Here is a 140,817-nt window from a genome sequence, read left to right as displayed (position 1 = left end):
GTGACTCTATGGGTCTCTGTGTGAGTCTATGGGTCTCGGTGTGAGTCTATGGGTCTCTGTGTGAGTCTATGGGTCTCTGAGTGAGTCTATTGGTCTCTGTGTGAGTCTATGGGTCTCTGTGTGAGTCTATGTGTCTCTGTGTGACTCTATGGGTCTCTGTGTGAGTCTATGGGTCTCTGTGTGAGTCTATGGGTCTCTGTGTGAGTCTATGGGTCTCTGTGTGAGTCTATGGGTCTCTGTGTGAGTCTGTGGATCTCTGTGCGAGTCTGTGGGTCTCTGTGTGCGTCTGTGGGTCTCTGTGTGAGTGTATGGGTATCTGCGTGAGTCTGTGGGTCTCTGTGTGAGTCTATGGGTCTCTGTGTGAGTCTATGGGTCTCTGTGTGAGTCTATGGGTCTCTGTGTGAGTCTATGTGTCTCTGTGTGAGTCTATGGGTCTCTGTGTGAGTCTATGTGCCTCTGTGTGAGTCTATGGTTCTCTGTGTGAGTCTGTGGGTCTCTGTGTGAGTCTATGGGGCTCTCTGTGAGTCTGTGGGTCTCTGTGTGAGTCTATGTGACTCTGTGTGAATCTATGGGTCTCTGTGTGAGTCTATGGGTCTCTATGTGAGTCTATGGGTCTCTGCGTGAGTCTATGGGTCTCTGAGTGGGTCTATTGCCTCTGTGTGAGTCTATGGGTCTCTGTGTGAGTCTATGTGTCTCTGTGTGACTCTATGGGTCTCTGTGTGAGTCTATGGGTCTCTGTGTGAGTCTATGGGTCTCTGTGTGAGTCTATGGGTCTCTGTGTGAGTCTGTGGATCTCTGTGCGAGTCTATGGGTCTCTGTGTGAGTCTATGTGTCTCTGTGTGAGTCTGTGGGACTCTGCTGTGAGTCTATGGGTCTCTGCTGTGTGAGTCTATGTGTCTCTGTGTGAGTCTATGGGTCTCTGTGTGAGTCTATGGGTCTCTGTGTGAGTCTATGGGTCTCTGTTTGAGTCTATGTGTCTCTGTGTGAGTCTGTGGGACTCTGCTGTGAGTCTATGGGTCTCTGCTGTGTGAGTCTATGGGTCTCTGTGCGAGTCTATGGGTCTCTGTGCGAGTCTGTGGGTCTCTGTGTGAGTCTATGGGTCTCTGTGTGAGTCTATGGGTCTCTGTGTGAGTCTGTGGGTCTCTGTGTGAGTCTATGGGTCTCTGTGTGAGTCTGTGGGTCTCTGTGTAAGTCTATGGGTCTCTGTGTGAGTCTATGGGTCTCTGTGTGAGTTTATGGGTCTCTGTGTGAGTCTATGGGTCTATGTGTGAGTCTGTGGATCTCTGTGCGAGTCTGTGGGTCTCTGTGTGAGTCTATGGGTCTCTGTGTGAGTCTATGGGTCTCTGTGTGAGTCTGTGGGTCTCTGTGTGAGTCTATGGGTCTCTGCGTGAGTCTATGTGTCTCTGTGTGAGTCTATGGGTCTCTGTGTGAGTTTATGGGTCTCTGTGTTAGTCTATGGGTCTATGTGTGAGTCTGTGGATCTCTGTGCGAGTCTATGGGTCTCTGTGTGAGTCTGTGGGTCTCTGTGTGAGTCTATGGGTCTCTGTGTGAGTCTATGGGTCTCTGTGTGAGTCTATGGGTCTCTGTGTGAGTCTATGTGTCTCTGTGTGAGTCTATGAGTCTCTGTGTGAGTCTATGTGTCTCTGTGTGAGTCTATGGGTCTCTGTGTGAGTCTATGGGTCTCTGTGTGAGTCTATGGGTCTCTGTGTGAGTCTATGGGTCTCTGTGTGAGTCTGTGGGTCTCTGTGTGAGTCTGTGGGTCTCTGTGTGAGTCTATGGGTCTCTGTGTGAGTCTATGCGTCTCTGTGTGAGTCTATGTGTCTCTGTGTGAGTCTATGTGTCTCTGTGTGAGTCTATGGGTCTCTGTGTGAGTCTATGGGTCTCTGTGTGAGTCTATGTGTCTCTGTGTGAGTCTGTGGGTCTCTGTGTGAGTCTATGGGTCTCTGTGTGAGTCTAAGGGTCTCTGTGTGAGTCTATGGGTCTCTGAGTGAGTCTATGGGTCTCTATGTGAGTCTATGGGTCTCTGCGTGAGTCTATGGGTCTCTGAGTGAGTCTATTGGTCTCTGTGTGAGTCTATGGGTCTCTGTGTGAGTCTATGTGTCTCTGTGTGACTCTATGGGTCTCTGTGTGAGTCTATGGGTCTCTGTGTGAGTCTATGGGTCTCTGTGTGAGTCTATGGGTCTCTGAGTGAGTCTATTGGTCTCTGTTTGAGTCTATGGGTCTCTGTGTGAGTCTATGTGTCTCTGTGTGACTCTATGGGTCTCTGTGTGAGTCTATGGGTCTCTGTGTGAGTCTATGGGTCTCTGTGTGAGTCTATGGGTCTCTGTGTGAGTCTGTGGATCTCTGTGCGAGTCTGTGGGTCTCTGTGTGAGTCTGTGGGTCTCTGTGTGAGTGTATGGGTATCTGCGTGAGTCTGTGGGTCTCTGTGTGAGTCTATGGGTCTCTGTGTGAGTCTATGGGTCTCTGTGTGAGTCTATGGGTCTCTGTGTGAGTCTATGTGTCTCTGTGTGAGTCTATGGGTCTCTGTGTGAGTCTATGTGCCTCTGTGTGAGTCTATGGTTCTCTGTGTGAGTCTGTGGGTCTCTGTGTGAGTCTATGGGTCTCTCTGTGAGTCTGTGGGTCTCTGTGTGAGTCTATGTGACTCTGTGTGAATCTATGGGTCTCTGTGTGAGTCTTTGGGTCTCTGTGTGAGTCTATGGGTCTCTGTGTGAGTCTATGGGTCTCTGTGTGAGTCTATGGGTCTCTGTGTGAGTTTATGGGTCTCTGTGTGAGTCTATGGGTCTATGTGTGAGTCTGTGGATCTCTGTGTGAGTCTATGGGTCGCTTTGTGAGTCTATGGGCCTCTGTGTGAGTCTGTGGGTCTCTGTGTGAGTCTATGGATCTCTGTGTGAGTCTATGCATCTCTGTGTGAGTCTATGGGTCTCTGTGTGAGTCTATGGGTCTCTGTGTGAGTCTATGTGCCTCTGTGTGTGTCTATGGGTCTCTGTGTGAGTTTATGGGTCTCTGTGTTAGTCTATGGGTCTATGTGTGAGTCTGTGGATCTCTGTGCGAGTCTATGGGTCTCTGTGTGAGTCTGTGGGTCTCTGTGTGAGTCTATGGGTCTCTGTGTGAGTCTATGGGTCTCTGTGTGAGTCTATGGGTCTCTGTGTGAGTCTATGTGTCTCTGTGTGAGTCTATGAGTCTCTGTGTGAGTCTACGTGTATCTGTGTGAGTCTATGGGTCTCTGTGTGACTCTACGGGTCTCTGTGTGAGTCTATGGGTCTCTAAGTGAGTCTATGGGTCTCTGTGTGAGTCTGTGGGTCTCTGTGTGAGTCTGTGGGTCTCTGTGTGAGTCTATGGGTCTCTGTGTGAGTCTATGGGTCTCTGTGTGAGTCTATGTGTCTCTGTGTGAGTCTATGTGTCTCTGTGTGAGTCTATGGGTCTCTGTGTGAGTCTATGGGTCTCTGTGTGAGGCTATGTGTCTCTGTGTGAGTCTGTGGGTCTCTGTGTGAGTCTATGGGTCTCTGTGTGAGTCTAAGGGTCTCTGTGTGAGTCTATGGGTCTCTGAGTGAGTCTATGGGTCTCTATGTGAGTCTATGGGTTTCTGCGTGAGTCTATGGGTCTCTGAGTGGGTCTATTGCCTCTGTGTGAGTCTATGGGTCTCTGTGTGAGTCTATGTGTCTCTGTGTGAGTCTATGGGTCTCTGTGTGAGTCTATGTGTCTCTGTGTGAGTCTGTGGGACTCTGCTGTGAGTCTATGGGTCTCTGTGTGAGTCTGTGGGACTCTGCTGTGAGTCTATGGGTCTCTGCTGTGTGAGTCTATGTGTCTCTGTGTGAGTCTATGGGTCTCTGTGTGAGTCTATGGGTCTCTGTGTGAGTCTATGGGTCTCTGTGTGAGTCTATGTGTCTCTGTGTGAGTCTGTGGGACTCTGCTGTGAGTCTATGGGTCTCTGCTGTGTGAGTCTATGGGTCTCTGTGCGAGTCTATGGGTCTCTGTGCGAGTCTGTGGGTCTCTGTGTGAGTCTATGGGTCTCTGTGTGAGTCTATGGGTCTCTGTGTGAGTCTGTGGGTCTCTGTGTGAGTCTATGGGTCTCTGTGTGAGTCTGTGGGTCTCTGTGTAAGTCTATGGGTCTCTGTGTGAGTCTATGGGTCTCTGTGTGAGTTTATGGGTCTCTGTGTGAGTCTATGGGTCTATGTGTGAGTCTGTGGATCTCTGTGCGAGTCTGTGGGTCTCTGTGTGAGTCTATGGGTCTCTGTGTGAGTCTATGGGTCTCTGTGTGAGTCTGTGGGTCTCTGTGTGAGTCTATGGGTCTCTGCGTGAGTCTATGTGTCTCTGTGTGAGTCTATGGGTCTCTGTGTGAGTTTATGGGTATCTGTGTTAGTCTATGGGTCTATGTGTGAGTCTGTGGATCTCTGTGTGAGTCTATGGGTCTCTGTGCAAGTCTATGGGTCTCTGTGCGAGTCTGTGGGTCTCTGTGTGAGTCTATGGGTCTCTGTGTGAGTCTATGGGTCTCTGTGTGAGTCTGTGGGTCTCTGTGTGAGTCTATGGGTCTCTGTGTGAGTCTGTGGGTCTCTGTGTAAGTCTATGGGTCTCTGTGTGAGTCTATGGGTCTCTGTGTGAGTTTATGGGTCTCTGTGTGAGTCTATGGGTCTATGTGTGAGTCTGTGGATCTCTGTGCGAGTCTGTGGGTCTCTGTGTGAGTCTATGGGTCTCTGTGTGAGTCTATGGGTCTCTGTGTGAGTCTGTGGGTCTCTGTGTGAGTCTATGGGTCTCTGCGTGAGTCTATGTGTCTCTGTGTGAGTCTATGGGTCTCTGTGTGAGTTTATGGGTCTCTGTGTTAGTCTATGGGTCTATGTGTGAGTCTGTGGATCTCTGTGCGAGTCTATGGGTCTCTGTGTGAGTCTGTGGGTCTCTGTGTGAGTCTATGGGTCTCTGTGTGAGTCTATGGGTCTCTGTGTGAGTCTATGGGTCTCTGTGTGAGTCTATGTGTCTCTGTGTGAGTCTATGAGTCTCTGTGTGAGTCTATGTGTCTCTGTGTGAGTCTATGGGTCTCTGTGTGAGTCTATGGGTCTCTGTGTGAGTCTATGGGTCTCTGTGTGAGTCTGTGGGTCTCTGTGTGAGTCTGTGGGTCTCTGTGTGAGTCTATGGGTCTCTGTGTGAGTCTATGCGTCTCTGTGTGAGTCTATGTGTCTCTGTGTGAGTCTATATGTCTCTGTGTGAGTCTATGGGTCTCTGTGTGAGTCTATGGGTCTCTGTGTGAGTCTATGTGTCTCTGTGTGAGTCTGTGGGTCTCTGTGTGAGTCTATGGGTCTCTGTGTGAGTCTAAGGGTCTCTGTGTGAGTCTATGGGTCTCTGAGTGAGTCTATGGGTCTCTATGTGAGTCTATGGGTCTCTGCGTGAGTCTATGGGTCTCTGAGTGAGTCTATTGGTCTCTGTGTGAGTCTATGGGTCTCTGTGTGAGTCTATGTGTCTCTGTGTGACTCTATGGGTCTCTGTGTGAGTCTATGGGTCTCTGTGTGAGTCTATGGGTCTCTGTGTGAGTCTATGGGTCTCTGAGTGAGTCTATTGGTCTCTGTGTGAGTCTATGGGTCTCTGTGTGAGTCTATGTGTCTCTGTGTGACTCTATGGGTCTCTGTGTGAGTCTATGGGTCTCTGTGTGAGTCTATGGGTCTCTGTGTGAGTCTATGGGTCTCTGTGTGAGTCTGTGGATCTCTGTGCGAGTCTGTGGGTCTCTGTGTGAGTCTATGGGTCTCTGTGTGAGTCTATGGGTCTCTGTGTGAGTCTATGTGTCTCTGTGTGAGTCTATGGGTCTCTGTGTGAGTCTATGTGCCTCTGTGTGAGTCTATGGTTCTCTGTGTGAGTCTGTGGGTCTCTGTGTGAGTCTATGGGTCTCTCTGTGAGTCTGTGGGTCTCTGTGTGAGTCTATGTGACTCTGTGTGAATCTATGGGTCTCTGTGTGAGTCTTTGGGTCTCTGTGTGAGTCTATGGGTCTCTGTGTGAGTCTATGGGTCTCTGTGTGAGTCTATGGGTCTCTGTGTGAGTTTATGGGTCTCTGTGTGAGTCTATGGGTCTATGTGTGAGTCTGTGGATCTCTGTGTGAGTCTATGGGTCTCTGTGTGAGGCTATGTGTCTCTGTGTGAGTCTGTGGGTCTCTGTGTGAGTCTATGGGTCTCTGTGTGAGTCTAAGGGTCTCTGTGTGAGTCTATGGGTCTCTGAGTGAGTCTATGGGTCTCTATGTGAGTCTATGGGTCTCTGCGTGAGTCTATGGGTCTCTGAGTGGGTCTATTGCCTCTGTGTGAGTCTATGGGTCTCTGTGTGAGTCTATGTGTCTCTGTGTGACTCTATGGGTCTCTGTGTGAGTCTATGGGTCTCTGTGTGAGTCTATGGGTCTCTGCGTGAGTCTGTGGATCTCTGTGCGAGTCTGTGGGTCTCTGTGTGAGTCTGTGGTTCTCTGTGTGAGTCTGTGGGTCTCTGTGTGAGTGTATGGGTCTCTGCGTGAGTCTGTGGGTCTCTGTGTGAGTCTATGGGTCTCTGTGTGAGTCTATGGGTCTCTGTGTGAGTTTATGGGTCTCTGTGTGAGTCTATGGGTCTATGTGTGAGTCTGTGGATCTCTGTGCGAGTCTGTGGGTCTGTGTGAGTCTGTGGGTCTCTGTGTGAGTCTATGGGTCTCTGTGTGAGTCTGTGGGTCTCTGTGTGAGTCTATGGGTCTCTGTGTGAGTCTATGGGTCTCTGTGTGAGTCTATGGGTCTCTGTGTGAGTCTGTGGGTCGCTGTGTGAGTCTGTCGGTCTCTGTGTGAGTCTGTGGCACTCTGTGTGAGTCTATGGGTCTCTGTGTGAGTCTATGGGTCTCTGTGTGAGTCTGTGGGTCTCTGTGTGAGTCTATGGGTCTCTGTGTGAGTCTGTGGGTCTCTGTGTGAGTCTATGGGTCTCTGTGTTAGTCTATGGGTCTCTGTGTGAGTCTATGGGTCTATGTGTGAGTCTATGGGTCTCTGTGTGAGTCTATGGGTCTCTGTGTGAGTCTATGGGTCTCTGTGTGAGTCTATGGGTCTCTGTGTGAGTCTGTGGGTCTCTGTGTGAGTCTGTCGGTCTCTGTGTGAGTCTGTGTGTCTCTGTGTGAGTCTATGGTTCTCTGTGTGAGTCTATGGGTCTCTGTGTGAGTCTGTGGGTCTCTGTGTGAGTCTATGGGTCTCTGTGTGAGTCTATGGGTCTCTGTGTGAGTCTATGGGTCTCTGTGTGAGTCTGTGGATCTCTGTGCGAGTCTGTGGGTCTCTGTGTGAGTCTATGGGTCTCTGTGTGAGTCTATGGGTCTCTGTGTGAGTTTATGGGTCTCTGTGTGAGTCTATGGGTCTATGTGTGAGTCTGTGGATCTCTGTGCGAGTCTATGGGTCTCTGTGTGAGTCTGTGGGTCTCTGTGTGAGTCTATGGGTCTCTGTGTGAGTCTGTGGGTCTCTATGTGAGTCTATGGGTCTCTGTGTGAGTCTATGTGTCTCTGTGTGAGTCTATGGGTCTCTGTGTGAGTCTATGTGTCTCTGTGTGAGTCTATGGGTCTCTGTTTGAGTCGATGTGTCTCTGTGTGAGTCTATGGGTCTCTGTGTGAGTCTATGTGTCTCTGTGTGAGTCTATGGGTCTCTGTGTGAGTCTATGGGTCTCTGTGTGAGTCTATGGGTCTCTGTGTGAGTTTATGGGTCTCTGTGTTAGTCTATGGGTCTCTGTGTGAGTCTGTGGATCTCTGTGCGAGTCTGTGGGTCTCTGTGTGAGTCTGTGGGTCTCTGTGTGATTCTATGGGTCTCTGTGTGAGTCTGTGGGTCTCTGTGTGAGTCTATGGGTCTCTGTGTGAGTCTATGTGTCTCTGTGTGAGTCTATGGGTCTCTGTGTGAGTCTATGTGTCTCTGTGTGAGTCTATGGGTCTCTGTGTGAGTCTATGGGTCTCTGTGTGAGTCTATGGGTCTCCGTGTGAGTCTATGGGTCTCTGTGTGAGTCTGTGGATCTCTGTGCGAGTCTGTGGGTCTCTGTGTGAGTCTGTGGGTCTCTGCGTGAGTCTGTGGGTCTCTGTGTGAGTCTATGGGTCTCTGTGTGAGTCTGTGGGTCTCTGTGTAAGTCTATGGGTCTCTGTGTGAGTTTAGGGGTCTCTGTGTGAGTCTGTGGGTCTCTGTGTGAGTCTATGGGTCTCTGTGTGAGTCTATGTGTCTCTGTGTGAGTCTATGGGTCTCTGTGTGAGTCTATGTGTCTCTGTGTGAGTCTATGGGTCTCTGTGTGAGTCTATGTGTCTCTGTGTGAGTCTATGGGTCTCTGTTTGAGTCTATGTGTCTCTGTGTGAGTCTATGGGTCTCTGTGTGAGTCTATGTGTCTCTGTGTGAGTCTATGGGTCTCTGTGTGAGTCTATGGGTCTCTGTGTGAGTTTATGGGTCTCTGTGTTAGTCTATGGGTCTCTGTGTGAGTCTGTGGATCTCTGTGCGAGTCTGTGGGTCTCTGTGTGAGTCTGTGGGTCTCTGTGTGATTCTATGGGTCTCTGTGTGAGTCTGTGGGTCTCTGTGTGAGTCTATGGGTCTCTGTGTGAGTCTATGTGTCTCTGTGTGAGTCTATGGGTCTCTGTGTGAGTCTATGTGTCTCTGTGTGAGTCTATGGGTCTCTGTGTGAGTCTATGGGTCTCTGTGTGAGTCTATGGGTCTCCGTGTGAGTCTATGGGTCTCTGTGTGAGTCTGTGGATCTCTGTGTGAGTCTGTGGGTCTCTGTGTGAGTCTGTGGGTCTCTGCGTGAGTCTGTGGGTCTCTGTGTGAGTCTATGGGGCTCTGTGTGAGTCTGTGGGTCTCTGTGTAAGTCTATGGGTCTCTGTGTGAGTTTAGGGGTCTCTGTGTGAGTCTGTGGGTCTCTGTGTGAGTCTATGGGTCTCTGTGTGAGTCTATGTGTCTCTGTGTGAGTCTATGGGTCTCTGTGTGAGTCTATGTGTCTCTGTGTGAGTCTATGGGTCTCTGTGTGAGTCTATGGGTCTCTGTGTGAGTCTATGGGTCTCTGTGTGAGTCTGTGGGTCTCTGTGTGAGTCTGTGGGTCTCTGTGTGAGTCTATGGGTCTCTGTGTGAGTCTATGGGTCTCTGTGTGAGTCTATGGGTCTCTGTGTGAGTCTGTGGGTCTCTGTGTGAGTGTATGGGTCTCTGTGTGAGTCTATGGGTCTCTGTGTGAGTCTATGGGTCTCTGTGTGAGTCTGTGGATCTCTGTGCGAGTCTGTGGGTCTCTGTGTGAGTCTATGGGTCTCTGTGTGAGTCTATGGGTCTCTGTGTGAGTTTATGGGTCTCTGTGTGAGTCTATGGGTCTATGTGTGAGTCTGTGGATCTCTGTGCGAGTCTGTGGGTCTCTGTGTGAGTCTGTGGGTCTCTGTGTGAGTCTATGGGTCTCTGTGTGAGTCTGTGGGTCTCTATGTGAGTCTATGGGTCTCTGTGTGAGTCTATGTGTCTCTGTGTGAGTCTATGGGTCTCTGTGTGAGTCTATGTGTCTCTGTGTGAGTTTAGGGGTCTCTGTGTGAGTCTGTGGGTCTCTGTGTGAGTCTATGGGTCTCTGTGTGAGTCTATGTGTCTCTGTGTGAGTCTATGGGTCTCTGTGTGAGTCTATGTGTCTCTGTGTGAGTCTATGGGTCTCTGTGTGAGTCTATGGGTCTCTGTGTGAGTCTGTGGGTCTCTGTGTGAGTCTGTGGGTCTCTGTGTGAGTCTATGTGTCTCTGTGTGAGTCTATGGGTCTCTGTGTGAGTCTATGGGTCTCTGTGTGAGTCTATGGGTCTCTGTGTGAGTTTATGGGTCTCTGTGTGAGTCTATGGGTCTCTAAGTGAGTCTATGGGTCTCTGTGTGAGTCTGTGGGTCTCTGTGTGAGTCTATGGGTCTCTGTGTGAGTCTATGGGTCTCTGTGTGAGTCTATGTGTCTCTGTGTGAGTCTATGTGTCTCTGTGTGAGTCTATGGGTCTCTGTGTGAGTCTATGGGTCTCTGTGTGAGGCTATGTGTCTCTGTGTGAGTCTGTGGGTCTCTGTGTGAGTCTATGGGTCTCTGTGTGAGTCTAAGGGTCTCTGTGTGAGTCTATGGGTCTCTGAGTGAGTCTATGGGTCTCTATGTGAGTCTATGGGTCTCTGCGTGAGTCTATGGGTCTCTGAGTGGGTCTATTGCCTCTGTGTGAGTCTATGGGTCTCTGTGTGAGTCTATGTGTCTCTGTGTGACTCTATGGGTCTCTGTGTGAGTCTATGGGTCTCTGTGTGAGTCTATGGGTCTCTGTGTGAGTCTATGGGTCTCTGTGTGAGTCTGTGGATCTCTGTGCGAGTCTGTGGGTCTCTGTGTGAGTCTGTGGGTCTCTGTGTGAGTCTGTGGGTCTCTGTGTGAGTGTATGGGTCTCTGCGTGAGTCTGTGGGTCTCTGTGTGAGTCTATGGGTCTCTGTGTGAGTCTATGGGTCTCTGTGTGAGTTTATGGGTCTCTGTGTGAGTCTATGGGTCTATGTGTGAGTCTGTGGATCTCTGTGCGAGTCTGTGGGTCTGTGTGAGTCTGTGGGTCTCTGTGTGAGTCTATGGGTCTCTGTGTGAGTCTGTGGGTCTCTGTGTGAGTCTATGGGTCTCTGTGTGAGTCTATGGGTCTCTGTGTGAGTCTATGGGTCTCTGTGTGAGTCTATGGGTCTCTGTGTGAGTCTGTGGGTCTCTGTGTGAGTCTGTCGGTCTCTGTGTGAGTCTGTGGCACTCTGTGTGAGTCTATGGGTCTCTGTGTGAGTCTATGGGTCTCTGTGTGAGGCTGTGGGTCTCTGTGTGAGTCTATGGGTCTCTGTGTGAGTCTGTGGGTCTCTGTGTGAGTCTATGGGTCTCTGTGTTAGTCTATGGGTCTCTGTGTGAGTCTATGGGTCTATGTGTGAGTCTATGGGTCTCTGTGTGAGTCTATGGGTCTCTGTGTGAGTCTATGGGTCTCTGTGTGAGTCTATGGGTCTCTGTGTGAGTCTGTGGGTCTCTGTGTGAGTCTGTCGGTCTCTGTGTGAGTCTGTGTGTCTCTGTGTGAGTCTATGGTTCTCTGTGTGAGTCTATGGGTCTCTGTGTGAGTCTGTGGGTCTCTGTGTGAGTCTATGGGTCTCTGTGTGAGTCTATGGGTCTCTGTGTGAGTCTATGTGTCTCTCTGTGAGTCTATGGGTCTCTGTTTGAGTCTATGTGTCTCTGTGTGAGTCTATGGGTCTCTGTGTGAGTCTATGTGTCTCTGTGTGAGTCTATGGGTCTCTGTGTGAGTCTATGGGTCTCTGTGTGAGTTTATGGGTCTCTGTGTTAGTCTATGGGTCTCTGTGTGAGTCTGTGGATCTCTGTGCGAGTCTGTGGGTCTCTGTGTGAGTCTGTGGGTCTCTGTGTGATTCTATGGGTCTCTGTGTGAGTCTGTGGGTCTCTGTGTGAGTCTATGGGTCTCTGTGTGAGTCTATGTGTCTCTGTGTGAGTCTATGGGTCTCTGTGTGAGTCTATGTGTCTCTGTGTGAGTCTATGGGTCTCTGTGTGAGTCTATGGGTCTCTGTGTGAGTCTATGGGTCTCCGTGTGAGTCTATGGGTCTCTGTGTGAGTCTGTGGATCTCTGTGTGAGTCTGTGGGTCTCTGTGTGAGTCGGTGGGTCTCTGCGTGAGTCTGTGGGTCTCTGTGTGAGTCTATGGGGCTCTGTGTGAGTCTGTGGGTCTCTGTGTAAGTCTATGGGTCTCTGTGTGAGTTTAGGGGTCTCTGTGTGAGTCTGTGGGTCTCTGTGTGAGTCTATGGGTCTCTGTGTGAGTCTATGTGTCTCTGTGTGAGTCTATGGGTCTCTGTGTGAGTCTATGTGTCTCTGTGTGAGTCTATGGGTCTCTGTGTGAGTCTATGGGTCTCTGTGTGAGTCTATGGGTCTCTGTGTGAGTCTGTGGGTCTCTGTGTGAGTCTGTGGGTCTCTGTGTGAGTCTGTGGGTCTCTGCGTGAGTCTGTGGGTCTCTGTGTGAGTCTATGGGGCTCTGTGTGAGTCTGTGGGTCTCTGTGTAAGTCTATGGGTCTCTGTGTGAGTTTAGGGGTCTCTGTGTGAGTCTGTGGGTCTCTGTGTGAGTCTATGGGTCTCTGTGTGAGTCTATGTGTCTCTGTGTGAGTCTATGGGTCTCTGTGTGAGTCTATGTGTCTCTGTGTGAGGCTATGGGTCTCTGTGTGAGTCTATGGGTCTCTGTGTGAGTCTATGGGTCTCTGTGTGAGTCTGTGGGTCTCTGTGTGAGTCTGTGGGTCTCTGTGTGAGTCTATGGGTCTCTGTGTGAGTCTATGGGTCTCTGTGTGAGTCTATGGGTCTATGTGTGAGTCTATGGGTCTCTGTGTGAGTCTATGCGTCTCTGTGTGAGTCTATGTGTCTCTGTGTGAGTCTGTGGGTCTCTGTGTGAGTCTGTCAGTCTCTGTGTGAGTCTGTGGGTCTCTGTGTGAGTCTATGGTTCTCTGTGTGAGTCTATGGGTCTCTGTGTGAGTCTGTGGGTCTCTGTGTGAGTCTATGGGTCTCTGTGTGAGTCTATGGGTCTCTGTGTGAGTCTATGGGTCTCTGTGTGAGTCTGTGGATCTCTGTGCGAGTCTGTGGGTCTCTGTGTGAGTCTGTGGGTCTCTGTGTGCGTCTATGGGTCTCTGTGTGAGTCTGTGGGTCTCTGTGTGAGTCTGTCGGTCTCTGTGTGAGTCTGTCGGTCTCTGTGTGAGTCTATGGGTCTCTGTGTGAGTCTATGGGTCTCTGTGTGAGTCTATGGGTCTCTGTGTGAGTCTGTGGGTCTCTGTTTGAGTCTGTCGGTCTCTGTGTGAGTCTGTGTGTCTCTGTGTGAGTCTATGGTTCTCTGTGTGAGTCTATGGGTCTCTGTGTGAGTCTGTGGGTCTCTGTGTGAGTCTATGGGGCTCTGTGTGAGTCTGTGGGTCTCTGTGTAAGTCTATGGGTCTCTGTGTGAGTTTAGGGGTCTCTGTGTGAGTCTGTGGGTCTCTGTGTGAGTCTATGGGTCTCTGTGTGAGTCTATGTGTCTCTGTGTGAGTCTATGGGTCTCTGTGTGAGTCTATGTGTCTCTGTGTGAGTCTATGGGTCTCTGTGTGAGTCTATGGGTCTCTGTGTGAGTCTATGGGTCTCTGTGTGAGTCTGTGGGTCTCTGTGTGAGTCTGTGGGTCTCTGTGTGAGTCTATGGGTCTCTGTGTGAGTCTATGGGTCTCTGTGTGAGTCTATGGGTCTCTGTGTGAGTCTGTGGGTCTCTGTGTGAGTCTATGGGTCTCTGTGTGAGTCTATGGGTCTCTGTGTGAGTCTATGGGTCTCTGTGTGAGTCTGTGGATCTCTGTGCGAGTCTGTGGGTCTCTGTGTGAGTCTATGGGTCTCTGTGTGAGTCTATGGGTCTCTGTGTGAGTTTATGGGTCTCTGTGTGAGTCTATGGGTCTATGTGTGAGTCTGTGGATCTCTGTGCGAGTCTGTGGGTCTCTGTGTGAGTCTGTGGGTCTCTGTGTGAGTCTATGGGTCTCTGTGTGAGTCTGTGGGTCTCTATGTGAGTCTATGGGTCTCTGTGTGAGTCTATGTGTCTCTGTGTGAGTCTATGGGTCTCTGTGTGAGTCTATGTGTCTCTGTGTGAGTTTAGGGGTCTCTGTGTGAGTCTGTGGGTCTCTGTGTGAGTCTATGGGTCTCTGTGTGAGTCTATGTGTCTCTGTGTGAGTCTATGGGTCTCTGTGTGAGTCTATGTGTCTCTGTGTGAGTCTATGGGTCTCTGTGTGAGTCTATGGGTCTCTGTGTGAGTCTGTGGGTCTCTGTGTGAGTCTGTGGGTCTCTGTGTGAGTCTATGTGTCTCTGTGTGAGTCTATGGGTCTCTGTGTGAGTCTATGGGTCTCTGTGTGAGTCTATGGGTCTCTGTGTGAGTTTATGGGTCTCTGTGTGAGTCTATGGGTCTCTAAGTGAGTCTATGGGTCTCTGTGTGAGTCTGTGGGTCTCTGTGTGAGTCTATGGGTCTCTGTGTGAGTCTATGGGTCTCTGTGTGAGTCTATGTGTCTCTGTGTGAGTCTATGTGTCTCTGTGTGAGTCTATGGGTCTCTGTGTGAGTCTATGGGTCTCTGTGTGAGGCTATGTGTCTCTGTGTGAGTCTGTGGGTCTCTGTGTGAGTCTATGGGTCTCTGTGTGAGTCTAAGGGTCTCTGTGTGAGTCTATGGGTCTCTGAGTGAGTCTATGGGTCTCTATGTGAGTCTATGGGTCTCTGCGTGAGTCTATGGGTCTCTGAGTGGGTCTATTGCCTCTGTGTGAGTCTATGGGTCTCTGTGTGAGTCTATGTGTCTCTGTGTGACTCTATGGGTCTCTGTGTGAGTCTATGGGTCTCTGTGTGAGTCTATGGGTCTCTGTGTGAGTCTGTGGATCTCTGTGCGAGTCTGTGGGTCTCTGTGTGAGTCTGTGGGTCTCTGTGTGAGTCTGTGGGTCTCTGTGTGAGTGTATGGGTCTCTGCGTGAGTCTGTGGGTCTCTGTGTGAGTCTATGGGTCTCTGTGTGAGTCTATGGGTCTCTGTGTGAGTTTATGGGTCTCTGTGTGAGTCTATGGGTCTATGTGTGAGTCTGTGGATCTCTGTGCGAGTCTGTGGGTCTGTGTGAGTCTGTGGGTCTCTGTGTGAGTCTATGGGTCTCTGTGTGAGTCTGTGGGTCTCTGTGTGAGTCTATGGGTCTCTGTGTGAGTCTATGGGTCTCTGTGTGAGTCTATGGGTCTCTGTGTGAGTCTATGGGTCTCTGTGTGAGTCTGTGGGTCTCTGTGTGAGTCTGTCGGTCTCTGTGTGAGTCTGTGGCACTCTGTGTGAGTCTATGGGTCTCTGTGTGAGTCTATGGGTCTCTGTGTGAGTCTGTGGGTCTCTGTGTGAGTCTATGGGTCTCTGTGTGAGTCTGTGGGTCTCTGTGTGAGTCTATGGGTCTCTGTGTTAGTCTATGGGTCTCTGTGTGAGTCTATGGGTCTATGTGTGAGTCTATGGGTCTCTGTGTGAGTCTATGGGTCTCTGTGTGAGTCTATGGGTCTCTGTGTGAGTCTATGGGTCTCTGTGTGAGTCTGTGGGTCTCTGTGTGAGTCTGTCAAGCTCTGTGTGAGTCTGTGTGTCTCTGTGTGAGTCTATGGTTCTCTGTGTGAGTCTATGGGTCTCTGTGTGAGTCTGTGGGTCTCTGTGTGAGTCTATGGGTCTCTGTGTGAGTCTATGGGTCTCTGTGTGAGTCTATGTGTCTCTCTGTGAGTCTATGGGTCTCTGTTTGAGTCTATGTGTCTCTGTGTGAGTCTATGGGTCTCTGTGTGAGTCTATGTGTCTCTGTGTGAGTCTATGGGTCTCTGTGTGAGTCTATGGGTCTCTGTGTGAGTTTATGGGTCTCTGTGTTAGTCTATGGGTCTCTGTGTGAGTCTGTGGATCTCTGTGCGAGTCTGTGGGTCTCTGTGTGAGTCTGTGGGTCTCTGTGTGATTCTATGGGTCTCTGTGTGAGTCTGTGGGTCTCTGTGTGAGTCTATGGGTCTCTGTGTGAGTCTATGTGTCTCTGTGTGAGTCTATGGGTCTCTGTGTGAGTCTATGTGTCTCTGTGTGAGTCTATGGGTCTCTGTGTGAGTCTATGGGTCTCTGTGTGAGTCTATGGGTCTCCGTGTGAGTCTATGGGTCTCTGTGTGAGTCTGTGGATCTCTGTGTGAGTCTGTGGGTCTCTGTGTGAGTCGGTGGGTCTCTGCGTGAGTCTGTGGGTCTCTGTGTGAGTCTATGGGGCTCTGTGTGAGTCTGTGGGTCTCTGTGTAAGTCTATGGGTCTCTGTGTGAGTTTAGGGGTCTCTGTGTGAGTCTGTGGGTCTCTGTGTGAGTCTATGGGTCTCTGTGTGAGTCTATGTGTCTCTGTGTGAGTCTATGGGTCTCTGTGTGAGTCTATGTGTCTCTGTGTGAGTCTATGGGTCTCTGTGTGAGTCTATGGGTCTCTGTGTGAGTCTATGGGTCTCTGTGTGAGTCTGTGGGTCTCTGTGTGAGTCTGTGGGTCTCTGTGTGAGTCTGTGGGTCTCTGCGTGAGTCTGTGGGTCTCTGTGTGAGTCTATGGGGCTCTGTGTGAGTCTGTGGGTCTCTGTGTAAGTCTATGGGTCTCTGTGTGAGTTTAGGGGTCTCTGTGTGAGTCTGTGGGTCTCTGTGTGAGTCTATGGGTCTCTGTGTGAGTCTATGTGTCTCTGTGTGAGTCTATGGGTCTCTGTGTGAGTCTATGTGTCTCTGTGTGAGTCTATGGGTCTCTGTGTGAGTCTATGGGTCTCTGTGTGAGTCTATGGGTCTCTGTGTGAGTCTGTGGGTCTCTGTGTGAGTCTGTGGGTCTCTGTGTGAGTCTATGGGTCTCTGTGTGAGTCTATGGGTCTCTGTGTGAGTCTATGGGTCTATGTGTGAGTCTATGGGTCTCTGTGTGAGTCTATGCGTCTCTGTGTGAGTCTATGTGTCTCTGTGTGAGTCTGTGGGTCTCTGTGTGAGTCTGTCGGTCTCTGTGTGAGTCTGTGGGTCTCTGTGTGAGTCTATGGTTCTCTGTGTGAGTCTATGGGTCTCTGTGTGAGTCTGTGGGTCTCTGTGTGAGTCTATGGGTCTCTGTGTGAGTCTATGGGTCTCTGTGTGAGTCTATGGGTCTCTGTGTGAGTCTGTGGATCTCTGTGCGAGTCTGTGGGTCTCTGTGTGAGTCTGTGGGTCTCTGTGTGCGTCTATGGGTCTCTGTGTGAGTCTGTGGGTCTCTGTGTGAGTCTGTCGGTCTCTGTGTGAGTCTATGGGTCTCTGTGTGAGTCTATGGGTCTCTGTGTGAGTCTATGGGTCTCTGTGTGAGTCTGTGGGTCTCTGTGTGAGTCTGTCGGTCTCTGTGTGAGTCTGTGTGTCTCTGTGTGAGTCTATGGTTCTCTGTGTGAGTCTATGGGTCTCTGTGTGAGTCTGTGGGTCTCTGTGTGAGTCTATGGGTCTCTGTGTGAGTCTATGGGTCTCTGTGTGAGTCTATGGGTCTCTGTGTGAGTCTGTGGATCTCTGTGCGAGTCTGTGGGTCTCTGTGTGAGTCTATGGGTCTCTGTGTGAGTCTATGGGTCTCTGTGTGAGTTTATGGGTCTCTGTGTGAGTCTATGGGTCTATGTGTGAGTCTGTGGATCTCTGTGCGAGTCTGTGGGTCTCTGTGTGAGTCTGTGGGTCTCTGTGTGAGTCTATGGGTCTCTGTGTGAGTCTGTGGGTCTCTATGTGAGTCTATGGGTCTCTGTGTGAGTCTATGTGTCTCTGTGTGAGTCTATGGGTCTCTGTGTGAGTCTATGTGTCTCTGTGTGAGTCTATGGGTCTCTGTTTGAGTCGATGTGTCTCTGTGTGAGTCTATGGGTCTCTGTGTGAGTCTATGTGTCTCTGTGTGAGTCTATGGGTCTCTGTGTGAGTCTATGGGTCTCTGTGTGAGTCTATGGGTCTCTGTGTGAGTCTGTGGATCTCTGTGCAAGTCTGTGGGTCTCTGTGTGAGTCTATGGGTCTCTGTGTGAGTCTATGGGTCTCTGTGTGAGTTTATGGGTCTCTGTGTGAGTCTATGGGTCTATGTGTGAGTCTGTGGATCTCTGTGCGAGTCTGTGGGTCTCTGTGTGAGTCTGTGGGTCTCTGTGTGAGTCTATGGGTCTCTGTGTGAGTCTGTGGGTCTCTATGTGAGTCTATGGGTCTCTGTGTGAGTCTATGTGTCTCTGTGTGAGTCTATGGGTCTCTGTGTGAGTCTATGTGCCTCTGTGTGAGTCTATGGGTCTCTGTTTGAGTCGATGTGTCTCTGTGTGAGTCTATGGGTCTCTGTGTGAGTCTATGTGTCTCTGTGTGAGTCTATGGGTCTCTGTGTGAGTCTATGGGTCTCTGTGTGAGTCTATGGGTCTCTGTGTGAGTTTATGGGTCTCTGTGTTAGTCTATGGGTCTCTGTATGAGTCTATGGATCTCTGTGCGAGTCTGTGGGTCTCTGTGTGAGTCTGTGGGTCTCTGTGTGAGTCTGTGGGTCTCTGCGTGAGTCTGTGGGTCTCTGTGTGAGTCTATGGGTCTCTGTGTGAGTCTGTGGGTCTCTGTGTAAGTCTATGGGTCTCTGTGTGAGTTTAGGGGTCTCTGTGTGAGTCTATGGGTCTCTGTGTGAGTCTATGTGTCTCTGTGTGAGTCTATGGGTCTCTGTGTGAGTCTATGTGTCTCTGTGTGAGTCTATGGGTCTCTGTGTGAGTCTATGTGTCTCTCTGTGAGTCTATGGGTCTCTGTTTGAGTCTATGTGTCTCTGTGTGAGTCTATGGGTCTCTGTGTGAGTCTATGTGTCTCTGTGTGAGTCTATGGGTCTCTGTGTGAGTCTATGGGTCTCTGTGTGAGTTTATGGGTCTCTGTGTTAGTCTATGGGTCTCTGTGTGAGTCTGTGGATCTCTGTGCGAGTCTGTGGGTCTCTGTGTGAGTCTGTGGGTCTCTGTGTGATTCTATGGGTCTCTGTGTGAGTCTGTGGGTCTCTGTGTGAGTCTATGGGTCTCTGTGTGAGTCTATGTGTCTCTGTGTGAGTCTATGGGTCTCTGTGTGAGTCTATGTGTCTCTGTGTGAGTCTATGGGTCTCTGTGTGAGTCTATGGGTCTCTGTGTGAGTCTATGGGTCTCCGTGTGAGTCTATGGGTCTCTGTGTGAGTCTGTGGATCTCTGTGTGAGTCTGTGGGTCTCTGTGTGAGTCGGTGGGTCTCTGCGTGAGTCTGTGGGTCTCTGTGTGAGTCTATGGGGCTCTGTGTGAGTCTGTGGGTCTCTGTGTAAGTCTATGGGTCTCTGTGTGAGTTTAGGGGTCTCTGTGTGAGTCTGTGGGTCTCTGTGTGAGTCTATGGGTCTCTGTGTGAGTCTATGTGTCTCTGTGTGAGTCTATGGGTCTCTGTGTGAGTCTATGTGTCTCTGTGTGAGTCTATGGGTCTCTGTGTGAGTCTATGGGTCTCTGTGTGAGTCTATGGGTCTCTGTGTGAGTCTGTGGGTCTCTGTGTGAGTCTGTGGGTCTCTGTGTGAGTCTGTGGGTCTCTGCGTGAGTCTGTGGGTCTCTGTGTGAGTCTATGGGGCTCTGTGTGAGTCTGTGGGTCTCTGTGTAAGTCTATGGGTCTCTGTGTGAGTTTAGGGGTCTCTGTGTGAGTCTGTGGGTCTCTGTGTGAGTCTATGGGTCTCTGTGTGAGTCTATGTGTCTCTGTGTGAGTCTATGGGTCTCTGTGTGAGTCTATGTGTCTCTGTGTGAGTCTATGGGTCTCTGTGTGAGTCTATGGGTCTCTGTGTGAGTCTATGGGTCTCTGTGTGAGTCTGTGGGTCTCTGTGTGAGTCTGTGGGTCTCTGTGTGAGTCTATGGGTCTCTGTGTGAGTCTATGGGTCTCTGTGTGAGTCTATGGGTCTATGTGTGAGTCTATGGGTCTCTGTGTGAGTCTATGCGTCTCTGTGTGAGTCTATGTGTCTCTGTGTGAGTCTGTGGGTCTCTGTGTGAGTCTGTCGGTCTCTGTGTGAGTCTGTGGGTCTCTGTGTGAGTCTATGGTTCTCTGTGTGAGTCTATGGGTCTCTGTGTGAGTCTGTGGGTCTCTGTGTGAGTCTATGGGTCTCTGTGTGAGTCTATGGGTCTCTGTGTGAGTCTATGGGTCTCTGTGTGAGTCTGTGGATCTCTGTGCGAGTCTGTGGGTCTCTGTGTGAGTCTGTGGGTCTCTGTGTGCGTCTATGGGTCTCTGTGTGAGTCTGTGGGTCTCTGTGTGAGTCTGTCGGTCTCTGTGTGAGTCTATGGGTCTCTGTGTGAGTCTATGGGTCTCTGTGTGAGTCTATGGGTCTCTGTGTGAGTCTGTGGGTCTCTGTGTGAGTCTGTCGGTCTCTGTGTGAGTCTGTGTGTCTCTGTGTGAGTCTATGGTTCTCTGTGTGAGTCTATGGGTCTCTGTGTGAGTCTGTGGGTCTCTGTGTGAGTCTATGGGTCTCTGTGTGAGTCTATGGGTCTCTGTGTGAGTCTATGGGTCTCTGTGTGAGTCTGTGGATCTCTGTGCGAGTCTGTGGGTCTCTGTGTGAGTCTATGGGTCTCTGTGTGAGTCTATGGGTCTCTGTGTGAGTTTATGGGTCTCTGTGTGAGTCTATGGGTCTATGTGTGAGTCTGTGGATCTCTGTGCGAGTCTGTGGGTCTCTGTGTGAGTCTGTGGGTCTCTGTGTGAGTCTATGGGTCTCTGTGTGAGTCTGTGGGTCTCTATGTGAGTCTATGGGTCTCTGTGTGAGTCTATGTGTCTCTGTGTGAGTCTATGGGTCTCTGTGTGAGTCTATGTGTCTCTGTGTGAGTCTATGGGTCTCTGTTTGAGTCGATGTGTCTCTGTGTGAGTCTATGGGTCTCTGTGTGAGTCTATGTGTCTCTGTGTGAGTCTATGGGTCTCTGTGTGAGTCTATGGGTCTCTGTGTGAGTCTATGGGTCTCTGTGTGAGTTTATGGGTCTCTGTGTTAGTCTATGGGTCTCTGTGTGAGTCTGTGGATCTCTGTGCGAGTCTGTGGGTCTCTGTGTGAGTCTGTGGGTCTCTGTGTGATTCTATGGGTCTCTGTGTGAGTCTGTGGGTCTCTGTGTGAGTCTATGGGTCTCTGTGTGAGTCTATGTGTCTCTGTGTGAGTCTATGGGTCTCTGTATGAGTCTATGGGTCTCTGTGTGAGTCTATGGGTCTCTGTGTGAGTCTATGGGTCTCTGTGTGAGTCTATGGGTCTCCGTGTGAGTCTATGGGTCTCTGTGTGAGTCTGTGGATCTCTGTGCGAGTCTGTGGGTCTCTGTGTGAGTCTGTGGGTCTCTGCGTGAGTCTGTGGGTCTCTGTGTGAGTCTATGGGTCTCTGTGTGAGTCTGTGGGTCTCTGTGTAAGTCTATGGGTCTCTGTGTGAGTTTAGGGGTCTCTGTGTGAGTCTGTGGGTCTCTGTGTGAGTCTATGGGTCTCTGTGTGAGTCTATGTGTCTCTGTGTGAGTCTATGGGTCTCTGTGTGAGTCTATGTGTCTCTGTGTGAGTCTATGGGTCTCTGTGTGAGTCTATGTGTCTCTGTGTGAGTCTATGGGTCTCTGTTTGAGTCTATGTGTCTCTGTGTGAGTCTATGGGTCTCTGTGTGAGTCTATGTGTCTCTGTGTGAGTCTATGGGTCTCTGTGTGAGTCTATGGGTCTCTGTGTGAGTTTATGGGTCTCTGTGTTAGTCTATGGGTCTCTGTGTGAGTCTGTGGATCTCTGTGCGAGTCTGTGGGTCTCTGTGTGAGTCTGTGGGTCTCTGTGTGATTCTATGGGTCTCTGTGTGAGTCTGTGGGTTTCTGTGTGAGTCTATGGGTCTCTGTGTGAGTCTATGTGTCTCTGTGTGAGTCTATGGGTCTCTGTGTGAGTCTATGGGTCTCTGTGTGAGTCTATGGGTCTCTGTGTGAGTCTATGGGTCTCCGTGTGAGTCTATGGGTCTCTGTGTGAGTCTGTGGATCTCTGTGTGAGTCTGTGGGTCTCTGTGTGAGTCTGTGGGTCTCTGCGTGAGTCTGTGGGTCTCTGTGTGAGTCTATGGGGCTCTGTGTGAGTCTGTGGGTCTCTGTGTAAGTCTATGGGTCTCTGTGTGAGTTTAGGGGTCTCTGTGTGAGTCTGTGGGTCTCTGTGTGAGTCTATGGGTCTCTGTGTGAGTCTATGTGTCTCTGTGTGAGTCTATGGGTCTCTGTGTGAGTCTATGTGTCTCTGTGTGAGTCTATGGGTCTCTGTGTGAGTCTATGGGTCTCTGTGTGAGTCTGTGGGTCTCTGTGTGAGTCTGTGGGTCTCTGTGTGAGTCTATGGGTCTCTGTGTGAGTCTATGGGTCTCTGTGTGAGTCTATGGGTCTATGTGTGAGTCCATGGGTCTCTGTGTGAGTCTATGCGTCTCTGTGTGAGTCTATGTGTCTCTGTGTGAGTCTATGTGTCTCTGTGTGAGTCTGTGGGTCTCTGTGTGAGTCTATGGGTCTCTGTGTGAGTCTATGGGTCTCTGTGTGAGTCTATGTGTCTCTGTGTGAGTCTATGTGTCTCTGTGTGAGTCTATGGGTCTCTGTGTGAGTCTATGGGTCTCTGTGTGAGGCTATGTGTCTCTGTGTGAGTCTGTGGGTCTCTGTGTGAGTCTATGGGTCTCTGTGTGAGTCTAAGGGTCTCTGTGTGAGTCTATGGGTCTCTGTGTGAGTCTATGGGTCTCTGTGTGAGTTTATGGGTCTCTGTGTGAGTCTATGGGTCTATGTGTGAGTCTGTGGATCTCTGTGCGAGTCTGTGGGTCTGTGTGAGTCTGTGGGTCTCTGTGTGAGTCTATGGGTCTCTGTGTGAGTCTGTGGGTCTCTGTGTGAGTCTATGGGTCTCTGTGTGAGTCTATGGGTCTCTGTGTGAGTCTATGGGTCTCTGTGTGAGTCTATGGGTCTCTGTGTGAGTCTGTGGGTCTCTGTGTGAGTCTGTCGGTCTCTGTGTGAGTCTGTGGCACTCTGTGTGAGTCTATGGGTCTCTGTGTGAGTCTATGGGTCTCTGTGTGAGTCTGTGGATCTCTGTGTGAGTCTATGGGTCTCTGTGTGAGTCTGTGGGTCTCTGTGTGAGTCTATGGGTCTCTGTGTTAGTCTATGGGTCTCTGTGTGAGTCTATGGGTCTATGTGTGAGTCTATGGGTCTCTGTGTGAGTCTATGGGTCTCTGTGTGAGTCTATGGGTCTCTGTGTGAGTCTATGGGTCTCTGTGTGAGTCTGTGGGTCTCTGTGTGAGTCTGTCGGTCTCTGTGTGAGTCTGTGTGTCTCTGTGTGAGTCTATGGTTCTCTGTGTGAGTCTATGGGTCTCTGTGTGAGTCTGTGGGTCTCTGTGTGAGTCTATGGGTCTCTGTGTGAGTCTATGGGTCTCTGTGTGAGTCTGTGGATCTCTGTGCAAGTCTGTGGGTCTCTGTGTGAGTCTATGGGTCTCTGTGTGAGTCTATGGGTCTCTGTGTGAGTTTATGGGTCTCTGTGTGAGTCTATGGGTCTATGTGTGAGTCTGTGGATCTCTGTGCGAGTCTGTGGGTCTCTGTGTGAGTCTGTGGGTCTCTGTGTGAGTCTATGGGTCTCTGTGTGAGTCTGTGGGTCTCTATGTGAGTCTATGGGTCTCTGTGTGAGTCTATGTGTCTCTGTGTGAGTCTATGGGTCTCTGTGTGAGTCTATGTGTCTCTGTGTGAGTCTATGGGTCTCTGTTTGAGTCGATGTGTCTCTGTGTGAGTCTATGGGTCTCTGTGTGAGTCTATGTGTCTCTGTGTGAGTCTATGGGTCTCTGTGTGAGTCTATGGGTCTCTGTGTGAGTCTATGGGTCTCTGTGTGAGTTTATGGGTCTCTGTGTTAGTCTATGGGTCTCTGTGTGAGTCTATGGATCTCTGTGCGAGTCTGTGGGTCTCTGTGTGAGTCTGTGGGTCTCTGTGTGATTCTATGGGTCTCTGTGTGAGTCTGTGGGTCTCTGTGTGAGTCTATGGGTCTCTGTGTGAGTCTATGTGTCTCTGTGTGAGTCTATGGGTCTCTGTGTGAGTCTATGTGTCTCTGTGTGAGTCTATGGGTCTCTGTGTGAGTCTATGGGTCTCTGTGTGAGTCTATGGGTCTCCGTGTGAGTCTATGGGTCTCTGTGTGAGTCTGTGGATCTCTGTGCGAGTCTGTGGGTCTCTGTGTGAGTCTGTGGGTCTCTGCGTGAGTCTGTGGGTCTCTGTGTGAGTCTATGGGTCTCTGTGTGAGTCTGTGGGTCTCTGTGTAAGTCTATGGGTCTCTGTGTGAGTTTAGGGGTCTCTGTGTGAGTCTATGGGTCTCTGTGTGAGTCTATGTGTCTCTGTGTGAGTCTATGGGTCTCTGTGTGAGTCTATGTGTCTCTGTGTGAGTCTATGGGTCTCTGTGTGAGTCTATGTGTCTCTCTGTGAGTCTATGGGTCTCTGTTTGAGTCTATGTGTCTCTGTGTGAGTCTATGGGTCTCTGTGTGAGTCTATGTGTCTCTGTGTGAGTCTATGGGTCTCTGTGTGAGTCTATGGGTCTCTGTGTGAGTTTATGGGTCTCTGTGTTAGTCTATGGGTCTCTGTGTGAGTCTGTGGATCTCTGTGCGAGTCTGTGGGTCTCTGTGTGAGTCTGTGGGTCTCTGTGTGATTCTATGGGTCTCTGTGTGAGTCTGTGGGTCTCTGTGTGAGTCTATGGGTCTCTGTGTGAGTCTATGTGTCTCTGTGTGAGTCTATGGGTCTCTGTGTGAGTCTATGTGTCTCTGTGTGAGTCTATGGGTCTCTGTGTGAGTCTATGGGTCTCTGTGTGAGTCTATGGGTCTCCGTGTGAGTCTATGGGTCTCTGTGTGAGTCTGTGGATCTCTGTGTGAGTCTGTGGGTCTCTGTGTGAGTCTGTGGGTCTCTGCGTGAGTCTGTGGGTCTCTGTGTGAGTCTATGGGGCTCTGTGTGAGTCTGTGGGTCTCTGTGTAAGTCTATGGGTCTCTGTGTGAGTTTAGGGGTCTCTGTGTGAGTCTGTGGGTCTCTGTGTGAGTCTATGGGTCTCTGTGTGAGTCTATGTGTCTCTGTGTGAGTCTATGGGTCTCTGTGTGAGTCTATGTGTCTCTGTGTGAGTCTATGGGTCTCTGTGTGAGTCTATGGGTCTCTGTGTGAGTCTGTGGGTCTCTGTGTGAGTCTGTGGGTCTCTGTGTGAGTCTGTGGGTCTCTGCGTGAGTCTGTGGGTCTCTGTGTGAGTCTATGGGGCTCTGTGTGAGTCTGTGGGTCTCTGTGTAAGTCTATGGGTCTCTGTGTGAGTTTAGGGGTCTCTGTGTGAGTCTGTGGGTCTCTGTGTGAGTCTATGGGTCTCTGTGTGAGTCTATGTGTCTCTGTGTGAGTCTATGGGTCTCTGTGTGAGTCTATGTGTCTCTGTGTGAGTCTATGGGTCTCTGTGTGAGTCTATGGGTCTCTGTGTGAGTCTATGGGTCTCTGTGTGAGTCTGTGGGTCTCTGTGTGAGTCTGTGGGTCTCTGTGTGAGTCTATGGGTCTCTGTGTGAGTCTATGGGTCTCTGTGTGAGTCTATGGGTCTATGTGTGAGTCTATGGGTCTCTGTGTGAGTCTATGCGTCTCTGTGTGAGTCTATGTGTCTCTGTGTGAGTCTGTGGGTCTCTGTGTGAGTCTGTCGGTCTCTGTGTGAGTCTGTGGGTCTCTGTGTGAGTCTATGGTTCTCTGTGTGAGTCTATGGGTCTCTGTGTGAGTTTGTGGGTCTCTGTGTGAGTCTATGGGTCTCTGTGTGAGTCTATGGGTCTCTGTGTGAGTCTATGGGTCTCTGTGTGAGTCTGTGGATCTCTGTGCGAGTCTGTGGGTCTCTGTGTGAGTCTGTGGGTCTCTGTGTGCGTCTATGGGTCTCTGTGTGAGTCTGTGGGTCTCTGTGTGAGTCTGTCGGTCTCTGTGTGAGTCTATGTGTCTCTGTGTGAGTCTATGGGTCTCTGTGTGAGTCTATGGGTCTCTGTGTGAGTCTATGGGTCTCTGTGTGAGTCTGTGGGTCTCTGTGTGAGTCTGTGGGTCTCTGTGTGAGTCTGTGGGTCTCTGCGTGAGTCTGTGGGTCTCTGTGTGAGTCTATGGGGCTCTGTGTGAGTCTGTGGGTCTCTGTGTAAGTCTATGGGTCTCTGTGTGAGTTTAGGGGTCTCTGTGTGAGTCTGTGGGTCTCTGTGTGAGTCTATGGGTCTCTGTGTGAGTCTATGTGTCTCTGTGTGAGTCTATGGGTCTCTGTGTGAGTCTATGTGTCTCTGTGTGAGTCTATGGGTCTCTGTGTGAGTCTATGGGTCTCTGTGTGAGTCTATGGGTCTCTGTGTGAGTCTGTGGGTCTCTGTGTGAGTCTGTGGGTCTCTGTGTGAGTCTATGGGTCTCTGTGTGAGTCTATGGGTCTCTGTGTGAGTCTATGGGTCTATGTTTGAGTCTATGGGTCTCTGTGTGAGTCTATGCATCTCTGTGTGAGTCTATGTGTCTCTGTGTGAGTCTGTGGGTCTCTGTGTGAGTCTGTCGGTCTCTGTGTGAGTCTGTGGGTCTCTGTGTGAGTCTATGGTTCTCTGTGTGAGTCTATGGGTCTCTGTGTGAGTCTGTGGGTCTCTGTGTGAGTCTATGGGTCTCTGTGTGAGTCTATGGGTCTCTGTGTGAGTCTATGGGTCTCTGTGTGAGTCTGTGGATCTCTGTGCGAGTCTGTGGGTCTCTGTGTGAGTCTGTGGGTCTCTGTGTGCGTCTATGGGTCTCTGTGTGAGTCTGTGGGTCTCTGTGTGAGTCTGTCGGTCTCTGTGTGAGTCTATGGGTCTCTGTGTGAGTCTATGGGTCTCTGTGTGAGTCTATGGGTCTCTGTGTGAGTCTGTGGGTCTCTGTGTGAGTCTGTCGGTCTCTGTGTGAGTCTGTGTGTCTCTGTGTGAGTCTATGGTTCTCTGTGTGAGTCTATGGGTCTCTGTGTGAGTCTGTGGGTCTCTGTGTGAGTCTATGGGTCTCTGTGTGAGTCTATGGGTCTCTGTGTGAGTCTATGGGTCTCTGTGTGAGTCTGTGGATCTCTGTGCGAGTCTGTGGGTCTCTGTGTGAGTCTATGGGTCTCTGTGTGAGTCTATGGGTCTCTGTGTGAGTTTATGGGTCTCTGTGTGAGTCTATGGGTCTATGTGTGAGTCTGTGTATCTCTGTGCGAGTCTGTGGGTCTCTGTGTGAGTCTGTGGGTCTCTGTGTGAGTCTATGGGTCTCTGTGTGAGTCTGTGGGTCTCTATGTGAGTCTATGGGTCTCTGTGTGAGTCTATGTGTCTCTGTGTGAGTCTATGGGTCTCTGTGTGAGTCTATGTGTCTCTGTGTGAGTCTATGGGTCTCTGTTTGAGTCGATGTGTCTCTGTGTGAGTCTATGGGTCTCTGTGTGAGTCTATGTGTCTCTGTGTGAGTCTATGGGTCTCTGTGTGAGTCTATGGGTCTCTGTGTGAGTCTATGGGTCTCTGTGTGAGTTTATGGGTCTCTGTGTTAGTCTATGGGTCTCTGTGTGAGTCTGTGGATCTCTGTGCGAGTCTGTGGGTCTCTGTGTGAGTCTGTGGGTCTCTGTGTGATTCTATGGGTCTCTGTGTGAGTCTGTGGGTCTCTGTGTGAGTCTATGGGTCTCTGTGTGAGTCTATGTGTCTCTGTGTGAGTCTATGGGTCTCTGTGTGAGTCTATGTGTCTCTGTGTGAGTCTATGGGTCTCTGTGTGAGTCTATGGGTCTCTGTGTGAGTCTATGGGTCTCCGTGTGAGTCTATGGGTCTCTGTGTGAGTCTGTGGATCTCTGTGCGAGTCTGTGGGTCTCTGTGTGAGTCTGTGGGTCTCTGCGTGAGTCTGTGGGTCTCTGTGTGAGTCTATGGGTCTCTGTGTGAGTCTGTGGGTCTCTGTGTAAGTCTATGGGTCTCTGTGTGAGTTTAGGGGTCTCTGTGTGAGTCTGTGGGTCTCTGTGTGAGTCTATGGGTCTCTGTGTGAATCTATGTGTCTCTGTGTGAGTCTATGGGTCTCTGTGTGAGTCTATGTGTCTCTGTGTGAGTCTATGGGTCTCTGTGTGAGTCTATGTGTCTCTGTGTGAGTCTATGGGTCTCTGTTTGAGTCTATGTGTCTCTGTGTGAGTCTATGGGTCTCTGTGTGAGTCTATGTGTCTCTGTGTGAGTCTATGGGTCTCTGTGTGAGTCTATGGGTCTCTGTGTGAGTTTATGGGTCTCTGTGTTAGTCTATGGGTCTCTGTGTGAGTCTGTGGATCTCTGTGCGAGTCTGTGGGTCTCTGTGTGAGTCTGTGGGTCTCTGTGTGATTCTATGGGTCTCTGTGTGAGTCTGTGGGTTTCTGTGTGAGTCTATGGGTCTCTGTGTGAGTCTATGTGTCTCTGTGTGAGTCTATGGGTCTCTGTGTGAGTCTATGGGTCTCTGTGTGAGTCTATGGGTCTCTGTGTGAGTCTATGGGTCTCCGTGTGCGTCTATGGGTCTCTGTGTGAGTCTGTGGATCTCTGTGTGAGTCTGTGGGTCTCTGTGTGAGTCTGTGGGTCTCTGCGTGAGTCTGTGGGTCTCTGTGTGAGTCTATGGGGCTCTGTGTGAGTCTGTGGGTCTCTGTGTAAGTCTATGGGTCTCTGTGTGAGTTTAGGGGTCTCTGTGTGAGTCTGTGGGTCTCTGTGTGAGTCTATGGGTCTCTGTGTGAGTCTATGTGTCTCTGTGTGAGTCTATGGGTCTCTGTGTGAGTCTATGTGTCTCTGTGTGAGTCTATGGGTCTCTGTGTGAGTCTATGGGTCTCTGTGTGAGTCTGTGGGTCTCTGTGTGAGTCTGTGGGTCTCTGTGTGAGTCTATGGGTCTCTGTGTGAGTCTATGTGTCTCTGTGTGAGTCTATGGGTCTCTGTGTGAGTCTATGTGTCTCTGTGTGAGTCTATGGGTCTCTGTTTGAGTCGATGTGTCTCTGTGTGAGTCTATGGGTCTCTGTGTGAGTCTATGTGTCTCTGTGTGAGTCTATGGGTCTCTGTGTGAGTCTATGGGTCTCTGTGTGAGTCTATGGGTCTCTGTGTGAGTTTATGGGTCTCTGTGTTAGTCTATGGGTCTCTGTGTGAGTCTGTGGATCTCTGTGCGAGTCTGTGGGTCTCTGTGTGAGTCTGTGGGTCTCTGTGTGATTCTATGGGTCTCTGTGTGAGTCTGTGGGTCTCTGTGTGAGTCTATGGGTCTCTGTGTGAGTCTATGTGTCTCTGTGTGAGTCTATGGGTCTCTGTGTGAGTCTATGTGTCTCTGTGTGAGTCTATGGGTCTCTGTGTGAGTCTATGGGTCTCTGTGTGAGTCTATGGGTCTCCGTGTGAGTCTATGGGTCTCTGTGTGAGTCTGTGGATCTCTGTGCGAGTCTGTGGGTCTCTGTGTGAGTCTTTGGGTCTCTGCGTGAGTCTGTGGGTCTCTGTGTGAGTCTATGGGTCTCTGTGTGAGTCTGTGGGTCTCTGTGTAAGTCTATGGGTCTCTGTGTGAGTTTAGGGGTCTCTGTGTGAGTCTGTGGGTCTCTGTGTGAGTCTATGGGTCTCTGTGTGAGTCTATGTGTCTCTGTGTGAGTCTATGGGTCTCTGTGTGAGTCTATGTGTCTCTGTGTGAGTCTATGGGTCTCTGTGTGAGTCTATGTGTCTCTGTGTGAGTCTATGGGTCTCTGTTTGAGTCTATGTGTCTCTGTGTGAGTCTATGGGTCTCTGTGTGAGTCTATGTGTCTCTGTGTGAGTCTATGGGTCTCTGTGTGAGTCTATGGGTCTCTGTGTGAGTTTATGGGTCTCTGTGTTAGTCTATGGGTCTCTGTGTGAGTCTGTGGATCTCTGTGCGAGTCTGTGGGTCTCTGTGTGAGTCTGTGGGTCTCTGTGTGATTCTATGGGTCTCTGTGTGAGTCTGTGGGTTTCTGTGTGAGTCTATGGGTCTCTGTGTGAGTCTATGTGTCTCTGTGTGAGTCTATGGGTCTCTGTGTGAGTCTATGGGTCTCTGTGTGAGTCTATGGGTCTCTGTGTGAGTCTATGGGTCTCCGTGTGAGTCTATGGGTCTCTGTGTGAGTCTGTGGATCTCTGTGTGAGTCTGTGGGTCTCTGTGTGAGTCTGTGGGTCTCTGCGTGAGTCTGTGGGTCTCTGTGTGAGTCTATGGGGCTCTGTGTGAGTCTGTGGGTCTCTGTGTAAGTCTATGGGTCTCTGTGTGAGTTTAGGGGTCTCTGTGTGAGTCTGTGGGTCTCTGTGTGAGTCTATGGGTCTCTGTGTGAGTCTATGTGTCTCTGTGTGAGTCTATGGGTCTCTGTGTGAGTCTATGTGTCTCTGTGTGAGTCTATGGGTCTCTGTGTGAGTCTATGGGTCTCTGTGTGAGTCTGTGGGTCTCTGTGTGAGTCTGTGGGTCTCTGTGTGAGTCTATGGGTCTCTGTGTGAGTCTATGGGTCTCTGTGTGAGTCTATGGGTCTCTGTGTGAGTCTATGGGTCTCCGTGTGAGTCTATGGGTCTCTGTGTGAGTCTGTGGATCTCTGTGTGAGTCTGTGGGTCTCTGTGTGAGTCTGTGGGTCTCTGCGTGAGTCTGTGGGTCTCTGTGTGAGTCTATGGGGCTCTGTGTGAGTCTGTGGGTCTCTGTGTAAGTCTATGGGTCTCTGTGTGAGTTTAGGGGTCTCTGTGTGAGTCTGTGGGTCTCTGTGTGAGTCTATGGGTCTCTGTGTGAGTCTATGTGTCTCTGTGTGAGTCTATGGGTCTCTGTGTGAGTCTATGTGTCTCTGTGTGAGTCTATGGGTCTCTGTGTGAGTCTATGGGTCTCTGTGTGAGTCTGTGGGTCTCTGTGTGAGTCTGTGGGTCTCTGTGTGAGTCTATGGGTCTCTGTGTGAGTCTATGGGTCTCTGTGTGAGTCTATGGGTCTATGTGTGAGTCTATGGGTCTCTGTGTGAGTCTATGCGTCTCTGTGTGAGTCTATGTGTCTCTGTGTGAGTCTGTGGGTCTCTGTGTGAGTCTGTCGGTCTCTGTGTGAGTCTGTGGGTCTCTGTGTGCGTCTATGGTTCTCTGTGTGAGTCTATGGGTCTCTGTGTGAGTCTGTGGGTCTCTGTGTGAGTCTATGGGTCTCTGTATTGAGTCTATGGGTCTCTGTGTGAGTCTATGGGTCTCTGTGTGAGTCTGTGGATCTCTGTGCGAGTCTGTGGGTCTCTGTGTGAGTCTGTGGGTCTCTGCGTGAGTCTGTGGGTCTCTGTGTGCGTCTATGGGTCTCTGTGTGAGTCTGTGGGTCTCTGTGTAAGTCTATGGGTCTCTGTGTGAGTTTAGGGGTCTCTGTGTGAGTCTGTGGGTCTCTGTGTGAGTCTATGGGTCTCTGTGTGAGTCTATGTGTCTCTGTGTGAGTCTATGGGTCTCTGTGTGAGTCTATGTGTCTCTGTGTGAGTCTATGGGTCTCTGTGTGAGTCTATGGGTCTCTGTGTGAGTCTATGGGTCTCTGTGTGAGTTTATGGGTCTCTGTGTGAGTCTATGGGTCTCTAAGTGAGTCTATGGGTCTCTGTGTGAGTCTGTGGGTCTCTGTGTGAGTCTGTGGGTCTCTGTGTGAGTCTATGGGTCTCTGTGTGAGTCTATGGGTCTCTGTGTGAGTCTATGTGTCTCTGTGTGAGTCTATGTGTCTCTGTGTGAGTCTATGGGTCTCTGTGTGAGTCTATGGGTCTCTGTGTGAGGCTATGTGTCTCTGTGTGAGTCTGTGGGTCTCTGTGTGAGTCTATGGGTCTCTGTGTGAGTCTAAGGGTCTCTGTGTGAGTCTATGGGTCTCTGAGTGAGTCTATGGGTCTCTATGTGAGTCTATGGGTCTCTGCGTGAGTCTATGGGTCTCTGAGTGGGTCTATTGCCTCTGTGTGAGTCTATGGGTCTCTGTGTGAGTCTATGTGTCTCTGTGTGACTCTATGGGTCTCTGTGTGAGTCTGTGGGTCTCTGTGTGAGTGTATGGGTCTCTGCGTGAGTCTGTGGGTCTCTGTGTGAGTCTATGGGTCTCTGTGTGAGTCTATGGGTCTCTGTGTGAGTTTATGGGTCTCTGTGTGAGTCTATGGGTCTATGTGTGAGTCTGTGGATCTCTGTGCGAGTCTGTGGGTCTGTGTGAGTCTGTGGGTCTCTGTGTGAGTCTATGGGTCTCTGTGTGAGTCTGTGGGTCTCTGTGTGAGTCTATGGGTCTCTGTGTGAGTCTATGGGTCTCTGTGTGAGTCTATGGGTCTCTGTGTGAGTCTATGGGTCTCTGTGTGAGTCTGTGGGTCTCTGTGTGAGTCTGTCGGTCTCTGTGTGAGTCTGTGGCACTCTGTGTGAGTCTATGGGTCTCTGTGTGAGTCTATGGGTCTCTGTGTGAGTCTGTGGGTCTCTGTGTGAGTCTATGGGTCTCTGTGTGAGTCTGTGGGTCTCTGTGTGAGTCTATGGGTCTCTGTGTTAGTCTATGGGTCTCTGTGTGAGTCTATGGGTCTATGTGTGAGTCTATGGGTCTCTGTGTGAGTCTATGGGTCTCTGTGTGAGTCTATGGGTCTCTGTGTGAGTCTATGGGTCTCTGTGTGAGTCTGTGGGTCTCTGTGTGAGTCTGTCGGTCTCTGTGTGAGTCTGTGTGTCTCTGTGTGAGTCTATGGTTCTCTGTGTGAGTCTATGGGTCTCTGTGTGAGTCTGTGGGTCTCTGTGTGAGTCTATGGGTCTCTGTGTGAGTCTATGGGTCTCTGTGTGAGTCTGTGGATCTCTGTGCGAGTCTGTGGGTCTCTGTGTGAGTCTATGGGTCTCTGTGTGAGTCTATGGGTCTCTGTGTGAGTTTATGGGTCTCTGTGTGAGTCTATGGGTCTATGTGTGAGTCTGTGGATCTCTGTGCGAGTCTGTGGGTCTCTGTGTGAGTCTGTGGGTCTCTGTGTGAGTCTATGGGTCTCTGTGTGAGTCTGTGGGTCTCTATGTGAGTCTATGGGTCTCTGTGTGAGTCTATGTGTCTCTGTGTGAGTCTATGGGTCTCTGTGTGAGTCTATGTGTCTCTGTGTGAGTCTATGGGTCTCTGTTTGAGTCGATGTGTCTCTGTGTGAGTCTATGGGTCTCTGTGTGAGTCTATGTGTCTCTGTGTGAGTCTATGGGTCTCTGTGTGAGTCTATGGGTCTCTGTGTGAGTCTATGGGTCTCTGTGTGAGTTTATGGGTCTCTGTGTTAGTCTATGGGTCTCTGTGTGAGTCTGTGGATCTCTGTGCGAGTCTGTGGGTCTCTGTGTGAGTCTGTGGGTCTCTGTGTGATTCTATGGGTCTCTGTGTGAGTCTGTGGGTCTCTGTGTGAGTCTATGGGTCTCTGTGTGAGTCTATGTGTCTCTGTGTGAGTCTATGGGTCTCTGTGTGAGTCTATGTGTCTCTGTGTGAGTCTATGGGTCTCTGTGTGAGTCTATGAGTCTCTGTGTGAGTCTATGGGTCTCCGTGTGAGTCTATGGGTCTCTGTGTGAGTCTGTGGATCTCTGTGCGAGTCTGTGGGTCTCTGTGTGAGTCTGTGGGTCTCTGCGTGAGTCTGTGGGTCTCTGTGTGAGTCTATGGGTCTCTGTGTGAGTCTGTGGGTCTCTGTGTAAGTCTATGGGTCTCTGTGTGAGTTTAGGGGTCTCTGTGTGAGTCTGTGGGTCTCTGTGTGAGTCTATGGGTCTCTGTGTGAGTCTATGTGTCTCTGTGTGAGTCTATGGGTCTCTGTGTGAGTCTATGTGTCTCTGTGTGAGTCTATGGGTCTCTGTGTGAGTCTATGTGTCTCTCTGTGAGTCTATGGGTCTCTGTTTGAGTCTATGTGTCTCTGTGTGAGTCTATGGGTCTCTGTGTGAGTCTATGTGTCTCTGTGTGAGTCTATGGGTCTCTGTGTGAGTCTATGGGTCTCTGTGTGAGTTTATGGGTCTCTGTGTTAGTCTATGGGTCTCTGTGTGAGTCTGTGGATCTCTGTGCGAGTCTGTGGGTCTCTGTGTGAGTCTGTGGGTCTCTGTGTGATTCTATGGGTCTCTGTGTGAGTCTGTGGGTCTCTGTGTGAGTCTATGGGTCTCTGTGTGAGTCTATGTGTCTCTGTGTGAGTCTATGGGTCTCTGTGTGAGTCTATGTGTCTCTGTGTGAGTCTATGGGTCTCTGTGTGAGTCTATGGGTCTCCGTGTGAGTCTATGGGTCTCCGTGTGAGTCTATGGGTCTCTGTGTGAGTCTGTGGATCTCTGTGTGAGTCTGTGGGTCTCTGTGTGAGTCTGTGGGTCTCTGCGTGAGTCTGTGGGTCTCTGTGTGAGTCTATGGGGCTCTGTGTGAGTCTGTGGGTCTCTGTGTAAGTCTATGGGTCTCTGTGTGAGTTTAGGGGTCTCTGTGTGAGTCTGTGGGTCTCTGTGTGAGTCTATGGGTCTCTGTGTGAGTCTATGTGTCTCTGTGTGAGTCTATGGGTCTCTGTGTGAGTCTATGTGTCTCTGTGTGAGTCTATGGGTATCTGTGTGAGTCTATGGGTCTCTGTGTGAGTCTATGGGTTTCTGTGTGAGTCTGTGGGTCTCTGTGTGAGTCTGTGGGACTCTGTGTGAGTCTATGGGTCTCTGTGTGAGTCTATGGGTCTCTGTGTGAGTCTATGGGTCTATGTGTGAGTCTATGGGTCTCTGTGTGAGTCTATGCGTCTCTGTGTGAGTCTATGTGTCTCTGTGTGAGTCTGTGGGTCTCTGTGTGAGTCTGTCGGTCTCTGTGTGAGTCTGTGGGTCTCTGTGTGAGTCTATGGTTCTCTGTGTGAGTCTATGGGTCTCTGTGTGAGTCTGTGGGTCTCTGTGTGAGTCTATGGGTCTCTGTGTGAGTCTATGGGTCTCTGTGTGAGTCTATGGGTCTCTGTGTGAGTCTGTTGATCTCTGTGCGAGTCTGTGGGTCTCTGTGTGAGTCTGTGGGTCTCTGTGTGCGTCTATGGGTCTCTGTGTGAGTCTGTGGGTCTCTGTGTGAGTCTGTCGGTCTCTGTGTGAGTCTATGGGTCTCTGTGTGAGTCTATGGGTCTCTGTGTGAGTCTATGGGTCTCTGTGTGAGTCTATGGGTCTCTGTGTGAGTCTGTGGGTCTCTGTGTGAGTCTGTCGGTCTCTGTGTGAGTCTGTGTGTCTCTGTGTGAGTCTATGGTTCTCTGTGTGAGTCTATGGGTCTCTGTGTGAGTCTGTGGGTCTCTGTGTGAGTCTATGGGTCTCTGTGTGAGTCTATGGGTCTCTGTGTGAGTCTATGGGTCTCTGTGTGAGTCTGTGGATCTCTGTGCGAGTCTGTGGGTCTCTGTGTGAGTCTATGGGTCTCTGTGTGAGTCTATGGGTCTCTGTGTGAGTTTATGGGTCTCTGTGTGAGTCTATGGGTCTATGTGTGAGTCTGTGGATCTCTGTGCGAGTCTGTGGGTCTCTGTGTGAGTCTGTGGGTCTCTGTGTGAGTCTATGGGTCTCTGTGTGAGTCTGTGGGTCTCTATGTGAGTCTATGGGTCTCTGTGTGATTCTATGTGTCTCTGTGTGAGTCTATGGGTCTCTGTGTGAGTCTATGTGTCTCTGTGTGAGTCTATGGGTCTCTGTTTGAGTCGATGTGTCTCTGTGTGAGTCTATGGGTCTCTGTGTGAGTCTATGTGTCTCTGTGTGAGTCTATGGGTCTCTGTGTGAGTCTATGGGTCTCTGTGTGAGTCTATGGGTCTCTGTGTGAGTTTATGGGTCTCTGTGTTAGTCTATGGGTCTCTGTGTGAGTCTGTGGATCTCTGTGCGAGTCTGTGGGTCTCTGTGTGAGTCTGTGGGTCTCTGTGTGATTCTATGGGTCTCTGTGTGAGTCTGTGGGTCTCTGTGTGAGTCTATGGGTCTCTGTGTGAGTCTATGTGTCTCTGTGTGAGTCTATGGGTCTCTGTGTGAGTCTATGTGTCTCTGTGTGAGTCTATGGGTCTCTGTGTGAGTCTATGGGTCTCTGTGTGAGTCTATGGGTCTCCGTGTGAGTCTATGGGTCTCTGTGTGAGTCTGTGGATCTCTGTGCGAGTCTGTGGGTCTCTGTGTGAGTCTGTGGGTCTCTGCGTGAGTCTGTGGGTCTCTGTGTGAGTCTATGGGTCTCTGTGTGAGTCTATGGGTCTCTGTGTGAGTCTATGGGTCTCTGTGTGAGTCTGTGGGTCTCTGTGTGAGTCTGTCGGTCTCTGTGTGAGTCTGTGGCACTCTGTGTGAGTCTATGGGTCTCTGTGTGAGTCTATGGGTCTCTGTGTGAGTCTGTGGGTCTCTGTGTGAGTCTATGGGTCTCTGTGTGAGTCTGTGGGTCTCTGTGTGAGTCTATGGGTCTCTGTGTTAGTCTATGGGTCTCTGTGTGAGTCTATGGGTCTATGTGTGAGTCTATGTGTCTCTGTGTGAGTCTATGGGTCTCTGTGTGAGTCTATGGGTCTCTGTGTGAGTTTATGGGTCTCTGTGTTAGTCTATGGGTCTCTGTGTGAGTCTGTGGATCTCTGTGCGAGTCTGTGGGTCTCTGTGTGAGTCTGTGGGTCTCTGTGTGATTCTATGGGTCTCTGTGTGAGTCTGTGGGTTTCTGTGTGAGTCTATGGGTCTCTGTGTGAGTCTATGTGTCTCTGTGTGAGTCTATGGGTCTCTGTGTGAGTCTATGGGTCTCTGTGTGAGTCTATGGGTCTCTGTGTGAGTCTATGGGTCTCCGTGTGAGTCTATGGGTCTCTGTGTGAGTCTGTGGATCTCTGTGTGAGTCTGTGGGTCTCTGTGTGAGTCTGTGAGTCTCTGCGTGAGTCTGTGGGTCTCTGTGTGAGTCTATGGGGCTCTGTGTGAGTCTGTGGGTCTCTGTGTAAGTCTTTGGGTCTCTGTGTGAGTTTAGGGGTCTCTGTGTGAGTCTGTGGGTCTCTGTGTGAGTCTATGGGTCTCTGTGTGAGTCTATGTGTCTCTGTGTGAGTCTATGGGTCTCTGTGTGAGTCTATGTGTCTCTGTGTGAGTCTATGGGTCTCTGTGTGAGTCTATGGGTCTCTGTGTGAGTCTATGGGTCTCTGTGTGAGTCTGTGGGTCTCTGTGTGAGTCTGTGGGTCTCTGTGTGAGTCTATGGGTCTATGTGTGAGTCTATGGGTCTCTGTGTGAGTCTATGCATCTCTGTGTGAGTCTATGTGTCTCTGTGTGAGTCTGTGGGTCTCTGTGTGAGTCTGTCGGTCTCTGTGTGAGTCTGTGGGTCTCTGTGTGAGTCTATGGTTCTCTGTGTGAGTCTATGGGTCTCTGTGTGAGTCTGTGGGTCTCTGTGTGAGTCTATGGGTCTCTGTGTGAGTCTATGGGTCTCTGTGTGAGTCTATGGGTCTCTGTGTGAGTCTGTGGATCTCTGTGCGAGTCTGTGGGTCTCTGTGTGAGTCTGTGGGTCTCTGCGTGAGTCTGTGGGTCTCTGTGTGCGTCTATGGGTCTCTGTGTGAGTCTGTGGGTCTCTGTGTAAGTCTATGGGTCTCTGTGTGAGTTTAGGGGTCTCTGTGTGAGTCTGTGGGTCTCTGTGTGAGTCTATGGGTCTCTGTGTGAGTCTATGTGTCTCTGTGTGAGTCTATGGGTCTCTGTGTGAGTCTATGTGTCTCTGTGTGAGTCTATGGGTCTCTGTGTGAGTCTATGGGTCTCTGTGTGAGTCTATGGGTCTCTGTGTGAGTTTATGGGTCTCTGTGTTAGTCTATGGGTCTATGTGTGAGTCTATGGTCTCTGTGTGAGTCTGTGGGTCTCTGTGTGAGTCTATGGCTCTATGTGTGAGTCTATGGGTCTCTGTGTGAGTCTATGGGTCTCTGAGTGAGTCTATGGGCCTCTGTGTGAGTGTGTGGGTCTCTGTGTGAGTCTATGGGTCTCTGAGTGAATCTATGGGTCTCTGTGTGAGTATATGGGTCTCTGTGTGAGTCTGTGGGTTTCTGTGTAAGTCTATGGGTCTCTGTGTGAGTCTATGGGTCTCTGTGTGAGTTCATGGGTCTCTGTGTGAGTCTATGGGTCTATGTGTGAGTATATGGGTCTCTGTGTGAGTCTGTGGGTCTCTGTGTAAGTCTATGGGTCTCTGTGTGAGTCCATGGGTCTCTGTGTGAGTTTATGGGTCTCTGTGTGAGTCTATGGGTCTATGTGTGTGTCTGTGGATCTCTGTGCGAGTCTGTGGGTCTCTGTGTGAGTCTGTGGGTCTCTGAGTGAGTCTATGGGTCTCTGTGTGAGTCTATGTGTCTCTGTGTGAGTCTATGTGTCTGTGTCGTACCGCGCTCCTCGGGACGGAGGAGGGGGGGGAGAGAAACAGCCACGAGGCGCTGTTATACTCCACGTTACAAACCACAACGTTAACCGTGCTGTGAGAGGTGTTAAGAGGCGGTGCCAGCAAAAGAGCTGCGGTCTGAGGTCACCGTAAAAATACAATTAGTTTAGAACCGACGTGATTTTACCTAAAGAACCAAGAAGATTAATCCCTGCAGTCACGACAGCTTTAAATCGAAATCTATCGTGTAGTGTTGAGTCTATGGTGTAGTGTTGAGTCTATGGTGCAGTGTTGAGTCTATGGTGTAGTGTTGAGTCTATGGGCAGTGTTGAGTCTATGGTGCAGTGTTGAGTCTATGGGCAGTGTTGAGTCTATGGTGCAGTGTTGAGTCTATGGGCAGTGTTGAGTCTATGGTGCAGTGTTGAGTCTATGGTACAGTGCTGAGTCTATGATGCAGTGTTGAATGTATGGTGCAGTGCTGAGTCTATGGGCAGTGTTGAGTCTATGGTGCAGTGTTGAGTCTATGGGCAGTTTTGAGTCTATGGGCAGTGTTGAGTCTTTGGGTAGTGTTGAGTCTATCGGGCAGTGTTGAGTCTATGGTGCAGTGCTGAGTCCATGGTACAGTGTTGAGTCTATGGGTAGTGTTGAGTCTATGGGCACTGTTGAGTCTATGGGCAGTGTTGAGTCTATGGTTAGTGTTGAGTCTTTGGGTAGTGTTGAGTCTATGGTGCAGTGCTGAGTCTATGGGTAGTGTTGGTTTTTCTCACACCAGATAACTCTCGAAACTCCGTTTGGTACAGGACCATCCAGACTGTGTGTGCCCCCTTTTATTGCTGTGCATGAGTTTGTCAGAAGTGACAGACTGAACTGTTTAATTCTTAACACGTAGGCTTTTGGCGACCAATGTTCTGTTTACGTGACAACCCTTACCAGTTGGCCGTGTCGGGTGGTGGCGGGTTTAACATTAATATATTTACGCAATCTAACCCACAAAAAGCCTTTGTGTATGGATGAATTGTTTAAACCAAACATTTCAAGTCACTTAAATATTTTATTTTGATTTAAAGCTTTCGTGACTGCAGTAATTCATATTCTTAGCTCTTTCGGCAAAGTCACGTTGAAGGGAAACAATAAAATAATAAAATATATATACAAAACAATAAAAATTATCACGACGTTTCGACCATAACATAACGACCGTTTGTGTTATGGTCGAAACGTCGTGAGAATTTTTATTGTTTTATATGTATTTTATTATTTTATTGTTTGCCTTCAACGTGACTTTACCGAAAGAGCTAAGAATATCACTAAAAGATGTCCGTTTTTAATGACGCTTGCCGCCCGAACATTTTTGTTCCCGCATTCAGGAGCCGTCGAGGGTGACAACAGGGGTCGTGCCATTTCCCATCGCCGGTTTTTAAACTACCCGTTGAGCTACGAGCCCCGGGATCTCTTCGACGCCTTGAAAGGAGGAGAAGGCCTCGACGTTTCTTGAGCGATCTTTAACAAGAGACCCCCGGGCGGACTCGTCCCTCGCAAAAGCATTCTTTTCACCCCAAATTGCCCCGTATTTTTCCGCCGGGTCGATGCCAAACGTCGTAGACTTTCGGGCCTCCCGCAGGGCGTCGGCGGCGGCGAGACGCTCTGCCCCCCCGATGCCCCGCTTCGACCGGATCCCGCGACCGTCGGCCTCGAAGATGCTGAGAGAATCGGCCAGGCTGCTGTCGTTCTCCAAGGGGTGGCCCCGGTCGTCCCCCGTGCGGCCCGCGGACTTGGCGCGGGCCGGACTCTACCGCATGGGCTTCAGCGACCTGGTGGCCTGCTTCCGCTGCGGCGGGATGATGCATCGCTGGGAGGAGGGGGACGACCCCGCTCGGGAGCACGCCAGGCACTTCCCCGCCTGCGCTCGCGCGGTGGGTGACGCCAGCGACGGCGCCGGTGACGTCCTGACGCTTGTTTTGGGGGGGCGAGGCCGGGTCTTTCCTAAAACTAGTGCGGGGTGCCGCTGAGAATTTGCAACGATTGGCACGAAGAGATGTGCCTCGGGGTTCTGGGTACCGATTGGAGATAATTCTAGGCGTGTTTAGACGACGATGGCGAACGAGCGGAGACCCTTTGGCTCGTTGAATCCATTGACGCGCATTCGCGGTCAGATTCGTGTTATATTAAAAAACGATAGTCCAAAAACAAGTGTGAACATTTCTTTGTAAGCACCCTGTGCTAACACAGTTATTCTTGACCTGGCGAGGGCCCTACTCAGCGCTGCGATGATGTAGCTATTTGTTTCAGATGCCGACCCTCTCCGTCACGCAAAGCAGCGACGTTGCTCAGCGAAGCGGGCTCAGCATCGTTGCGTGGACATTTATATTTGCCGAATACCCTCGCACGTGGTGACCACGGGGGGAACAGAGAGAGAGAGACACGGAAACTCCAAATAGGCAGAAGCAGGTGTCAGGGTCGGGTTTCGAGCCCATGACCTCCTGCATACCAGGCGAGGTCGTTGACATCTCCTGGCTACCGCTGCGCCCTTGTAGATGAGTCTCAGTTCTTCAATGCTTTGTGCCTATAACCATGTTCAATGATGAGACTTTCCCGCTCCCCGCGCTGAAGAGTCGGCTCGCTCATTTGACAGCAGAGCCACGGCAACAAAATCAATTAAACTCTGCCCACCGTTGTAAAGACGTTGCAGCTGCCGTGCCGTAGAGGCGGTCACGTGGATTTCGGATTAACCGAGGCAACGTATTTGTTCGGTTTAAGCGCCGCGTGACTTGTAATAAAAACGTCCAAGAATTAACCAATGTTGTATAAACTGTTTTTAGATTATTTGGACTTCAGGGGAATATCCACGAGTTCTTAATCTCTGTCAAAATCGCAGGTGTGCGGTTCATCTGCAAATCGAATAAACCGCGCACGGATCATCCAGAGTCTACTGTAATTCAAATCAAGATTCTACTGTAATGTTATCTTCTCTATAAATTCCCCCACCTGTTGTATATGCCGGGTCTTGAAAATTTTAATAAAAATGATAAAAATGAAATAAAATTTGGAAAAATGCGTAATTATCCGAAATAATGTTAATTGATGTAATTATGCGCATAGGTTATGCTAGTTATGGAGATGTAATCGTATTAAGTCATGTAAATGACTTAACCTTTTTAGGTCAGTCTAAAAAGGTTTTGTTTCGAAGATGTCGTTTAAAAAAAAACGATTCCAATGCCCTCACGGCTTCCTGGGGAGCCGTTCCAAAGGGCGGGGACAATTCGATGAGCTCACTGCATCACCGTCGTCGCCATTGACGCTGTCGTCACAGTCGTCATCGTCGTCACCATTGTCGTCGTTGCGTTTGTTTCTGGGTGGTGCCTTTTCCCCGCAGGCCCCGTTGCCGCAGGCCACTCAGGATGGCCCCGACTCCGCACTGTGTCCAGAGATGCGTTCGTTCGGGGCGCGAATCAGATCTTTCGCGAGCTGGCCGTACACCGCCAATGTGTCCCCGCATGAGCTGGCCTACGCAGGCTTCTACTATTCCGGTACGGTTTGTGCTGCTGCTGCCGCTGCTGCTGCTGCTACGTAGAAGTGGGTGGAGGCCTTCCCCGGTGCTGTAGTCGTCCCCGTTTTGTGGGGGGAGGGGCGGCTCTTTGGGGGGCAAGCGCCACGGTGGCTCGGAGATGTTGACTACCTCGCCTGGAAGGCAGGAGGTGGTGGGTTCCATCCTGACGCCTGATGCGTATTTGGAATTTTCGTGCCTCCCCGTGGTCGCGTGGATTTTTTCTGCCGGTCCTCCGGTTTTTTTCCTCGCACATTTAGAAACACGCGTTTAGAGAATTTGGCTGCGTTTAAATTATCATGCGATAAGCCACTTCGTTGAGCTATCGTTTGTGAATGCCAGGTGGTCGCCTCTGAAAAAGAGCTGAATAGCAACTCAATGGTCCTAACACCTAGTATCATAAAATAGTTTCAATGTTGGTTAATAGTTTTGGTCAAACACCTGAGGGAGGTCAGAATCAGAATATTTATCTATACTGGAGGAATCCATTGAGCTGTGAAGCTCTTTTTCGCATGATGTCCAGTCGGGGCATGGGGGGTAAGAACGTCACGGCAACGAACAGTTTACAAAAACACGATAGGAGTGCGAAGTCCTGTCGGTTCCAAGCGTGTTGTAGAGTGCGTACACGAAACACGGGGAAGGCCTTTACAAGTTGTATAATCTCATGCAGATGTAGATGACGCTGGTTCTTCACGTTCTGTAGATGTAGATGACACTGGTTCTTCACGTTCTGTAGATGTAGATGCCGCTGGTTCTTCACGTTCTGTAGATGTAGATGCCACTGGTTCGTCACGTTCTGTAGATGTAGATGCCACTGGTTCTTCACGTTCTGTAGATGTAGATGCCGCTGGTTCTTCACGTTCTGTAGATGTAGATGACGCTGGTTCTTCACGTTCTGTAGATGTAGATGCCACTGGTTCTTCACGTTCTGTAGATGTAGATGCCGCTGGTTCTTCACGTTCTGTAGATGTAGATGCCGTTGGTTCTTCACGTTCTGTAGCTGTAGATGCCGCTGGTTCTTCACGTTCTGTAGATGTAGATGCCACTGGTTCTTCACGTTCTGTAGATGTAGATGACGCTGGTTTTTCACGTTCTGTAGATGTAGATGCCACTGGTTCTTCACGTTCTGTAGATGTAGATGACGCTGGTTCTTCACGTTCTGTAGATGTAGATGCCACTGGTTTTTCGTATTCTGTAGATGTAGATACAACTGGTTCTTCACGTTCTGTAGATGTAGATGCCGCTGGTTCTTCACGTTCTGTAGATGTAGATGCCGCTGGTTCTTCACGTTCTGTAGCTGTAGATGCCGCTGGTTCTTCACGTTCTGTAGATATAGATGCCACTGGTTCTTCACGTTCTGTAGATGTAGATGACGCTGGTTATTCACGTTCTGTAGATGTAGATGCCACTGGATTTTCGTATTCTGCAGATGTAGATGCAACTGGTTCTTCACGTTCTGTAGATGTAGATGACGCTGGTTCTTCACGTTCTGTAGATGTAGATGACGCTGGTTCTTCATGTTCTGCAGATGTTGATGCCACTGGTTCTTCATGTTCTGTAGCTGTAAATGCCACTGGTTCTTCACGTTCTGTAGCTGTAAATGCCACTGGTTCTTCACGTTCTGCAGATGTTGATGCCACTGGTTCTTCACATTCTGTAGATGTAAATGCCACTGGTTCTTCACGTTCTGTAGATGTAAATGCCACTGGTTCTTCACGTTCTGCAGATGTTGATGCCACCACCTCCATCTATTGTGAGGCGGTTGAACTTACGACTCTCGGTCCGAACGGGCAACTGGATGGGTTTGTTTATCTCTGAAAAGTTGACAGTGTCGATATGTAGGGGAGAGGTCCCTGTAACGTGTTTTCTATTTTGAGTAGGTCACGGAGATCTTGTGAGGTGCTTCAGCTGCGACGGTCATCTACAAGAGTGGGCGCTGGGAGACAGCGCTTGGCATGAGCACGCAAAGTGGTTTCCCAGGTGAGGCGTTTGGCACCTGCTGCTCCCGTGAAATGTATATATATACAGTGAGGGAAAAAAGTATTTGATCCCCTGCTGATTTTGTACGTTTGCCCACTGACAAAGAAATGATCAGTCTATAATTTTAATGGTAGGTTTATTTGAAAAGTGAGAGACAGAATAACAACAACAAAATCCAGAAAAACGCATGTCAAAAATGTTATAAATTGATTTGCATTTTAATGAGGGAAAAAAGTATTTGACCCCCTCTCAATCAGAAAGATTTCTGGCTCCCAGGTTTCTTTTATGCAGGTAACAAGCTGAGATTAGGAGCTGAGATTAGGAGTACACTCTTTAAGAGTGTGCTCCTAATCTCAGCTCGTTACCTGTATAAAAGACACCTGTCCACAGAAGCAATCAATCAATCAATCAAATTCCAAACTCTCCACCATGGCCAAGACCAAAGAGCTCTCCAAGGATGTCAGGGACAAGATTGTAGACCTACACAAGGCTGGAATGGGCTACAAGACCATTGCCAAGCAGCTTGGTCAGAAGGTGACAACAGTTTGTGCGATTATTCGCAAATGGAAAAAACACAAAAGAACTGTCAATCTCCCTCGGCATGGGGCTCCATGCAAGATCTCACCTCGTGGAGTTGCAATGATCATGAGAACGGTGAGGAATCAGCCCAGAACTACACGGGAGGATCTTGTCAATGATCTCAAGGCAGAGGGACCATAGTCACCAAGAAAACAATTGGTAACACACTACCTCAGGGGTCGGGAACCTATGGCTCGCGAGCCAGATGTGGCTCTTTTGATGATTGCATATGGCTCGCAGATAAAACAAAATATTCTCACTTGTTTTAATCCATCCATCAATTTTTCACTGCGCATGTCCTGTTCATGGCTGCAGGAGCAATTGTCCATTATTTTAATTGGATGATACTGGCCTACGTATGCATGTGAGCAGTCATTCTCACATCTTAAAAACATCAAGTCCAACCTACGATCACGTTTAACGGATGAAAGCCTCAACGCTTGCATGAAGCTTAACCTCACCAAGTACCAACCCGACTACAAAGACATCAGCAAATCCATGCAGCACCAGAAGTCGCATTAATGGTGAGTGTTATAACAACATTATTTAAAAGAATAAATTCAGAGGCTTATTATACTGACATTTAGTTGAATTCACTTTTAAAATATATTATATGGCTCTCACTGAAATAAATTTCCAAATTTTTTGCTTTCATGGCTCTCTTAGTCAAAAAGGTTCCCGACCCCTGCACTACCTCGTGAAGGACTGAAATCCTGCAGTGCCCGCAAGGTCCCCCTGCTCAAGAAAGCACATATACATGCCCGTCTGAAGTTTGCCAATGAACATCTGAATGATTCAGAGGACAACTGGGTGAAAGTGTTGTGGTCAGATGAGACCAAAATGGAGCTCTTTGGCATCAACTCAACATGCCATGTTTGGAGGAGGAGGAATGCTGCCTATGACCCCAAGAACACCATCCCCACCGTTAAACATGGAGGTGGAAACATTATGCTTTGGGGGTGTTTTTCTGCTAAGGGGACAGGACAACTTCACCGCATCAAAGGGACGATGGACGGGGCCATGTACCATCAAATCTTGGGTGAGAACCTCCTTCCCTCAGCCAGGGCATTGAAAATGGGTTGTGGATGGGTATTCCAGCATGACAATGACCCAAAACACACGGCCAAGGCAACAAAGGAGTGGCTCAAGAAGAAGCACATTAAGGACCTGGAGTGGCCTAGCCAGTCTCCAGACCTTAATCCCATAGAAAATCTGTGGAGGGAGCTGAAGGTTCGAGTTGCCAAACGTCAGCCTCGAAACCTTAATGACTTGGAGAAGATCTGCAAAGAGGAGTGGGACAAAATCCCTCCTGAGATGTGTGCAAACCTGGTGGCCAACTACAAGAAACGTCTGACCTCTGTGATTGCCAACAAGGGTTTTTGCCACCAAGTACTAAGTCATGTTTTGCAGAGGGGTCAAATACTTATTTCCCTCATTAAAATGCAAATCAATTTATAACATTTTTGACATACGTTTTTCTGGATTTTTTGTTGTTATTCTGTCTCTCACTGTTCAAATAAACCTACCATTAAAATTATAGACTGATCATTTCTTTGTCAGTGGGCAAACGTACAAAATCAGCAGGGGATCAAATACTTTTTTCCCTCACTGTAAATATTCACTAATTATGTGTTCCCCAACACATCCATCGCATTATATAATAATGATGTGTTCCCCGATACATCCAACGCATTATAAGATAATAACAAAATCATAATAAACGCGATAAAATAATAAATATAATGTGTTCCCCAATACAACCATCTCACTATAAGATCATAATATAAATAATAATAATAATGATGGTGATGTGCTCCCCAATACATCCACCACATTATACCCAGCCGGCATAACGTAATGACCCCCCCCTCTTCCCGCGTCGTTTGCTGAACAGCTGCGCGTTTGTTGGACGACAGAAGGGGGAAGCTTTCGTCCGCGGGTCGATGCGGCCGCCGGTAACAAAACATTTTCTCGCCAACTTTTGGTTTCGCAGGAAAATCGAGTTTAACGCCGGCGTGCGAACACGCCGCACGTACGATTTTTTGTTTCGTTTTTTAACGTTGACCTTGGTCAACTCCGGTCGTTGAACAGACGAGACTATCCTCGTCTCTTGATGGAGTTTATCAGGGGTCTTGAACACAAATAGACTTAAACTTAAACTTCGCAGGCAGCTTGAAATGTTGTTCATCATTCAGGGGTAAAAATACAAAAATAATGTGGTTTTATTACCAATATGCTCATTGTAAATATAGTAGTGTGTATAGTATAGTAGTGTATAGTGTAGTGTATAGTGTAGTGTAGTGTATAGTGTAGTGTATAGTAGTGTAGTGTATAGTGTAGTGTATAGTGTAGTGTATAGTAGTGTAGTGTATAGTGTAGTGTATAGTGTAGTGTATAGTAGTGTAGTGTATAGTGTAGTGTATAGTAGTGTATAGTAGTGTAGTGTATAGTGTAGTGTATAGTAGTGTATAGTGTAGTGTATAGTAGTGTATAGTGTAGTGTATAGTAGTGTAGTGTATAGTGTAGTGTATAGTAGTGTAGTGTATAGTGTAGTGTATAGTATAGTAATGTATAGTGTAGTAGTGTATAGTAGTGTAGTGTATAGTGTAGTGTATAGTATAGTAATGTATAGTGTAGTAGTGTATAGTAGTGTAGTGTATAGTATAGTAGTATAGTATAGTAGTGTATAGTATAGTGTATAATATAGTAGTGTATAGTGTAGTGTATAGTAGTGTAGTGTATAGTATAGTAGTATATAGTGTATAGTGTAGTAGTGTATAGTATAGTAGTGTATAGTGTAGTGTATAGTAGTGTATGTATAGTAGTGTATAGTAGTGTAGTAGTGTATAGTAGTGTAGTGTATAGTATAGTAGTGTATAGTATAGTATTGTATAGTAGTGTATAGTGTAGTAGTGTATAGTAGTGTAGTAGTGTATAGTAGTGTATAGTGTAGTAGTGTATAGTAGTGTAGTAGTGTATAGTAGTGTATAGTATAGTAGTGTATAGTAGTGTATAATAGTGTATAGTAGTGTATAGTAGTGTATAGTGTAGTAGTGTATAGTAGTGTATAGTAGTGTATAATAGTGTATAGTAGTGTATAGTAGTGTAGTAGTGTATAGTAGTGTAGTAGTGTATAGTGTATAATAGTGTATAGTAGTGTATAGTGTATAATACTAGTACAGCTCACACCGGTGTGTTGGAGAGCCAAGCCACAACATTTAGAATCTGAGTATGACGTTTCACCAGTAATTACAACAACAACGAGCTTCATCAGGCGACGGCCAGATTAAATGTACTCTATAACTATATATAACTATGGGGATAATCGGTGTTTTTGGCATAGAGATCCACGGAATTTTTTTAATTTTATCTTTTTGGATGCTGCGCGATTTTGAGCCGTCTGCAGCTGCCCTGCCCCCCGTCGTTAGCGGCGACAATCGAGAGCCGGCTCTTGTCGTTCCGTTTGGTTTGCCGACACGCCGATTGCAAATCGAGCGCAGAGTAACGGTGCAAAAAGTCGCGATCGTTTTTAACGCGAGCGGTCGTCGCTTGCGTAACTTATCCATTTTTGTCGGTTCTTCTGCGTGACACCGGCGATGATTCTTACACGCGACGATGTTCATCTTTATTTGTCGGTTTAAAGGCTCCGCTACCGGGTCAGACGCCGCAGAGTACAACCACGGAGATTGAGCACGGTAAGACGGCGGATCCCTGCGCACTGTATCAGACCCTCACCTGATACAGGTGAGGGTCTGATACAGGTGAGAGTCTGATACAGGTGAGGGTCTGATACAGGTGAGGGTCTGATACAGGTGAGAGACTGATACAGGTGAGAGTCTGATACAGGTGAGGGTCTGATACAGGTGAGAGTCTGATACAGGTGAGGGTCTGATACAGGTGAGAGTCTGATACAGGTGAGAGTCTGATACAGGTGAGGGTCTGATACAGGTGAGGGTCTGATACAGGTGAGAGTCTGATACAGGTGAGAGTCTGATACAGATGAGAGTCTGATACAGGTGAAAGTCTGAGCCAGGTGAGAGTCTGATACAGGTGAGAGTCACGACCTCATGTATACCAGACGAGGTGGTCAACATCTCGCCAACTTTGCGCCCCATATGTAAGCAGTCTGGTGATGATCGACCATCACTTTTTGAAACCGCTGAAAGTGTGTGCGGGTGTGTCTCTGTGTGTGCGTCTGTGTGTGTGTGCGCTTGCGTCTGTGCGTGCGCGCGTGTGTCTCTGTGTGTCTCTGTGCGTCTCTGTGTGTCTCTGTGCGTCTCTGTGTGTCTCTGTGTGTCTCTGTGCGTCTCTGTGTGTCTCTGTGTGTCTCTGTGTGTCTGTGTGTCTCTGTGTGTCTCCGCGTGTGTCTCCGCGTGCGTCTGCGCGCGCTTCGTCCACAGCAGCGCCATCGACTGAGGAGCTTCTGGACAAGCTGGAAGAGCGGCTGTCCTGCAAGGTGTGCATGGAGCGCGAGGTGTCCACGATGTTCGTGCCGTGCGGACACGTGGCCACGTGCGGCCACTGCGCCCTCTCCCTGAGCCGGTGTCCTGTGTGCCGCGTCGCCGTGCAGACGTCGCTCCGGGCCTTCATGGTTTAGGCGGACGGCCGGGCGAAGGAGGAGGAGAGAGAAACGACCGCCGGGGATCCCGACCGCCCGTGGCTTCGACCGTTGGGGCGAGTTCGTTGATTCACCCATCCCCTCTCCCGTACCGAGGCATAAGCCGGTCGCTGGCGAGCGTTCGGCGTTCGTTTTTTCCGCACAGGGAGGCACGGGGAGGGCAATTTCACTTGGCCACCGGCCTCCACCCATAGAGCAGCCTTTTTTTTGGGGGGTTTCCGGAATGTAAAAGGGTTCATTGATAATTATCAGTGTGGTGGTTTTGAAGGCGTACGATGTCAGACTTGGAAAGTGAAGGAAGTAAAGTTTTAAGACTGTTCTGTAATCTTTACTTTAACCGGATGGTACGCATAGGTTACACACGTTAACAGTTTCTACATTTGGGAGCTATTACATTTAGAACTCTGTGGAGCGCTTATTGCAACGGGTGGAAGGGTCAAAGATTGCGGTGATTTTAAGGCGTACTTACATGTGTGAGTTATTACATTTATAACTCTGTGGGACAATGCAATGGGTGGCATGGGAAAGCGTTAATAAGAGTGCGTTGATTTTAACGTGTGCAATGTCAGACTTGGGAAGTGACGAAGTGAATGTACATGCACATATACACGTGTAAGCTGTTACACGTGTAACAGCTTACACGTGTATATGTGTAAGCTGTTACACATGTAAAGCTGTTACACGTGTAACTCTGTGGATCGCTTATTGCAATGGGCGGAAGGGTTAAAGAGTTGCGGTGATTGTAAGGCGTTTGGTGCTAGACTTGAAGTGAAGAAGTTACGTTCTGTAAATCTTTACTGGAACTGGAATGTTACGCAGAGTTCACGTGCGTAAACATTTTTACGTTTGTGAGTTATTACATTAATAAGTAATATTTTAAAATACTTTTTTTTTTAAAACACTCTTTAATGAAATGTACCCTACTGGTAACGGAATAACTCCACGACTCCAGGAAGTGGCCCCGAGGCTTGGCCACGACGTAAGGGGACCGTGGAGATTTACAGCCAACGACGTCAGTTGAGCGTGGACAATTACACCCAAGACGAAACATAACGTGTTAAAAAAAGATTGTTGGAAAATATATTTTTTACGCTAGAATACAGTGTTGTCATCATTATGACATAAGTATACCACATTGGTAAGTGGGTTAAGATTGAGTTACTATATTTGATGATACTACAACAACAACAGACAGAGTGAGTTCATACACAGCGTGTGCAATAATAGCCCCATGGAGCACTTATTGCAATGGTGATGTCATCAAAAATTTAATTGTCGCGTTCCACGGTGGCCGCTCTTTGTCGGTGGTGGGGAGCGGTGGGGGGTTGGTGGAGCGGTCAGCGCTACCAACGCCGGTGATCAGCCGAGTTCCATTCCTGCTCACGGCCAACGCCACAGTGATTGCGATCATCTGAACAACCGGTCCTGGGCCTCCCCTAGGTCGACTTGGCCTCGAATGAGTGCCCGCTGCGATATGTAAAGACATCGCCACTGGGGAGACAAAGGCGGCTGTGCGTGGTGTTGACCACCCCACCCCCCCCCCACCCTCGTGTGCCACAGTGCCGGTAGCCTTCATAGCTGCTGCTAATCGCTAACAGCACTTGCCCCAACAGTCTGTTAAGGCTACACGGGGGGGATCATCATAGCTGCTGCTACTCGCTAACAGCACTTGCCCCAACAGTCTGTTAAGGCTACACGGCGGTGGCTGGGGGATCTTTGGGGCTGTGTGTGGACGGCTTTGTGTGTTCCTCGCCGCTTTTGTTTCTAAGAAGTGCCAGGTTATTTTTCCATCGGTCGCGTGAGAGATAATTTTCGGGGACTCGTTAACCCGCTGCTGGATTAGGGCCCCTCGGCGCGCCTCGTCCCACGGGGGTTTGTGTTGGACTCGGCACTTGGCGAAGAGAACGCCGGAGCAGTTCCCCCCGCGGGAGATTGGTCGCGGGCAAATTTAGAATCGCTGCTCGGAAATGTTGAAAAGGTCGAATCCGTCCTCGGCTGCGACGCTCGCTCGTTCATTCAGCTCCAGCAGCAGCGTCCGCCTGCACCGAGTTTCTGGCTTTGCCGCTCTTAACCCAGAGTTTTTAAGCGGCTGCTGCGTTGAACATCGTCGCGCGTAGTGTAAACTAAATATATATACACACAGCTTCCTGAGAATGTGTTAAGTTGGGGAAACGTGATTATTTTGCGCGTTTAAAACACGGACGTTGTAAAACATCCTTCAAGGTTTTGATTTAAAGCTTTCGTGACTGCAGGGATTCATATTCTTGGTTCTTTCGGTAAAGTCACCACCACGTAGAAGGGAAACAATAAAATAAATAAAATATAAAACAATAAAATTCTCACAACGTTTCGACTGCAACACGAGCAATCATCATCAGGTGTGAAAACCACATAGCACCACGGAGAGCGATTTGGCAGTTGTTCAGACCGCATTCCATTCTCTTCCTCTCCCCCCTCCTCTTTTCCGAACATAGATGGACTCGTCCATTTGAACAACTGCCAAATCGCTCTCCGTGGTGCTAACGTTAAAAAAAACTCCACTTTTTAAAAAATTTCTTGCTGTGGTTTTCACACCTGATGATGATTGCTTCTTGTGTCGTAGTCGAAACGTCGTGAGAATTTTTATTGTTTTATATTTTTATTATTTTATTGTTTCCCTTCTACGTAGTGACTTTACCGAAAGAACCAAGAACATTCTTCAAGGTTCTTTCGGTCAAGTGACGTAGGGACAAAATAAAATAAATCACGACGTTTCTGTCGCAACACAAGCGACCCCCCCATCAGTTGAACTGTACCTGTTCCGCCTGATGACGGTCGCTTGTGTCGCGATGGAAACGTGGTGATGTATTTTATACACCTACCACGTGATGACTTTGAGAGCGTGGATCCCTGCAGTTGCCACGAAAGCTTCAAGTGAAGATTCTCAAGGCTGCTTTCAATGTTGCGTTCAGTCAATGAAACGTCCGCACATTCGAGTCGAGTGCCCATTAATGGGCCACGCAAGGCCCAACGCGTAGGGCCGAGGCTTCGCTCTGTGGCTCGTTTGATCGTCTCGTTATTAAATCATTTTTGATGTCACCAGAGGACTTGGGAGTCTTGTTGTGTTTAGACTGCAGGAGCGGTGGGAGGGGTTTTAAGAGCTATTAAATTGTCTCTCTCTGTCTCTGTGTGAGTCTCTCTCTGTGTGTGTCTGTCTGTCTATGTTGTGTGTCACTCTCTGTTTGTCTCTGTGTGAGTCTCTCTCTCTCTGCTTGTGTGTCTGTCTCTGTGTCTATGTTGTGTGTCACTCTCTGTGTCTCTGTGTGAGTCTCTCTCTGCTTGTGTGTCTGTCTGTGTGTCTATGTTGTGTGTGTCGCTCTGTGTGTCTCTGTGTGTCTCTCTCTGTTTGTCTCTGTGTTGTCTCTCTCTGCCTGTGTGTCTGTCTGTGTGTCTATGTTGTGTGTCTCTGTGTGAGTCTCTCTCTGCTTGTGTGTCTGTCTCTGTGTCTATGTTGTGTGTCTCTCTCTGTTTGTCTCTGTGTGAGTCTCTCTCTGTGTGTCTGTCTGTCTATGTTGTGTCACTCCCTGTGTGTCTCTTTGTGAGTTTCTCTCTGCTTGTGTGTCTGTCTGTGTGTCTATGTTGTGTGTGTCTCTCTCTGTTTGTCTCTGTGTGAGTCTCTCTGCTTGTGTGTCTGTGTGTCTATGCTGTGTGTTACTCTGTGTGTCTCTGTGTTGTCTCTCTCTGTGTGTCTGTCTGTGTGTCTATGTTGTGTGTCTCTCTCTGTGTGTTTCTGTGTTGTCTCTCTCTCTGCTTGTGTGTCCCCGTGTCTATGTTTTGTCTCTCTCAAATTTATCAATCGTTGGAAGAACGTAATCAACCAGGTGGGGCGTTGATTGTTTTGTTGGCCGACTCTGTGTTATATTGCATTATATTTCCAAGTTTACTATGTTTGTTCTCATTCATTTGTACCTTATGATGGTCGCTTGTGTTGCAATCGAAACGTCGTATTCTATTATTATTACATTTCTTTACCATTACGAATTGTCTGGGAATCAAAGCCAAGCAAGTTTCTTACCACAGTGACCGCACGAGACGTGAAACAAATGCTGCACATGTAGTGGGTGCAGGGAGATTGGAGACGGCGTGTAGAGGCAACACGTTGATTTAACGACAACGGTAACAGCAATAGTAGCGGTCCCTAACACAAAGGGGTGACGGCCCCTTAACCCGCTACCTGGGGGTGGTACGGCCCCCGGACAAGCGTGGCCTATCACTGGGACCACGGGCTCTCTCGCCTCCGGCTAACCGTGACCTAGGGGAGGCTACACTAACCCGACCCAGTCAAGGTACGGGTCTCGACCACTGTCTCGCTCGGTCCCGGCCCTTACAAGGACGTCGGGACCCGGGGGCTCCCAGGGTCTCACCACTAGCCCGCTCGGTCCCGGCCCTTAGAAGGGCAGCGGGTCTGGGGGAATTGATAGGACGAGTGGAAATGAAGTAACCTCTGAGCTATTTTAATTAGTCATTAAATAATACAACAAAATTAATGACATTCAAAAAGTAATTTACATTAAACACGTATTAGAACATTGTAACTTCAACCATCTCTTAAAGCAACGTGTATTACTAATTACTCATTCGTTAGCCCCCATTACTCAATCGCGACTTCACGCTCATCAGCCAGCCATCTCAGTCAGTCGACCCGTGGCACCTGGGTCTGCCCCGTGACCTCCTGCCAGCGGGCGTTCGACACTTCATGTGGCCTCAGGGTGCACATAGCCTGGCACAAGCGTCGTGGTGACGTCACCGCCACTTAGTGGCGAATGGCGGTTGTTGTTGTTGTATGTGTGTGTGTGTCTGTGTGTGTGTATGTGTGTGTATGTGTATGTGTGTGTATGTGTGTGTATGTGTGTGTGTATGTGTGTGTGTATGTGTGTATGTATGTGTGTGTATGTGTGTGTATGTTGGTATGTGTGTGTGTATGTGTGTGTGTATGTGTCCGGCAAAACAACCCCCTACCTCCTCGCGGTGCCGGACGAGCAACTCTGTCGTGGACAGTGCTGTGGGGGGAGATCCAATTTTGATTGGCTCCTCCCCTCATGGCATATGTGTCCACCACAGGGGCTAAACGGGGGCTCTGGACGGGTGCGAGGGGCTGGTAACCCCTCCACCTTCAATTAATTACCACGAAACCACGAGGTAAACTGAAATATGTAACTAATAAGCTTGTGCCGGAGGCCCCCGGGAGCCAGGCGTCTATGACGTCTCCTGGCCAAACCCCAATTGGCGGAGCCAGGAGATTGAATATCCACCCTCGGGGCTCCTCCAGAAACAACGAAAAGCCACTACGGGTGGCCACGTGGAATGTTCGAACGCTCACTGCGGAGGAGAGGCTGCCACTCCTCTGTCGGGAGCTGGACCGGTACCGCCTGGATCTATGCGGCATTCAGGAGGTCCGGTGGACCGGCTCTGGCTCCTGCCACCATGAGGGGTGGACAGTCCTCTACTCGGGGCAGCAGACTGCCAAACAACACGGTGTGGCTCTTCTTTTGAACAAAAGAATGAAGGGGGCGTGGGAGCGTGGCGGTGAGGTGTGGGAAGCTGTAAGCCCCAGGCTACTTTGGGCTCACCTTTCCATCAACCGGAGGCGAGGAATGGTGGTCGTGGTTACTTATGCCCCCACCGAAGATGAACATCCGTGGAGGGATGCAGGCAAAGCCGATGAGTCAGATGCCTTCTATGACCTCCTGTCACAGGTGCTGGCTAAAGTGGCCCCTCCGGATAGAGTCATCATGTTGGGTGGCTTTAATGCCCGAATTGGTCATGATACTGGCACCTGGTCTGGAGTGATTGGAGGGCATGGGCCAGATCAGCTCAATAACAACGGTAAGAGGCTGCTAGATTTTTGTGCAGCCCATGGGCTTGTAATTACCAACACGCTGTTCCGGCATCGGCGCATCCACACAACATCATGGATGCATGCCGGGTCCAAGCAAGAACATCTGCTGGACTACATAGTGACGGACCAGCGGATGCGAGCCTATGTCCTTGACACCAGGACCTACCGTGGAGCTGATCTGCCCTCTGACCATCGACTAGTCATCTGTAAGATGCGCCTGCCATTCTTCCACTCCGGTGGTGGGTGTACACCCAGGACCCCATTCCAACCTAAAGTGGCCTGGTCTCAGTTATCTGATGAAAGTTGCAAGCGAGAATTTCATCATCGCTTGCGGCTGGGATTGGCATCGTCCCCGACTCCTCCTGATGTCGAGGGTAAATGGGCGAGGTTTAGGACTGTGACTCATGCAGCTGCAATGGCTGCTTTGGGTACGCGGTCCAGACCTCCCCAGAGACCCTGGCTGACAGGAGGTGTTCAGGATGGTTGAGAAAAAGCGACAGGCCCACTGTCATCGGCTACAGAATCCCACGTCAGAGAATGAGGAGGCTTACCGCAGCCTTCGCTCGGAGGTTCGGAGAGCCGTGAGGCGCTGCAAGGATGGGTGGTGGTCGCGGGTTGCTGCGGAGATGGAGTCTGCCTCAGTGGCCTGCGATCACAAATCTCTATTTAACTCCATCAAAAAAGTAACCTGCAGCGCCACACCTATTACCATCATTAGGGGAAAAAACGGTGATCCAATCTCCGACCCCCAGGAACAGGTTTGCAGATTTGCTGAGCATTTCTGTGAGGTCATGGGGGAGGGAAAATCCCTCAGCCAGGAAAAGATCGTGGCACAAAGTGAGGATGACCCTGCTGAGGCTGTGGTGCCTCAAATATTGGAAGAAGTCACCCCCTGTGAGTGGCTGGCTGATGTGCCATCTGTTGAGGAAGTACTGAAGGCGATCCGGAGTCTGAGACCAGGAAAGGCAGCGGGCAGAGATGATCTCCCAAGCGAAATGCTGAGGGAGGGTGGCGTTTGTGCACAGACTGCCCTATATGACATCATAACAACGGTCTGGGCCGCTGGACGGGTTCCGCAGGATTGGAAGGATGCCCTGGTGGTCCCCCTCTTTAAGAAGGGGGACCGCATAGACTGTAACAACTGCAGGGGCATCTCACTCCTCAGTGTGCCGGGAAAGGTCCTGGCAAGGATTATTCAGCATCGCCTTGCCAGGCACGCTGAGGAGAGGCTTTCGGAGCCCCAATGCGGTTTCAGGAAAGGGCGGTCCTGCACAGATGCCATATTTTCTGTCCGTCTGCTACAGCAGAGGTGTAGGGAATTCCAACAAGACCTACATCTCTGCTTTATTGACCTGGTCAAGGCCTATGATACCATCAGTAGGCCTGGGCTCTGGGTCGTTCTTCGTGCTTTTGGAGTACCTGACCCTCTGCTCACGATCATTAAGGACCTTCATGATGGTGAGCGGGCCCGGGTAAAACTACATGGCCGGGAGTCAGAGCCATTCCCTGTACACCGTGGGGTGCGACAGGGATGTCCTCTGGCTCCCACATTATTTAACATCTATTTTGACCACGTAGTTCGTGAAGCCTTCAATAGCTGTACCGGGGGAATCTCCATATGGTACAGATATAATGAGAGGCTAATCGATGACCGGGTGCGGTCAAGGGATGGCTCCCTATTGCTTAACCACGTTATGTATGCTGATGATTTGGTAATAGCTGATCAGTCAGAGGAGGAGTTGGAGACGCTGCTGCTGAGACTGGAGCGTGCCACTAAGAGGTGGGGCCTTACCATCAGCCCCACCAAAACTAAGCACCTGCCTGGGTATTTTGTACCATCGGACACTCCACCCCCACAACTCCCAATCGGTGATGGGGCAGTTGTGGAGAGAGTGGAGAGTTTCCCATACCTGGGCAGTGTGCTTATGACTGGCTCCAGTTTAACAGCAGAGGTCTCACTCCGAATCAGTCGAGCGGCAATATCTTTTCATCGGTTGCGTAACGCTGTGTGGAAGCTACCTGGTCTGTCGCTCCGCACTAAGCTTCAGGTCTTCTCGGCCACGGTCATTCCCTCCCTTCTCTACGCTTGCGAAACGTGGACCCCCCTAATGGAACATCTTCCCCGGTTAGAAACATTTAGGCTGGCCTGCCTACGATCCATCCTGGGTTTAACCAGACTGGATTGTGTGAGGAGCTCACAAATTCTTGAAAGATCTGGGCAGGGTCCCATCGGTGAGCTCCTCCGGCAGGCAAGGCTGCGATGGCTGGGTCATGTAGCCCGCATGCCCAGCCACCGCATGCCGAAACAGCTTTTGTTTGGCCGGATTGAGGGGGCTAAGCGGGCGCGGCACGGGCTAGAGAAGAGATGGAGTGATGTGGTACAGGAGGATGTGGAGCTGAGTGGACTTGCCGATGACTGGTACCAGCGGTGTCAAGATCGGCCTCTGTGGAGGAGGCTCGTGAAGGATGCTACTGGGCAGTTGGAAGCAGTCGCCCTCCAACAACAACGGAGGACGGAGGAGCGACGCTCAGAACAACGAGCGGAGCGCCGGGTGGCTAAAGCACAGCAGGTTGGCACAGTAGGGGGCACAGGTGGTGCATCAGCCAGTCATCTCAGTCAGTCGACCCGTGGAACCTGGGTCTGCCCCGTGACCTCCTGCCAGCGGGCGTTTGACACTTCACGTGGCCTCAGGGTGCACATAGCCTGGCACAAGCGTCGTGGTGACGTCACCGCCACTTAGTGGCGAATGGCGGTTGTTGTTGTTGTGTATGTATGTGTGTGTATGTGTGTATGTATGTGTGTGTGTATGTGTGTATGTGTGTGTATGTGTGTATGTGTGTGTGTATGTGTGCATGTGTGTATGTATGTGTATGTGTGTATGTATATGTACGTGTATGTATGTGTGTGTATGTATGTGTGTGTGTATGTGTGTATGTATGTGTGTATGTATGTGTGTGTATGTATGTGTGTATGTATGTGTGTATGTGTGTGTGTGGGGAGCGATAGTGTAGCGGTTAGCGCGCTGCGCTATGAACATGGCGACCCGGGTTCGATTCCCGCTCACGGCCAACACCAGTGACGATTATCTGGACCGGTCCCGGGCCTCCCCTAGGTCGACTCAGCCTCAAATGAGTACCTGGTGCGGTGTGTAAACATCGCCACTAGGGAGACAAAGGCGGTCGGGCATGGTGCTGGCCACCCACCCCCTCGTGTACCGTTCGGCCTTCATAGGTGCTCGCTAACAGCACTTGCCCCTACAGTCTGGTACAGGCTATATGGGGGATCTTTGTCTTTGTATGTGTGTGTATGTATGTATATGTGTGTGTATGTGTGTATGTGTGTGTGTATGTGTGTGTATGTGTGTATGTGTGTGTACGTTGAACTCTTTCTGTCACACCACCACCGCACGTTGCCCAACCGTGCTGAAAGACGACAACAAGCGGCAATTCTAAAGAGTTATCGGTGTAGTGTGTGTTCATCAGGTGAAGGGACGAGACTGTCTCGAGAACAGGCCACTTGTGTTGAAACGTCGTGAGAATTTGATCGTGTTATTTTATTTTATTAATTTATTACTTTATTCTCATTCTACGTGGTGACTTTACCGAAAGAACCAAAGAAGATGAAAACGCGTGTGTAGTGACTGCGACTGTCACCGCGTGGTGCCGGGCTTACGAAGCCACGGCGGACGATGCGTTGGCATCACGTGCGGCCCGCTCACCGGGCGTGGCGCCGCCGGGCCTAGCGGGGGGCCTGGCTGAGCGCCGGTCAGCGCGGAGGCACCGCGAGCGGCGTGCGGCGCGGGCCAGCCGGGCTCGCGTTGGGGCACGACACGCCGGTTGACCCGCCAGCACGCGGCCGGACGACGTTGGAGGGGGGCTGCCGGGCGGTCACGTGGCGTAGAGGAGCTCTCGGGGAGCCTTCGGGAAAGAGGCGGAGAGATCCGGAAGGTGGGCGGGGCGAGGGGCGGAGGCAGCCCCGGCCCGGGCCGATGTGACGGGGGCCCTACGAGGGCCCCGGGGTTTTTCGTGTTGCCAGCGATGAAGATCCACGTCGGGGGGAGAAGCCTCTAGCCATGCGGTCTGGGACCCAGCTCAGGGTCCGGGCCGGGATAACGAGCCGTGTCCGGTGCTGCCGTAGCGTAGCTAGATGGGCGTTCAACACCCAAGCGTGGCTTGTGTTATGTTGAGTCGGTGAAGTGGTGTTGCTCCCTAGACAACGTCTGCGACTCAGTTGGAGTCGCTACATATGTGTATATAAAACATGTAATAATAGTAGGGCTTTTACCCTTTTTTTGGGGAACAAAACTGAAACCTTTTTACAAGGATTCATGCTACTGCATTAACCACAATACCTGCAAATTGCAAACAAAAAACACACTATGATATTTGTGGCATTGTCCTTGAAACTGATTGGTCCACACCAAGGGACGGCTTTCTTTCTAAGGGACAATGCATCATATATTATCATAGTATGTGTTTTGTTTGCATTTTGACTGCAGGTATTGTGGTTAATGCAGTAACATGAATCCTTGTAAAAAGGTTTCAGTTTTGTTGCCAAAAAAAGGGGAAAAACCCTTACTATTATTATTACATTTTGGTACTGGCAAAGGTCTAATGAAGATAAAAAACATGCATTTGAACAAACGCAACAATCATCCGGGAAAATTGTTCTCGGAGCGCAGCTAGAAAAAAAAAGCACAAACGTTTTAAGAGACGCAACATATCATTTACTGCAGATAGTTTCACATCAATCACTCAATCTCGGTCAATGCTCACCGCCACTATTGCCAGACATTGTGTAACAGGTAAGAGGCGTAGCCCTGCAATTCTTACCTGTGCCACTGCTGACAGATGGGGCTCCACGAGAGGGGGCTCTGGAGAGCCCCTTTGAGTCGGGCGGGGTAATTTTGACTCTTTCACGTTGGCCAGACGTCTTCGAAGAGGATTTTGTACACGATACATATATATACGTTATGAACCTGTGACCAATGCCGACTGTTACACTTCTAATAGGATACTCGTAAGCAATGCGTTAGGCTTGACAGGAATTGAACGATGTGTTGTACCGCACATTTTCCACGAATGCTCAGACCACTTTGGTGTGTGTGCATGTTGTATACTCCCCACAGGATTATAAGATAGGCGTCGTTGTGCTCTCATAGTTCAACAATCTTTAGGATCCGACGGTGCATTCCATAACTAAAGGTTAATCCTCTGTTCATTATGATGTCGTTTTTGGTTGCTTAGTACACTGAGTGAACGTATTTCAACGGAACATGAAAATGACTTTTTTGTTATGTAACTGAGCGTACCCAGCTATATTTTCACATAGCTCAGTGCCATGATACTACTACTCAGATTTATGTTCCATTAGAAGTTAAGATTACGGTTAAAAGTCACGACTTACTTGCACGCACTTTACGTCGGTAACGCTAAACACACAAACGTTCATTGTGAACGATCAAAGACAACTGTCTGACGTTGTGACTTAAAAAAGTGTTTTAACAGAAATTCAGGCAATTTAAAACAACACGTCATCACAATTTCTTGGCTGTACGTTCTGTTTGTGTGTAACCAGTTTTCTGCGGCAAGACTTAAAGTCAAATTGTGTATACGCACTCAATAAAATGCATCCCACGACAATTATTTTTGTGGAATTTCTTTTTTAAAACATGAACATTTAAGTTTGTAGTTGGCACGTTTTTAACGCGGCAATGAAAGTTGTTTAAAAGTCAAAAGCCTCTGTCTCTCTCTCTGTCTCTCTCTTCTCGTCTCCACTGTCGCTGCCCGTCGGAGCTCGGCGTCTGCGGCTCCTCTCATAGGTGGGCGTCCCCGGCCCGAACGCTCCCAGGAAGCCCTCCTGTGTGGCAGCAGAGAAACAGAACGAAAAGAGAGCCCCATCATCATCATCGTCATCACACAGCTGCTGCTGCTGCTACTCAGCCCCGAGCTGTAAATGCTCTGCTGGTACGCATGGCATTGTCCTTGTGCTGGTCGCCTTTTGGCGTTGTTCTCTGATCTGATACTTGGTGGTGAGTCACTGGTAGAGAGACACTGGGTAGTGAGACACTGGGTAGTGAGACACTGCGTAGTGAGACACTGGGTAGTGAGACACTGGTTAGTGAGACACTGGGTAGTGAGACACTGGGTAGTGAGACAATGGGTAGTGAAACACTGATACAGAGACACTGGGTAGTGAGACACTGGGTAGTGAGACACTGATACAGAGACACTGGGTAGTGAGACACTGGGTAGTGAAACATTGGGTAGTGAGACACTGATACAGAGACACTGGTTAGTGAGACACTGGGTAGTGAAACACTGGGTAGTGAGACTGCTAGTGAGACACTGGGTAGTGAGTCACTGGTACAGAGACACTGGGTAGTGAGACACTGGGTAGTGAAACACTGGGTAGTGAGACGCTGCTAGTGAGACACTGGGTAGTGAGACACTGGGTAGTGAGACACTGCTAGTGAGACACTGGGTAGTGAGACACTGCTAATTAGACACTGGGTAGTGAGACACTGGGTAGTGAGACACTGCTAATTAGACACTGGGTAGTGAGAAACTGGGTAGTGAGACACTGGGTAGTGAGACACTGCTAATTAGACACTGGGCAGTGAGACACTGGGTAGTGAGACACTGGTTAGTGAGACACTGGGTAGAGAGACACTGGGTAGTGAGACACTGGGTAGTGAGACAATGGCTAGTGAGACACTGGGTAGTGAGACACTGGGTAGTGAGACACTGCTAGTGAGACACTGGGTAGTGAGACACTGGGTAGTGAGACACTGCTAGTGAGACACTGGGTAGTGAGACACTGGGTAGTGAGACACTGATAGTGAGACACTGCTAGTGAGACTGGGTAGTGAAACACTGGGTAGTGAGACACTGCCAGTGAGACACTGGATAGTGAGACACTGGGTAGTGAGACACTGATAGTGAGACACTGCTAGTGAGACACTGGGTAGTGAAACACTGGGTAGTGAGACACTGCTAGTGAGACACTGGGTAGTGAGACACTGGGTAGTGAGACACTGCTAATTAGACACTGGGCAGTGAGACACTGGGTAGTGAGACACTGGTTAGTGAGACACTGGGTAGAGAGACACTGGGTAGTGAGACACTGGGTAGTGAGACAATGGCTAGTGAGACACTGGGTAGTGAGACACTGGGTAGTGAGACACTGCTAGTGAGACACTGGGTAGTGAGACACTGGGTAGTGAGACACTGCTAGTGAGACACTGGGTAGTGAGACACTGGGTAGTGAGACACTGATAGTGAGACACTGCTAGTGAGACTGGGTAGTGAAACACTGGGTAGTGAGACACTGCCAGTGAGACACTGGGTAGTGAGACACTGGGTAGTGAGACACTGATAGTGAGACACTGCTAGTGAGACACTGGGTAGTGAAACACTGGGTAGTGAGACACTGCTAGTGAGACACTGGGTAGTGAGTCACTGGTACAGAGACACTGGGTAGTGAGACACTGGGTAGTGAAACACTGGGTAGTGAGACACTGCTAGTGATACACTGGGTAGTGAGACACTGGGTAGTGAGACACTGCTAATTAGACACTGGGCAGTGAGACACTGGGTAGTGAGACACTGGTTAGTGAGACACTGGGTAGAGAGACACTGGGTAGTGAGACACTGGGTAGTGAGACAATGGCTAGTGAGACACTGGGTAGTGAGACACTGGGTAGTGAGACACTGCTAGTGAGACACTGGGTAGTGAGACACTGGGTAGTGAGACACTGATAGTGAGACACTGCTAGTGAGACACTGGGTAGTGAGACACTGGGTAGTGAGACACTGCTAGTGAGACACTGGGTAGTGAGACACTGGGTAGTGAGACACTGCTAGTGAGACACTGGGTAGTGAGACACTGGGTAGTGAGACACTGATAGTGAGACACTGCTAGTGAGACTGGGTAGTGAAACACTGGGTAGTGAGACACTGCCAGTGAGACACTGGGTAGTGAGACACTGGGTAGTGAGACACTGATAGTGAGACACTGCTAGTGAGACACTGGGTAGTGAAACACTGGGTAGTGAGACACTGCTAGTGAGACACTGGGTAGTGAGTCACTGGTACAGAGACACTGGGTAGTGAGACACTGGGTAGTGAAACACTGGGTAGTGAGACACTGCTAGTGATACACTGGGTAGTGAGACACTGCTAATTAGACACTGGGTAGTGAGACACTGGGTAGTGAGACACTGGGTAGTGAGACACTGCTAATTAGACACTGGGTAGTGAGACACTGGGTAGTGAGACACTGGGTAGTGAGACACTGCTAATTAGACACTGGGCAGTGAGACACTGGGTAGTGAGACACTGGCTAGTGAGACACTGGGTAGAGAGACACTGGGTAGTGAGACACTGGGTAGTGAGACAATGGCTAGTGAGACACTGGGTAGTGAGACACTGGGTAGTGAGACACTGCTAGTGAGACACTGGGTAGTGAGACACTGGGTAGTGAGACACTGATAGTGAGACACTGCTAGTGAGACACTGGGTAGTGAGACACTGGGTAGTGAGACACTGGGAAGTGAGACACTGGCTAGTGAGGTACTGGGTAGTGAGACACTGGGTAGTGAGACACTGCTAGTGAGACACTGGGTAGTGAGACACTGGGTAGTGAGACACTGCTAGTGAGACACTGGGTAGTGAGACACTGCTAGTGAGACACTGGGTAGTGAGACACTGGGTAGTGAGACACTGGGTAGTAAGACACTGGGGAGTGAGACACTGCTAGTGAGACACTGGGTGGTGAGACACTGGGTAGTGAGACACTGCTAGTGAGACACTGGGTGGTGAGACACTGGGTAGTGAGACACTGGGGAGTGAGACACTGGGTAGGAGTCTAGGCCATAGAGAAGACTGCTTCTACTGCTGTATCTGGTGTAGGCCGACCAGTTCTCAAAGACAAAGCGTGTGCACTGAGCGACTTCCGAGACACGTCGAGTAGAAGGCTTCTTATTTATTAAGAGCACACGGGGCGATACACTTCGTAACACAGCTGCACATAGACGATCCTAACACACAGCCCATCTCCGGCATACGCTGCGCCAGCTGTCCGACTAGCGTAGCGGCGGCGGCAACGGAGAGGGTGTTGCAGAACAGCCACGTGGTCGGAGACGAAGGGATCACGACGAGCAGAGACGCAGCCAGGACCCAAGACCCGCTAACAGCCCCGAACCTCTGGTTTCGGTCTCCCTTATATATGCCGGGCGTGGCCAAGCTCCACCTCTGGCCACGCCCCTTTCCAAGCTCCACCACTGGCCACGCCCCTTTCCAGAACCTTCGGGCTGGTTCATCCCCCGCTCCTCCTGATGTGGAGGGGAAATGGGCGAGGACTGTGGCTCATGCAGCTGCAATTGGCTGCTTTGGGTACGCGGTCCAGACCTATCCCCATAGACCCTGGCTCACAAAGTAGGTGTTCAGGCTGGCTGAAAAAAAAGCGACAGGCTGACTCTCATCGTCTGCAGCATCCCACGTCAGAGAATGAGGCTTACCGCAGCCTTCGCTCGGAGGTTCGGAGAGCCGTGAGGCGCTGTAAGGACGGTCGGTTGTCGCGGGTTGCTAAGGAGATGGAGTCTGCCTCAATGGCCCATGATCACAAATCGCTCTTTAATTCCATAAAGAAGTAACCTGCAGCACCACACTTATTACTATGATTAGGGGAAAGAACGGTGATCCAATCTCCGACCCCCAGGAACGGGTTTGCAGATTTGCTGAGCATTTCTGTGAGGTCCTGGAGGAGGGGAAATCCCTCAGCCTGGAAAACATCGTGGCACAAAGTGGAGATGACCCTGCTGAGGCTGCGGTGCCTCAAAGGTGTCGAAGAAGTCACCCCCTGTGAGTGGCTGGCTGAGGTACCATCTGTTGAGGAAGTACTTAAGGCGATCCAGAGCCTAAGACCAGGAAAGGCAGCGGGCAGAGATGATCTCCCAAGCGAAATGCTGAGCGAGGGTGGCGTTTGTTGAAAAGTTTTGTCCACACAGTACACGTCTTTTGGCGTTGCTGAAACCGTTCGTTGCCCGTCCCGCGCTCATGTTGCTGCTGTGATAGGTTATTGTCTTTTATAAATTTGAATGGCGATCCTTTATTTATTTATATATGCATCTACGTAGTTGGTTTACGTCATGTTATTAGAAATGGCAGTACGGGGATTCAACCGCTAGGTGGCAACCGCAGCATTGCTTTGATGATCCGGAGTAAGAGAGAGACGCCTATTAGCATTGGACACGGAGTAGACGACAGAGGTAGCTCAAATGACAGAGGACAATTATTTACTTATTCAGTTTCTCAACGGGGATAGCTACCCCCCCCTCCAAACCATCAACAAAAGCAGTGGCCATTTATCCCCGCGGCTGAATCATTTTGGTGGCGCATGCCAGCTTTACCACGTTCGCCGCTTGTTGCAGAAATTCACCGTTCAAATCCGGCACTCACCCTGCTCACGGCTGCCGTTGCATTAACCGTAAACATACGCGCCTTCCACTTGACAGTCGGATGTTAAAGACCTCGCAACGTCTGTCGCAAGATCACGCCATTGTGTGCTGCTGTCACGGTCCCGATTTGCCAAATAAAAAAAAATGACCCGCAGATTGTAATAGACAGCACTCGTGGAAGACCCCTATGGCTGAAGTATGGCAGGGGCCTCCTGAAAGAGTCATGATACTCATTGAGGTTGTCCTTGATAAACAAGCGAACACCTGGAATTACACGCAATTTGGATGACTCTCAGCGGCGAATAATATCTGAACCGGTCCTAGGTCCACACTACTTCACAACCCACACTGATCAGCATGGTGAAGTATGGTCAAACAACCTAAATGACCCAACATGGTGTAATCAGACCATTATTCAGCAGTATTTTCACGAAAGGGCTGGTGGGAAAGCATGGTCCAACAATTCCCATGACCAATACTGTTGGGGAATCCTTCATCCAGCGGCGGATTGACAAAGTGCCGCATAAATCTTTACTGGCGTGCTGCATCAGCAACCGTGATAAGCAGTGCATATGAAGAAAGAAACACCTTGATTAAAAAAAAATCTTTAACTGAATTTTTTGCCCAGCTGTCCTTTGTTGACGACGTTTAATGGCGCTGATGCATGTATAATCCATTAACAAGCAAGCAGTGTTGGTGGATAACACAGGCATTGAGATGCCATGCTGTGCAGCCGCCCACCCACCTCCAAGGCAACTGAATGCTGTGTGAAGTGTAGCAGACAGTACAGTTCAGCAGTTTTCAAATAATAAAATCGAGGACATTTGTCAATCCACTGCTAGACAGATGGATGCGTCTGTGCCATTTTGGTCACGATGGTTGTATGACCATACTTCGAGGTGGCGAGATGTTAACTACCTCGCCTGGTATATAGGAGGTCGTGGGTTAGATCCCGACCCTTACACGTGTATATTTGGAGTTTGAATTTCTCTCTCATCGTGGTCGCATGGATTTTTCTCCGGGGCCTCCGGTTTTTCCCTCTCCACATTTAGAATCAACGTGCGTTTATAGAGTATTTGGCTGCTATAAATTTCCCCATGATGAGCCACTTCGTTGAGCTATCATTTGTGATAGCCAGATCGTTTATAAAAAAGAGCTATATAGCTCTGGGCCTTACCTGGTGAAATATATATTTTTAATTTAGTTTATATGGTGGAAGCCAGGGACTAGTTCAGATATAGCTCCTCACTGTGATGTTAGCCGTGGCTGGGAGTTGAACTCGGGTTCAATCGTATGGTGTGCTGACCACTATGTATTTTATAGCTTTATTTTGGTGATTTCTAAAACAGATGGTTAAGCCATGTTTCTTGCGGAAGTGCGGAGTTGGCCTGATAACTTGAATCTAACTTGTCTTCTGGTTGTTATTGTTTGTCTTGCATCACACTGGGATTTTTGCACACAGCGTTGTAATACGGTGTTTTTTTCTGTAAGATTTGCTGGTTTATCCAGGATGTTTCTGTTGCGCGTCGTTGTCGCTTTAAGATGTTTCTCTGTTCATACTTTGTTGCGGTTGCACCCGACTCAAGAGCCGCATGGCTCACAGGGCTACACCTAATGAATGAAACTTGAAAACTTGAAACTGCCCTACATGACATCATAACAACAGTCTGGACCACTGGACGGGTTCCGCAGGATTGGAAGGATGCCCTGGCGGTCCCCCTCTTTAAAAAGGGGGACCGCACAGACTGTAACAACTACAGGGGCATCTCACTCCTTAGTGTGCTGGTAAAGGTCCTGGCAAGGATTATTTAACATCGCCTTGCCAGGCATGCTGAGGAGAGGCTTACGGAGCCCCAATGCGGTTTCAGGAAAGAGCGGTCCTGCACAGATGCCATGTGATCTGTCCGTCTGCTACAGCAGAGGTGTAGGGAATTCCAACAAGACCTACACATCTCTGCTTTATTTACCTGGTCAAGGCCTATGATACCATCAGTAGGCCTGGGATCTGGGTTGTTCTTCGTGCTTTCGGAGTCCCTGACCTGCTGCTCACGATCATGAACGACCTTCATGATGGTGAGCAGGCCTGGGTAAAACTACGTGGCCGGGAGTCGCAGCCATTCCCTGTACACCTTGGGGTGCGACAGGAATGTCCTCTGGCTCCCACATTATTTAACATCTATTTTGACCACGTAGTTTGTGAAGCCTTTTCATCTGGTACAGATACAATGGGAGGCTGATTGATGCCCGGGTGCAGTCAAGGGATGGCTCCCTATTTCTCAAACATGTTATTGGTGGTGGTGTTGGCGGTGGTGGTGTTGGCGGTGGTGGTGTTGGCGGTGTTGGTGGTGGTGGCGACGTTAGTGGTGTTAGTGGTGGCGACGGTAGTGGTGTTGGTGGTGGCGGTGGCGACGGTAGTGGTGTTGGTGGTGTTAGTGGTGGCGACGGTAGTGGTGTTGGTGGTGGCAATGGCGACGGTAGTGGTGTTGGCGGTGGTGACGGTAGTGGTGTTAGTGGTGGCGACGGTAGTGGTGTTGGTGGTGGCGGTGGTGACGGTAGTGGTGTTAGTGGTTAGTGATGGCGATGGTAGTGGTGTTAGTGGTGGCGACGGTAGTGGTGTTAGTGGTGGCGACGGTAGTGGTGTTGGTGGTGTTAGTGGTGGCGACGGTAGTGGTGTTTGCGGTGGTGACGGTAGTGGTGTTATTGGTGGCGACGGTAGTGGTGTTGGTGGTGGCGACGGTAGAGGTGTTGGCGGTGTTAGTGGTGGCAACGGTAGTGGTATTGGTGGTGGCAACGGTAGTGGTGTTGGCGGTGTTAGTGGTGGCGACGGTAGTGGTGTTGGTGTTGGCGGTGTGTAACCCCTCACCCAGCCTCCCTGCTCCATGAGCCACGGCTTGCGTGTGATCAACAGCACAGCGGCCACCGCGTCTGTCAAGGGCCACGACTTCTCCAAGTCGCCCAGACGACCGGAGGCCCTCAAGCTCTTCACGAGCAGCGCGCAAAACACCACCATGGACAGGACGCCTTCCCAGTTCATGGGCCCGCCGGCGAGAACCTTCCAGGCCATGGTCACGACCAGCCGGAGCGGCTCCGCCTCCCTCGCCAGCTCCTCCGTGCGGCTCGCCAAGTCCGGGATGGAGGCTTCAAGCTGAGCGAGCAAGATGTCCCCTTGGGTGTCGAGCACCTCCTGCAGCTGCTCCACACGCTGCCGGACGAGCCGCTGGGAAGCCTGGAGCTCCGACTGCACCTCCTGCGCCTGCCGCCGCAGTTGCTGCACCTGCCGCCACAGTTCCTGCCAGTTCTTGAACTGCCGCAGCTGCTCAAACTGCTCGTGCTGCGTCAGCTGCAGCTGCTTGAACCGATGCATTAGCTGTAAGTCCTGGAGCCGATACTGCTCCTGCACCTCCTGGAGCTGCTGCTCCTGCACCCCCTGGCGCTGCTGCCGCTCCTGCTGGAGCCGCCGCACGAGCTTCTGTTGCTGCTGCACCTGCTCAAGCTGCTCCTGCACCTCCTGCACATGCTGGAGCTGCTGCTGCCGGAGATTCTCCGCCCGCTGCTGCTGTTGCTGCTGCGCCAGCTGGAGTTGTCGCTGCACCTTCAGGAGCTGCTCCTGCAACTGCTGAAGCTGCTGCTGGTGGTGCTGGTGCAGTCCCTGCTGCACAGGCTGCTGGTGCTGCTGCTGCAGTCCCTGCTGCACAGGCTGCTGGTGCTGTCCCTGCTGCACAGGCTGCTGGTGCTGCTGCTTGTGGAGCTGCCGCCGCTGCTCCGCCTGTTCTGTCAGGTGAGCCACGTAGCCGGAGATTAGATCGGAGGTTACGATGGTCAGCAGCTGCATCGCTTCATCCTCCTCCTCCTCCTCGCCGCCGCAGCAGCCGACCCTCGCCTGTATCCCACCCGCAGAATGCGACGCGGCATGGGCAGAGGCCGCAGGCTGCATGGCGGTGTAGGCCTCAGTGGCGGGCGTTGACGTCGTTGTTGCTGATTCCGCTGCTGCGGGGTCGTTGATGTCGCGAGGCAACTGAGGAGGTGGAGGAGGGGGACGAGGTGGAGGTAGAGGAGGTAGAGGAGGCAGAGGAGGTGGCGACTTCGCGCCTCGCTGGGAGCTGTTTGGCTTCTCCCTCCATTCAGATTTGGTTCTCGGTGATGGCGTAGGATCGATCCGTGGATCTATTCGGTATCGAGGGAAATCGATTCCTCCACGTTCGAATCGACTTCGATTGCAAGCCGTCGGTCGATTTTGACCTCGATTCACGATCCGCACGCGAGGGGGCGGGGCCACGTGGGTGGACGTACAATGCAAAATCAGTTCTGAGAAAGAGTTCATAGTTCATTTATTTGGTATAGCCCTGTGAGCCATTCGGCTCTTGAATCGGGTGCAACCGCAACAAACAAAAAACATGAACAAGAAAACATCTTAAAGTGATTTTGTGACTGTGCAAACAGAAAATACAGGAAAAAAATATCAAAATATTCAAGCAGCAATAGCACCGTACACCAACGCTGTGTGCAAAAATCTCAGTGGGATGCAAGTCAAACAACAACAACAACCACAAGACAACTAAGATTAAGGCCATCAGTCTAACTCCGTACTACAATAAACAAAAACATGGCCAAAACAAAAAAACTTTTCGAAATCACCAAAATAAAAGCCATAAATGCAATGTAACAGTGATCATAGGGACTGTGACCGAATTTTTAACAATAAACTACATAAATAAATTATAACACCAAAATCTAGGGCCATAATTTAGGCCACTGAATAGCAGTGGCAGCTAGAGTTGTACAACTCCTCTAGAGCAGTTTTGAGTGAAGATCTCATAGGTAGTGATTTAAGTTGCAGTTTATTGGCAATAGCATTCCAGACCCTGGGGGCATCAATAGCAAAAGCTCTTCCTCCAGTTTTTGTACGGCAATAGGGAATGTGAAGCTGGTAAATGAGCGAAGACCTGAGGTCAAATTTGTTCTTTGAAACAGAGGAGATCCAGTAGGTAGTCTGCGGAATTTTTTGTAAGTACATCGTGAATAAATAAGATCTGGTGCACAAGCCGTCGAACATTAAGAGATGTTAAGTTTGACCCAATGTAGAGATCACAGTGGTGAGTCCTATATGGGCAATTCAATGCAAATCTTAAGGCCGAGTGATAGATGGAATCAAGCTTCTTCAGTACAGTACTTGGGGCTGATTTATACACGATGTCACAGTAGTCAAGTAGAGGCAGTATGGTAGCTTTTATCAATTCCAAACGGAACATTGATAGAGACCCATAGACTGCTCATAGAGACCCATAGACTACTCATAGAGACCCTTAGAGTACTCATAGAGACCCATAGACTACTCATAGAGACCCATAGACTACTGATAGAGACCCATAGAGTCACCGCACAGAGACCCATAGACTACTGATAGAAACCCATAGAGTACTGATAGAGATCCATAGACTACTGATAGAGACCCATAGAGTACTGATAGAGACCCATAGAGTACTGATAGAGACCCATAGAGTCACTACACAGAGACCCATAGACTACTGATAGAGACCCATAGACTACTGATAGAATCAGAATCAGAAAGGGTTTTATTCGCCATGAAAGTTCACACCGACACGGAATTTACTTTGGCAGGATGGTGCATACATTCAACATATAGGAATCTAAAATCTTCAATAAGTTTTAAACAAGTCTTACTATAAGGGTTAAAAGTCTAACTAACACACAAGGGGCTGAAGTATATGCAATTGAATAAATATCGAATATAAAATAGCTTTAAGATATAATTTAAAAATAAAAAATACAAATAGGTTAACATAGTTAATATCGGCAAGGTGTCATTATGTAGATAAAATGTTAATATCAGTGTTAGCCCTTGGCCTTGTTTAACAGGCCAGCAGCAGATGGGAAGAAACTGTTTTTATGGCGTGAGGTTTTGGTCCTGATGGACCGAAGCCTTCTGCCGGAGGGGAGTAGCTGAAACAGAGTGTCCAGGGTGGGAGGAATCGGCCACAAATCTTCCTCGCTCGCCTCATGGTCCTTGTCGTGTGCAGGTCGTCGAGGGTTGGTAGATTGCAGGCAATTATCTTCTCAGCAGTGTGGATGATACGCTGCAGTCTGCTCTTGTTCTTGGCAGTGGCAGCAGCGTACCAGACGGTTATGGAGGATGTGAGGATGGATTCAATGATCGCTGTATAGAATTGCACCAGCATTGTCTTTGGCAGGTTGAATTTCTTCAGCTGCCGTAGAAAGTACATCCTCTGTGCAGTGTGCTTAACAGCGGATGTCAAACAAGCCACTGTGTCACTCACAACGCACATTGCATGTTGGTGTCACGGTCAAAATTGTGGCAATTCCAGTAACACTATCCAGAAACTCCACAGGGAGATGACGCGTCAATGATCGCCCCCTACCGACAGACTCATGTCTCGTGCAGGCTGGTGCAGGGCCACCTTGTGCCACACAGGGGCAGCTGCCACTAGGGGGCCCCCTTCCATTGTTTGAGATGAGGTTCGATACGAAACACCGAGTTGGTGAGGCAATTAGGCAAGCGACTTATGAGTGCAAATGTGTTGTTTATAACGTAGTGAATGCTTGGGAGCTTAATTGTCTCTCGCTCCTGCTCACAGATTTACCCAGCCCACAGCTCCACAGATACCAGCCGCTCTTCCTGGGCAGGTTCGGTTACGTACGGTGCGAAATAAGTTCCAGATACACACACAGAGACTCACACATACCCATAGATTATCATGGTTGGCTAGGTATGGTGCGAAATAAGTTATACACACACAGAGACCCATATATTAACACGGTTGGCTAGGTATGGTGCGAAAGAAGTTATACACACACAGAGACCCATGGATTAACACGGTTGGCTACGTACGGTGCGAAAGTTACAGATAAACAAGTTTGAGTCGCGGGCCGTGGAAGTTGACCGGGCGCGTGTTGCTACTGACAGTCGTTGAATACGGTTGGATAGACGCTGATAGAGAGACACACACACAGACAAGAGAGGCGGACAGACACAGACAAGAGGAACACAGAAACGACAGAGAGACACAGGCAGAAAGAAACACAGAGGCAAACAGATGACACAGACGGACAGAGAGATGTTGAATCGAACACACTGAACTCGCTCCATTGAAAGAGATTCCTCGATCTTTGCAATGCCCGGAAGTCATTCTTATTTTTATTGATTTAATTGCGTGTGGTGTGTACGTGCAGGCAATGTGGGATATCGATGTACACAGATATGAACAAGATCAGCAGACAAGACGTCTTTAATTTAATCGGTCTCTCCACGAAACAAAGGAATGTTGAACACAAAATATAAATCCCACGGCCTTCGTGCAAGTCCATAATTACTGCAGCATTGCTTCAGTGCAAGCCAACTGTGGACCGGTTTTGGTGGACAATGTCTCAACAGCAGTGGGGTTTGCTTCAAGCCATGGTTGTGAACATCCAGATGTTAATCAGCAAGGAGCACTTCTAGTCCGAGCTCGACAAAATCTACGTCAACACGTAAGACAAAATTATAATTCGTGTTGTAAAGAATGTATCTCCTCTACGTGTAACTTTAAGGTGGTATGCCTTGTAACTGATGAATGATCCGAGTGTGCTTTCTATGTCAAAGACAATGAGTTGCTCCAGATGCTTCCTGAAACACAAAAATAGCCTTTGACCTGTATCACAAGAACAACGGGTCTCACCTGAGTTATCTATACAGGTTACTTCCAAACACACACACACACTTTGTCCTAACATCACTTATTCAATGTTTGACCCTTATAAAAAATAAAGTGATGCATGTACACACAATATCAGACAAGTGTTCATTCTAAATTATTGACAGGAATTTTAACAAAATGTAATTACTGCAGTGAAATATACTGCATCAGATAACATCTGATTAAGAAACTATTTTAAAAAAATATGCAGCGTCTGCTTAACAGTGGATGTAAAACATACTATTGTAGTGTCATTCAAAACGAGTAGGCCATTCATGCTGGCTAATTCTAAACATTAGCGACAAATTACAAAACTGAGATGAAACATCAATCATCGCCCCCTACTGACAGCCTCTTGTTCACATAATCTTTGGTTCTTTCAGTAAAGTCACGTAGGTAGAAAAAATAATAGATCACGACGTTTCGATCGTAACACAAGCGGTCGTCCTCAGGCGGAAAAAATAATAAATGCAGGCCGGTGCAGGGCCACTACCCTGTGCCACACAGGGGCAGCTGCTACTTGGGGATGCTCTTCGAGTGTTTCAGACGAGATCCGAAACTCCGAGTTGCCGAGGCGATTAAGCAAGCACCGAATGAATGCAATTATTATAACATAGTGAATGCTTGGGGGCTTCTTGGCTCTCGCTCCTGGTCAGAGATCTCCCCAACCCACGGGCCCACAAAGACTGGCCGCTCGCTCTTACTCTGCAGGTTGAACCTAGGAATTGAGTGTTCAACTTCACATTCTTTTCATTAAAGGCCTGTGACAAAGGTGCATCTATTGTAGCGACCGTCTCAAGCTTACACATCTACCGGGTCTCCATTTGACTTTGTATTGTCTAGGAGCAAGTCCACCCACACCTCCACTTCCATGAATTGCTGGGAGTTGCCTCGCTCTGCCTCAGTCAGAATTCACCTCTGGCTTCACGTTGCCTCCATCAATGTGAAGGTCCGATTTTGGAGTTGAATCATCTTCACATTTCACCATCACCTCTTCCCTCTTCACCATCACCTCTTCATATTTCACCTTGATACCTTTAAAAGTGTCCAAGCTGGGATTTTCTTCCGGTTCGTGTTTCATGAGGGATGGGCTTATTGTAGCACTTTGACTTTCACAAGCTGATTTCAGACTCCACTCCTTGCAGATCTTCTGATGCTTCTGTGTTCTCTGGTGTACTTGAAGATTTTATGAATGTGCAAACGCCTTCCTGCAGAGTGCACCTGAAGGGTTTCTCTCCTGTGTGTATTCTCTGGTGTGTTACAAGAGGAGATGACTGTGCAAACGCCTTCCCACACACACTGCACTTGAAGGGTTTCTCTCCCGTGTGTGTTCTCTGGTGTACTTTAAGATGTAGTGACTGTGAAAACGCCTTCCCGCACAGAGTGCACTTGAAGGGTTTCTCTCCCGTGTGTGTTCTCTCGTGTACTTGAAGATGTGGTGACCGTGCAAACATCCCGCACAAAATGCACCTGAAGGGTTTCTCTCCTGTGTGTGTTCTCTGGTGTTTTTTAAGAACAGTTGAATGTGAAAATGCCTTCCCACACACAGTGCACTTGAAGGGTTTCTCTCCCGTGTGTGTACTCTGGTGTCTTTGCAGACTTGATGAATGTGCAAACGCCTTCCCACACACAGTGCACCTGAAGGGTTTCTCTCCCGTGTGTGTTCTCTCGTGTACTTGAAGATTTGATGACCGTGCAAACATCATCCCGCACAAAATGCACCTGAAGGGTTTCTCTCCTGTGTGTGTTCTCTGGTATTTTTTAAGAACAGTTGACTGTGAAAATGCCTTCCCACACACAGTGCACTTGAATGGTTTCTCTCCTGTGTGTGTTCTCTGGTGATTTTAAAGAACAGTTGACTGTGAAAATGCCTTCCCACACACAGTGCACTTGAAGGGTTTCTCTCCCGTGTGTGTTCTCTGGTGTCTTTGCAGACTTGATGAATGTGCAAACGCCTTCCCGCACATCGTGCACCTGAAGGGTTTCACTCCCGTGTGTGTTCTCTGGTGTTCTTTAAGATGTGGGGACTGTGAAAATGCCTTCCCACACACAGTGCACTTGAAGGGTTTCTCTCCTGTGCGAGTTCTCTGGTGCTGTGTCAAATTTCCAGTCCGATCCGTGCTGTATGCACGCTGGTCGCATTGTTGACTTGTCATACCGAGCTGTGCTGACTGCATTTGCTCCATCAGACCAATTCTGCGGAGGAAGCGTCAGAAGAAGCGTCAGCTGCAGACAGAAAAAAATTAACATACACACAATCTACACGTCAGTATCGAGGCACAGAGGAATGCATATATAGTCACATGTGACTTACACGTCTATATTCATATATTCATGATGTAGTAAAAACGTTTCCCAAATTCATCACAGGGCTGTGATGGCACACAATGAGAGGGAAACTGGTTATAAACATGCCTGGAAGCCCTCGTATCTTCAAAATGAATGTTAACCCAAAACTCCGAGCACACAATTTCGGCTGTCTGGCTACAAAAGGAATATTTATGAGAGCTAAATTCAGCTGACATAGCAAAGGGTGTTGAAAACAATACTATTTGTGTTAGGCAGAAATGCATAAATCAACGTTCAATCGCAACTTAGAGGTGTGAATCCAGGCTCAGATGTCCTTGAATGCGGGGGATGAACAGTTCCGACTTCAGCTGAATGTGTGTGCTGTGTTAACTTCCTGTTTCCATTCATATAAAGAGTTCCAGAGGAAAACAAAACTAAACTATTGTTATAATATAACCTCCGTGTTCAACAAAGTTAATAGACGTTACTGCAAACACAAACTGTACACTGTCACTGGGTAAACAGGCGGTGGCGTGTCTAGAATCACGCCTGGCCACCTTCATCTGCTTGGCATGAATGCTTCCTCACTCCACCAAGTAATTAATCGAGGATTAACGAACACAGCCGAGGCTAACTGGAGTTTGCGTGTCTCTCTCCGTGGTGAGATGTTAACTACCTCACCTGGTATACAGGAAGTCGTGGGTTCGATCCCGACCCTGACGCCTGCTGTATATTTGGAGTTTGCGCATCTCTCCGCTGAGTATCTTTGACCGATAGACATTGACACACGTATTCTTGTTGATTTCGGTAAAGTTACGTAGATAGAAAATAACAATAACAGATAATGCAATTACATTAAATAAAGACCACTTGTGTTGCGATCAAAACGTGAGTTGTTTTGCTTTATTTACAATTTATTTTTCATTTATTTTCATTGTCATTTTTATATTACTTTCTATCTACGTGACTTTACGGAAAGAACCAAGAATATTAATTCCTGCAGTCACCAAAGTTTTAAGTCAAAACATTCACACACGTTGACAAAGCTTCACCTTGTGTTGTTGTGGGCAGGTCGCTTCTGATAACAAGAGCGGTATAGCAGCTCAAGCGGGCTTGGCCTGGTGAAAAAAATAAAAACTGCGTGAATATTTACAATAAAACAAAGTTACAAAGTGGCGAGCCGGGTGAAGACAAATTAAACTTAAGCGAGATAATTAAAGTGAACGCAATCAGGCGAGGGCAGGAGGCATGGCCCCGCATGGCTAGGCCCCGCGTTGTAAAGTTCCAACCTGGACATCGATTCCCATGCTCGCTGCTACTCAACTGACATCCCTACGAGAGAGCGAGGCTCTACCTTGGTAAACAACAACAACAACAACCACCACCACAACCACCACCACCACAATCGCAATGAGAATTTCTCACCTCGGATTTCAGTGCAGGAAGCGATAGCTTCCGGTTACCTCGTGACGTCACGCGGGTAAGCAGGTAACGTGACATCACATCCGGGGTACGAGACACGCTCCTCCCACAATGAGCTGCTCCGTAAATAAATAACTTATAGAATGCATAAATTATGCTACTGTTACCCGTCCCATATGTCGTGGGGTGCTGAACCCGTCGAAAAAAACTCGCGACGGCTTTGACGAATACATTATGTTAATGAGCCGCCAGTCCTGGGCGTAGCTTTGCCCAAATAAGGATTGGCACTGGAAGGAAATCGACAGTGACCCAAGCGGAGGTGACGTCATGTTCAATAGCGCGGTGGACGGGGGAGGGGTGAATACCTTGGTGACATGACGTCACTAGCGAGGGACATCTCCCCCTGGCGTTTCACGCCGATGAGGTGCTGCTGAGTAGTGACGTTACAGAGCGGGATTGGAAATTAAGTTGATTTAGATTCATTTTCCATTGCTCCCTCCCTTGAACTCAGCAACAACGTGGACATTGCATCCCACTGGGATTTTTAGCACACAGCGTTGGTGTACGGTGCTTTTTTCAGGAACATTTTGCTGTTTTTTTCATGGATTTTCTGTTTGCAGAGTCACACAAAGTAGTCACTTTAAGATGTGTTTCTTGTTCGTGTTTGTTGTGGTTGCACTTGATTCAAGAGCCGAATGGCTCACAGGGGTATACCAAAATATATAAACTGAAATTATTGTGTACACTCTGTGTGTGTGTACACTGTGTGTGTGTGCACTGTGTGTACACTGTGTGCGTGTACACTGTATACACTGTGTGTGTACACTGTATGTGTGTACACTGTGGGGGGCACAGTCATCTCAGTCGACCAATGGGCATCTTTTCATCAATTTATTATTTTCCAATTTTCTTGTTTTAGTTATTTTCTATTTACGTGACTTTACCGAAAGAACCAAGAATGTGGTAGCACATTCTCTATTTATTGCAGACGATCAAGGTTAAAATCCGACAGGCACACCTGGCTACCCCAGTAACATTCACCACAATATGCGCAGTCTGCTAAACGGCAGATGTAAAACATAACGTGTCATTCACAACGCACAGGTCATTGCATGCTGGTGTCACGGTCAAAATTGGGTTAATTCCAAACATTATCCAGAAACTCCACAACGGAGACACGCACCCCCTGTACCAACGACGGAGGCGCAGGGACAGACGCTCGATTACATTGGAATCGATCTGCAGACGGCCAGCAGCTCCGTGTCGCCTCATCTCGATCCCGCAATCCCAACCAGGTGAAAGTCCGCATCGAACCGAACCCCCGGCAAGGCCATCTAACTTAACGACGAGAGAACATTCACACGAAATGTCCTTCTCAACGAAGTCTTCCGGATGTAAAATGAAATAAGCTTTTAATGAAGAAATAACAATCATCTAATTCAAAACACAACACGATTCAAAGATGTTTCATTTTAAAACTTCAAAACGGAGCACGGGGCGCTTGCGTGAATGCGTCCTTCGTGTGCCGTAAATGTTGTGACTTTCCTGGCCGAAGGCCCTAAAATGCTTGGACCCTTATTGGTGCACAGCGTCTCAACTGCAACAGTGGGGCTTGCTTCAACCGATGGTTACGAACATCCAGACGTGAATCAGCAAGGTGCATTTCTAGTCCCAGTTAGACAAAATCTACGTCAACACGTAAGACAAAACTACAATTCGTGTTGTAGAGAATGTACCTCCTCCTATACGTGTAACTTTCAAATGGTATGCCTTGTAACTGATTAATGATCCGAGCGTGCTCCCTATTACGAAGACAATGAGTTGCTCCAGAGGCAGATGCTTCGTGAAACACAAAAGTACCCTTTGACCTGTATCACAAGAACAACGGGTCTCACCTGAGTTCTCTGTACAGGTTGCTTCCAAACACACACACACTTTGTCCTAACATCACTTATTCAATGTTTGACCCTCAGACAAAATGTTACATGCATACGCACAATCAGAAAAGTATTCATTCTAAATTATTGACAGGCATTTGAACAAAATTGAATTACTGCAGTGAAATAGACTGCATCAGGTTACATCGTATTAACAAGAAGCTGTTTTAAAAAAAAATATGCACCGTCTGCTGAACAGTGTATGTACAACGTACTATTGCCATTTGCACGCTGGCGTCTCGGTCAAAATTGATAACATTCTAAACATTACCTACAAAGTCACGTAGAAGGGAAATAATAAGATAATAAAATAATCAAATAAAATTCTCACGACGTTCGCAAGCAGCCGAAACGTCGTGAGAATTATATTATGTTTAATTTTTATTATCTTATTATTTCCCTTCTACGTGACTTTACCGAAAAAACCAAGAAGATGAATCCCTGCAGTCACGAAAGCTTTAAATCGAAAAATTACCTACAACCTATACAACTAAGATGCCACATCAACCAACGCCCCCTACTGACAGGCTCTTGTTCACATGCAGGCCGGTGCAGGGCCACCACCTTGTGCCACACAGGGGCAGCTGCTACTTGGGGATGCTCTTCGAGTGTCTGAAACGAGATACAAAACTCCGAGTTGCTGAGACAATCTAGAAGAAGATGAATCCCTGCAGTCACGAAAGCTTTAAATCGAAAAATTACCTACAACCTCCACAACTAAGATGCCACATCAACAAACGCCCCCTACTGACAGGCTCTTGTTCACATGCAGGCCGGTGCAGGGCCACCACCTTGTGCCACACAGGGGCAGCTGCTACTTGGGGATGCTCTTCGAGTGTCTGAAACGAGATACAAAACTCCGAGTTGCTGAGACAATCTAGATTTGAAGTTTGTGACTGCAGGGATCCATACTCCTTAGTTCTTTCGGTAAAGTCACGTAGGGGCGATTAAGCAGGCACCATATAAATGCAATTGATAAAATAGTGAATGCTTGGGAGCTTATTGGCTCTCGCTCCTGGTTAGAGATATCCCCAATCCACAGGTCCACAAAGACTGGCCGCTCTTACTCTGCAGGTTGAACCTAGGAATTGAGTGTTCAACTTCACATTCTTGTCATTAAAGGCCTGTGACAAAGGTGCATCTATAGTAGCGACATCGTCTCTGGCTTACACATCTACCGGGTCTCCACTTGACTTTGTATTGTCTCGGAGGAAGTCCACCCACACCTCCACTTCCACAAACTGCTGGGAGTTTCCTCGCTCTGCCTCACAGTCAGAATTCTCCTCCTGCTTCACGTTGCCTCCATTAATGTGAAGGTCCCATTTTGGAGTTGAATCTTCATCTTCACATTTCACCTTCACTTATTCGCTCTTCACCATCACTTCTTCACATTTCACCTTCACTTCTTCACTCTTCACCATCACTTCTTCCCTCTTCACCATCACCTCTTCATATTTCAACACATTACATAAAATCCGTAATCTGGTTCCGTCTGTAAAAGATGTGATTCCAGACATACAATACCCTGGTGTCTACAAACTAAGTTGCCTCTGTGGTAGTAGTTACATTGGAGAAACCAAACGCCATATCTCGGACCGCATTCGTGAACATAAAGCAGACCTTAAACACGGTAGGACCAACACCTCGGCCGTAGCAGATCATTGTTATAATTCAGTAGGCTCACATGACATTGACTTCTCCAAGACGGAGGTTCTTTGTAAGCCATCTGGCTTCCATGAGAGATTCGTTCATGAGGCTATCCACATATACAAACACAGAGACAATTTCAACCGAGAAGATGGATTCTATCTTAGCAATCATTGGAAAGATTTGATAAATCATTTCAGTTCTTGATTGATTGTTCACGCTTACAGTGGCTTTCAGACAGCATACATAAAAACAAATTTCGTCTCCCCCCTCCTCTTTTCAAAAAATAGATGGACTAGTCCTGGGCAAACTGCCAATCGTTGCGCGTGACGCAAACGTTTTTTTTTAAAAATATATAAATAAATAAATATGCCGTTTTCAAAATACATTTATGCAAACCGACACACCTGATGATGACCGTTTGAGTTATGGTCGAAACGTCGTGAGAATTTTTTTATTGTTTTATATATATTTTGTTATTTTGTTGTTTCTCTTCAACGTGACTTTACCGAAAAAACTAAGAATATGAATTACTGCAGTCACGAAAGCTTTAAATCAAAATTTAAATCAAAACACGTATTCTTCTTTCTTTCGGTAAAGTTACGTAGATAGAAAATAACAATAACAGATAATACAATAACATTAAATAAAGTCCACTTGTATTGCTATCAAAACGTGAGTTTTTTGCTTTATTTACAATTTTTTAAATTATTTTTATTATCTGTTATTTTTATTTTATTTTCTATCTACGTGACTTTACCGAAAGAACCAAGAATATTAATTCCTGCAGTCACCAAAGTTTTAAGTCAAAACATTCACACACGTTGACAAAGCCTCACCTTGTGTTGTTGTGGGCAGGTCGCTTCTGATAACAAGAGCGGTATAGCAGCTCAAGCGGCTTGGCCTGGTGAAAAAAATAAAAACTGCGTGAATATTGACAATAAAACAAAGTTACAAAGTGGCGAGCCGGGTGAAGACAAATTAAACTTAATCAGAAAGGGTTTTATTCGCCATGTAAGTTCACACCGACACGGAATTTACTTTGGCAGGATGGTGCATACATTCAACATATAGGAATCTAAAATCTTAAATAAGTTTTAAACAAGTCTTACTATAATAAGGGTTAAAAGTCTAACACTAAGGGGCTGAAGTATATAAAATTAAATAAATCGAATATAAAATAGCTTTAAGATATAATTTAAAAATACAAATAGGGAAACATAGTTAATATCAGCAACGTGTCGTTATGTAGATCAAATGTTAAAAACAGTGTTAGCCCTTGGCCTTGTTTAACAGGCCAGCAGCAGATGGGAAGAAACTGTTTTTATGGCGTGAGGTTTTGGTCCTGATGGACCGAAGCCTTCTGCCGGAGGGGAGTAGCTGAAACAGAGAGTGTCCAGGGTGGGAGAAATCGGCCATAATCTTCCTCGCTCGCCTCATAGACCTTGTCGTGTGCAGGTCCTCGAGGGTCGGTAGATTGCAGGCAATTACCTTCTCAGCAGTGTGGATGATACGCTGCAGTCTGCTCTTGTCCTTGGCAGTGGCAGCAGCGTACCAGACGGTTATGGAGGAGGTGAGGATGGATTCAATGATCGCTGTATAGAATTGCACCATCATTGTCTTTGGCAGGTTGAATTTCTTCAGCTGCCGTAGAAAGTACATCCTCTGTTGAGCTTTCTTGGTGAGGGAGCTGATGTTCAATTCCCACTTGAGGTCCCGGGAGAGAATAGTGCCCAGGAAGCGGAAGGACTCTACAATTTTTACTGGGGAGTCTAACAGGGTGATGGGGGTGAGTGGTGCTGTATTCTTCCTGAAGTCCACAACCATCTCAACTGTCTTTAGAGCATTTAGCTCTAAGTTGTTCTGGCTACACCAGGTCACCAGATTGTCAGCTTCCCACCTATAGTCAGACTCATCCCCACCAGAGATCAGCCCAATGAGGGTGGTGTCATCCGCAAACTTCAATAGTTTGACGGACAGATGATTGGAGGTGCAGCTGTTGGTATACAGGGAGAAGAGCAGAGGGGAAAGGACGCAGCCCTGAGGAGTTCCGGTGCTGATGGACCTGGAGCCAGAGACTTGTGTTCCCAGCTTAACGCACTGCTTCCTGTCAGACAGGAAGTCTGTGATCCATTTACAGGTGGTGTATGGCACGTTCAGCTGGAAGAGCTTGTCCTGAAGCAGGGCAGGGATGATGGTGTTGAAGGCAGAGCTGAAGTCCACAAACAGGATCCTGGCGTAGGATGCTGGGGCGTCCAGATGCTGTAGGGTGAAGTGGAGGGCCATGTTAACTGCATCGTCCACAGACCTGTTGGCTCTGTAGGCAAACTGAAGGGGGTCCAGGAGAGGGTCTGTGATGGCTTTGAGGTGTGCCAGGACCAGGCGCTCAAAAGACTTCATTACCACAGATGTAAGGGCGACCGGTCTGTAATCATTTAGTCCTGTTGGCCTTAGCTTTTTGGGCACAGGGATGATGGTGGAGGACTTGAGACATGCTGGTACATGGCATGTCTCCAGGGAGGTGTTAAAGATGTTGGTGAACACCGGAGACAGCTGGTCAGCGCAGTGCCTGAGGGTGGCTGGAGAGACAGAGTCCGGCCCGGCTGCTTTGCGTGGATTCTGCCTCTTGAAAAGTCTATTAACTTCTCCCTCCTGAAAGGAGATAGTCGTCTCTGTAGTATTGGTGGGGGATGGGGCCTCTTGGGTTGGAAGGGGTGGTTCAGGACAGTCCAATTGTCTTTCAAATCTACAGTAGAACTCGTTCAGGTCGTTGGCTAGGCGGGAGTCGTTAGTGGTGTGGGGGGCTCTGGGTTTGTAGTTGGTGATCTGCCTGAGCCCTCTCCAGACAGAAGCAGCGTCGTTTGTAGAGAACTGGTGTTTTAGTCTCTCTGAGTACAGTCGTTTAGCCTCTCTCACCGCTTTGCTAAACCTGTTCTTCGACTCCTTGAATCTGTCTCTATCTCCACTCCTAAACGCTTCCTCCTTCTCCAACCTCAACCTTCTGAGCTTTGCTGAGAACCAGGGCTTATTGTTGTTAAAGTTCACCCTGGTACGTGTTGGGATACAGCAGTCCTCACAGAAGCTGATGTAGGACGTCACAGCCTCTGTGAGTTCATCCAGACTATTGGTAGCAGTCGTGAACATATCCCAGTCAGTACAGTCTAAGCACGCCCGCAAATCTTCCACAGCCTCACTGGTCCACTGTTTAGATGTCCTCACAGCAGGTTTACAGAGTTTTAGTTTCTGCCTGTATGCAGGAATCAGGTGGACCATGGCATGGTCAGAGTGTCCTAGTGCTGCTCGGGGGACGGCGTGGTAGGCTCTACTGACTGTAGTGTAACAGTGATCCAGAGTGTTCCCTTCTCTGGTTGGGCATTTAATGAATTGTATGTATTTGGGGAGTTCGTGGCTGAGATTACCTTTGTTAAAGTCACCAAGTACGATAACCAACGAAACGCAATCAGGCGAGGGCAGGAGGCAAGGCCCCGCGTGGCTAGGCCCCGCGTTGTAAAGTTCCAACCTGGACATCGATTCCCATGCTCGCTGCTACTCAACTGACATCCCTACGAGAGAGAGAGGCTCTACCTTGGTAAACAACAACAACCACCACCACCACCACAACGATGAGAATTTCTCACCTCGGATTTCAGTGCAAGCGCGCAAACGGCAACTTCCTGTTACCTCGCGACCGCAGGAAGTAGTATGACGTCACTGCCCTTCCACGAGCGGCTAACTGAATAAATTATGTTAATCAGGCCGGCCCATACGTCGCGGGATGGGGGCGTGGGCGCTGAACCCGTCGCAATAAACTCGCGACGGCTTTAACGGTCACATTATGTTAATGAGCCACCGGTCACTGGGCGTAGCTGTGCCCAAATAAGGATTGCCACTGGAACGATATCGGCGGTAACCCGAGCGGAGGTGAAGTCACGCTCAAGAGCGCGGTGGACGGGGGAGGGGTGAAAACCTTGGTGACATGACGTCACTAGCGAGGTACACCTTACCCTGGCGTTTCACGCCGATGAGGTAATTAAGAGTGGGGACGTAACAGAGTTGGAGTTTAAGTTGATTTAGATTCATTTTCCATTGCTCCCTCGGGTGTGTGAGCTCAGCAACAACGTGGACATTATTGTGTATACACTGTGTGTGTGTGTACACTGTGTGTGTGTGTACACTGTGTATGTATGTACACTATGTGTATACACTGTGTATACACTGTGTGTGTACACTGTGTGTGTACAATGTGTGTGTGCATTGTGTGTACACTGTGTATATACACTGTGTGTATACACTGTGTATGCTGTGTGTGTACACTGTGTTTACACAATGTGTGTGTATACTGTGTGTGTACACTGTGTGTGTACACTGTGCAGTGTGTACACTGTGTGTGTGTACATTGTGTGTGTACACTGTGTGTATACACTGTGTGTGTGCACTGTGTGTGTGCACTGTGTGTGTGTACATTGTGTGTGTACACTGTGTGTGTACACTGTGTGTGTGTACATTGTGTGTGTGTACACTGTTTGTGTCCGCATTGAACCGAACCCCCGGCAAGGCCATCTACTTAATGACAAGAGAAAATTCACACGAAATGTCCTTTTCAATGAAGTCTTCCAGATGTAAATTGATACAAGCTTTTAATGAGGAAATAAAATCATCTAATTCAAAACACAACACAATTCAAAGATGTTTCATTTTAAAACTTCAAAAACGGAGCATGGGGTACCTGCGTGAATGCGTCCTTCGTGTGCAAATGTTGTGACTTTCCTGGCCTGAAGGCCATCAATGTGTTGGACCCTTATTGGTGCACAGCGTCTCAACAACAGCAATGGGGTTTGCTTCAACCGATGGTTACGAACATCCAGACGTGAATCAGCAAGGAGCATTTCTAGTCCTAGTTAGACAAAATCTACGTCAACACGTAAGACAAAACTACAATTCGTGTTGTAGAGAATGTACCTCCTCCTATACGTGTAACTTTTAAGTGGTATGCCTTGTAATTGATAAATGATCCGAGCATGCTCCCTATTTCAAAGACGATGAGTTTCTCCAGATGCTTCGTGGAACACAAAAGTACCCTTTGACCAGTATCACAAGAACAACGGGTCTCACCTGAGTTCTCTGTACAGGTTACTTTCAAACAAACACACACACACACTTTGTCCTAACATCACTTAATCAATGTTTGACCCTTATAGATCAAATGTTACAAGTATGCACAAAACCAGACAAGTATACATTCTAAATTATTGACAGGCATATTAACAAAATTGGATTACTGCAGTGAAATATACTGCATCACGTTACATCGTATTAACAAGAAGCTTTTTAAAAAAGTTGCACAGTCTGCTTCACCATGTATGTAAAACATACTATTGTGTCATTCAAAACGAGTAGGCCATTGCATGCTGGCGTCTGAGTGAAAATGTAGCAAATTCTAAACATTACCTACAAACTACACAACTGAGATGACACATCAATCATCGCCCCCTACTGACAGGCTCTTGTCCACATGCAGGCCCACCTTGTGCCACACAGGGGCAGCTGCTACTTGGGGATGCTCTTTGAGTGTTTCAGGCGAGGTACGACACAAAACTCCGAGTTGCCGAGGCGGTTGAGGAAGCACCGTGTAAAAGCAATTATTATGACATAGTGAATGCTTGGGAGCTTATTGGCTCTTGCTCCTGGTTAGAGATCTACCCAACCCACGGGCCCACAAAGTGTTCAAATTCACATTCTTGTCATTAAAGGCCTGTGACAAAGGTGCATCTATTGTAGCGACATCGTCTCTGGCTTACACATCTACCGGGTCTCCACTTGACTTTGGATTGTCTCGGAGGAAGTCCACCCACACCTCCACTTCCACAAACTGCTGGGAGTTGCCTCGCTCTGCCTCACAGTCAGAATTCTCCTCCTGCTTCACGTTGCCTCCATCGATGTGAAGGTCCCATTTTGGAGTTGAATCTTCATCTTCACATTTCACCTTCACTTCTTCCATCTTTACCATCACTTCTTCCCTCTTCACCATCACCTCTTCATATTTCACCTCGATACCTTTAAAAGTGTCCAAGCTGGGATTTTCGTCCGGTTCTTGTTTCATGAGGGATGGGCTTATTGTGGCACTTTGACTTTCACAAGCTGATTTCAGATTCCACTCCTTGCAGACCTTCTGATGCTTCTGTGTTCTCTGGTGTACTTGAAGATTTTATGAATGTGCAAACGCCTTCCCGCAGAGTGCACCTGAAGGGTTTCTCTCCCGTGTGTGTTCTCTGGTGTACTTTAAGATGTGATGACTGTGCAAACATCATCCCACACAGAGTGTACCTCAAGGGTTTCTCTCCTGTCTGTGTTCTCTGGTGTACTTGAAGATTTGATGAATGTGCAAATGCCTTCACACACACAGTGCACTTGAAGGGTTTCTCTCCCGTGTGTGTTCTCTGGTGTTTTTTAAGAGCAGATGACTGTGAAAATGTCTTCCCACAAACACTGCACTTGAAGGGTTTCTCTCCCGTGTGTGTTCTCTGGTGTTTTTTAAGAGTAGATGAATCTAAAAATGTCTTCCCACACACACTGCACCTGAAGGGTTTCTCTCCCGTGTGTGTTCTCTGGTGTTTTTTAAGAGCAGATGAATCAGAAAATGTCTTCCCACACACACTGCACAAGAAGGGTTTCTCTCCCGTGTGTGTTCTCTGGTGTTTTTTAAGAGCAGATGACCGTGAAAATGCCTTCACACACACACTGCACTTGAAGGGTTTCTCTCCTGTGTGTGTTCTCTGGTGTTTTTTAAGAGTAGATGAATCTGAAAATGTCCTCCCACACACACTGCACTTGAAGGGTTTCTCTCCCGTGTGTGTTCTCTGGTGTCTTTGAAGATGAGATGAATCTGAAAATGCCTTCCCACACACACTGCACTTGAAGGGTTTCTCTCCCGTGTGTGTTCTCTGGTGTGTTTTAAGAGCAAATGAATCTGAAAATGCCTTCCCCCACACACTGTACTTGAAGGGTTTCTCTCCCGTGTGTGTTCTCTGGTGAATTTTAAGAGCAGATGACTGTGAAAATGCCTTCCCACACACAGTGCACTTGAAGGGTTTCTCTCCTGTGTGTGTTCTCTGGTGTTTTTTAACAGTCGATGAATCTGAAAATGCCTTGTCACACACAGTGCACTTGAAGGGTTTCTCTCCTGTGCGAGTTCTCTGGTGCTGTGTCAAATTTCCAGTCCGATCCGTGCCGTATGCACGCTGGTCGCATTGTTGACTTGTCGTACCCAGCTGCTGTGCTGACTGCCTTTGCTCCATCAGACCAGCGTCAGCTGCAGACAGAAAATAAGAATATCCACACCATCGACACGTCAGTATCGAGCCATGGAGGAATTAATATATAGTCACACGTGACTTACACGTCTATATTCATTCATGTATTCATGACTAGCTGTACAACCCGGCTTCGCCCGGGACTTGGATCTACCACGTCCGGCCGCCTTTGTCTCCCCAGTGGCGATGTTCACACCACAACAGTTACTCGTTTGAGGCTGAGTCGACCTAGGGGAGGCCCAGAAGCGGTTCAAATAATCATCACCGGTGGTGGCCGTGAGCGGGAATCGAACTCGGGTCGCCGGGTTCGTTGCGCAGCGTAGCGCTAACCGCTACACTACAATGCGTTACGCTTACACACACAGATACACACAGACACACACACACAGACACACACAGACACACACACACAGACACACACAACAACAACCGCCATTCGCCACTAAGTGGCGGTTACGTCACCACGACGCTTGTGCCAGGCTATGTGCACCCTGAGGCCACAGACACACACACACAGATACACACACACAGACACAAACACACACACAGACACACACACAGACACATACACACAGACACACACACACAGACACACAGACAACGCTAACCGCTACACTACAATGCGTTACTCTTCCACATGCGAGGGTCACGTGACAGATTTGACGTCACAGCTCACTTGCCGTCCAAAAAATCTATACATTATTGAGCTCCCCTCCCCCCCTAAAAAAACACAAAAGTGTATTTGTATAATGTTTGCACGGTGTACAGTCTGGAAAGTACCCACATGGCAAATTTCCAGTTTGTTGCATGTTGGGAAGTACGCTAAACATTTTGAACAGACACACAATCACAACTTTGCCTTTTTTATATATATTTGGAGATGCAGTGAAAAACTTTCCCAAATTCATCACGCGGTTTCAGTTTTTTGATTTTCAGTTTGATTTATTTTGGTTATAGTCCCGTGAGCCATTCGGCTCTTGAATCGGGTGCAACCACAACAAGCGACAAAACAAAAACACGACCAAGAAAAACATCTTACAGTGACTATGTGTGACTGTGCAAACAGCACCGTCATGGCACGCAATGAGAGGGCAAATGTCATAAATATTCCTGTAAGCCCTCGCATCTTCAACATTAATGTTGCCATAGAAACGTTGTGGAGTTTTTTGCTTCATTGTAAAAAAGAAAAATTATTATCTGTTATTTTTATTTTATTTTCTATCTACGTGACTTTACCGAAAGAACCAAGAATATTAATTCCTGCAGTCACCAAAGTTTTAAGTCAAAACATTCACACACGTTGACAAAGCCTCACCTTGTGTTGTTGTGGGCAGGTCGCTTCTGATAACAAGAGCGGTATAGCAGCTCAAGCGGGCTTGGCCTGGTGAAAAAAATAAAAACTGCGTGAATATTTACAATAAAACAAAGTTACAAAGTGGCGAGCCGGGTGAAGACAAATTAAACTTAAGCGAGATAATTAAAGTGAACGCAATCAGGCGAGGGCAGGAGGCAAGGCCCCGCGTGATAGGCCCCGCGTTGTAAAGTTCCAACCTGGACATCGATTCCCATGCTCGCTGCTACTCAACTGACATCCCTACGAGAGAGAGCGAGGCTCTACCTTGGTAAACAACAAGAACAACCACCACAACCACCACCACAACGACCACCATCACAACAACCACAATCGCAATGAGAAGTTCTCACCTCGGATTTCAGTGCAGTTACATCGTGACGTCACGCGGCAGCAGGTGACATGACGTCACATCCGGGGAACGATACATGCTCCTCCAACAATGAGCGGCTCCGTAACTAAATAGAGAATAAATAAATTATGTTAATGGTACTCGTCCCATGTGTCGTGGGCAATGAACTCGTCGGCTTTAACGAATAAATTATGTTAATGAGTTGCCGTCACTGGGCGTAGCTTTGCCCAAATAAGGATTGGCACTGGAACGCAATCGGCAGTGACACAAGCGGAGGTGACGTCACGCTCAAGAGCGCGGTGTATTACCTTGGTGACATGACGTCCCGAGCAAGGTACACCTCCCCCTGGCGTTTCACGCCGATGAAGTAATGCTGAGTGGTGACGTCACAGAGCGGGATTGGAGTTTAAGTTGATTTAGATTCATTTTCATTTCTCCCTCCCTTGGGTGCGTGGGCGCAGCTACAACAACAACGTGGACATTATTGTGTGTACACTGTGTGTGTGTACACTATGTGTGTGTACAATGTGTGTGTGTACACTGTGTGTGTGTGTGTACACTGTGTGTGTATACTGTGTGTATATACTGTGTGTGTGTACACTGTGTGAGCACAGTGTGCACACTGTGTGTGTACACTGTGGGTGTACACTGTGTGTGTGTACACAATGCGTGTGTGTACACTGTGTGTGTACACTCTGTGTGTGTACACTGTGTGTTTACACTGTGTGTTTACTCTGTGTGTTTACACTGTGTGTGTACACTCTGTGTTTACACTGTGTGTGTGTGTACACTCTGTGTGTGTTTATACTGTGTGTGTTTACACTGTGTGTGTGTACACTGTGTGTGTACACTCTTTACACTGTGTGTGTGTACACTGTCTGTGTACAGTGTGTGTGTGTGTGTACACTGTGTGTGTGTACACTGTGTGTGTACACTCTGTGTGTGTACAATCTGTGTGTGTGTACACTGTGTGTGTGTACACTGTGTCTGTGTACACTGTGTGTGTACACTGTGTGTGTGTACACTGTGTGTGTGTACACTGTGTGTATGTGTGTACATTGTGTGTATGTGTACACTGTGTGTGTACACTGTGTGTGTACAATCTGTGTGTGTGTTTACACTGTGTGTGTGTACAATGTGTGTGTGTACACTGTGTGTGTTTACACTGTGTCTGTGTGTACACACACAGACACAACCTCTACCGTCAGCAGTGGATGGGTGTAGCGAGGTGCAATGCCGCCCCCCCCCCCCCCCCCCACTATCTCTGTGATTAAAACACACAAACACCACTAGCCTATAATAATAAAGTGACCAAAAAGGACAAAGAGTACGTTTGACCTGTCAACTGATATAAATTCCACATTTATATGGCGTAGCCCAGTCTCTCCATTGGATGACTCCTTTTAACCTCACACAGAGTAGTACTGAATTTATTGAGCTCTGATGCCCAAACTGTATTTTGAAATTGCAACCTTTAAAACTGCGAGACAAACGTTTTAGCGACATCACTTTCCAGCCAGAAATCTCTGCCCAAGGTGGAGCACTCTACCAATGAATCCAGTCATCTGAAATTAACGTGATTGTAACATGCATTCGGAATTCCTTTGGTCGCCCAAATCAGCCTCCGCACCTTGGCATGGATAGCGAGTCCTGCACTCACGTCAGAAGCAATAACGTCCAGCTATTTTATTTCAGCATGGCAGATTTTAAGCCATGTTGACTTGGAATAAACCTCCCCAGGTACTTGGTCCGATTGAAACTGTAAAAATAAAATTGTACCCTTAGGGGTTAGCCTGAATTGAACCCATGAGATCGGATCCAAGCATAATGCATCAAAGCAGCACTCCCATCTCACTGGGTTTGTACAAAATATCTGTGGTAGAGTGGATTATTTGTAAATTTTGATTGAAAATCCGAAGTGTCTTCAGTTATAAGACTCCGTCATTCTTCAAGCTGCATACCAATGTTGAACAAACATTTACATTGCTTAAGGACATTTGCAGATGATACATTATTAATGTTTGAGACAGAGGGACATGCCAATGCACGTGAATGTTTTTCAATAAAACATATCAAAACTATACAGTTGCAATGATATTAAAATTGAATCCAAGCAACATTACCATTTTCCCTGCTCCTTGAGTTTGTGCTCAATACTTTAACGTGTACAGGGCCATGGCGGTGTGGGGGCCGACGTCCACCCCACCGCCCTCGCTAGGCAGGTGGGGCGCGACGTCCGCCCCTGCCGCCGCCTCCTCCACCGCGTCGGTCGGCTCCCGCCGGGCCCCCGCCGACCGAGCGATCGGGGCCCCCCGCGCTAGCGCCCTCTCCGAGGGACAGACTCGTGCTGCTGGCTCACGGCCGCACGGAGCAAACCCACGCACCCCCGCGCACACCGCGGCTATCGCTAACGCAGCGGACAGCGGCACGCTAGCGCCTACACCGGCGAGCGATTACCTCCACGAGCATCCGCGCGCACCGCAGCCGTCGTTAACACGGGGCCCGAACGGTCTCGAACCTGCGGGCGATTATCTCAACGCGCGTCCGTGCACGCCGCGCGCCCACTACGGCTGACGCTGACGCAGCATGCGGCGGCCCACTCGCGTCCACGCCGACGGGCGATGATCTCAACGCGCGAGCTCCGGCCGCGGCTCCGCCCTCGCTCTCGCCGCGCATCCGCCCACGGAGCCGCTCCGCGCGGGAATCACACGCGCACCACACCGATGCTCTCTGCTGACTTTTATTCGTGGCGCAAACCCCGCACCGCCCGGAGGGAATATTCTACGAGCCGACCCTAGGCCTACCGCTACCCAAGTCCGCAAATGCTCGCACGCCCCATCACGCACCTCGCGGCCATGCTCACGGCGTCGCGCGGACGCCGTGAGAGTCAGAGGGACGAAGACGAAAGGGAACTTTGCCTATCGCCGCCTCGTAGCGGCGCTCGCCGGCGTCGCACGGATGCCGCGAGCGACTCGAGAAGGCGGGGAGCATCGCGTGCGACTCGTCGCCGCCGACCCGGCGAAACTTCGCGCGCCCAAACAATTTGAAGCCAACTCAGGGGCGCCGCAATGTGACTTGCTCTGCGAGGGTCGGCCATTCTCCTGGCGCCGGGAAACCGCGGGACTTTCATCCCAGAGACCCTTCGGATGAAAACCCGTCGTGCCGGGCAATCCCCCGCCAGGACGCTACGTGCGCGCGCTGCAGGTGCGTGCTCAGTGTGGGGGGGCACGGGGGAGTCGAGGCGATGGCAGAGTTGCTCCGAGACCGTGGCACCACAGCGGATCGGGAATTGCGTTGAAATCCGGCTCACGCAAAAGCACAAAAGGGGCGACCCAACGGGGCCCCGAAATCAAATCGATTCGTCGAGTCGACAAATGTGCACATCGCCCCGGGGATGGCAACTGACAGTCGAGTACGGAAAATCGTGATGTGCACCGATTCTGTTTATATGCGACACAACTTCACGCCACATGGTCCCACGGGGAAAGACGGTGGCATAAGTAAATACAAAAACGAACCAGTAAACCATTGGTGATTGATCAAAGCTATGAAGGCGATGATCCAGGAAAATTATATTATGATGCTGTGGTAAAAGGTAATAAGTTACTCTAAAGTGCATGGCCATGGAAACGTTGGTAATGATTAGGAAAAAGTCTGAAATATGTTGACGTGTAAATCAGCAAATCAAGTTAAATCCACAGAGGAGGGAAAGAAGGATCCCAAGCATGCGACACTCAGAACCAAAAGTGGCAGAGACTCGGCCGAGAGAGTGGAGAGAGAGAGAGGAAGAGACTTTTCAGGACTTTATTTCCACTACAAAAGTAACAAAAAAACATTACAGCAAAAAAACACCAAAATTGAAAATCAATAAAACATAAAACTCTTAACAGCGGTATGTGCATGAAATACAAATGGCACCGGGATAGAGGCTGTGGAAACGAGGTGGTGCACGGACATCTCCATGTGCAGCAAAGTTGTTCAGGGGTTTTTCAATTTTATAAAGAATCAAATGTTTTGACATCAGAATGCGATGTGAACAATATATATTTTTCTCCACTACATTTTCAAAACGAAATGGCGTTGACATGTCAAACACCTGAATTCGTTTTTTCAAGGATTCTGTTGTCGTAGCTACGTATGCAGTCTGCAAGTTTTTTTATGTGGGCACGTGCAAATATTGTCTGGGTACATGAAAATATTCCTTTGAAAATGTGTCCTAGACTATATATATTTGTAAGTTAATAAAAGTAGAATTGAAACATTAGCACAATGTAGATTTGTATATTGTAGGGTAGAAATATATTTATCATAGCGATGATCTAACTTTGGTTTAATACAATTTATATTTTTACTTAGAATACTTTAGCCATGCAATAGACTAAATATAATGCTCGTGTTTTTAAAGAAAATAATATATTTACCAGGATTAAAGTTGTGCGAAATATGTTATAAAATCTGAGGCTTGGAGAATTGCATGCTGGGAATTAAATTGAGACAGAAAGGGGTTAATGCATGCCTTGTAGAGCAGGCGCACGTTACAGAGATTATTGACAAAACAGAATGCCATGTGAACAATATATATTTTTCTCCGCTACATTTTCAAAACGAAATGGCGTCGACATGTCAAACACCTGAATTAGTTTTTTTTCTTCAAGGATTCTGTTGTCGGTTTTCATTAAAGTGCAATGACAGGGTGACACCTGCTGACATCACAGGGTGACACCTGCTGACATCACAGGGTGACACCTGCTGACATCACAGGGTGACACCTGCTGACATGACAGGGTGACACCTGCTGACATCACAGGGTGACACCTGCTGACATGACAGGGTGACACCTGCTGACATGACAGGGTAACACCTGCTGACATCACAGGGTAACACCTGCTGACATGACAGGGTGACACCTGCTGACATGACAGGGTGACACCTGCTGACATCACAGGGTGACACCTGCTAACATCACAGGGTGACACCTGCTGACAGGGTGACACCTGCTGACATGACAGGGTAACACCTGCTGACATGACAGGGTGACACCTGCTGACATGACAGGGTGACACCTGCTGACATGACAGGGTGACACCTGCTGACATCACAGGGTGACACCTGCTAACATCACAGGGTGACACCTGCTGACAGGGTGACACCTGCTGACATGACAGGGTGACACCTGCTGACATGACAGGGTGACACCTGCTGACATGACAGGGTGACACCTGCTGACATGACAGGGTGACACCTGCTGACATGACAGGGTAACACCCGCTGGCCTGGCAAGGGCTTCACGGGTACGGCCACAGAGGTAACAACCAATCAGGGAAGGAGGCGCATCTGGGGCAAAGGCAACAGGTGGGGCTAGCCGAGTTACTCCGGTCACCTGCTCGAAAGGTTCCACGAGAGGGCGTGGCCGTAGGCGGGGCCTAGCCACGCCTCCGTCCACGCCCTCTCGTGTAACCTGCTCCAAGGTTCCACGAGAGGGCGTGGCCGGAGGCGGGGCCTAGCCACGCCTGGGGGGATATAAGGGGGAGCGGACCCGGAGCTCGGGGCTCGTGCGTGGGGTCCCGGGTCCTGGCGTGTCGCCGTTCGCCGGCTTCTCTCTCCGTCGTCGTCACGCCGCCAGCCGGAATCGTGGCCAAGAAGGGCCGGCATAGTCACGAGACGTTAACGTGGAAAGTCATTTGGTGAGACGTGCGTAGCGAGCGAGGTAGCGGCGCGTGGTCCGGTGAGAAGGAGCGACGAGTCAAATGAGAGAGGCGCAACGTGAAGTCAGGGGTGGTCCCCCCCCCCCCACCGAGGGAAAAAGGAAAGGGGGCGGATGGCTGAGTGGAGAGCGTGCGGGAACGTGAACGTGGAGAGCGAGTGGCCGGGCAATTTGCAGTTTGACGGCAAACGCCGCAATGGACGTGAGGTTCAGAGTGAACGCTAAGTGAGGGCTCGTGGGTAGAACATCGTCAGTGGTGTGACGAACGCCGCTGCAATAGACACATGCGCTACGGGTACATGTCGCTTTTGGTGCAGGTACAGCACGTGGCGACCACCTGCCGGGTCACGGAGAAGGAGCCGGGTTACATCGAGAGGCCCTGGAAGAGGCAGCTGGGAGGCGGTGTCGCGGCAGGGGCTGGGCACATTCTCAGAGGATTCGCCTTGGTGAGGATGTTGTAGGCGTGCTGACACGCCACCTCCCGTGCTCCCTCCTCGCTGGAGCTCAGAAATGCGGGGAAGATGCTGGCGCCTTCTCCCATCCCGGGAATCGACACCTTATAGAGGAGGCCCGCGGGCATCCCGGGCCCCGAGTGAGCGTGCAGCTCGAAGATCGGGTAGCTGATGCCGGTGGTCCGGCACAGCATCCGCAGCCGCCCCGCCCACGACAGCATGGCCACCTCCGGCAGCGCCTCGAGAGCCACGGGCATGGGCCGCAGGTGGCGAGGTACCCACCACAGGCACGTGCGTGCCCCCCAGCCCTCAAACAGGCTGTGTGCGGCTTTGCCGGTGGCCGTGCACTCCGGCTCCGGCAGGTCTGGCACCGCTGCCTCCATCTCCTCCTCGTCTTCCGTTTCCGCGGCCGCAGCCGCAGCCACTGTGTGCCACTCCGGGATGGCCCAGTCCACCTTGATGGTCCGGCCCCATAGCTGGAAGTTGATTCGAAGGAGCTTCTTCCGGGCCATGGCGGCCGCGTGATGGCTCCCGTACTCGATGAACGCGTAGCCTCGGTTGAGGGTTTTGTCCCAGCGACAGACGCTCATCTTGACGTCCACCACGCCCTCCGTGGCACCGCTCATCGCCATCATCACCTCCGCTCGCTTCTTGTCTTTTGGCAGCCCCCCAATGAAGAGGCGGCGATTGTCCACGCTGATGCAGACTCCAATGCGGCGTCCGGGACGGATCTCTAATTTGTTGAGTTTCTTGACGGCATCCGTGGCTTGGGCGAGCGTCGCGTAGGTAGCGAACGCATAGCCGCGGGTCTCCCCGCCATGCTCCATCATGAGGCGAAGCTGGTAGAGCTTCCCCACCGTCTCCAGCACGGGCACCAGCTCATCCTCGTAGAGGTCGCGCGGGATCCTCCCCAGAAACACCTCGCAGCCACGGGCGGGAGGGGGCCCCTGCCAATCAGGCGGCGGTCCGAACTTCCTCTGTCTGCTCTCCTGGACGATGTTGTACCCCGTGCGCAACATGCGGTCCAGCAGGACCTTCATACAGGCCATGCCGAGCACCTGTGGTTTGGCTGCTACGGTGATGCTGGGGCGGCGGCTTGGGGCCCGGTGGAGCCCTTGACGCTCCGCGCGGTCGCCTCGTGCCGGCAAAGCCACAGGGGGAATCAACTCCTGAAGAGCCAAATCCCTGGCAGGAACTCGCTCGGCCCACACCTACAGGGGATAGGAAGAGAGAGGGAGAGAGGGAGAGAGTGGAGAGAGAGATGGATGGAGAGAGAGAGAGAGACGCGTTTAAGCAGAGCTACCTATATAAACTCATAATAAAGGTTTTTGGGTTAGATCGCGTTATTTATAAATGTGTCGTAACCCCTCCACGACCCGACACGGCCAATCAGCAAAAAAAAGTGTCACGTTGACAAAAGACAAATAATTCACATTAAAACCATATTTTTGGTTTAGATATGTGGATGACACTTTGGTTGTCTGGCCACATGGTAAAGATACACTTAATTATTTTCTAAATCATCTCAATGCACAAAACCCGGCCATCCAGTTCACCATGGAAATGGAGGTGAATAACACATTCCCATTCCTAGATATTTTGCTTGGAAAAGGCCTAAACGGTAAAATAACACACAGCGTTTACAGAAAGCAAACGCACACTGATGCCTATCTGAATGCAGATTCGCATCATCATCCAGCTCAGAAATCCTCTCTTATCAAGACGCTCATACATCGGACTAAAACAGTGTCAGATGGTGAAAGTCTAGTGAGAGAGATCAAACACGTTAAAGACGCACTAAGACAGAATGGCTACAATAATGCTCAAATCAACAGAGCACTGAATGTCAAATCACGATTGCAAAGCAATACTGCTGAAAGCGATCAGATTGTCAGTAACTGACAAATTAACCCATGTTTTGCAAAAGCAAAACATTACAGTAAGATTTGGTACAGTACACAAAATTCAAAAACTAGTATCTTGCACTAAAGACGCATTACCTAAATTATCAACAGAAGGTGTATATCGGATTAATTGTTTATGTGGCAGATGCTATATTGGACAGATGGGACGTAACATCAGCGTAAGACTAAAATAACATCAGAGAAATATTAAATTATCTCAAACACAACTGTCAGCAGTGGCAGAACATGCTTGTCAACAAGGACACTCAATTGATTTTGATAACGTTGAAGTGTTGTGTAAAACTAATTATTACTGGCAAAGACTAATTAGAGAATCCATTGAAATTGAGAGGAATAAAAATAACTTTAATCGCTCTGACAGCTACAGGCTTAGTGCGTCCTGGAAGCGTATTATTAAATAATACACATTACAATTCCTTATAGGGGAAACACATACTAATAAACGGATTACTAACATAGCATGTAATCACTAACACACATTACAACTAATTACTAATCTACAACTCATTACTAATCATAACCATTGACTCATTACTAATCGATTACATAATTACAATACCCATCCGCCTCTAATCACTGCACCTGATATGAGTTAAATGATGACGTCACCCTGCTGCTGCTCTATTTAAGACCGGGAGCAAGTGTAGAGGGCTTTACCATTCTGGCGAATTGCCCGATGATGCCGGATGTATTTACCAGTGAAACGTCACAGTACTACTCAAACTGTAAATGTTGTGGATTCACTCTTCAACACACCGGTGGGCTAAAGTAGTGAACTATTTGTCTTTTGTCAACGTGACACTTTTTTTGCTGATTGGCCGTGTCGGGTGGTAGAGGGTTACGACACATTTATAAATAACGCGATCTAACCCAAAAACTTTTATTATGAATAATATTGGTCGCGAAAGCCTACGTGTTAAACTATATAAACTCGAAAAATCACAATGAACTTAAAAAGAAACCCAAGAAACTGTCCTGACTTTTGTACCGCCCTGTATAATAATCATTACCCCTCACCCCCTGTACACCCCCCCACCCTCCGCAGTACCCCTCCTCACTCATCCACTCACTCACCGAGTCGCTCACACATTCACCCACCCATTTACTCGCCCACTCACTCAGCCACTCACCCACACACTCACCCAACCACTCATACACTCACTCGTCCAGTCGCTCACATACTCATCTACACACTCACCCACCCACACACTCACCCAGTCGCTCCCTCACTCACACATTCACCCATTCGCTCACACACTCACACATCCACCCACTCACTCACCCAGTTGCTCACCCAGTTGCTCACTCACTCACACAGTCACCCACCCACTCATCCACCCACACACTCACCTAGTCGCTCACCTAGTCGCTCACACACTCACCTCACACACTCACTCACTCACTCACCCACACACTCACTCACCCAGTCGCTCACACACTCACCACCCACTCACCCACCCACTCACCCACACACTCACTCACCCAGTCGCTCACACACTCACCACCCACTCACCCACCCACTCACCCAGTCGCCCACACACTCACCTCACACACTCACTCACCCAGTTGCTCACCCAGTTGCTCACTCACTCACACAGTCACCCAGCTACTCATCCACCTACACACTCACCTAGTCGCTCACCCAGTCGCTCACACACTCACCTCACACACTCACTCACTCACCCACTCACCTACACACTCACTCACCCAGTCGCTCACACACTCACCACCCACTCACCCACCCACTCACCCAGTCGCCCACACACTCACCTCACACACTCACTCACTCACCCACTCACTCACTCACCCACCCACACACTCACTCATCCAGTCGCTCACACACTCACCACCCACTCACCCACCCACTCACCCAGTTGCCCACACGCGCACCCACTCACTCACCTGCTCGCTCACCCAGCCACTCACTCACAACAATCGCCACTAATTGGCGGTGACGTCACCACGACGCTTGTGCCAGGGTCACGTGGTTAGCGGTAATCAATTGAAGGTGGAGGGGTTAATTAATTGAAGGTGGAGAGGGGCTTAATTAATTAATTACTGCTAACCACGTGAGCCTGGCACATGCGTCGTGGTGACGTCACCGCCAATTAGTGGCGATTGTTGTGAGTGGGTGGATGTGTGTGGGCGGGTGAGTGAGTGGATGGTGAGTGTCTGGGTGAGTGTCTGGGTGAGTGGGTGGATGTGTGAGTGGGTGGGTGAGTGGGTAACCCCTCCACCTTCAATTAAGTGAATTAAGGTGGAGGGGTTACCAGCCCCTCCACCTTCAATTAATTAGCCGCTATGGTGGTCGCAAATGCCCTGAGAGAAGAGGCCGATTGGAATTGACCCTCCACCCCACAGCACTGTCCGGCACCACGGGGAGGTAGGGAGTTGTTTTTGTCAACAACAACAACCGCCATTCGCCACTAATTGGCGGTGACGTCACCACGACGCTTGTGCCAGGCTATGTGCACCCTGAGGCCACGTGAAGTGTCAAACGTCCCGCTGGCAGGTCACGGGGCAGACCCAGGTGCCACGGGTCGACTGACTGAGATGACTGGCTGATGCACCACCTGTGCCTCCTACTCCGCCAAACTCACCCACTCACCCAGACACTCATACACTCACTCGTCTAGTCGCTCACATACTCATCTACACACTCACCCACCCACACACTCACCCAGTCGCTCACTCACTCACACACTCACCTATTCGCTCACACACTCACACACCCACTCACTCACCCAGTCGCACGCACACTCACACACCCACTCACTTACCCAGTTGCTCACCCAGTTGCTCACTCACACAGTCACCCACCCACTCATCCACCCACTCATCCACCCACACACTCACCTAGTCGCTCACCCAGTAGCTCACACACTCACCACCCACTCACCCACCCACTCACCCAGTCGCCCACATGCTCACCCACCCACTCACCCACTCTCTCAGCCACTCACCCACTCACTCACCTGCTCGCTCACCCAGCCGCTCATCCAGCCACTCATTCACAACAACCGCCACTAATTGGCGGTGACGTCACCACGACGCTTGTGCCAGGGTCACGTGGTAAGCGGTAATTAATTGAAGGTGGAGATGGTTTAATTAATTAATGCTAACCACGTGAGCCTGGCACAAGCGTCGTGGTGACGTCACCGCCAATTAGTGGCGGTTGTTGTGAGTGGCTGGGTGAGTGGGCAGGTGGGTGAGTGGGTGGGCGAGTGGGTGGGTGGCTGGGTGTGTGGGCGGGTGAGTGGGTGGGCGAGCGAGTGGGTGAGCGAGCGTGTGGGCATGTGGTTGGGTGGGTGTGTGAGTGGGCGACTGGGTGAGTGGGTGGGTGAGTGGGTGGGCGACTGGATGAGTGGGTGGATGTGTGTCTGGGTGAGTAGGTGGGTGAGTGGGTGGGCGACTGGGTGAGTGGGTGTGTGTGTGGGCGGGTGGTTGGGTGGGTGAGTGGACGACTGGGTGAGTGGGTGGGTGAGTGAGTGGGTGGTGAGTGTCTGGGTGAGTGGGTGGGTGAGTGAGTGGGCAACTGGGTGAGTGGGTGGATGTGTGAGTGTCTGGGTGAGTGTCTGGGTGAGTGGGTTGGCGACTGGGTGAGTGGGTGGATGTGTGAGTGTCTGGGTGAGTGGGTGGGTGAGTGGGTAACCCCTCCACCTTCAATTAAGTAAATGAAGGTGGAGGGGTTACCAGCCCCTCCACCTTCAATTAATTAGCCGCTATGGTGGTCGCAAATGCCCTGAGAGTAGAGGCCGATTGGAATTGGCCCTCCACCCCACAGCACTGTCCACGACAACGTTGCCCGTCCGGCACCACGTGGAGGTAGGGAGTTGTTTTTGCCAACAACAACAACAACAACCGCCATTCGCCACTAAGTGGCGGTGACGCCACCACGACGCTTGTGCCAGGCTAGGTGCACCTTGAGGCCACGTGAAGTGTCGAACGCCCGCTGGCAGGAAGTCACAGGGCAGGCCCAGCAGGTGCCACGGGTCGACTGACTGAGACGGCTGAGATGACTGGCTGATGCACCACCTGTGCCTCCTACTGCACCAAACTCACCCACTCACCCAGTCGCTCACTCACTCACTCACCGACACACTCACCCACACACTCACCCAGACACTCATACACTCACTCGTCCAGTCGCTCACATACTCATCTACACACTCACCCACCCACACACTCACCCAGTCGCTCACTCACTCACACACTCACCTATTCGCTCACACACTCACACACCCACTCAGTCACCCAGTCGCACACACAATCACTCACTCACTCAGTTGCTCACCCGCTCACTCACTCACACAGTCACCCACCCACTCACTCTCCCATTCACACATACACACTCACACACCCACTCACTCACCCAGTTGCTCACTCACTCACACAGTCATCCACCCACTCATCCACCCACACACTCACCCAGTCGCTCACCCAGTCGCTCACACACTCACCTCACACACTCACTCACCCACTCACCTACACACTCACTCACCCAGTCGCTCACACACTCACCACCCACTCACCCACCCACTCACCCAGTCGCCCACTCACTCACCCACCCACACACTCACTCACCCAGTCGCTCACACACTCACCACCCACACACAGTGTACACACACACACAGTGTACACACACAGTGTATACACACACAGTATACACACAGTGTACACACACAGTGTACACACACACACAGTGCACACACACACACAGTGTACACACAGTGTAAACACACACAGTGTACACACACACAGTGTACACACACACATTGTGTACACACACAGTATATACACAGAGTGTGTATGTACATACATAGTGTATATACGTACACACAGTGTACACACACATTGTGTACACACACACACATTGTGTACACACACACAGTGTACACACACAGTGTACACACACATTGTACACACACACACAGTGTACACACACACAGTGTACACACACACAGTGTACACACATACCCACAGTGTACACACACAGTGTACATACACACAGTGTATACACACAGTGTACACACACACAGTGTACACACACAGTGTACACACAGTGTATACACACAGTGTACACACACACACAGTGTACACACAGTCCACACACACAGTGTACACACACACTCAGTGTACAAACACACATTGTGTATACACACAGTGTACACACACACAGTGTACACACACAGTGTACACACACACATAGTGTACAAACACACAGTGTACACACAGTGTATATACACAGTGTAAACACACACAGTGTAAACACACAGTGTACACACACACACACAGTGTACACACACACAGTGTACACACACACAGTGTATACACACAGTGTAAACACACACAGTGTACACACACAGTATATACAGTGTGTATGTACATACATGGTGTATATACGTAAACACAGTGTACACACACACATTGTGTACACACACACAGTGTACACACAGTGTACACACACAGTGTACACACACACACAGTGTACACACACTGTGTATACACAATGTACACACACACACAGTGTACACACAGTGTACACACAGTGACACACACACAGTGTATACACACACAGTGTACACACACACTGTATACAGTGTACACACACAGTGACACACACACAGTGTATACACACAGTGTACACACACACAATGTATACACACACAGTGTACACAAACAGTGTACACACACACAGTGTACACATAGACACCTGGGAGCCAGAAATCTTTCTGATGGGTCAAATACTCATTTCACTCATTAAAAAGCAAATCAATTTATAACATTTTTGACATGCGTTTCTCTGGATTTTTGTTGTTATTCTGTCTCTCACTGTTCAAATAAATCTACCATTAAAATTATAGACTGATCATTTCTTTGTCAGTGGGCAAACGTACAAAATCAGCAGGGGATCAAAATATTTTTATTTTATTGTTTCCATTCTACGTGGTGACTTTACCGAAATAACCAAGAAGATGAATCCCTGCAGTCACGAAAGCTTTAAATAGAAATTTGAATTGCAAGTGCTTTGAGTGTGTGCACGTGCCGTGTGGAAAAAAATGTACGATACGCTTATGTTGGATATGATTAGGTAATATCGTAGTGTCGCCATATCGCGATAACTTTCGGAGTTAAATGTTGTACAATTCTGCAAGAGCGTTCCGAACTTTGATCGCGTTGTGTGAACGTCATCATTTGGAACGAACCAACTTACCGCTTTAAATAGGGGGGGGGGTCGCAGACGCGATAATATTTTTTAAAATATATAAATATATACATCTCCAACAGCAATACAATGACGGAGCGACCGTGACTATGATAGTAGATCATTCAGCATATATTGTTTGAGTAAATACGATTCAATTTATGCGATGGAAGTGAAAGTATAAGATTGATAGTTTGAGCGTCAACCCTTGGCTGGGAGTGGTAGCTCCCAAGTGCCAATGGCTGACGCCTCAAGCCGGCTCCCAGGACGCTTCTAAACTGTTCGGAACATAACGACTCCCCACCCCCCACCCTAAACTCTAAACTTGCACGAACAATTCCTCTCGCCCCTTAAAACTCTGAGCAGGATTGAACTCACGCGAACCGGTAAGTGGGTGTTTTGGTTTTAAAATTTTGACGAAAAAAAAAATCCGGTGTTGTGTGACCCCCGTTGCGGCGGTGACACCACAGGCTGTGGTTGCTCCTCGCCGGGGAAGGCGTCTCCTTCTCGGTAGGCAATCCAGGCCATTCAGGCCCTCCCTGGCGTCTCGGGCCTAGTCTGTCCCAAAGAAAATAAACATTTATACATGCTTTGTGGAACTGTTTTCACAGTAAGATACACAGGCAGCAGTCGTAAGAAGAAAGGCTTAAATACAATCGTCGGTAACAGAGGCGTTATGAAAAAGGGCCATTGCCCGATTATGCACTACAGTATTTACTTTTAAGGGCAGTGTTATTGGTAAATATGTAGGGGGTTTTTCTCTCGTGATATACCCGTCTTTGTGTTTGTCCTCATGCTGTGGGTTTCGGGCTGTTCCATGCGAGTTTGAAGCCATTGGTTAAACGAGGTAACACAACCACGGGTCAAGTTATCTCTTGATGCATCACAGCTGTCATCATAACGCGTACGGTTTACCCCGTATTCTTGTACAGAGACATTGAGTTTTCACGCCCATACGGGGTACAGCCATTTCAATACGGGCAAAAGAACATGCTTTGGTAACATAATATTGTCTGTTTGTGTTTCTACATTGTGATGGGACTTCGTAGGACGAACGTTGATATTTATAAAGACACTTGGTGGCCGATACGGTCTGAATTGATCTGTAATAAGGTAGGGGCACTGATAGAGGTTGACAGCTACGTGGTGGTGAGTGTACTCGAAGTGAATCTCTATTTGTGTGTTTCTCCCTTGTGATGGGACTTTGTTGTTGTTGTTGTTTCAGGCGGCTGCGGGACTGTGCAACGTTGGTGAGTGGCATAGGAGCGGTGGGGGCAACATCCATTGTAGAGTACAATGTCACTACGCTCCCACGTCTGCGCTACCCTCCTCCACCAAGCCGCCACACGGACGAGCGTGGTGAAGTATGGTCAAATCACGACCCGGGGCGGCGTGGGGAGACCCTCGTCCGGCAATGGATTAACAAATTGGCTCTTACTGTTTATCTCCATATATATAAAAATATGTAAAGTTGTGATTGTGTGTGTTGTCTGTTCAAAATGTTTAGCCTACTTCCCGACATGCAACAAACTGGAAATTTGCCATGTGGGTACTTTCCAGACTGTACACCGTGCAAACATTATACAAATACACTTTTGTGTTTTTGGGGGGGGAAGCTCAATAATGTATAGATTTTTTGCACGGCAAGTGAGCTGTGACGTCAAATCTGTCACGTGACCCTCGCACGTGGAAGCGTAACGCGTTGTAGTGTAGTGGTTAGCGTTGTCTGTGTGTGTCTGTGTGTGTGTGTCTGTGTGTGTGTGTGTGTCTGTCTGTGTGTGTCTGTGTGTGTGTGTGTCTGTGTGTTTTTTTTGTGTGTTGTGGGGAGCGATAGTGTGGCGGTTAGCGCGCTGCGCTATGAACCCGGCGACACGGGTTCGATTCCCGCTCATGGCCAACACCAGTGACGATTATCTGAACCGGTCCCGGGCCTCCCCTAGGTCGACTCAGCCTCAATGCGGTGTGTAAACATCACCACTAGGGAGACAAAAGCGGTCGGGCGTGGTGCTAGCCACCCACCCCCTCGTGTACCGTTCCGGCCTTCATAGGTGCTCGCTAACAGCACTTGCCCCTACAGTCTGTTAAGGCTACATGGGGGATCTTTGTTTTATCTTTTGTGTGTCTGTGTGTGTGTCTGTGTGTGTGTCTGTGTGTGTGTGTGTAAGCGTAACGCATTATAGTGTAGTGGTTAGCGCTACGCCGCGCTACGAACCCGGTGACCCGAGTTCGATTCCCGCTCACGGCCACCACCGGCGACAATTATTTGAACTGCTTCTGGGCCTCCCCTAGGTAGACTCAGCCTAAAACGAGTAACTGTCGTAGTGTGAACATCGCCACTGGGGAGACAAAGGCGGCCGGACGTGGTGGATCCAAGTCCCGGTCGAAGCCGGGTAGTACACCTAGTCATGAATACATGAATGAATATAGACGTGTAAGTCACGTGTGACTGTATATATTCATTCTTCCATGGCTCGATACTGACGTGTAGATGGTGTGGATATTCTTATTTTCTGTCTGCAGCTGACGCTGGTCTGATGGAGCAAAGGCAGTCAGCACAGCAGCTCGGTACGACAAGTCAACAATGCGACCAGCGTGCATACAGCACGGATCGGACTGGAAATTTGACACGGCACCAGAGAACTCGCACAGGAGAGAAACCCTTCAAATGCACTGTGTGTGGGAAGACATTTTCAGATTTATCGACTCTTAAAAAACACCAGAGAACACACACGGGAGAGAAACCCTTCAAGTGCAGTGTGTGTGGGAAGGCATTTTCACGGTCATCTGCTCTTAAAACACACCAGAGAATACACACGGGAGAGAAACCCTTCAAGTGTACTCTGTGCGGCAAGGCATTTGCAAATTCATCAAATCTTCAAGTACACCAGAGAACACACACGGGAGAGAAACCCTTCAGGTGCACTCCGTGCGGGAAGGCGTTTTCAGATTCATCTACTCTTAATACACACCAGAGAACACACACAGGAGAGAAACCCTTCAAGTGCAGTGTGTGTGGAAAGGCATTTTCAGATTCAACTCATCTTAAAAGACACCAGAGAACACACAGGAGAGAAACCCTTCAAATGCACTGTGTGTGAGAAGACATTTTCAGATTCATTTGCTCTTAAAACACACCAGAGAACACACACGGGAGAGAAACCCTTCAAGTGCAGTGTGTGTGGGGAGGCATTTTCAGATTCATCTATTCTTAAAAATCACCAGAGAACACACACAGGAGAGAAACCCTTCAAGTGCAGTGTGTGTGGGAAGGCATTTCCAGATTCATATCATATTAAAAAACACCAGAGAACACACATGGGAGAGAAACCCTTCAAGTGCAGTGTTTGTGGGAAGACATTTTCAGATTCATCTACTCTTAAGTCACACCAGAGAACACACATGGGAGAGAAACCCTTCAGGTGCAGTGTTTGTGGGAAGACATTTTCAGATTCATCTACTCTTAAAACACACCAGAGAACACACACAGGAGAGAAACCCTTCAAGTGCAGTGTGTGTGGAAAGGCATTTTCAGATTATTTTCATCAATTTCCATAACACCTATATATACAACATCTCCCCCATCTCTCCCCCATCTCTCCCTCCCCAATCTCTCCCCCATCTCTCCCTCCCTCCCCCATCTCTCCCCATCCCTCCCTCTCTCTCTCCCTGTCCATCTCCCTCCCCTCCCTCTCTCTCCCCCATCTCTCCCTCCCTCCCCCATCTCTCCCCATCCCTCCCTCTCTCTCTCCCTGTCCATCTCCCTCCCCTCCCTCTCCCTCCCCAATCTCTCCCCAATCTCTCCCCCATCTCTCCCCAATCTCTCCCCCATCTCTCCCTCCCTCCCCCATCTCTCCCCCATCTCTCCCCATCTCTCCCTCCCTCCCCCATCTCTCCCCAATCTCTCCCCATCTCTCCCTCCCCAATCTCTCCCCAATCTCTCCCCCATCTCTCCCCCATCTCTCCCCCATCTCTCCCTCCCCAATCTCTCCCCACTCTCTCCCCCATCTCTCCCCCATCTCTCCCCCATCTCTCCCCCATCTCTCCCTCCCCAATCTCTCCCCACTCTCTCCCCCATCTCTCCCCCATCTCTCCCTCCCTCCCCCATCTCTCCCCATCCCTCCCTCTCTCTCTCCCTGTCCATCTCCCTCCCCTCCCTCTCTCTCCCCAATCTCTCCCCCATCTCTCCCCCATCTCTCCCCCATCTCTCCCTCCCCAATTTCTCCCCAATCTCTCCCCCATCTCTCCCCAATCCCTCCCCAATCTCTCCCCCATCTCTCCCTCCCTCCCCCATCTCTCCCCCATCTCTCCCCCATCTCTCCCCCATCTCTCCCTCCCCCATCTCTCCCCATCCCTCCCTCTCTCTCTCCCTGTCCATCTCCCTCCCCTCCCTCTCCCTCCCCAATCTCTCCCCCATCTCTCCCCCATCTCTCCCTCCCCAATCTCTCCCCACTCTCTCCCCCATCTCTCCCCCATCTCTCCCTCCCCCATCTCTCCCCATCCCTCCCTCTCTCTCTCCCTGTCCATCTCCCTCCCCTCCCTCTCTCTCCCCAATCTCTCCCCCATCTCTCCCCCATCTCTCCCTCCCCAATCTCTCCCCAATCTCTCCCCCATCTCTCCCCAATCCCTCCCCAATCTCTCCCCCATCTCTCCCTCCCTCCCCCATCTCTCCCCCATCTCTCCCCCATCTCTCCCTCCCCCATCTCTCCCCATCCCTCCCTCTCTCTCTCCCTGTCCATCTCCCTCCCCTCCCTCTCCCTCCCCAATCTCTCCCCAATCTCTCCCCCATCTCTCCCCCATCTCTCCCCCATCTCTCCCCCATCTCTCCCTCCCCAATCTCTCCCCAATCTCTCCCCCATCTCTCCCCCATCTCTCCCTCCCTCCCCCATCTCTCCCCATCCCTCCCTCTCTCTCTCCCTGTCCATCTCCCTCCCCTCCCTCTCCCTCCCCAATCTCTCCCCAATCTCTCCCCATCTCTCCCCCATCTCTCCCCCATCTCTCCCCAATCTCTCCCCATCTCTCCCTCCCTCCCCCATCTCTCCCCCATCTCTCCCCATCTCTCCCTCCCTCCCCCATCTCTCCCCAATCTCTCCCCATCTCTCCCTCCCCAATCTCTCCCCAATCTCTCCCCCATCTCTCCCTCTCTCCCCCATCTCTCCCTCCCCAATCTCTCCCCAATCTCTCCCCCATCTCTCCCCCATCTCTCCCTCCCTCCCCCATCTCTCCCCATCCCTCCCTCTCTCTCTCCCTGTCCATCTCCCTCCCCTCCCTCTCTCTCCCCCATCTCTCCCCCATCTCTCCCCCATCTCTCCCCCATCTCTCCCCCATCTCTCCCTCCCCAATCTCTCCCCAATCTCTCCCCCATCTCTCCCCCATCTCTCCCCCATCTCTCCCCCATCTCTCCCTCCCCAATCTCTCCCCAATCTCTCCCCCATCTCTCCCCCATCTCTCCCTCCCCCATCTCTCCCCATCTCTCCCTCTCTCTCTCCCTGTCCATCTCCCTCCCCTCCCTCTCCCTCCCCAATCTCTCCCCAATCTCTCAACCATCTCTCCCCAATCTCTCCCCCATCTCTCCCTCCCTCCCCCATCTCTCCCCCATCTCTCCCCATCTCTCCCTCCCTCCCCCATCTCTCCCCAATCTCTCCCCATCTCTCCCTCCCCAATCTCTCCCCAATCTCTCCCCCATCTCTCCCCCATCTCTCCCCCATCTCTCCCTCCCCAATCTCTCCCCACTCTCTCCCCCATCTCTCCCCCATCTCTCCCCCATCTCTCCCTCCCCAATCTCTCCCCACTCTCTCCCCCATCTCTCCCCCATCTCTCCCTCCCTCCCCCATCTCTCCCCATCCCTCCCTCTCTCTCTCCCTGTCCATCTCCCTCCCCTCCCTCTCTCTCCCCAATCTCTCCCCCATCTCTCCCCCATCTCTCCCCCATCTCTCCCTCCCCAATTTCTCCCCAATCTCTCCCCCATCTCTCCCCAATCCCTCCCCAATCTCTCCCCCATCTCTCCCTCCCTCCCCCATCTCTCCCCCATCTCTCCCCCATCTCTCCCCCATCTCTCCCTCCCCCATCTCTCCCCATCCCTCCCTCTCTCTCTCCCTGTCCATCTCCCTCCCCTCCCTCTCCCCAATCTCTCCCCAATCTCTCCCCCATCTCTCCCCCATCTCTCCCTCCCCAATCTCTCCCCAATCTCTCCCCCATCTCTCCCCCATCTCTCCCTCCCTCCCTCTCTCTCTCCCTGTCCATCTCCCTCCCCTCCCTCTCCCTCCCCAATCTCTCCCCAATCTCTCCCCCATCTCTCCCCTATCTCTCCCCAATCCCTCCCCAATCTCTCCCTCCCTCCCCCATCTCTCCCCCATCTCTCCCTATCTCTCCCTCCCTCCCCCATCTCTCCCCAATCTCTCCCCATCTCTCCCTCCCCAATCTCTCGCCAATCTCTCCCCCATCTCTCCCCCATCTCTCCCCCATGTCTCCCTCCCCAATCTCTCCCCAATCTCTCCCCCATCTCTCCCCCATCTCTCCCTCCCTCCCCCATCTCTCCCCATCCCTCCCTCTCTCTCTCCCTGTCCATCTCCCTCCCCTCCCTCTCTCTCCCCCATCTCTCCCCCATCTCTCCCCCATCTCTCCCTCCCCAATCTCTCCCCACTCTCTCCCCCATCTCTCCCCCATCTCTCCCTCCCTCCCCCATCTCTCCCCATCCCTCCCTCTCTCCCTGTCCATCTCCCTCCCCTCCCTCTCTCTCCCCAATCTCTCCCCCATCTCTCCCCCATCTCTCCCCCATCTCTCCCTCCCCAATTTCTCCCCAATCTCTCCCCCATCTCTCCCCAATCCCTCCCCAATCTCTCCCCCATCTCTCCCTCCCTCCCCCATCTCTCCCCCATCTCTCCCTCCCCCATCTCTCCCCATCCCTCCCTCTCTCTCTCCCTGTCCATCTCCCTCCCCTCCCTCTCCCTCCCCAATCTCTCCCCAATCTCTCCCCCATCTCTCCCCCATCTCTCCCTCCCCAATCTCGCCCCAATCTCTCCCCCATCTCTCCCCCATCTCTCCCTCCCTCCCCCATCTCTCCCCATCCCTCCCTCTCTCTCTCCCTGTCCATCTCCCTCCCCTCCCTCTCCCTCCCCAATCTCTCCCCAATCTCTCCCCCATCTCTCCCCCATCTCTCCCCCATCTCTCCCCAATCCCTCCCCAATCTCTCCCCCATCTCTCCCTCCCCCATCTCTCCCCCATCTCTCCTATCTCTCCCTCCCTCCCCCATCTCTCCCCAATCTCTCCCCAGCTCTCCCTCCCCAATCTCTCCCCAATCTCTCCCTCTCTCCCCCATCTCTCCCCCATCTCTCCCTCCCCAATCTCTCCCCAATCTCTCCCCCATCTCTCCCTCCCCCATCTCTCCCCATCCCTCCCTCTCTCTCTCCCTGTCCATCTCCCTCCCCTCCCTCTCTCTCCCCCATCTCTCCCCCATCTCTCCTCCATCTCTCCCTCCCCAATCTCTCCCCACTCTCTCCCCCATCTCTCCCCCATCTCTCCCTCCCTCCCCCATCTCTCCCCATCCCTCCCTCTCTCTCTCCCTGTCCATCTCCCTCCCCTCCCTCTCTCTCCCCAATCTCTCCCCCATCTCTCCCCCATCTCTCCCCCATCTCTCCCTCCCTCCCCCATCTCTCCCCATCCCTCCCCAATCTCTCCCCCATCTCTCCCCTCCCTCTCTCCCATCTCTCCCCCATCTCTCCCCCATCTCTCCCCCATCTCTCCCTCCCCAATCTCTCCCCGATCTCTCCCCAATCCCTCCCCAATCTCTCCCCCATCTCTCCCTCCCTCCCCCATCGCTCCCCCATCTCTCCCCATCTCTCCCTCCCCCATCTCTCCCCAATCTCTCCCCATCTCTCCCCCATCTCTCCCCCATCTCTCCCTCCCCAATCTCTCCCCCATCTCTCCCCCATCTCTCCCTCTCTCCCCATCTCTCCCCCATCTCTCCCTCCCCAATCTCTCCCCCATCTCTCCCTCCCTCCCCCATCTCTCCCCATCCCTCCCTCTCTCTCTCCCTGTCCATCTCCCTCCCCTCCCCCATCTCTCCCCCATCTCTCCCTCCCCAATCTCTCCCCAATCTCTCCCCCATCTCTCTCTCTCGTTTGCCTTCACCCCCCACCAGCGCCCTCTCTGACTGACAGCTGGCGGCTGGCAGACACCGCCTAGGGGTTAATTTGGCGCGCGCCTTCCACCCCCCCCCCACTCAGTGGCTAAGCCCCGCCTCCGGCCACGCCCTCTCGTGGAACCTTCGAGCAGGTTCCCGGAGCATCTCGGCTAGCCCCTCCTGTTGCCTTTGCCTCAGATACGCCTCCTTCCCTGATTGGCTGTTACCTCTGTGGCTGTACCCGTGATGTCACTTTGTCACTTCACATGCCCACGGGTGGGGTGGGGCAGTCACGTGCCCACGGGTGGGGGAGTTTGGTGGTGGTGGTGAGGAGCAGAGAAGCAGCAAGTTGAGGTGCGGAGTGAGGAGAGAAGAGGTGAGGAGAGAAGAGGTGAGGCGAGGTGAGCAGAGAAGAGGTGAGGAGAGAAGAGGTGGGGAGAGAAGAGGTGAGGAAGAGGAAGACGACACGCCAGGTGAGGAGTGAGGGAGTTGCTGAGGGAGTTAATATTGTTATTTTGTTATTGTTGTTTTGTTATTGTTGTTATTTTTGTTGTGGTTGATGTTTTGTTGTTATTGTTGTTGCTATTGTTGTTGCTGTTATTGTTGTTGTGTTATTGTTGTTATTTTTGTGGTTGATGTTGTTTTGTTGTTATTGTGTTGTTGTTGTGTTGCTGTTATTGTTGTTATTGTTGTGTTGTTATTGTTGTTGTGTTGTTATTGTTGTATTGTTATTGTTGTGTTGTTATTGTTGTATTGTTGTTATTGCTGTTGTTGTTTCCCCCCCGCCGCGTGTGACTGAGCGACGTCTTCACGTTGAGGTGAAGCCGCTCCACGCCGCCACGGCCGCAGTGACGCAGAGAGGAGGCGGCGGCGACCTCCTCCTCCTGCTCCTCATCCTCCTCCTTCTGCTCCTCCTCCTGCTCCTCATCCTCCTCCTGCTCCTCCTGCTCCTCCTGCTCCTCATCCTCCTGCTCCTCCTCCTCCACCATGCTTCTGCCGGCAAACACCACGGCGACATCGTTTGACGATCACGACGACGACGATGACACCATCAGCCATGATCAACCCTCTGCTGGATGAAAGTCTCCCCCCACCCCACCCCAACCCCACCCCAAGCAGCCGCCACCTCGCACCACCACAGCAGCAGCAGCAGCCACGGTTAACATCGCTTGCGTCGCCTAGGTAAAATAATTAACGAATGAATGAAAACTTAAAATTAAATAACGACATATTCTTAGCTCTTTCAGTAAAGTCACGTTGAAGGGAAACAATAAAATAATATAAAATATATAAAACAATTAAATATTTTATTGTTTCCCTTCAACGTGGTGACTTTACCCAAGAGCTAAGAATATGAATTACTGCAGTCACGAAAGCTTTAAATCAAAATTTTTTATGGTTTGTTTATAGCTTCCATGAATTTATGTAGAAATATGGTAAGGCCTCTACTTTGGGGATATGTCCCTGAAAAACGCGACGTTAGGCGAAACAATGTCAATCTAAACCTAATTTACTATTGACTTAATGATATGAATGTAGCGTACGTTCCTGGGGGTAAATTTTTTTCATCAATTTGCAGAAAACATAACAGAAAAAAAATCCGAGTAACAAGATAACCCGCGCAATAGGTTATAACGACGTTTCGGGCGCGACCCCAAGCGTCCTCCTTCAGGTGGTGGCGGGTGGGGGGGAGGGAGGGACACAACCACAGCAAGAGGCAGCCTACCGCCCACTTGAGCGACTGTTTCCTGCTGCGGTTTGACCCCCTACCTGATGGCGATTGGCCGCTTGTTTGCGTGCGCGCCCGGAACTTCGTGGACTTATCTTCTGCCTCCCAGGGAGTTTCTCGCCGCCGCCGACGACGACGAAGATTTGCGCAGAGCGGCGTGGGGAGCGCTCGGATTTAGAGACGAGGGGGGAGGGAATCATGGAGCACGCGCAAGTTCAGGGCCATCGTATTGATCGATAAGCAATAGACAAGTATTTTTTTATTTAAAGCTTTCGTGACTGCAGTAATTCATATTCTTAGCTCTTTCAGTAAAGTCACGTTGAAGGGAAGCTATAAAAGAATAAAATATATATAAAACAATAAAAATTGTTTTATTATAAAAAAAATAAAAAAAATTTTATATAATAATATATTTATAAAACAATAAGAATTGTTTTATATATATTTTCTTATTTTATTTTTTCCCCTCAACGTGACTTTACCGAAAGAGCTAAGAATATAAAAATAGAAAAGTAATTGATATGATTATAGATTTGAAAGACTTTGTGTCGGCAGGGATTCACACTCTTTATTTTTTTCTTCCGGTGAAGTCACATAGGACGCTCGGATTTAGAGACGAGGGGGGATCGGGGAGCACGCGCAAGTTCAGGGGCATCGTATTGATCGATAAGCAATAGACAAGTAATCGATATGATTGTAGATTTGAAAGATTTTGTGTCGGCAGGGATTCGCACTCTTTATTTTTTTCTTCCGGTGAAGTCACATAGGACGCTCGGATTTAGAGACGAGGGGGGATCGGGGAGCACGCGCAAGTTCAGGGGCATCGTATTGATCGATAAGCAATAGACAAGTAATCGATATGATTGTAGATTTGAAAGATTTTGTGTCGGCAGGGATTTGCACTCTTTAGTTTGTTTTTTTTTTTCCGGTGAAGTCACGTAGGTAACAAAAATAAATAAAATAAATGAAAACTAAAATTTCATCACGACGTTTCGCGCGCAACCCAAAGCGACCTTCAGGTTGGGGGGGGGGGGAGACAACGTGAAGGACCCTTGTTGTGGTTGCGTCCTGAAACGTCGTGATAGAATTTAGTTTTAATTTACTCTTTGGTTCTATTGGGTAAAGTCACCACGTAGGTGAAAATAAAATAACAAAAAATCACGACGTTTCGGCCACAACACAAGCGGCCTTCATCAGGTGAAGGGACGAGACTGTCTGGAGGACAGCGCTGGAGTGAAAAAGCCACGCTTAGATCACGACCTTTAAGCTGTGTGAGAGAAACAAAGCGCCTTGACAAAGGAATTAGCATACAATTTAGCATTGAAATGGCTCATTGAAATAGCTAAGTTAAAGTATACACATCCGCAGATGCTAAATTATATGTTAATTCCTTTGTCAAGGCGCTTTGTTTTCTAATAGAACCAAAGAGTATGGATCCTTGCAGTCACGAAAGCTTTAAATCTAGAATTTAGTTTTAATTTATTTAATTTATTTTATTTTTAACCTACTACCTGACTTTAGCGGAAAAAAAAACCACAGCCTGCGAATCCCTGCAGTCACGTTGGCTTCAGATCTAGAACGAAGTGATTTTATAACCGACGTGACCTGAACCTTTGGGGGGCCAAGTGCCGTCGGCAAGCTGCTGCTGCTGCTGCTGTGAAGGTCGCCCCGGGACACGCGAGAGGCCGGCGGTGGGTGGCCAGCACCACGCTCAGCTGCTACATCTCTCTCTCCTCTCTCCTCTCTCTCTCGCCCCGTGTCGATGTCTACACACCGCACCAGGTACTCGTTTTAAGGCTGAGTCGACCTAGGGGAGGCGCTCGTATTCGTCGCGAGCCGGGAATTTGGAACTCGTGGGGGGCCAGGTGCGATAACCACTCGCGACAGCAGTTGACGCCCAACAATTGTTTAAATGTTATACGGTGGGGCCGGTGGTGGTGGTTGGTGGTGGTGGTGGTCTTTACGACAACGATATATTCCGTGGAGCATTAACGGACTGTCGGGGCAAGTTCTGTTAGCGAGCACCTGTGAAGGCCGGCACGGAAACACGAGGGGGGCGGGTGTCAATGTTTACGCATTGCAACAGGTAACTCATTTGAGGCTGAGTCGATCTAGGGGGAGGCCAAGGATCAGTTCAGATAATCGTCACTGATGTTGGCCAGGAGCGGGAGTCGAACTAGGGTCGACAGGTTGTTGGTAGCGCAGCGCAGCTAGGGGGTCATCCGTTGAGTACGTACGCAAAAACCTGTCAAATAAGTATTATAAAAAAACGCGCTTTAATGAAATGCACCGCACTAATGTGGCCGCAGAAGCTCGCCACAACGTAAGGGGACCGTGGTCATTCACAGCCAACGTCAGTTGAGCGTGGACAATTAGAGCCGAGCCGAAACATAACACGTAAAAAATAATGTTTAAAAAAAATACGTTTTTATTTGATTTTTAATGATAGAATATGGTATTGTCATCAGTATGACATAAGTTTACCAAGTTTGATACCACATTGGGAAGTGGGTTAAAATTGAGTTGTCTTGCTTCTGGCTTCAATTGGCTTCATTTTGCTGTACTCTTACGTTATTCTTTTTGTCATTGCCACGACCCCCAGGTCACTCTTGCAAATCAGTTATCCTGGTCTCTTGAGGTCTCACCCCGGTCACACAAAATCAACTTGACACTTGAACTCTGCACACCCGTTTGCACCCACACGCTGCCACCCAAAACGCCCCATCAACCCCTACACCCCGTTATGCCCCAGCGCACACCCCAACATCCCTACAGACAGACGTTTGAGCGTCTACTTACCCACCTGTGTTTCCACGCCGGCTTCGACTTCGCGACCCTTCCCCCGCGGCGGCCAAGGAGGGGCTGCGGTCTCCTCAATGATCCTCCCTCACGTTCACCGTTCTCCCACGGGGCCCAGCGCAGGTCACTTCATGGTGATCCTCCTCACATTCACCGTTCTCCCACGGGGCCCAGCGCAGGTCGCCTCATGGAGCGTTCCGACTTCGCCCCCAACGAGGCCCTGGGCCCTGGGCCGCTCGCGCGCCGTCGGGACTCGGACCGCGGGCCCAAGACTCTGAGGCCCTCACAGCCGGACGCCACTGAGCACAGCCTCCTTGACGATCGTGGGCACTCAACCCCCAGGCCCCGGTTCGGGGTTGAAGACCCGTGGCAGCAGCAGCAGTTGGGATTAAGTCCCATGCAGTGGGGGCCTGGCGGGCCTCCACACGGGCCCCCCCAGGAGTATGGCCCAGCGGACACGGAGCCGGCCCCGGGCTTCGCCTCGCGACATCGGAGCCCCAGGAGCGGCCCCGGCTCGGCGCTTGACGGCAAAACGGCGCCGTCCGCTCGCGGCATCGGTGATTCGCCCTGCTTTCGGACGAGCATGGTCCCCGCGCCTGTGGAGCGAGAAGGAGGTGATTACTGGGAAATGGCGGGCGGCGCATTTTAATTGCGGCTCGATCGGCGCCACCGTAACGAGGCAGCACTGTCAGCCACGTCTCGCGTCCATGGCGGTGTCCGCGTGGCTCTCCCAGCGCGTGTGCGTCTGCGCGCGTGTCTGTGTGTGCGAGCTCGCGTCTGTGTGCGTGTGTGAATTTGTGTTGGCGCATCTGCGTGCGTGTAAATGTGTCTGCGTGTGTGTGTGTGCGTCTCTGCATTTTCGTGCGCGTGTCTACGCGCGCGAATTTGTGCCTGTGCGAATTTCTGTCGGTGTTTCGCTTTAATGTCTGCGCGTGAATTTGTGTCGTGTCTGCGTGTGTGAACTCCACGCAATTCTTCGTGATGGGGGGACCTTTGTCTCGTGTGCATCATCTCTGTGTCTGCGCTGTACAGGGACGGTGCCTGGGTGCAGTTCGCCCTCCACGGAGTCCGGGAGCGGCCGAGCCTCGTCGGGAACGGTGAGACGCGACGATTCATATTCGCCGTCTCCCGCCGGCCTCTGCGTCTCTTCGCACTTGGGGACACGGGGACATCGCGAGACGCAGGGCAGTGGCCTCACCCGGGATTAACCCCCCCCACGCAGCGTACACGCAAAGCGCCAGGAGGTCACGGGGTCGATCCTGACCTGGACGCCCACATATTTGGAGTTTGCGTGTTCTCTCTCTCTCCCTGTGGGCATGGAGGTTCTTCTACGGGTTCTCCGGTTTTTTTCCCCTCCGCATTTATGAACACGCGTTCAGAGTATTTGGCCACTGTACATTTCCACTTGAAAAGCCACTTCACCGGGCTATCGTTTGTGGCCAGGTCGCGTCTGAAATGAGAGCCGTATGGCTCGGTGGCCCTTACCTGGTAAAATAATAAATAGCACAAAGTAAATCACAGCAGCCCACACACACTCACACACAGTGCACGGCAAGTGAGCGGCGATGTCGCATCCGTGATGTCACCGGCATGCGGCAGCGTCACGCAGAGTGCCTGCTGACCTCACGCATCCCCCCCCAACCCTCCGCGTAGGCCGTGCATCCCGAACAAAAGCTGTCTCGATGTTCTAAGTTGACGCGACTATTTTCAGCTCACGCTTAAATATGAAGCGGAAGATCCATCCGTTTGCGTGAAGCGGCAAAACCTCTCCAACGCTGACTCTCTGACGTCGTGAAATTTGCACAGCTTACGCCCGATTTTCAGCTCGCCACGTCACGGTCCCTTCCCGGGTCGCCTGGTTAAGGTTGAACTTCCTCGATTGAAAGACGTCCGATTTATCTTGTTGGTTCTTTCGGTAAAGTCACCACGTAGAATGGAAATAAAGTAATAAAAATAAAACGAAATAAAATTCTCACGACGTTTCGGCCACAACACAAGTAGCCTTCTTCTACTTGCGTTGTGGCCGAAACGTCGTGAGAATTATATTTTATTATGTTTTCTTTTTATTATTTTATTTCCATTCCAGGTGGTGACTTTACCGAAAGAACCAATAAAGATGAATCCCTGCAGTTATAAAGCTTTAAATCGATTTTTTTATCCGATTTAGTTAAATTGATTTGTCTCGGCTTTTTTATTTCTTGCGAGCATCAATTTTTTCGTCAGGTTTTGTCAGTCAAATAAAAGGGAATATTAAATTAATCCCAAGGCAAGACTCCACAACTCCCGGGCGAAGCCGGTTAGTAGTAAAGCTCGTGCCATTATAAAATACTCCGTGTGTGGCCTACATTGGGTGGCCCATAAGTCTGGAATCGTAGGGAAAACTAATTCATATTTTGATTTAAAGCTTTCGTGACTGCAGTAATTCATATTCTTAGCTCTTTCGGTAAAGTCACCACGTTGAAGGGAAACAACAAAATAATAAAATATATATAAAACAATAAAAAAAAATCTCACGACGTACCTGATGACGACCGTTTGTGTTTTGGTCGAAACGTCGTGAGAATTTTTATTGTTTTATATATTTTATTATTTTATTGTTTCCCTTCAACGTGGTGACTTTACCGAAAGAACTAAGAATATAATTCATATTTGTTTGTTGCTGCTGCTGTTGCTGCTGTTGCTGCTGTTGCTGCTGCTGCTGCTTGTATAATAGGCGGACACAGACGGGGACCCTGAAACCTCCGCACCGTCGGAGGTGTCAGCCGATCGGCCGAGCGGCCAGCTGGTCCCCACTGGCGCGTCAGGTGGTCCCCGCGTCCAGCGCACGAGACCCCGGGATGAAAAAAAAGAGCAGCGGGTGGAAGAAGAAGAAGAGCAGGGAGATGAACATGAGATGGAGGAGGAGCATGAGGAGGAGGAGCGCAAAGCAGAGGAAGATGCGGAAGCGGCGGCCGATCCTTCCGCGTCATTCGAGGGCCTCGCGAGCGACCAGACGCCCGAGTCGCAGGCCACGGTGTACCGGCGGCTCCTGCAGGTCGCGTACCGGCTCCAGAAACTCCAGCAGGAGCAACAGCAGCAGCAGGAGCAGCAGCAGGAGCAGCAGCAGCAGGAGCAGCAGCAGGAGCAGGAGCAGCAGCAGGAGCAGCAGCAGCAGCAGCTGGAGCAGCAGCAGGAGCAGCAGCAGCAGCAGGAGCAGCAGGAGCAGCAGCAGCAGCAGGAGGGGTTAGCAGAGGCAGAGCCGTTGTTCGGCGCAGGGCTCGTTGGCGTGGCGGATCGATCCCGGGTGGCCTGCGATGGATCCCGGGTGGCAAGCGATGGATGATGAGGATGAGGCCCGGGGCTACCCAAGCGCGGCCACCTCAGGCGCGGCTCCTAGAGGGCCGGGCGCCCTGAGTCACCGCCTCTCGGCTTCCCTCCCTCCGCTCCCCCCGGCCCTGCTCTAACTGCCCCCCTCCCCCCCCACCACCACCACCCCTCCTAACTTTACTCACCGCGACTTCCTGAAGACTTAAAACTTCCCGCGGCCGCGGGAAGTTCTGTGTTGTTTGGTTCTTTCGGTTAAACTCACGCGGATAGAGAAATAACAAATGGAGCGAATAAAAAAATAATGAGAGCAAGAACGGCGACGTTCCGAAGGCAACGCGGGCGGTCGACGTCACCCCCCCACCCCCTTCCTGATGACGACTGCTCGCGTCGCGATGGGGACATCGCGGTTTTTATTCTCGTTATATTTGTATTCACTTTATTATTATTATTATTATTTCTCTGTCTACGTTACTTTACCGATGGAACCAAAGAATGTGAACTTCCTGAAGCTTCTGTGGGGGGCCCCTCGCCCCCCGCCCCCCCACCCACCGCTCGGGACGTCTCTCTCACGAGATCTCAGCTGGCTGCGTCAGAACTGCCGCACGATGGGAAACGCCGCAAGCGGCTCGAGGGAAACGAAACGCAAGGCGTGGTCGGAGCGATTTGCTTCTCGAGCGAGCGTCGAGGCGTGTGCTGTTCGTAGCCCTGCAGAGCCACGGAGCGTGGGAATTCCACGTTGCAGCTACGAGGACGAGTCCGTCCACAGGGCAAAAGCACTGTCGATCTTCCCCGCAGAGTGGCGCTCATTTTGTCAACCCCCCGGAGGGATATCGGGCTCGGTCGACCGCCGCCGAAACGAGGATTCGAACTTACGACCTTTGCCACCTTCGCCGGATTCCGGCACGCAAACGTCCGGTAAACGTGTCGCGTCGCCCGAGGGGGGGGGGGGGGAGGCTCGCGGCCCACGAAGAGGGGGGATCGGACAGAGCCGAGAGGATCGGGTTTCCTTCGCCAGTCGCGTTTTCGTTTCCTGCCCTTTGAGCGGAGAGCCGCGCGGCCGCCCACGATGCGTGGGCGGCCGCTTGATGCGCGACGATCGTCTCCGCTTGGTGGTCCTCGTGCCGCCTTCGAGGCGGAGCGGACACGCGGCGGCCATCGTTTGACACGTGACTCTCAAGACGCCGAGTTAATTCGTCGGAAGTCGCGCGAATCCGTCGAGAAGGTTTTCCACCTCGCCGCCCGATCGCCGCCACGCGTCTCTGCCCTGTCCGGGGGGCCCGGGAACCCCAATCCCCATTGCCCCCCCACTCGGTCCCGGTGCCGCTTTTGTTAAGAGTTGCTTGTGTAAACGTCGCCGCCGTGATGTAAACAAACACTCGGGGTGTAGGCAACTTGGCGGTGCAAATAAATATACCCCGGGTGGGGGGGGGGGTGTGTACATCGCCATCGCGCGTGGCACGGGGCGAGAAAGGATTCGGTGGGCGCGGTGAACATTGAGCTGAGCTGAAGGGGGTCGCTCTCTCACCTCTTCCACCTCCTCAACCCAAGGTACTCATTCCCCCCCCCCCCGTAAATAGAGGTAATGATGATGTGGACTTGTTACTCAACGCCTCCGCTCAGCGTCCGCGCGCTCTCTCGTCGGGGAAGAGAGGCAAGGAGAGAGGAGGGAGCTCAACGATACCGACAATTGCCCAAGCTCTGCAGGCCTCTATACATTGAGGTGTTATCGGGCAGCCAACGCGTGTTTGCAGGTGGGAGGAACCCGGAGCACCCGGTAGAAGTCTCCTCCAATCATATGGAACAAGTTTTCAAGTTTCATTTATTTAGGTATAGCCCTGTGAGCCATGCGGCTCTTAAGTCGGGGCTGACTGCCCCCACCCCCGCCACCGCCGCGACTACCCGCCGGGGGCTCGGCCAGGCAGGAGCACGGTTGTCGCTTCGCCCTCAAGTCAACCCCCACACCTCCGACCGCCTGCTTGGCCGACTCCCACTTCCGTCTCTCCCACCCGTCCCATCGGTGTGGGCTGGGCCCGCCGACCCGCCCGCTCCCTGAGCCGCTCGGGGTGGTGGTGGGGGGGTTGACGGTCAACGTGTGTCGGTGCGTAGCCTCGCCGCACGGCCTCGTGATGGTCACTGGATCCATTCCTTGTTGTTGTGTCCCCCCCCCACCACCCACCACCGCATCCGTCTTTGTCTTTCCCTTGGACTTCTGCCTCGGGACTCATTCGAGAAGGTGGCGCGGGAGCGGGGCGTCCTGTGAACCTCGCAACGCGCCGTCCACCCTCTCAATCTCTAAAACCTCGCCGAATTAAACGAAGGCGGCGTTGGAATCGTAATTCCAACGCTGTCCTCGTGACAGCACGGTCCCTTCACCCGACGAAGGCCACTTGTGTTGTGGCCGAAACGTCGTGATTTTTTTTAGATTTTTTTACCTCTGTGACTTACCGAACGGAACCAAAGAGTACAATTTATAACATTTTTGACATGCGTTTTTCTGGATTCTGTCTCTCACTGTTCAAATAAACCTACCATTAAAATTATAGACTGATCATTTCTTTGTCAGTGGGCAAACGTACAAAATCAGCAGGGGATCAAATACTTTTTTCCCTCGCTGTTTACGTAGAGTTGTGGCCCAGTGGTTAACGCACTTCGATATGAACCCAGCAGCAACCTGAATTCAGTTCCAAGCCGTGCCCAACATGAGCGGTGAGTGATGTATCAAATCAAGAGTGAGATATCTTTAACTGCCCCGTCCACCCCTTCCCCCGCCTAACCAACCGTGCACTGGCTGGCGTGGTGAAGTATGCTCATGTAACCCTCACCGTGTGGGGAGGCCCTCATCCAGCAGTGGATTGACAAGATGGCCTGTACAATATGCGATCTGGTAACTACCTTGCCAGGTATACAGGAGGTCGTGGGTTCGACCCTGACCCTGACGTCTGCTGCTGCTGCTGTATATTTGGAGTCTGTGTCTCTCTCATCATCATCACGGTGGCTAGGAGATGTTAACTACCTCGCCAGGTACACAGGAGGTCGTGGGTTCGACCCCGACCCTGACGCCTGCTGCTGCTGCTGCTGTATATTTGAAGTCTGCGTGTCTCTCTCTCATCATCATCATCATCACAGTGTCTAGGAGATGTTAACTACCTCGCCAGGTATGCAGGATGTCGTGGGTGCGACCCTGACCCTCTGACACACGTGTATTTGGAGTTTGCGTGATCTCCCCGTGGTCGCGTGGATTATCGTCCGGGCCCTCCCGTTTTGAACCCTCGATATCCGAACGCTCGGACACTCAGGAAGTCCAATTAGCTGATCGAATGGACGAGTGCAGAATTATTCCCGACAGTGTCCATGTGTGTTTCGCCTGTTGTGGAATTGTTTCAGTCACCCCCCGCCACCCACCACACACGCACACAACACTGGTACTTGGCTGCCGACCGGTAGGGCAAATCTCATTGCCTTGTAATCCACCACCCGCCAGCGAACAGGTCCACAGAGTTACTGACCGAGCGCAATGCTCAATCCACACGCTCGTCCCACCCGCCCCGCCTGGCTTACACCCAACACACACGAGCACACACACACACGCACGCACACACACACGCACACACACACACACATGCACACGCACACACACACGCACGTACACACACACACGCACACGCGCGCACGCACACGCACACACATGCACACACACACGCACACACACGTACACACACACACGCACACACACACACGCACACGCGCGCACGCACACGCACACACACATGCACACACACACGCACACACACGCACACACACATACACACATACACACACATACACACACACACACACGCACACACACACATACACACACATACACACACATACACACACATACATACACACATACACACATACACACACTCACACACACACATACACACACTCACACACACATACACACACACACATACACACTCACACACACATACACACACTCACACACACATACACACACACACTTACACACACTCACACACATACACACACACTCACACACAGACATACACACACTCACACACATACACACACTCACACACTTACACACACACATACACACACTCACACACACATACACACACTCACACACTCACACACATACACACACACACAACTTGGTATCTGAAATCAATATTTGGACGGCAGAACATGTATTTACATTCGTATTCATGCGTGTCATGTATGAAGTGTATTTGTTGGGGTGTGTGTGTGCGCACCTTCTACCAACAGTCTGTTCATAAGGGTGCGCGAGGCGCGTGCTAGTGCTTCGTGTGCTGGGCTCCTCTCCGATTCGTGCGCCACGGAGCACGTGACGTGCCGTGCCGTCAGCCAAATAGCCGCGTTCTTGCGGTGCTCAAGATTCCCGAAGAATGACCTCGTACGAGAAGATTGCACAGAAAGACACTGACATGGCGAGTGGAGCGAGTGTCGCTGTGTGTGTAGATTCCCGTGTGGGGAGTCGGCAGGGCTGTTGCGTCGCTAGAGGATGAACGCGAATTTATATTCCAGTTGTTGAGTTCTTTTTTTTTAAGTCATGGGCCTCCTCTACATCCACTCAGACTCGAAACGATGACAGCATCTGATTTAACGCGTTAAAACATTACCAATGTGGAGACCTCCCCTTGAAGGCATCAGCATAGGGGAGACAAAGGTGGCCAGGCGTGGTGTGCCGTGCTGGTCTTCAGCACGGCTCCGGCCCAAGGCTACCAGGGGGGCATCTTCGTCTCTGCAGCTGTACGTGAGGAGCGTGCTTAGCGGCACGCTTCACAATTTTTTTTTCCTCCGCCCCCGGTTCCCTCCCTTTTGACTCCGGATTCTGAGAAGCCTGCGAGGTCCTCATCCACAGCCGCTTGGGCCGAAGTGGTCGCGGTCTACGAGGCGAACCAAGGGTACTGAACATCTGTGAGAACGAGCTTTATAGTTCATCGTATTCCTCCAGTGTGAATATTGATTGAGATTCTGATTCTGACCAAAGGCAAGGACAGAAACCCCCCCTGTGTAGCCATAACAGACTTGGGGCAGGTGCTCATCGCGAGTAACCAATCAACACCCACCACTCACTTGCTTCAGTGGGAAACAACTTGGACGTGCCCGCCCTTGCTCGACACTAAACAATGATTTAATAGCGACGACGAGTACATTCATACGTAGAGTGACGCACCTTGAATGACGACATTCAAGGTGCGTCACTCTTCGGCCTGTGGCCGTATCTCCCAGCAATTTGCCTCTTTGGTTTCTCCTCTTAAACACCTGGCGAGTTGCTATCTCTTAAACAAGTAATTTGGCAAGGATAGTCTCGGTAACAATAAGTAAATCAATGGTAAACGAGCGCTAATTTAACAAGTGTAGAGGATTCTCACGACGTTTCGACTGCAACACAAGCAGTCATCATCAGGTGTGAAAATCAACGGCAAGAAACATTTGAGAGAAGTGGCGGTTTGTATTTATTTTCTTGAAATGAAAGATGTCGAGCATCCTGAGCTAGCTAACACTGAGTGGCTCCTGAAGTTGTACTATCTTGTGGACATGACTGGACATCTGAACCAGCTCAATGTGAAAATGCAAGGCATTGGAAAGTCTTATCCCTTCAACAAGCAGTGTTTGCATTTGAAAACAAGCTGGAACTCTTCATCGTGGATATTGAAAAAGGTCGTTTACTGCACTATGAAAAACTGAGAGAATTTAAAGATGCGTGCACAGCAAGTGACCCCGTTTAACATTTTGATCTCCAGCAGCTAGCTGGCTTCACATCTGATCTCCAGCAGTCATTCAAAGCACGCTTTGGAGAATTTCCTGAGCACACTCGTCTTTTCAAGTTCATCACTCATCCACACGAGTGTTCAGTGGACAAAGCCGACCTGAGTTACATCCCTGGTGTCTCCATCAGAGATTTTGAGCTGGAAGTTGCTGACCTGAAGGCTTCAGACATGTGGGTGAATAAGTTCAAGTCACTGAATGAAGCTTTGGAAAGACTTGAACAACAGCAAGCAGAGCTGGCGAGCAAACACAAGTGGACAGAAATGAAAAAACTTCAACCTGCAGACCAGCTGATTGTCAAAACATGGAACGCGCTTCCTGTCACATACCACACACTGCAGCGTGTGAGTATTGCTTTATTGACCATGTTTGGTTCTACGTATTCATGTGAGCAGTCGTTCTCACATCTAAAAAACATCAAGATCAACCTACGATCCCGTTTAACGGATTAAAGCCTCAACGCCTGCATGAAGCTTAACCTCACCACGTAACAACCAGACTACAAAGCCATCAGCAAAACAATGCAGCACCAGAAGTCGCATGAATGGTAAGAAGTATTTTATTTATTATTAGTTGTTGGTATAACGTTATTAAAAAGGATACATTCAGAGACTTATTATATTCTAAAATTGGTCTTAGTTAAAAATACACGCATTTAGTTGTATTCAGTGTTAAAAAAGTATATGACTCTCACGGACATTTATTTTAAAATGTGGCTTTCATGGCTCTCTCAGCCAAAAAGGTTCCCGACCCCTGGTGTAGTGTATAATAGTGTAGTGTATAATAGTGTATTGTATAGTAGTGTATATTGTAGTGTATAAGTGTATAGTGTAGTGTATAATAGTGTAGTAGTGTATAGTGTAGTGTATAGTAGTGTAGTGTATAGTAGTGTATAGTGTAGTGTATAGTGTAGTGTATATTGTAGTGTATAAGTGTATAGTGTAGTGTATAATAGTGTATATTGTAGTGTATAGTAGTGTATATTGTAGTGTATAAGTGTATAGTGTAGTGTATAATAGTGTAGTGTATAATAGTGTATTGTATAGTAGTGTATAGTTGTGTATATTGTAGTGTATAAGTGTATAGTGTAGTGTATAGTAGTGTATTGTATAGTGTATAATAGTGTTTAGTGTAGTGTTTAGTGTAGTGTATAGTGTAGTGTATAGTGTAGTGTATAGTAGCGTAGTGTATAGTAGTGTAGTGTATAGTGTAATGTATAGTAGTGTAGTGTATAGTGTAGTGTATAGTTTAGTATAGTGTAGTGTATAGTAGTGTAGTACGCACACTGTTGCACATGGTTCGCTCGTGTGGGTGTGTAGTGGAACGCACTGCTCATGAAAACTTTGCCTCGTTACGCGGTAAATGCTGCGGCACAACAGGAGGGAACTGCAGGGATGAGGCTCTCCGCTCTTTGTGCTGAGAATTAAAACAGCGCCAGGGTGGAGAGTCTCGTCCCTACAGCTCGTAGCTGTGATGGAGCGAGAGTGATCAGCGGACAGCCACCATGGTTGCCAGGTAAGGGGAGACTTCACCCGGAACTCTCCTCCACACGTGTTCCCTATGAACATTGTCGCAATAAACGTACGATCAGGAATCTTTAAAATATCAGACCTTTGTTGTTCCGCAAGAATATTAACGCTCAAACTCGTATCGAACTCTTCATTAATTCACTTGGTCAAACAGTTCAGGTACTCGGCAAAGCATTTCACCACCCGGTATGCAACAGTTAAACAATCTACTCCAAATCAACACCGAAATGTCAAATCATCATCCACCATTGACTTCCACATCGATGGAAGCCGTTTGCCACGACGTCCAAGCCATTAAACACCGGAACAATGAACGTGCCATTCAAGTACATCTTGAAACCCATTATCTGAAGTAGTTGGTATTAAATAACAATAACTAAATAATAGAAACACGTTTACAATATTGAGCGAAGTTATAGTCACGGACTCTTTCCAACTTGATCTCAACAGGACCACAAAAGCTCAGATATGTGTTGCATAATAATGAATCAATCTGATTGAAATCATCAAACACTTTCCGATTTCAACATCACCTTATAAAAGAATAACATTTTAAATATAAGCGCACAACTTTATCTATCTGTGATGAGCGCTGCACTTTCCGTTGTTTTCATGCAGGGGGCGCTGCAAACCGACGCACCCCCTGCATGGACGACGGAGGCGCAGGGACAGACGTTCGATTACATTGGAATCGATCTGCAGACGGCGGTCTTCTCGCACGGCCAGCTCCGTGTCGCCTTACCTCGATCCCGCAATCCCAAACAGGTAAAGGGCCGCATCGAACCGAACCCCCGGCAAGACCGTCTACTTAACGACGAGAGAAAATTCACACGAAATGTCCTTTTCAATGAAGTCTTCCAGATGTAAATTGAGACAAGCTTTTAATAAAGAAATAAAATTATCTAATTCAAAACACAACACAATTCAAACATGCTTCATTTTAAAACTTAAAAACGGAGCATGGGGTACTTGCGTGAATGCGTCCTTCGTGTGCCGTAAATGTTGTGACTTTCCTGGCCTGAAGGCCGTCAACGTGTTGGACCATTATTGGTGCACAGCGTTTCAACAATAGCAGTGGGGTTTGCTTCAAACGATAGGTACGAACATCCAGACGTGAATCAGCAAGGTGCATTTCTAGTCCTAGTTAGACAAAATCTACGTCAACACGTAAGACAAAACTACAATTCGTGTTGTAGAGAATGTACCTCCTATACGTGTAACTTTTAAGTGGTATTCCTTGTAACTGATGAATGATCCGAGCGTGCTACCTATTTCAAAGACAATGAGTTGCGCCAGATGCTTCGTGGAACACAAAAGTACCCTTTGACCTGTATCACAAGAACAACGGGTCTCACCTGAGTAATCTGTACAGGTTACTTTCAAACACACACACACTTTGTCCTAACATCACTTAATCAATGTTTGACCCTTATAGATCAAATGTTACAAGTATGCACAAAACCAGACAAGTATACATTCTAAATTATTGACAGGCATATTAACAAAATTGGATTACTGCAGTGAAATATACTGCATCACGTTACATCATATTAACAAGAAGCTTTTTAAAAAAGTTGCACAGTCTGCTTCACCGTGTATGTAAAACATACTATTGTCATTCAAAACGAGGCCATTGCATGCTGGCGTCTGAGTGAAAATGTAGCAAATTCTAAACATTACCTACAAACCACACAACTGAGATGACACATCAATCATCGCCCCCTACTGACAGGCTCTTGTCCACATGCAGGCCGGTGCAGGGCCACCACCTTGTGCCACACAGGGGCAGCTGCTACTTGGGGATGCTCTTTGAGTGTTTCAGGCGAGGTACGACACAAAACTCCGAGTTGCTGAGGCGATTAAGCAAGCACCGTGTAAAAGCAATTATTATAACATAGTGAATGCTTGGGAGCTTATTGGCTCTTGCTCCTGGTTAGAGATCTACCCAACCCACGGGCCCACAAAGTGTTCAACTTCACATTGTCATTAAAGGCTTGTGACAAAGGTGCATCTATTGTAGCGACATCGTCTCTGGCTTACACATCTACCGGGTCTCCACTTGACTTTGGATTGTCTCGGAGGAAGTCCACCCACACCTCCACTTCCACAAAATGCTGGGAGTTGCCTCGCTCTGCCTCACAGTCAGAATTCTCCTCCTGCTTTACGTTGCCTCCATCGATGTGAAGGTCCCATTTTGGAGTTGAATCTTCATCTTCACATTTCACCTTCACTTCTTCCCTCTTCACCATCACTTCTTCCCTCTTCACCATCACCTCTTCATATTTCACCTCGATACCTTTAAAAGTGTCCAAGCTGCGATTTTCGTCCGGTTCTTGTTTCATGAGGGATGGGCTTATTGTGGCACTTTGACTTTCACAAGCTGATTTCAGATTCCACTCCTTGCAGATCTTCTGATGCTTCCGTGTTTTCTGGTGTACTTGAAGATTTTATGAATGTGCAAACGCCTTCCCGCAGAGTGCACCTGTGTTCTCCGGTGTACTATAAGATTTGATGACTGTTCAAACATCCCACGTAGAGTGTACCTCTACGGTTTCTCTCCTGTCTGTGTTCTCTGGTGTACTAGAAGATTTGATGAATGTGCAAATGCCTTTCCGCACACACTGCACTTGAAGGGTTTCTCTCCCGTGTGTACTCTGGTGTTTTTTAAGAGTAGATGACTGTGAAAATGCCTTCCCACACACACTGCACTTGAAGGGTTTCTCTCCCGTGTGTGTTCTCTGGTGTGATTTAAGACCAGATGACTGTGAAAATGCCTTCCCACACACAGTGCACTAGAAGGGTTTCTCTCCCGTGTGTGTTTTCTGGTGTGATTTAAGACCAGATGACTGTGAAAATGCCTTCCCACACACACTGCACTTGAAGGGTTTCTCTCCCGTGTGTTTTCTGGTGTGTTTTAAGAGCAGATGACTGTGAAAATGCCTTCACACACACAGTGCACTAGAAGGGTTTCTCTCCCGTGTGTGTTCTCTGGTGTTTTTTAAGAGCAGATGACCATGAAAATGTCTTCCCACAAACACTGCACTTGAAGGGTTTCTCTCCCGTGTGTGTTCTCTGGTGTGTTTTAAGAGTAGATGACCGTGAAAATGCCTTCCCACACACAGTGCACTTGAAGGGTTTCTCTCCCGTGTGTGTTTTCTGGTGTGATTTAAGACTAGATGACTGTGAAAATGCCTTCCCACACACACTGCACTTGAAGGGTTTCTCTCCCGTGTGTGTTCTCTGGTGTGTTTTAATAGTAGATGAATCTGAAAATGTCCTCCCACACACACTGCACTTGAAGGGTTTCTCTCCCGTGTGTGTTCTCTGGTGTGTTTTAAGAGTAGATGAATCTGAAAAAGTCTTCCCACACACACTGCACTTGAAGGGTTTCTCTCCCGTGTGTGTTCTCTGGTGTCTTTGAAGATGAGATGAATCTGAAAATGCCTTCCCACACACACTGCACTTGAAGGGTTTCTCTCCCGTGTGTGTTCTCTGGTGTGTTTTAAGAGTAGATGAATCTGAAAATGTCCTCCCACACACACTGCACTTGAAGGGTTTCTCTCCCGTGTGTGTTCTCTGGTGTGTTTTAAGAGCAAATGAATCTGAAAATGCCTTCCCCCACACACTGTACTCGAAGGGTTTCTCTCCCGTGTGTGTTCTCTGGTGTTTTTTAAGAGTAGTAGAATCTGAAAATGCCTTCCCACACACATTGCACTTGAAGGGTTTCTCTCCCGTGTGTGTTCTCTGGTGTGTTTTAAGAGCAGATGAATCTGAAAATGCCTTCCCACACACAGTGCACTTGAAGGGTTTCTCTCCTGTGTGTGTTCTCTGGTCTTTTTTAAGAGTAGATGAACCTGAAAATGCCTTGTCACACACAGTGCACTTGAAGGGTTTCTCTCCTGTGTGTGTTCTCTGGTGCTGTGTCAAATTTCCAGTCCGATCCGTGCTGTATGCACGCCGGTCGCATTGTTGACTTGTCGTCCCGGCTTGCTGTGCTGAGGGCCTTTGCTCCATCAGACCAGCGTCAGCTGCAGACAGAAAATAAGAATATCCACACCATCTACACGTCAGTATCGAGCCATGGAGGAATGAATATATACAGTCACACGTGACTTAGACGTCTATATTCATTCATGTATTCACGACTAGCTGTACTACCCAGCTTCGCCCGGGACTTGGATCCACCACGTCCGGCCGCCTTTGTCTCCCCAGTGGCGATGTTCACACGACAGCAGTTACTCGTTTGAGGCTGAGTCGACCTAGGGGAGGCCCAGAAGCGGTTCAAATAATCGTCACTGGTGGTGGCCGTGAGCGCGAATCGAACTCGGGTCGCAGGGTTCGTAGCGCGGCGTAGCGCTAACCGCTACACTACAATGCGTTACGCTTCCACACAAACACAGACACACACAGACACAAACAGACACACACAGACACACACACAGACACACACACAGACAGCGCTAACCGCTACACTACAATGCGTGACGCTTCCACATGCGAGGGTCACGTGACAGATTTGACGTCACAGCTCACTTGCCGTCCAAAAAATCTATACATTATTGAGCTCCCCCCCCAAAAAACAACACAAAAGTGTATTTGTATAATGTTTGCACGGTGTACAGTCTGGAAAGTACCCACATGGCAAATTTCCAGTTTTGTTGCATGTCGGGAAGTACGCTAAACATTTTGAACAGACAACACACACAATCACAACCTTGCATATTTTTATATATATGGAGGTATACAGTAAGAGCCAATTTGTTAATCCATTGCCAGACGAGGGTCTCCCCACGCCGCCCCGGGTCGTGATTTGACCATACTTCACCACGCTCGTCCGTGTGGCGGCTTGGTGGAGGAGGGTAGCGTAGACGTGGGAGCGTAGTGACATTGTACTCTACAATGGATGTTGCCCCCACCGCTCCTATGCCGCTCACCAACGTTGCACAGTCCCGCAGCCGCCTAAAACAACAACAAAGTGCCATCACAAGGGAGAAACACAAATAGACATTCACTTCGAGTACACTCACCACCACGTAGCTGTCAACCCCCTATCAATCAGTGCCCCTACCTTATTACAGATCAATTCAGACCGTATCGGCCACCACGTGTCTTTATAAATATCAACGTTCGTCCTACGGAGTCCCATCACAATGTAGAAACACAAACAGACAATATTATGTTACCAAATCATGTTTTTTTTGCCCGTATTGAAACGGCTGTACCCCGTATGGGCGTGAAAACTCAATGTCTCTGTACAAGAATACGGGGTAAACCGTACGGGTTATGACAGCTGTGATGCATCAAGAGATAACTTGACCCGTCGTTGTGTTACCTCGTTTAACCAAAGGCTTCAAACTCGCGTGGAACAGCCCGAAACCCAAAGCATGAGGACAAACACAAAGACGGGTATATCACGAGAGAAAAACCCCTACAAATTTACCAATAACACTGCCCTTAAAAGTAAATACTGTAGTGCATAATCGTGCAATGGCCCTTTTTCATAACGCCTCTGTTACTGACGATTGTATTTCAGCCTTTCTTCTTACGACTGCTGCCTGTGTATCTTACTGTGAAAACAGTTCCACAAAGCATGTATAAATGTTTATTTTCTTTGTGACAGACTAGGCCCGAGACGCCAGGGAGGGCCTGAATGGCCTGGATTGCCTACCGAGAAGGAGACGCCTTCCCCGGCGGGGAGCAACCACAGCCTACGGTGTCACCGCCGCAACGGGGGTCACACAACACCGGATTTTTTTTTTCGTAAAAATTTTAAAACCAAAACACCCACTTACCGGTTCGCGTGAGTTCAATCCTGCTCAGAGTTTTAAGGGGCGAGAGGAATTGTTCGTGCAAGTTTAGGGTGGGGTGGGTGGGGGTGGGGAGTCGTTATGTTCCGAACAGTTTCGAAGCGTCCTGGGAGCCGCGCTTGAGGCGTCAGCCATTGGCACTTGGAAGCTACCACTCCCAGCGAAGGGTTGATGCTCAAACTATCAATCTTATACTTTCACTTCCATCACATAATTTGAATTGTATAAACTCAAACAATATATGCTGAATGATCTGTAATAGTCACGGTCGCTCCGTCATTGTATTGCTGTTGTAGATGTATATATTTATATATTTTAAAAAATATTACCGTGTCTGCGACCCCCCCTATTTAAAGCGGTAAGTTGGTTCGTTCCAAATGATGACGTTCACACAACGCGATCAAAGTTCGGAACGCTCTTGCAGAATTGTACAACATTTAACTCCGACAGTTATCGCGATATGGCGATACTACGATATTACCTAATCATATCCACCATAAGCGTATCGTACATTTTTTTCCACACGCACACGGCACGTGCACACACTCAAAGCACTTGCAATTTAGATTTAAAGCTTTCGTGACTGCAGGGATTCATCTTCTTGGTTATTTGGGTAAAGTCACCACGTAGAATGGAAACAATAAAATAAAAAATATATTTTGATCCCCTGCTGATTTTGTACGTTTGCCCACTGACAAAGAAATGATCAGTCTATAATTTTAATGGTAGATTTATTTGAACAGTGAGACAGAATAACAACAAAAATCCAGAGAAACGCATGTCAAAAATGTTATAAATTTATTTGCATTTAATGAGTGAAATGAGTATTTGGCCCATCAGAAAGATTTCTGGCTCCCAGGTGTCTATGTGTACACTGTATGTGTGTACACTGTTTGTATACACTGTGTGTGTACACTGTGTGTGTACACTGTATACAGTGCGTGTACACTGTGTGTATACACTGTGTGTGTACACTGTGTGTGTATACACTGTGTGTGTGTGTGTGTCACTGTGTGTACACTGTGTGTCACTGTGTCACTGTGTGTGTGTACACTGTGTGTGTGTACACTGTGTGTATGTAAACTGTGTATACCCTGTGTGTACACTGTGTGTGTGTACACTGTGTGTGTACACTGTGTGTGTATACACTGTGTGTACCCTATGTGTGTACGCTGTGTGTGTGTACACTATGTGTATACACTGTGTGTGTACACTGCATATGTGTACACTGTGTGTATAAATTGTGTGTGTACACTGTGTGTGTGTACACTGTGTGTGTACACTGTGTGTGTGTACACTGTGTGTGTACATTGTGTATATTGTGTATACACTGTGTGTGTACACTATGTGTATACACTGTGTGTGTACACTGCGTGTGTACGCTGTGTGTGTACACTATGTGTATACACTGTGTGTGTACACTGCGTGTGTACGCTGTGTGTGTGTACACTGTGTGTGTACACTGCGTATGTGTACACTGTGTGTATAAATTGTGTGTGTACACTGTGTGTGTGTACACTGTGTGTGTGTGTACACTGTGTGTACATTGTGTACATTGTGTGTGTACACTATGTGTGTGTGTACATTGTGTGTGTACACTGCGTATGTGTACACTGTGTGTGTACAGTGTGTGTACACTGTGTGTACATTGTGTGTGTACACTGTGTGTGTGTACACTGTATACACTGTGTGTGTGTATACACTGTGTATACCGTGTGTCAATGTGTGTACACTGTGTGTGTGTATATATACACTATCTGTACCCTGTGTGTGTACACTGGGTGTATACACTGCATGTACACCGTGTGTACACTGTGTGTGTACACTGTGTATACCCTGTGTGTGTGTACACTGTGTGTTTACACTGTGTATACACTGTGTATGTGTACACTGTGTGTGTGTACATTGTGTGTGTACACTGTGTGTGTACACTGTGTGTATACACTGTGTGCACACTGTGTATATACACTGTGTGTGTGTACACTGTGTGTACACTGTTTGTATACACTGTGTGTGTACACTGTGTGTATACACTGTGTGTGTGTACACTGTGTATACAGTGTGTGTCACTGTGTGTCGCTGTGTGTGTCACTGTGTCACTGTGTGTCACTGTGCTTGGCACAAGCGTCGTGGTGACGTCACCGCCACTTAGTAGCAAATGGCGGTTGTTGTTGTGTCACTGTGTCACTGTGTGTGTGTCACTGTGTGTGTACACTGTCACTGTGTGTGCGTCACTGTGTCACTGTGTGTGTACACTGTGTGTGCACACACAGTGTACACACACAGTGTACACACAGTGTACACTGTGTGTGTCACTGTGTCACTGTGTGCGTGTACACTGTGTGTGTACACTGTGTGTGTGTACACTGTGTGTGTGTACACTGTTTGTGTTCGCATTGAACCGAACCCCCGGCAAGGCCGTCTACTTAATGACGAGAGAAAATTCACACGAAATGTCCTTTTCAATGAAGTCTTCCAGATGTAAATTGATACAAGCTTTTAATGAAGAAATAAAAATAATCTAATTCAAAACACAAGACAATTCAAAGATGTTTCATTTTAAAACTTCAAAACGGAGCACCGGGTGTTTGCGTGAATGCGTCCTTCGTGTGCAAATGTTGTGACTTTCCTGGCCTGAAGGCCGTCAATGTGTTGGACCCTTATTGGTGCACAGCGTCTCAACAACAGCAGTGGGGTTTGCTTCAACCGACAGGTACGAACATCCAGACGTTAATCAGCAAGGTGCATTTCTAGTCCTAGTTAGACAAAATCTACGTCAACACGTAAGACAAAACTACAATTCGTGTTGTAGAGAATGTACCTCCTCCGCTACATGTAACTTTTAAGTGGTATGCCTTGTAACTGATGAATGATCCGAGCGTGCTACCTATTTCAAAGACGATGAGTTGCTCCAGAGGCAGACGCTTCGTGGAACACAAAAACACCATTTGACCTGTATCACAAGAACAACGGGTCCCACCTGAGTTCTCTGTACAGGTTACTTCCAAAACACACACACACACTTTGTCCTAACATCACTTATTCAATGTTTGACCCTTACAGATCAAATGTTACAAGTATGCACAAAATCAAGCAAGTATTAATTCTAAATTATTGACAGGCACATTAACAAAATTGGATTACTTCAGTGAAACATACTGCATCACGTTACATCGCATTAACAAGAAGCTTTTACAAAAAAGTTGCACAGTCTGCTTCACAGTGTATGTAAAACATACTATTGTGTCATTCAAAACGAGTAGGCCATTGCATGCTGGCGTCTGAGTGAAAATGTAGCAAATTCTAAACATTACCTACAAACTACACAACTGAGATGACGCATCAATCATCGCCCCCTACTGACAGGCTCTTGTCCACATGCAGGCCGGTGCAGGGCCACCACCTTGTGCGGCACAGGGGCAGCTGCTACTTGGGGATGCTCTTCGAGTGTTTCAGACGAGGTACGACACAAAACTCCGAGTTGCTGAGGCGATTAAGCAAGCACCATGTAAAAGCAATTATAACATAGTGAATGCTTGGGAGCTTATTGGCTCTTGCTCCTGGTTAGAGATCTACCCAACCCATGGGCCCACAAAGTGTCCAACTTCACATTCTTGTCATTAAAGGCCTGTGACAAAGGTGCATCCATTGTAGCGACATCGTCTCTGGCTTACACATCTACCGGGTCTCCATTTGACTTTGTATTGTCTAGGAGCAAGTCCACCCACACCTCCAATTCCACAAACTGCTGGGAGTTGCCTCACTCTGCCTCAGTCAGCATTCTCCTCCTGCTTTATGATGTGAAGGTCCCATTTTGGAGTTGAATCTTCATCTTCACATTTTACCTTCACTTCTTCGCTCTTCACTTCTTCACATTTCACCATAACCTCTTCATATTTCACCTCGATACCTTTAAAAGTGTCCAAGCTGGGATTTTCGTCCGGTTCGTGTTTCATGAGGGATGGGCTCATTGCGGTACTTTGACTTTCACAAGCTGATTTCAGACTGCACTCCTTGTGGATCTTCTGATGCTTCTGTGTTCTCTGGTGTACTTGAAGAGTTGATGAACGTGCAAACGACTTCCCGCACAGAGTGCACCTGAAGGGTTTCTCCCGTGTGTGTTCTCTCGTGTAATACGAGATTATGACTGTGTAAACGCCATCCCGCACATCGTGCACCTGAAGGGTTTTTCGCCTGTGTGTGTTCTCTGGTGTTTTTTAAGAGTAGATAAATCTGAAAATGCCTTCCCACACACACTGCACTTGAAGGGTTTCTCTCCCGTGTGTGTTCTCTGGTGTGTTACAAGATTACATGACTGTGTAAACGCCATCCCGCACATCGTGCACCTGAAGGGTTTCTCTCCCGTGTGTGTTCTCTGGTGTTCTTTAAGAGCAGATGACTGTGCAAACGCCTTCACGCACACACTGCACTTGAAGGGTTTCTCTCCCGTGTGTGTTCTCTGGTGTGTTACAAGATTACATGACTGTGTAAACGCCTTCACGCACATACTGCACTTGAAGGGTTTCTCTCCCGTGTGTGTTCTCTGGTGGTTCTGAAAAACTGATGGCCATGCAAATGCCTTGTTACACACAGTACATTTGAAGGGTTTCTCTCCTGTGTGACTTCTCTGGTGCCATGTCAAATTTCCAGTCCGGTCCGTGCTGTATGCACGCTGGTCGCATTGTTGACTTGTCGTACCGAGCTGCGCTGAGTGCCTTTGCTCCATCAGACCAAATCTGCAGAGGAAGCGTCAGCTGCAGACAGAAAAAAAGAATATCCACACCATCTACACGTCAGGCACAGAGGAATGCACACGTGACTTACACGTCTATACTTATTAATATATTCATGATGTGAAAAAGTTTCCCAAATTCATCAGATTTGATGAACGTGCAAACGCCTTCACGCACACACTGCAACTTGAAGGGTTTCTCTCCACAGGCTGTTATGGCACACAATGAGAGGGAAAATGTCATTAATATGCCTGGAAGCCTTCATATCTTCAAGATGAATGTTAACTCATTAATATGCCTGGAAGCCTTCATATCTTCAAGATGAATGTTAACCCAAAACTCTAAGCACACAATTTCCGCTGTCTGACTACAAAATGAATATTTATGAAAACTAAATTCAGCTGACATAGCAAAGGGTTTTGAAAACAATACTATTTGTGTTTTGCAGAAATGCATGAATTAATGTTCAATCGCAACTCAGGTGTGAGTCCAGGCTCAGATGTTCTTGAATGCTGGGGATGAACAGTTCTGACTTCAGCTGAATGTGTGTGCTGTGTTCACATCCTGTTTCCATTCTTACAAAGAGTTCCAGAGGAAAACAAAAATAAACTATTGCTTTGATATAACCTCCGTGTTCAACCTAGTTAATAGACTTTACTGCAAACACAAACTTGACACTGTCACACACTGCCATGTGTAAACAGGTGGTGGTGTGACCAGCACCATGCCTGGCCACCTTCATCTGCTCAGCATTAATTCTTCCTCACTCCACCAAATAATGAATCGAGGATCATCAACATAGCCGAGGCTATTCGTGTCTCTGTCTCTCTCTCCCCGTGGTGAAGGTGTTCCCATCCACACATTCAGAGTCAACAGCGGCACGCGCTTAGCGTCTTTGACCGATAGATACATTGACGCACGTATTGTTGGTTCTTTCAGTAAAGTAACGTAGATAGAAAATAAAAATAACAGATTAAATTCAATAAGATAAAGACCACTTGTGTTGCGATCGAAACGTCGTGGGTTTTTTGCTTCATTTTCAATTTTTTTTATTTTTCATTAAATTTATTATCTGTTATTTTAAGTTAATTTTCTATCTACGTGACTTTACCGAAAGAACCAAGAATATTAATTCCTGCAGTCACCAAAGTTTTAAGTCAAAACATTCACACACGTTGACAAAGCCTCACCTTGTGTTGTTGTGGGCAGGTCGCTTCTGATAACAAGAGCGGTATAGCAGCTCAAGCGGGCTTGGCCTGGTGAAAATAAATAAAAACTGCGTGAATATTTACAATAAAACAAAGTTACAAAGTGGCGAGCCGGGTGAAGACAAATTAAACTTAAGCGAGATAATTAAAGTGAACGCAATCAGGCGAGGGCAGGAGGCAAGGCCCTGCGTGGCTAGGCCCCGCGTTGTAAAGTTCCAACCTGGACATCGATTCCCATGCTCGCTGCTACTCAACTGACATCCCTACGAAAGAGAGAGGGGCTCTACCTTGGTAAACAACAACAACAACCACCACCACCACAACCACCACCACAACAACCACGACCACCCACACGATCATAATTTCTCACCTCGGATTTCAGTGCAAGAGCGAAGCGATCGCTTCCTGTTACCTCGGGACGTCACACGACAGCAGCAGGTAACATGACGTCACGTCCGGGGTACAAGACACTCCCCTACCACGAGCGGCTCCGTAACTGAATAAAATTATGTTAATGAGCCCGGGCCATATGTCGAGGGATGGGGGCGTGGGTGCTGAACCCGTCCCAATAAACTCGCGACGGCTTTCACGAACTCATTATGTTAATGAGCCACCAGTCACTGGGCGTAGCTTTGCCCAAATAAGGATTGTACCGGAACAGATATCGGCAGTGACCAAGCAGAGGTGACGTCACTCTCAAGGGCGCGCTGGACGGGGGTGGGGTGAATACCTTGGTGACATGACGTCACTAGCAAGGCTCACGTGACATTGACTTTTCCAAGACAGAGGTTCTTTGTAAGCCATCTGGCTACCATGAGAGATTCGTTCATGAGGCTATCCACATATACAAGCACAGAGACAATTTCAACCGAGAAGATGGATTCTGGCTTAGCAATCATTGGAACGATTTGATAAACCATTTCAGGTCTTAATTGATTATTCACGCTTACAGTGGCTTTCAGACAGCATACATTAATTTTTCGTCTTCCCCCTCCTCTTTTCAGAACATAGATGGACTAGTCCTTCTAAATAAACTGCCAAATCGCTGCGCGTGGTGCTAACGTTTAAAAATACATAAATACACCGTTTAAAAATAAATTAATTTATGCAAACCGACACACCTGATGACGACCGTTTGTGTTATGGTCAAAACGTCGTGAGAATTTTTATTGTTTCATATATATTTTATTATTTTATTGGTTCCCTTCAACGTGACTTTACCGAAAGAGCTAAGAATACGGAATATCATTTGGGTCATTTTTTTTGGAACTCAGATGAGATTTCTGATATTACCGCGTTTTATAAATATTTACGTAACCAATAACTTTTTTAAAAAATTTTAATCAGACCGCGCTAATACCAACGCGAGTGTTTATTGTTGATGGTGAGTTTTGTAAATCCGTCGTACGGTTAAAAAGAATAAAGTTTTCCCGTAAAAAAAATAAAAATCTCTCCGCCTTGGAGCCAATCAGGTTTCAGTTTCTCCCCTCCCACGTGACGCGGAGTTTTCTGGCTCCTCCCCCTCCTCGCTCGCCGCCATTTTGAGAGTCGTGAGGGAGGTGAAACCTGCGGCCTTGACAACGACGAAGATTCACCAGGGTCAGTGACAACCTCACACTCACACTGTGACAACTTCACACTCACACACTGTGACAACCTCACACTCACACACACTGTGACAACCTCACACACACACTGTGACAACCTCACACACACACACTGTGACAACCTCACACACACTGTGACAACCTCACACACACTGTGACAACCTCACACTCACACACACACTGACAACCTCACACTCACACACACACTGACAACCTCACACTCACACACACACTGACAACCTCACACTCACACACACACTGACAACCTCACACTCACACACACACTGACAACCTCACACTCACACACACTGACAACCTCACACACACACACTGTCAACCTCACACTCTCACACACACTGACAACCTCACACTCTCACACACACTGACAACCTCACACTTACACACTGACAAACTCACACACTCACACACTGACAACCTCACACTCACACACACTGACAACCACACACACACACACACTGACAACCAACAACAACAACAACCGCCATTCGCCACTAAGTGGCGGTGACGTCACCACGACGCTTGTGCCAGGCTATGTGCACCCTGAGGCCACGTGAAGTGTCGAACGCCCGCTGGCAGGAGGTCACGGGGCAGACCCAGGTGCCACGGGTCGACTGACTGAGATGACTGGCTGATGCACCACCTGTGCCCCCTACTGTGCCAACCTGCTGTGCTTTAGCCACCCGGCGCTCCACTCGCTGTTGTGAGCGTCGCTCTTCCGCCCTCCGTTGTTGTTGGAGGGCGACTGCCTCCAACTGCCCACTAGCATCCTTCATGAGCCTCCTCCACAGAGGCCGATCTTGACACCGCTGGTACCAGTCATCGGCAAGTCCACTCAGCTCCACGTCCTCCTGTACCACATCACTCCATCTCTTCTCTAGCCCGTGCCGCGCCCGCTTAGCCCCATCAATCCGGCCAAACAAAAGCTGTTTCGGCATGCGGTGGCTGGGCATGCGGGCTACATGACCCAGCCATCGCAGCCTTGCCTGCCGGAGCAGCTCACCGATGGGACCCTGCCCAGATCTTTCAAGGATTTGTGAGCTCCTCACACAATCCAGTCTGGTTAAACCCAGGATGGATCGTAGGCAGGCCAGCCTAAATGTTTCTAACCGGCGAAGATGTTCCATTAGGGCGGTCCACGTTTCGCAAGCATAGAGAAGGGAGGGAATGACCGTGGCCGAGAAGACCTGAAGCTTAGTGCGGAGCGACAGACCAGGTAGCTTCCACACAGCGTTACGCAACCGATGAAAAGATATTGCCGCTCGACTGATTCGGAGTGAGACCTCTGCTGTTAAACTGGAGCCAGTCATAAGCA

General features: G+C 49.4%; 4 protein-coding genes and 2 long non-coding RNA genes across 9 annotated transcripts; 2 read left to right on the top strand and 4 right to left on the bottom strand.

The window, feature by feature from the left end:
• Positions 1 to 38,851: 38,851 nt before the first annotated feature.
• Positions 38,852 to 51,279, top strand: LOC142918206 (baculoviral IAP repeat-containing protein 7-B-like). Of its 2 annotated transcripts, none has more exons than XM_076062336.1 (6): positions 38,852 to 39,393; positions 40,854 to 41,007; positions 42,905 to 43,004; positions 45,478 to 45,538; positions 47,227 to 47,278; positions 47,987 to 51,279. In XM_076062336.1, the coding sequence occupies exons 1-6, from the start codon at positions 39,067 to 39,069 to the stop codon at positions 48,178 to 48,180; spliced, it is 888 nt and encodes a 295-aa protein (XP_075918451.1). In that variant the 5' UTR covers positions 38,852 to 39,066; the 3' UTR covers positions 48,181 to 51,279. The 2 variants fall into 2 exon arrangements, with proteins under 2 accessions (XP_075918451.1, XP_075918450.1); XM_076062335.1 differs by having other exon boundaries at positions 47,984 to 51,279.
• Positions 51,280 to 58,783: 7,504 nt separating this feature from the next.
• Positions 58,784 to 68,694, bottom strand: LOC142918205 (uncharacterized). Its single transcript, XM_076062334.1, has 2 exons — positions 67,403 to 68,694; positions 58,784 to 59,939 (listed from the first exon to the last, which is right to left on the bottom strand). The coding sequence occupies exons 1-2, from the start codon at positions 68,471 to 68,473 to the stop codon at positions 59,805 to 59,807; spliced, it is 1,206 nt and encodes a 401-aa protein (XP_075918449.1). The 5' UTR covers positions 68,474 to 68,694; the 3' UTR covers positions 58,784 to 59,804.
• A 2,987-nt stretch (positions 68,695 to 71,681) lies between these two features.
• LOC142918204 (uncharacterized) lies at positions 71,682 to 75,360 on the bottom strand. Its single transcript, XR_012937438.1, has 2 exons — positions 75,222 to 75,360; positions 71,682 to 74,447 (listed from the first exon to the last, which is right to left on the bottom strand). It is a non-coding gene; the product is annotated as an uncharacterized LOC142918204 (long non-coding RNA).
• Positions 75,361 to 77,717: 2,357 nt separating this feature from the next.
• Positions 77,718 to 83,264, bottom strand: LOC142918188 (uncharacterized). The gene is made up of 3 exons (XR_012937430.1): positions 83,185 to 83,264; positions 80,386 to 80,450; positions 77,718 to 78,738 (listed from the first exon to the last, which is right to left on the bottom strand). It is a non-coding gene; the product is annotated as an uncharacterized LOC142918188 (long non-coding RNA).
• Positions 83,265 to 100,133: 16,869 nt separating this feature from the next.
• On the top strand, positions 100,134 to 120,328 carry LOC142918203 (uncharacterized). 3 transcript variants are annotated; one of them, XM_076062331.1, is made up of 7 exons: positions 100,134 to 103,231; positions 104,071 to 104,095; positions 105,366 to 105,410; positions 111,255 to 111,437; positions 115,672 to 116,106; positions 116,525 to 116,589; positions 118,206 to 120,328. In XM_076062331.1, the coding sequence occupies exons 3-7, from the start codon at positions 105,380 to 105,382 to the stop codon at positions 118,812 to 118,814; spliced, it is 1,323 nt and encodes a 440-aa protein (XP_075918446.1). In that variant the 5' UTR covers positions 100,134 to 103,231; positions 104,071 to 104,095; positions 105,366 to 105,379; the 3' UTR covers positions 118,815 to 120,328. The 3 variants fall into 3 exon arrangements, with proteins under 3 accessions (XP_075918446.1, XP_075918448.1, XP_075918447.1); XM_076062333.1 differs by lacking the exons at positions 100,134 to 103,231; positions 104,071 to 104,095; positions 105,366 to 105,410 and having other exon boundaries at positions 111,350 to 111,437; positions 115,667 to 116,106; XM_076062332.1 differs by lacking the exons at positions 100,134 to 103,231; positions 104,071 to 104,095; positions 105,366 to 105,410 and having other exon boundaries at positions 111,357 to 111,437; positions 115,616 to 116,106.
• LOC142918212 (uncharacterized) lies at positions 119,375 to 135,282 on the bottom strand. The gene is made up of 4 exons (XM_076062342.1): positions 134,824 to 135,282; positions 130,950 to 131,088; positions 129,593 to 130,157; positions 119,375 to 119,540 (listed from the first exon to the last, which is right to left on the bottom strand). The coding sequence occupies exons 3-4, from the start codon at positions 130,141 to 130,143 to the stop codon at positions 119,375 to 119,377; spliced, it is 717 nt and encodes a 238-aa protein (XP_075918457.1). The 5' UTR covers positions 130,144 to 130,157; positions 130,950 to 131,088; positions 134,824 to 135,282.
• Positions 135,283 to 140,817: the final 5,535 nt, after the last annotated feature.

The sequence above is a fragment of the Petromyzon marinus genome, unplaced genomic scaffold (genome assembly GCF_048934315.1).
Source record: "Petromyzon marinus isolate PM22_M1 ecotype Great Lakes invasive population unplaced genomic scaffold, UKy_Petmar_22M1.pri1.0 PM_G_Scaffold_57, whole genome shotgun sequence".
Lineage (NCBI taxonomy): Eukaryota > Metazoa > Chordata > Hyperoartia > Petromyzontiformes > Petromyzontidae > Petromyzon > Petromyzon marinus.
The sequence above is the reverse complement of the archived record's forward strand: the minus strand, read 5'-3'. Positions and strand labels throughout refer to the sequence as shown.

Bases quoted from the DNA above. Each gene is read 5' to 3' on its own strand.
- LOC142918206 (XM_076062335.1), top strand. From the start codon at position 39,067: ATGCCAAACGTCGTAGACTTTCGGGCCTCCCGCAGGGCGTCGGCGGCG. The intron at 39,394-40,853 runs GTGGGTGACGCC...TTTTCCCCGCAG, and splicing joins TCCCCGCCTGCGCTCGCGCG to GCCCCGTTGCCGCAGGCCAC. The intron at 45,539-47,226 runs GTAACAAAACAT...GTCGGTTTAAAG, and splicing joins GCGGGTCGATGCGGCCGCCG to GCTCCGCTACCGGGTCAGAC.
- LOC142918205 (XM_076062334.1), bottom strand. From the start codon at position 68,473: ATGCAGCCTGCGGCCTCTGCCCATGCCGCGTCGCATTCTGCGGGTGGG. The intron at 59,940-67,402 runs GTGAGGGGTTAC...GCTGCCACACAG, and splicing joins TCATGGAGCAGGGAGGCTGG to GAGGGCTTCCTGGGAGCGTT.
- LOC142918203 (XM_076062331.1), top strand. From the start codon at position 105,380: ATGGAGCAAAGGCAGTCAGCACAGCAGCTCG. The intron at 105,411-111,254 runs GTACGACAAGTC...GGGGTGGGGCAG, and splicing joins GCAGTCAGCACAGCAGCTCG to TCACGTGCCCACGGGTGGGG. The intron at 116,590-118,205 runs GTGAGACGCGAC...CTTGTATAATAG, and splicing joins GCCGAGCCTCGTCGGGAACG to GCGGACACAGACGGGGACCC.
- LOC142918212 (XM_076062342.1), bottom strand. From the start codon at position 130,143: ATGGAGCAAAGGCCCTCAGCACAGCAAGCCGGGACGACAAGTCAACAA. The intron at 119,541-129,592 runs GTGCAGTGTGTG...TCGTCCTCGTAG, and splicing joins ACGGGAGAGAAACCCTTCAA to CTGCAACGTGGAATTCCCAC.